The sequence below is a fragment of the Dermacentor albipictus genome, chromosome 2 (genome assembly GCF_038994185.2).
Source record: "Dermacentor albipictus isolate Rhodes 1998 colony chromosome 2, USDA_Dalb.pri_finalv2, whole genome shotgun sequence".
Lineage (NCBI taxonomy): Eukaryota > Metazoa > Arthropoda > Arachnida > Ixodida > Ixodidae > Dermacentor > Dermacentor albipictus.
The window spans coordinates 102,167,733-102,310,416 of NC_091822.1; the positions used below are offsets into that span (position 1 = coordinate 102,167,733).

The 142,684-nt window shown below is 46.0% G+C and overlaps 1 protein-coding gene across 5 annotated transcripts; it reads right to left on the reverse strand.

The window, feature by feature from the left end:
* Nucleotides 1-10,805: 10,805 nt before the first annotated feature.
* Nucleotides 10,806-120,356, reverse strand: LOC135911670 (neprilysin-1-like). Of its 5 annotated transcripts, XM_065444006.1 has the most exons (12): nt 120,226-120,331; nt 103,904-104,074; nt 94,514-94,663; nt 89,858-89,995; nt 81,289-81,468; nt 77,055-77,211; nt 71,209-71,313; nt 56,759-57,043; nt 35,726-35,923; nt 32,916-33,148; nt 31,976-32,119; nt 10,806-11,230 (listed from the first exon to the last, which is right to left on the reverse strand). In XM_065444006.1, exons 1-12 carry the CDS (start codon nt 120,262-120,264, stop codon nt 10,871-10,873), a joined length of 2,160 nt encoding a protein of 719 aa, XP_065300078.1. In that variant the 5' UTR covers nt 120,265-120,331; the 3' UTR covers nt 10,806-10,870. The 5 variants fall into 5 exon arrangements, with proteins under 5 accessions (XP_065300078.1, XP_065300079.1, XP_065300081.1 ...); XM_065444007.1 differs by lacking the exon at nt 103,904-104,074 and having other exon boundaries at nt 120,226-120,356; XM_065444009.1 differs by lacking the exon at nt 56,759-57,043.
* Between the last annotated feature and the right edge of the window lie 22,328 nt (nt 120,357-142,684).

Here is a 142,684-nt window from a genome sequence, read left to right on the forward strand (position 1 = left end):
AAAGAAGACGAATAAATGGACTAGGGGAGAAGTGAGAAGGAAGAAGTTTGAATAAAATGGCGGACGACACCCGTCTCACTTAGATTGTCATTTCTGTGGCCGTTCTGGTTACGAACGCTACATTTTGGCGCAGCCGACAGTTTTCGAAGACCAGCCATGCGGGTGACGTTTTTCGTCGACCAGGCGTCATCGGAGTCTTTTGTGTTCACCCGATACCAAGTGCACGGTGAGCCAACGACGGACCTTCCTCTTGAAGTTAGTTCTACCGCGCTGATCAACGTGGTGCTGCAACAAGCTGCAATCAGCCGCCAAGCCCTCGTGCAAACAGGATCGGTGACAGTGAATCTACAACTGCATACACTGAGCGAACTCGTTCTGGAGCTCATACGATGTGGCACCCCCAAAGAGGAAATCACATCGGAAACATTTATTGCTTTTGCTGCTTGTGTACTAGCAATTATGAAATTGTTCTGCTCTTTCAAACAGGAGTAGTGGCCTCTGGTATCGCAGAACATAACAAGGTGGACGCAGAAACGCGCGAAGATGAATGGGATTATTATGGTTAGTTTTCTCCTTGAGAATTGAAAGGGAGTGCGTGTAGTAAAGCGGAAGTGGAACGCGGCCATAGAGCCCGAAATAACATCTTCCATTTGGGGAACATTACAATTTTTTTGAGCATGAGTTTTTTTTCGAGCAACCCCTGTGAATTTTTAATGCGTCCGCTAGCACTAGGAGCGTGAAAACAAAGAAAGGAGGTATGTGGTTATAGGTTGTGGGAATGACACGCTTCAACAGTGAACGCCGGCATGCCCGAGTCCTGGACAGCCACCACCAAGGGCGCCACGACACAGCTCGCGCCGCTACTAGCGCGTTCTTCATCCTTATCGTCCACAACTGGCTCCGAGGCTGCTCCTCATCCCAGCGCTCGCACACTGCCCCTTCCTGCTACGAAGGTGATGATGGCACTGGCCCTCGGTGGCTTGCAACGACAGCGCGGCTTACCCACCGCCGGAGGAACCCTGTCGACTGCTGCGCCAAACGAGAATCGGTGGTGCAGGCAATGACCGAGCAGCCGCAGTCTTCCAGAGGCTCGAAGGTCCTAAACCTCGCTGACGTCGCCTCTAGATACGGCAGACCAAGTCGTGTAGCCTTTGAGTTATCAAGGTCTTGAAGGGACCCGAATGCCCTCAACCATTCCTGGACGCACACTTGTACTAGTCTTCCACCCTGGCCTCGTTCTGAGGAGTTCCCGCAGCAGGTCGCCGCAAGGTACCGCCGCCCGCTCCGTACTATGTCACCGTTAAGAGACCAGCTCCAGCCACTTCACGTGCGCACGTAACAGAAGGGGAACATCAGAGGTAATTATGACCGTTGCTTGAATGGTGGCTCTTCCGCTGCCACTTGGCAAATGGCCACAAGCGCCAGCGATTTCACAGGAATATTGGCTCCAATTCAACAGGTCCTTCCGAGTCGAATGTGTGGAAGTCCTCAAACTGCATTGCTGCGAAGACCGCAGTTGCTTCCGCAGGTGATTTCGGCGCTTTTGTTTAGGTCAACGGCGTCGGCAATGCCCTTTTTTTTCAATGCCGGTGCCAGGAACTTCAAAAGCGCCTATAGGGGACCGTGCCGCCCCAGTGTCTCATTCCAGACCCGATGGCGCGCACCAAAGAAAAGCGGTTTCAATCGCTGCTCAGCAAACGCCATAATTGCCGCTGGCACCCGTAGAGATGGCCATCCACTAGGCCGAGATAGGCGATGGTACTGGCTCTGAAGCGGGCGCACTGGGGCGGCAGTTCGTACAGCAGGCCGCTATCATATCACACTGCTGGGCTTATACACTGCAGGAGTAGAAAGTCGCAGTGCTGCTTTTCTGGCCACTTGTCTAGCTCTGCGCGAGTGTTCCCGCAATTTAATTCTTGGGATGGACTATTTAAGGAAAATATGGCGTCATTATTGACCGTCGCCAGCACGGCATTATTTTTGTGACAAAGAGCGCAACAGTAGAAACCAGTCGAATTGAACAGAGATCTGCAATTCGCTCTATGGATAACAGCACCCCGATACGGCCACGTATAGGCGTGGTGGTTCCGGTCCAGTCGGGCGAGCTATGAGATGATGAAGCCATCCTAGAAGGCAACTTGAGTCTGTTGCTGACCCAATGCATTTGTGTTGCATGAAGCCCTGTTGAATTTTGTGATAGACATACAGTGGTGCTCCTTACTAACTTTAGCTTTGAGCATTGTTAAACTTTGCGCATCACTGTGGTCGCCTACCCCGAACCTTCAATAGAGATGCTCGAGGGTTTCGCTTCTGAATTCGGCACAGACGGCAATCCGCTCAAAGGCATTGATGTAAACTTTGAGCTTATGGAACACCGAGAAAGGGCACTACGGGAACTCTTAAACGAGTTCCATGCGTGCTTCACTCGGTCTACTAAGGCCAGCTAATCGTGAATCGCGCAGCACCGAATAACGACATACGACTACGCACGCCCCATCAAGCAACAACCCCTTCGTGTCTTGCCGAGAGAAGAAGTAATTGAAGCCCAAGTAAAAAAAAGATGCTAGAGGAGGGCATCATTCAGCCTTCGCATTGTGCGGGGTCCCGCAGCGTCGTTCTTGTCTATAATAAAGACGGAACGCGTCGTTTCTGTTCTGATTAGAGGTGCCTCAACGATGGTAAGAAAAAGGACGCGTACCTACTGCCACGTATCGATGATGTCTTAGACAAGTTGCGCGGAGCTAGGTATTCTTTTCTCTCAACGTAAACAGCGTTTATGCGCAAATCGACGTAGACGAAATAGACTACAAAGAAACTGCTTTCGTGGCACTCGATTGCCCTTACAAAATAACAGTACCTCTTCTCGCCCATTGTTCTGCAGAGGCCTCTGCTTCTCTACTATTACCTGGAGATCTTCACACAACCCCAACAGAAGCGCTACGACGTATAGGTATTGCAAGCTTTTCGATACCAATTCTGCAATGAGCACTCCGCGATTGCTTCAAAATTTTTTTGGAGCCCCCCCTTCTCCTCTCTGTTATGCGACGTCACAAAAACCGTGATAGTTCCCAATCTGTTGTGACGTGATATAATGATTATGCAGGGTTCGACCGAAGAAAAGAGAAATAACTATTTATGATTCGACGCCTTTTCGCCATTAACCCTCTTGTATTGGTCAAAAGGGTTCAGGCTGAACTCACTTCACCTGTCTGTCACTCGACGTCACATATCCTCAAAAACTCATCGCGTCAAAGGGACGAGCACGCATTAAAGATGCCTTAATATGCCGAACAAAACTTGATTTTTTTCTGAATAGCTGGAGACTGCCCCGTTCCGAAAAGAATAGAAGATGAATGCCGCCAAGCGCTCACCACTGACTACTGTACTGGTACATAGTGGGTATACCAGTGTACATAGTACCAATGTACCAGTGTACCTATGTGCCAGTGTACATAGTATACACTGGTACATAGTTGATAGAGCTATGCTGTGTAGTACTTCCCCAACCACCCTGGAACTACGTAATTGGACACTGCCGGCCATCGTGCCTTACGACACCAGCCAAACAACACCTCCGGCATCGCCAACATTGATTTGCCCAGGCTCAGTGCGTCAACGCGACCCTCCAATCTTCAGCGGTTCCGACGAATACGACGTAGAAGATTGGCTCTCAATATATGAGCGCGTCAGTGCCCTCAATAAATGGGACGATGCTGCGAAGCTCAGTTACGTGAACTTCAATCTCACGGGTGTCGCTAGCATGTGCTACCACAACCACGAATCCGACCTCAGCACCTTGCCAGATTTCAAGGCAAGCATTGCGCAAGTCTTCGGTCGCCCTGAGGTGAGGAAGCTCCCATCCAAAGAGCGCTTGCGCAGCCGTTCCCAGCAACTCGGTGAAAACTTCACCAAGTACATAGAAGACGTTGTGTACCTTTGCAAGCGCGTCGATTCATCGATGACTGAATCTGACAAGATCCGTCTGGCCGCCTTGCGCGATGGGCTTTACGGTTACAAGGCTTCGACATACGCGTCGTTTACCGGTCTCGCCGTAAACACACCGAGAGTGCGAGCCCCTCTTCGTCGGCGGGCCATTGATGATAGTGCGTCCATAGGGAGCGCCAGTCTTTTTCGCTACACATCTTTATACGTACACGTCACTTTGACGTGGTGAGTTTTCGCGGTGTTGTGACATCGTGTGACAGGTAGGTGATGCAGGTGCAGCTCCAAAACGTTTGACCCATAGCCGAGGGCTAATAGGGAAAAGGCGTTGAATCAGAAATAATTATTTTACTTTTGTTTGGCCCATTGATACATAATCAGTGTGTAAGCCTGATATCAGATGGGGAGCTATCGCGGTTTTCGTGACGTCGCGTGAAAGACAGGCGAAGAGGGGGTGGTTCAAAAAAGTTTTTGACCAATCGCGGAGGACTGATTTCAGAATTGGAATAGAAAATGTTGGAAAAGCTTTATGTTATAGCAATCCTGGTGCATCCTATAGTCCAAACCAAACGATTACCCACCGAAGCTGCATGATGCCACCAGTACTTCGCACCGTATCTAGCCAGTTGCAAGAGATGGTAATTCCCAAGTCACCTCCAACTTGATCGAAATGCACGCATTTCACCACGTCTCCAGGTCCTTGGGCTCAATCCCACCGCTGCCAACAGTTCTTGTATTTGGGAGTCGCGCTCTAGATGTCCGGCGTCACATTCAGGGTCGCTCGTTAGCTTGCGCCACCGGTGCGCCTCGAAACCGGTAGCTGGCCTATGTAACTGGGTTGTCACACGGAGGCTAAGAACGCCCACGCTGTCGTCCGAACTTTCATTATGGGAGTTGTTAGCTTTTTGAAGAGTACAAGGTAAGAAGGTTCTAAGATTGCCATGTCGGGTTATTCACAGGGGAGAAAATGGGCAAACATATTCAGCATTTGGCTGTTGTGTGAAAGTAACAGCGTTAGAACAAGTTGGGCTACTGAGTATATGGGGAATGTGTACGTACGTGCCGCTCTGCAACAAATGTCTTTCATGGCGACATCGGTCACTACAGATGCACGAATAGGTAGGTGCGGCTGCTCGAAGCCACTCGGTCTGCGCTGTTCTCAAATATATTGAGGCAACCACAGAAATAGCCTCTTCGATTAGAACTTAGGTCAGTGCTTATTTGTCCGTAAGTGTGTGCCACTGAGCGTTTTGAATGTCTTTGATGCCAACTTACGTAGCTGGCGATGTGTCATTGGGAACGTTCGGATATATAAAGACGAAACAAGATCCATAGCATTTTTTCTGATGCTGCTTGGAATCGAATGCATGTCACAAGCGTTCTTCAAGGAGAGAAACGCCACTTATTAGCAGGATGCGCCACGAATGCGCTAGGTATGTGTTGCTTTTCAATGAACGCCTTTCACGAACTGCGCGATTTCTTTTGACTTGCCTCTACCTGTTCACCTAAAATGTTATCAGGGCTAATTGCTTACTGCATCATTGTTGGCTCGACGTGCACGGCTTCTGATTCATCACTTCGCTTTACTTCTTGAAACCCTGACAATAGTATGACAAGCGCATTAGAAGCATCAGCGGTGAATGAGTCATCCGTATTTTCTCACTTACATTGTTTTAAATTTCGACGGTAAACACTGTGCACGTACACTATGTATTTAAATTATGTAAATGATAAAGTTTATTATATTTCTGAAAGAGAAGGAGGTAGCCAAGTACCATTACACCTGAAGGTGCAGACAGCTTATGCCTAGAGAATGAATATGTTGCTGCATGTTCACCTCGTTTCAAATTACTGTGCTTGCTTTTTTACCTTGAAAGAAACCTGTAGAGTTCCATCACTCCTTCGGCAGCGTCTTTTGTCAATGGCATGGTAAATGCAGGTGAACGATATGCGTTTCAGCATTGCTTGTCTTGCAAGTAAGCAACGTTAACGACTTATGAAAAAAGGAGAAACTGTTCCGATAGGTTACATATATTAGGGATGTAAACAGCGTCACTTCCATGCGGAGGTCATAAATATATACCCAGTGTCCCAATAAGCTATGATGCCCCAAGTTTAGAAAAAGTGCAATTGGATTACTCGAAGTAAACCTAGTGCATATTGTTTCGAGTACAGTGTATTAGCCGCCAGTAATTTTTTTGTTACTGGGAGTTATTTAGGTAATTGTGAACAATTATCTATCTCGAGAGGTACAATTCTATTTATAAAGGTATCAGTGAGGCATTTGTAGGCACAGCCACTGAACATGTAACAAGGGCATTTTTAGTGACGTCATAATTGCGTACTAATTTCTTCCAACTGATAAATATATCCCACGAAATCTGAAAGATACCACGTGGCTGCGCCCCCACACACACCATAAAACAGCGCACTCGAGCAGGATCCCTCTGAGTTAGCCAGAACGAAATAAACGAAATAAAGAAAAGGATCATCATCGGGGTAGTGCCTTATTTGACGCGTCACCGCATATTTTAGGTAGGCTTAAAATCACGCAACAAATATAAAAACGCCCTCTGTTTTTTTTCTTTTAAAAGCATACCAGAACTTTTTTTCTGATGCAATGCTTGAGAGTGCCGTTTTAACAAATTTAACGGAACTAATACTAAATGCCTCCTATTGTTGTATTATCACTTTTATTAGTGCACTGTACTGGTTTTTATAACTTTTTCTGACGTCACTGTAATAATCTGCTGTCTAATCTGTGTATCCTGTGTTTTCTGCCCTGCAATGCCAGGTACAAAAGGCCTATGGAACCTTCGTGAGGCTGTTTCTAAGCGGATTTTTCGCCATATGCCTTAAAAATGCACGTAAACATGCTTGTTGGAAATGACTGAATTAATAATGAAATTAAAGCCTCAAACCCTTATACAAGCCTGCGGGACGTTTCAAATAATGGCCTCACACTCGCATAAATGCGTGCCGGACGTGTCCGCCTAGGTACTAATTTCCCATTAATCCGTTTGGAAAATACTAAATCATTCAACATGTTTATTGTGCCACCTGCACGAGCAGAAATGCTTCGAAGATAGGAATCTGAAGAGTCATCTAGATTTCTTGAACTTGGTCTTCACGAAAGCCCATGAGTCACCGGGCTTTTGGGCAACATGGTGTGCACAAATGGAGCCAGTCTTTTCAGAAACGCTAAGGAAAAATTGCCTAATGCACACTGTTGGAGTTACTCCAATCCACAATGGGCAAAGCGTACTCGGCACCAGTACCAGTGGTCACTCAATGTGTGGTGCGGAATTTACGCCGGTGCTATATTCGGTCCCATCTTCTATCACACATTGACTGGACAGCGTTACATGGGCAAAGTCCTTGAAGTAGTGTTGGATGAGTTTCTCAGCGAAGTTCCGCTGTCACGTCTTCCACTTCTGTAGTATCAGCAAGATGGCGCGCCAGCACACACCAGCAGCTGAGCACAAAACTGGCTGGAAAAGACTTTCTGTATGCAATAGATTAGAAGGCACGAGCCTGTAAAGTGGCCGGCTAGGCCACCTGACCTCTCTCCGCTCGAATTTTTTTGTCTTTCGGTTTAGGTGAAAGGTCGTCTTTACATGATCGAGACGACGACGTCAGATGAGCTCAAGGAAAGGATGGCGGATGTCTGCGCTATACAATTCCAGCGTCAGTAATCAAGAACGCCACTGAAGATGTGATAAAACGGAGTCCGTACTCCGTAACTGCAGAAGGAGACCTATCCTATAACACATCCTTTAGCCAGCAGCTGGCGTTCAACGGCGCTTATGAACTCGCATGTAATAAGGGCCAGTGAAATCTGACGGTGTTCTTTTTCTGAGGTTTTTCTATGCAGATTGCCAATTCAGGTGATTTAAAAGTGGTACATTTACTTTCCTGAACGAATCAGTTTTGCCTTTTCTCTAGACGTTGGTCGCTTCCTTGTCTATTTTGCTTGTATTTTTTTCCTCGAGACTTTTTTTTTATTTGCAGCTGGTATGCATTGTGATGAAAAATAAAACCGTCACATTATTTGGCTTTGGTCCGAATCAAATTTATGGCCCATAATATAGCTGCGCGCGCACTCTTTCGTTGCGGTGCGAGCAAAGCAGGTGTACGGATACATCGTATGCCTATTGCATTGCTTTTCGCGTTTCGTGCGTGGTCAGAGTGGTGTTTCTCTAGCGTTATCATGGGCGTTTTCTTATCAATGTGATCAGTCGCCCTTGACAGACGGATAACAAGTGTGACATAGAAATGACAGGAAGGAATAGCCGCGTAGCCACGACATCTGCTGTCCGTGCTCTTGCTTTTATTAAGTTCATTTGTGAGCGCGGCCTTATGATGCAGGTTGGAGCTCAGTCAGATGCTATTTTTCATGTTTCGAGGAGTTTCTGTAAGAGTCGAATAAAATTAGTACGACGCCAAAAATACTGCAGTTACATATCCCAGGGTTATGCTTTCAAATGCCTCATTGACTCTTCGATAATTAAGACAGTAATTCTAAGGTTAGGAAAATAATTACAATTACATCATAAATCTCAGTAAGCAAAAAATAATGCCGGCTACTCCATTGTACTGGAAACCATATGCACTTGGTTTTCTTTGAGCGACTCCACTGCTTTTTTTTAAAGACTTGGTGCATTACACTTGAGACACGCAGTACAATTCACTCAGTAACCTAAATGAGGCCAAGGCGGATTCACTCGAAATGAGAATCGACAGCAGTCATGCGCAGCAGCGATTGTACTCGCACTCACAGTAAAACAAGAAGAGAGAGAGGCAGCAGTTTCTTCGCAAAGGAGAAGCAGTATTAGTGATAGCGAAGTATACGACAATTTCACAAAGCAAGATTATACCACCGAGAAACGCCACATGCTTGGTGGTGCGAGAAGACTCAGGCTGTGAAATTGAACTGTGTCCTAGTATGACGTCTTGAATATACTCATACAAGGTCGTTACTGCAGCGAAAAGGTCATCGAGGTCACACAAAGTTTCTTCAAGTGCAACTTGTAATATATATATATATATATATATATATATATATATGCACGTGTGTGTGTGTGTGTGTGTGTGTGTGCTTCAGAATGTTGGTAGTTTCCAGCCTCCCGCCCCCCATAGAAAATGTGAAAACTTTTCGCCTGTGGCACTCCACATTTTTCAGGCGTAACTTGTTTCTCTGCTCATTGGAATTATCACTGACCTCAAAGAAGTTTGCTGGCTGTCGTCGTAACGAGATGGCCAGCTGTAGCTGCCGCTGTTCCACAACTGCTTAGGCCCCTTTGGCCATTATATGGCTACTTACACAAATACGGCATATGTTCTGTCAGCGAGCTCGGAAGCTCTCTCAGAAAGGTGCAGTTTCTTTCCGGCGAATATCTCCTGAACTGGCTTTTATGTCAGCTGCACTTACAGCCCTGATCTTGTAGTGTTTTGCATATGCCATCGCTTATAACCTTACGGTATTTTCTGTGATTCTTTCGGTATAGGATATTCTTAAACCACACTACATAACACCCACGCACGCCGTCAAATTTTTGGCTTTCTCATTCGTGACGTGTTTTCTAAATAGCAATGCTTACCGGCCGGTAGCAAATGGCTACGTATACGACCACGCAAAGCCAACACACAAAGAAGTGTACGTTAGCGAATTATACATACTTTGCATATACTAGTGCTTGCACTTCTTCACTGGAATGCGGGCATTTTTTTGTTTCTTTTTTTAAGTGGGCACATTTTTACCTTTTCACCTTTGTGTGCGTGAGTTTCGCGCACTGCCCGTTTTTATATGACAAGGCGCAAACATTCCGAAACCGTGAGCCTCTCTTCGCGAGCAACTTTTCGATATATCAAACTGCAAGATAACGACTTTTTTGCTTCTTACTTTTATTGAGCGCTAAAATAATACCACACTCTGCAGGAAGAGAACTTCTTTCTTAAGGCCTAAGCATTTCTATGCTTACCCAACGAGAAAAAAGTCCCTCCCTCAGTCCTATAAGATGGCCGTTTTTGAGATAGGACCTGCAGTAGCGAGCGGATTCACCTTCGTGCAGCCTCTAACTACGATGTTACCGAAGCGGTGAGAGCACAGCGCTCACGGAACTCTCAACACACGGCTCACTCTGCCACTTTCACAGATCACTTTGAAAATACAGGCCCGCGCGTCTCTTCAGGGATGACTAATCGGCGAGAACACAGCGCGCGAAGCTATCAGCACTCGGCTTGCTTGATAGCATCGCTAATCGCTTTGAAAGTGCGGTTGCGCGGCGTTTCCACACGAAGCCGCCGCCCGAGTACGTTTTGTCGATAGTTCAACGGTGATGCATAAGGCGCTAAAGACCAATAACGGCTGATAATGATTGGAGCGTCATCAGCGAACAAGTTTCATAGAATTGATAATGACCCCGGGCTGCATGGGAGACAAGCAAGTGGCCCACTGGTTGTGCATACATAGACAACTCCCTGAGTAGTTTCCGCTTGAATTTGTTTTATTTGCGCAGTATGCCATACTCAAATAAAGAGATCTAGCTCTCTTTCCTTTATGAAGTCCAGGAGCGGCAGCTACGAGGTCCATGCGTCCAGCGCGTTAGTTCAGGTCGTCGATCTGGATGGTAGCCAAGGCAGCGCAAGGGGCACGGGCGGGAAGAGAGCTTTTAAAACAAGACATGGTAACTTTCAGTGCGGTTGGACTGCTTGTGTACTACAGGCACTGCCACCACACAGCAGTTTATCAACCCATTATTCCTTTTCTCGAGCAGCTGCATACCAAGAAACACGCAGGGTGGTCAATAAGCAGACGGTCACAAACACTTAGATTGTAAGCTAATCTGTCAGATTGCCGTCAGAACATGGATCTTTTATTAAGTGAAAGGTACAGAATGACACAACGGACGCGTTGGCTGTCGCACTTTCACGTCCAGAAATTGCATTTGTTTGGCGGGTTCATGTACGACCCCAGCTTGCAGTTGAATGCATCCGAAAACTCAGGCATGTTCATAAGAGGCACGATGCACCGAGAACGGCGAGGTGCGTAGGGGCGGCGGCCAGAGAGCCAGGGCGGCGGTTCCGTTGTTTGTTCCTCGCACCATTTTGTGCAATAGCCAACGAAGAATAGCTGGTTCGCTGTCATGGTGACGCCAGGCAGCGTGGTGTCTCTCTTCGAGGGGGGCAGTGACCTAAACGCGGAGTATGCCATCGTTGTTCCCCCTAAGTCGGCGAGGTTTTCCGAGTCTATCGTATCGTTTAGGACTTCTTGGCTTCGGCGAAGGACCTGCGATATGAACATCGTTCCGCTGGTCATCAGCTAGTTTGTACGCCCCATATTTGGTGGCACGACTGACAAGAGACAGGTTATGGATCTAGTAGTCCTGATAGTATGAAGTCAAGTCATCGATACATTTGAGACAACCAACTTGTCACATTCTACACGTAGGCAATAACTACTGTTTGTTTTCTTGCTTTAGAATGCATTCGCAAAATCAATACTCTTGTGGGGTCTGCGTTTTAGTTGAATAATCGCAGTCACCATGTTCTCGCAGTGAAGGAAAATCTTCGTAGGCTGAGCGCACAAAGCTTAGGGCGCTTCTGAAAGAAGGCACGTATTTTCATTCGTGATAGTTCAAGCTGTGGAAAAAAAAAACTAAACAAATCATTTACGACAGCAGACTAAGAAAAAATACGCAACTGAGTTATAAATTTTCTTCTCTTCAATGTTGCTTTCCACGTCCATGAGAAGGCGAAACCGTATCGAGCGCGCAAGCTACGCCAATCCGTATTTCCTCCAAAAATACCAGGATCGCTGCCAAAGGATGTCGGACTTAACGGCGTGGTTACACGTGTTCAGATGCTCAGCCCCCGTAGCTTTCCCTGCGTTACCATGGAATGTTCTCCCCGACTATAAGCTCATAGTTGCCAAAAAAGCCACAGCCTATCGCTTTAAAATTCTGTCTGCAAAACAACAGCAAAATATAAGCTTTGTGATTCCAGATCAGGACATAGAAGCAAACTTTGACTAGCATTAACGTTCTTCTCTGAAATGCTAGTCGTGGCTCCTGTTTCAGCCCATACTCAATCGTACTCTCGTCAGGGCATGCATGTTCTTGAAGTAGAAGCAAGTTTTGTTACTAAAGTTAAATAGAGCTTCATCGCGCGTTACCTTCGAGTCAGAGTAAAAGCAAGGTACAGAAGCTTTCACAGAAGTCAATACGTTCAAAGCATGGTGGTTTATCGGCGTATCATGGTTTAGCGCCATCTGTAGAAGGAGGGGAGACTTCGGCGGAAGAAAAAAAAATGTGGCGCCATATCTGTTAAAAACAGAAGTGAGGTCATTTCCTCCTTAACGGCTCGAAACTTGTTTCGGTGGCCGGTCATTACAGCTGTATACTCGGCAATTACAACTGCATACCCAAGCTCCAAGCCATGCAAATTCCTGTGTATCCCGAGCTTTCAGCGCGGAAAATGATGTAGTAAAAAGTAAGCCGCATCAGTGCGAAATTGTATCCATGCACAGAACATACTTTCTTTGGAGGCCGATGAAAGTTTTGGTTGTAGAGTGCCGGTCCCATCTTCAAACTGCAAGCCCGTTGGCCAGCGCAGTCGCACAAAAACAGCTAAGCAATTATCTGATCGTCGTAACAATACTACTTTCTGTTGAACAGGTTTAGAAACGATGAAACTACCCGCGCCATCAAACTCAGGTAAGCTTTGACCAGAAAAAACACAAATTTTGAGCAGGGCGTATTATAACAGGTGGACTTCACGAGTGCGCGTTTATGTAGCGTAGAAGTGTGGACGGCGAAAACGGTGGGCTCTTATGGTGGGCGCTGAAAAAACGCATTTATTGATGGTGATAAAATGAACGGAAATACTTAACGGAAACGAAGGCTGCGCAGCGCTTGCGCAACGCTATCCTGCCCATTCCCTCCCCGGCGGAAGCGAAGCCACTCTGACTGTTTCCGTTCGTGGCGTGAACGCGCACCTACGCAGCTGGAATCTTTGTTAATGACCGACGCTCCAGCGCCGGCGCAGCTGTGAGCTCATCAAACCGCCCTTTACCGCAGCTGCTCTTCTCAGGGAGCAACTGAGTTTTTTTTGCGTGACCATGACGACTCCCCGGAAACTTGTGAGACAATACAAGCTTCGCTTCCAAACACGAAACATTGTCTGAAATCGCCTTTTTATAGCCATAATACCTATATCGACACTACAGGCGCATTTTTTTCCGTCAGCGTGGCCGTTGCCGTGAGGTTCCGTATAAAGTTCAATTGCGATAGAATCACCGCTACGCGCCGTACGCTGTATGAGCGAGGGAAAGCGTGTGAGGGTGAGCAGGCAATTCCAGCTCAATCTTGCGCATGCAACGGAAAAAAAAAAACGCTAGGCTCCAGGGGGAGGGAGGGGTGGTGGCGGTTTACTGCGGGCCCCCTGGGCAGTCGCGCGTGCCAAGTCGGGCCGCTGTATCTTGAAAGCCATCTTGAAAGCCTTCAGGTACGAATACCTTCGCGCGCTTTGTTTTCGCGGCTTCCCCTCTTCCTGATCCGAGCAGCCGCACGAAAGGCCTTTCGCTTGCCACTGCTGCCGCACTTTCTCACTGCAGCGTTTTGACGGCGAATTTCCGAGCTCATCGAGTGAGATGTGTTCATGCTTGCTTGAAGGGTGCGTGCACCCCTTGCAAAAATGACTTTAGACTGTCTATAGAAAGTCTATAGATTTCTTATAGAAGACCTTTCCTTTCTATAGATTTGGACTTTTGTTGATACAAAGTCTGTAGACTGTCTATAGACGAAAGTCTATAAAGTTTCTATTTCTTTTTGTCTATACGCAGTCTATAGACGGTCTATAGAAAAAAGTCGATAAGGTGTTTGCTCTTTTTTGCCTACTTCCCCTCTATGAACTACCTATAGACGAAAGTCGATACAGCTTCTATCTATTTTTGTCCATACTTTGTCTATAGACTTTCTATAGACGAAAGTCGATAAGGTTTCTATTTCTTTTGTCTACTCGCAGTCTATAGACAGTTTATAGAAAAAAGTCGATAAGGAGTTTGTTTCTTTATTGTATCCTTCCCCTCTATGGACTACCTATAGACGAAAGTGGATTACGGTCTCTATCTATTTTTGTCCATACTTTGTCTATAAAATTAAATTAAATTATGGGGTTTTACTTGCCAAAACCACTTTCTGATTATGAGGCACGCCGTAGTGGAGGATTCCGGAAATTTCGACCACCTGGGGTTCTTTAACGTGCACCTAAATCTAAGTACACCGGTGTTTTCGCATTTCGCCCCCATCGAAATCGGGCCGCCGTGGCCGGGATTCGATCCCGCGACCTCGTGCTCAGCAGCCTAAGACCATAGCCACTGAGCAACCACGGCGGGTATACTTTGTCTATAGACTTTCTATAGACGAAAGTCGATGAGGTTTCTATTTCTTTTTGTCTACTCGCAGTCTATAGACAGTCTATAGAAAAAAGTCGATAAGGTGTTTTTTTTTATCCTTCCCCTCTATGGACTACCCATAGACGAAAGTGGGTACAGTCTCTATCTATTTTTGTCCATACTTTGTCTACAGACTTTCTAAAGACGAAAGTCGATAAGGTTTCTATTTGTTTTCGTCTACTCGTAGATTATGGACGGTCTATAGAAAAAAGTCGATAAGGTGTTTGTTTCTTTTCTGTCTACTTCCCCTCTATGGATTACTTATAGACGAAAGTGGGTACATGTCTCTGTCTATTTTTGTCCATATACTCTGTCTATAGACTTTCTATAGACGAAAGTCAATAAGGGTTTTATTTCTTTTTGTCTACGCGCAGTCTATAGATGGTCTATAGAAAAAATTCCGTAAAGTGTTTGTTTCTTTTTTGTCTGCTTCCCCTCTATATGGACTACCTATAGACGAAAGCCGATACAGTCTCTATTTATTTTTGTCCATACTCTGTCTATAGACTCTCTATATTAGACAGTTAATAATAATAGTCGGCTAAGGTTTCTATTTCTTTTTCTCTCCTGGTGTATTGAATGTCTATATAAGAAAGTCGATAATATGTAATGCCGAGTTCCCATACTCCCCGCCCTCTGCGAAGGCGATGATATGGCACTGGTTCATGCGCGACCGGCACCGCGTGCAACCCCGGCGCGGCGGGCAAACCGTGCAGACTGCTAGTCGTCATTCGGTGCAGCTGCACCGAACGAGGATCGCGGCGGAACAGGCAACGTCCGAGTCACAAAGGTCTTCCAGGCACCCGAAGGCCCTAAACCTGGCTGCTTCCCGGACGTACACTTCGCGAGACCAGCTGGTGAAGGTCAGATGGTGATGATGTGGCAAAGGTGGTGAATAAGTCGCGAAATCCGGCCGGCAGACCAGGTGGTGAATTCACCACCTGGTCTGCCTCTGAGTTGTCGTGGTATTGCATGTCTATAGATTAACAATAGACAAACATCGTTAATCTGGGCCCAACCCGTGTACGCTGTAACCAAGCGCAGGTACCGGTGGATAATACGTAGCTGCGTTTGATATAAGCCACTGAAGTTGTATACTGCTGAGATTGCTGTAGAGCCTATCTGTAGACATTAGTATACACATAGTGTATACCTCCGCATTTGTTGACCACATGATATGATCTACGTAGTCGGTCTCGGCAATCCCAAGACAGTCTTCACAGTTGTCGCATCACTTTTGCGGCAGTAGAATAAAGAAAGCAAAACGCCGATCCAAATGTTATAATAGTTGTTATGAACGCCAGCTTGAGCTACAAGTGGATTCCAAACAGGCATCGAGCTAACAGCAAGGACACTCGTAATGTTTGTAGCTGACAACGCGTACTTTGTGAATGTGCGATGAACCGATGTCGCGCATGTGGTGTTCGCGTTGTGTGTCGTCCGATTCTCGGATACTTTTCACATTTTCTTCATACCTCGGCTGCGTCGCTAACATAGGGCGGTTTTTTGTTGACTGATATCCTGCACTATAAACCCATCAAAGTTTCTCATTCACTTAAAATAGGTGCCAAATCATCAGAGCCCACCCAGTATTTCGCTGGCGGTATGCCTGGGCAGCCACGCATATGAGTACCTCAATGCTGTACTGATTGCTTTGACCTATCACCGGAACAGAAAATTAGCACTAACATACGTGCGGGCATCACATTTGGTGGTACGCTGGAAGATATGCTACAAGTACGCTGTATTACTAATCGACGCTGGCAATAATGCGTCTGAAACGTTTGAAGGGCTCTGTAATGGCTTTTACAAACAGCGCATTCAAGTTAGCGTTCGAGTCTCATACGATAGCCCACAGCGTTTGTCATACAACCTGCCAGCGCATTTCCTTCGTCCACGAAAAATGATGAATAATGGTGATAAAGATGAATAAGCCACCCGTTCCGGCGCGCATGGCGCGCAGAGAGAGAGCGAAAAAAAATGAAGGAGGGAAAGGCGCTCACACTCCTCCGAGCGCGCGCGCCCTCGCGCGCAGAGCTCCTGCGCATGCTCGGAGATCTTGCGCATGCGCGGCGGTGCGCCATCTCAACGAGTGCGCCGGGCACGTAAACGGTTGTACCGGTGTGCGGTGTCCGCCTGAACGTTGGTGTCTATGTATGCGGGTCATCTTTGTGGCATCACACGTCAACTACACTGAACAGTAAGCTTTAGCAAAGATGTTTTGCGTCAATAGCTCATGATTATGTGAGCGCATTTCGTAGCGCGAAGCGGCTGCTTGTAGCGCAGGCGACTCGGGTATAGTGTCGGTTTGTCGTTGACATGGTTTCATAACGCGCTCTTGTTCTCGCTTCTACTATACGGAATGTTTTACGGCGAGCGATCGCTCGGGCTTGTTGATTTTCGCATAATAGTTTAGGTGCGTAAAGAAGGAAGCTACACCATGTTTTAACTTGATATTGAGCTACCACTAGGCGGATTGTGTATTTTGGGCAGCCAGTGTGGTAGATCTCATTTCGTGGCGCTTGATCCGGCCGCGATGAATGCTGCGCCGCATGTGTAGTGAAATTCTCGTGACACGCTTTACGTATATATCTCGAAATTGTGTTAGCATCAAGAATGTTCTGACAGACACGTATAGTTAAATAACTGCTAACGTACTCGGATGAAAGACCGTGTTTGCGGGGCATGCATCAGCAGTGTGTGCACTGCCGTTTTCGCATTGTTTAAAGGTAGCAGTATTTTTAAGGTTTCTGGCAACCAATCTAAATAATTTTGGGAAGTTACCGCAAGCAAAACACGAGACTTGAAGAAATGTCAAGCGAAAATCTCTAGATTCACCCAATCTATTTATATGCAACCACAAACGCTTTTGGAGCATGAAACCTGCGATAAGCTCAGTCACTCGCAGCTTCGCAACTTAGCCGAAAAAATTGGAGCACAATAAATTAGTCGCTCCGGGAAGCACCTTTACACGTTTCAGACTGAAGGCATTGCGTTTGACGGTAGTTGGAAGATTTGTTTTTTGTCTCTTTTTAAAACAGTTTAGCAGCAGAAGTTATCTTTCGAGCTATATTAAAAGCGTTAAGCGCCTTTCGATGCTTCGGGGTTATGCAGTTTACGTGCTCTTAATCTCTAGGCAGCTGCTGGCGCAGATTCGCATTGTGCCAGTCGTGCACGGTATGAAGCCCTTGTCGTGCGCAATAAGTGTTCCGGTTTTCATTACTGTTGCATGTAGTGCCGTCGTCTTGGACAGACTGCATACTATATGCGCTGTACAAAAGAAAAAAAGAGCCAGATTATCAATTTGGTGGTCTTTTCTTAGTAGATAACGCACAGATTATTCAAATAATTCAGTGGACATTGCATTTGTTCTACCCTTATTAACACACCTAAGAGATCGTAACATGTTTTAGTTGATAAGTAACCTGATCAGTACGCCCCCATTCATGTGCATTCTACTGAAAGTGTGGCAAATGTATTCATCTCGAAGTATGAGAAAAGAGACAATGCAGACTGTTCTAAGCGGAAATAAATTGCGAATGTTAACGTGATTGTTCAAAACTGCAGTCAGTATGCTGAGCATGTTCGATCGGCACGGGCACATTGCATTAACACCTGAAAAATGTGCACAGTCCAGCAGGGTATCTTTGTTTCAACAATTATTATTATAGGAATCGTTTGGGATTCTCACATTTCTTTTATTTTTATGAGTACACTGTGTGTCACATGAACCTGTCTTGAAACGAAACGTACCGTTGCTAACACCGGCGACCATTATGGTTGTCTAACTGCTTATCATACTGTAATATAACGAAACATCATAATGGTACTGATTAATATTGCCATGTAGTCTTTAGTCATAGGTAAACAAAGTTAACTAGAGGCAAAAGTGGTGAGAGCAAATTATATAGAAAACTACTATTGAACCGTAAAAATAACTCATTGTACAGTTTTCCCTCACATTGTTGCATTTGTTTTACGCGTGTCTCTGTGTCTTCCGTGCTGTACTCGTGTGGCCATCAATTACGAACTTGCCGAAGCCCTTGTCAGCTCTATTAAACAAGGGATTGAAGTCAGTTGCATCTAATACTACATGTTAAGTGACTGACGTGTTATTCGTTTTATCTAAATATTATGGACTGGCACTACTTGGCAAGCATTAAACCATAGTATTTTTTATTGCACTTAAGCTGCAGGCGTCATAGATTGCCAGAAAATTTTCATGAAAACAGCCAGGAAAGGCTTGGAAAAAGATCGGGAAACTTTAAATTGGCCACATGGGTATGCTGTCTTGTTACATGTCAAAGTTTCCAGAGAGTCTCTGTGTTAAATATATTTTTAAAACGTTTCACTTCATAAAAATTGAGGGAAATTGGTTCTGTTTATTGAAAAAAAAAGAAAGTCAAGCAGACTGACAAGGCATTTCTTACTCAATATGTTTTTTTTTGCGTTAACTAAACGTCCTGAACCTCGATAGCCTTGAAAAAATTTTCATCTTTCAAAGCACCTTAAATAATTTACTGTGATAGAATTCATTCGAACTATACTATAAGTTCTGTTTCCTAGGAGGTGCATATCTGTCGTGCCATGACACAAAGTGCTCGTGTGGTATTTCGGGTGCTCATGTGGTATACCTAACTTGGAAACCTGTTAGCATGCCCAAGAGGCCTCATTACCTGCAAGAAATTAAGGTACCATATCAATACAATCAACCCATCTGCCATCTGTTGAAGTTATGGCCAATGACCCATTCATTTAAAGGTATGAGAAATACATTTCAATGTGTACTAAGCAAAATAAATTACTATCATAGGCATGATACTGGGAATATTCCAGTCACGTCTTCTGAAAACATCCCTCTGCACGGGCATACTTAACTACCAGCCAAAAAAACTGTACAGACAGCCCAACTGGGTAACGTTTCCGCAATAAATATAGGGACCATTTGGGATAAGTACATTAATGCATCAAATATGAACTTGTCATCAAAGGGAACATACTGTTGCTGACACGTGCAGCAGTTGTGACTGTTTAATTGTTCACCATACCATGCAATAGAACATTGCATAAAGGTACTGATTTGTATTGACAAGCAGCCATTAGTCATAGTTAAACCGCATTAAGTATTGACTTAGATGGTTTGAGTAAATATATACAGCTGCTTAATGAACATACAAAGAATACACATCTGGTATTTTTGCCTCATATTGCTGCATGTACTTATTTGCAGCATACACCTGCAGCACCTTTGGGACTAATGACACAAAGGTCAAGGCCAGCCTGGCGACCATGCTTGCCAAGGAGTAGTGTAAATATTTAATCTGTTTCCATAATAGCATAAGACAAGAATTTAAGGAATTCATGTATTATATCGAGCAATAAAAACGGTTAATGCATTGCCGGTGCATTTGTTTTATTTTTTGCACTGCATGATTCAGCACTATATAAATTCTTTCTGTTTATGCAACATATATGAAAGTACAGCTGGTTCAGGAGCTTTATTAATCTACTAACTGTAATGCATAAGTGCAGATGAAAAGGAACAGGTGCACATGCATAATATCTGCATTCCATGCATTTCCATGCATTTCATATCTATAAAATGAAATGAAATACATTCAAAACGTTTTGCTACCGCATGTAATGAAAAATGTAAACTAACTTGTAGGTAGCCGCTATGGAGTTATGGCCTTATACACTCTTTGTAGACTTGTCTATAAAATGTCTGTGTCTATAGAGTGTCTAAAAAATAATGAAAATGCATGTTGGCAAGTGTATGCAGAATGTCATAGAAAAAAGTGTATTGGATTATAAAGTTCTGTTTTTGTAGACTGAAGTCTATAGAATGTCTATAGTATATATACATTTGTCTGTAGACATTCCATAGACTTCAGTCTACAAAAGTAGAACTGTAAGCCTATACACTTGCCCATAGACATTATGCAGACGACTGTCTACAAACATGAATTTTAATTAATCCATAGACACTTTAGACTCGGACTTTTTATAGACTAGTCCATAAAAAGTGTATGGCCATAAGTCTATAGATGGTCTATAGACAGTCTATAGACTCAGACTTCTTATAGACTAGTCTATAAAAAGTGTATGGCCATAAGTCTATCGAAAGTCTATAGAAAATCTATAGACTCAGACTTTTTATAGACTAGTCTATAAAAAGTGTATGGCCATAAGTCTACAAACAGTCTATAGACAGTGTATAGACAGTCTATAGACTCAGACTTTTTATAGACTAGTCTATAAAAAGTGTGCGGCCATAAGTCTATAGATTGTCTATAGACTAGTCTAAAGAAATGTCTATAGACAGTCTATAAACTCAGAATTTTTATAGACCAGTCTATAAACAGTGTATGGCCATAAATCTATAGACTGTCTATAGACCAGTCTAAAGAAATGTCTATAGACAGTCTATAGACTTCATAGACAAATGTCTATGGACTGTATATGGACTTTCTATAAAAATTTTTGTAAGGGTGACACCATTCTTGTTTAGTTTAGTTACTGTGCATATGTTTACAACACTGTATGGCCCATAAGACGACTGTCCTCACTTCGTTTAGCTATCCAATAATTTGCTATCGCAACCGATTCTCCGCTTTTCGGGTGAAATTGACACTTTTTTTTTAAATCTTTGACGAACTACGCAAAGAGCACGTTGCCTCCCATGGGCATGGTCTGTATGCCAGTTCCTTGTCAGGATTGGTCGTTCCCTTTGACAACACGTTGCTGCGGCACCATATCAATGAGTTTCTTCTTGAAGATTTCGCTCGTAAACTTGGCTGGTGCCTTTTACTAGCGGCCAGTCGGCATATCCATTGGTGCCCGCTCTGCAATACATCGTGAAGGTGCAAATCACTCACTGTGCTCTGCCTTTTCGCCACCTGGCTCCTGTTGTTGCTCCCCTGAAGTACGTCGGTGTAGTTATGCCGTCTTCAGTTGTGACCTACGCACCGCCTTTCCCACCCTCGTGACTTACTATATACCCTCCCGTCCTGCACGTGTCACAGTAAGCACAACATACTCAAAACCGTTGGCGTACGGCAGATAACCGCCCAACTTTCTTCTACGGCGGCCTTGTTCGACACGTCCCTCGTCACTGACGCTTCTGCACGCCCGAGCGCCTGAAACAACGTGCGTCCAAAATGGTCAGCCTATAGATCACGCTTCCACCAAGGTCATCATTCTTCGAACAGTTTTCATTCCTCCCTCATCGCCCAGTCCAGAGTTTTCACTCGCCGTTAATTCTCTTCAGGTCACTCTCTTTCACTAACGCAGCGTCCGCCCCCGTCAGTACTCTGCACCAGGAAAACTAAATCTCGCAGTTCAATAGACATGAAATGCTGTGTAGGCTACTCGACCGGCCCGTAAAGTGGCTATTTCGCATACTATCGACAATTAAAGCTATGCACCGATTCAGCATCATTAAAAGAAGCGTTATCGGTGACCAGGGGTCCAACTTGCTCAAACGTGGTGTTACAGGGCCTCCTAATCGTTACTGGACATTACCAATCATCCTAGCCTAAAATAGAAGACAATATCTTGGTTTGTTGTGTTGATTAGTGATAGGTTAGCAAAATTACCCTATGCGATGCATGTCCACTCCCACATATAGACAGTGCATTTGGGCGATTAGAACAAGCTGATTTACTTCACGCCGTTGGACTGAAGCTCTGGGTTTTAACAGGTGCTCATGACTGGTGCTTACCGTTAAAAAAATGTCGCAGTCCCGCTCGAAAGGCGAAGCATCGATTGAGATTGCAGAAGAGTAGACGGCTATACGAAGTAGTGATGGTAGTTTAATAGGCCGCATGAACCTGGAAACATTTGCTTACTAACTGAATCAGCAGGCATGGTGTCAGCATGCACAAGTAAAGATGAACATATCACACTCGGTGAGTGCGCAAAGTCGGTGTATAAGCGCTCGTGGGAGCAAGCGCGGCAGCAGCAGTGAACGAAGTGACCTTCCTCCCCTCTAACACAAGGGCAAATATAACACAGTGCACACAAAGGCATCAGTCGTGTGGAGATGCCCTTCAAGATACGGCGCGCGCGACAGCGCGCGGCCTTGCAACATATGCACTTGTTGCCCCCCCGCCCCCTCTCTATCCCGCAATGCCTTCGCGCTCTCTTCCCTGTCGCGCGCGATATTGACCCACGATACCAAATTGCCCTTGCGCCCGTTCGCAAAATACGAAGTGCCCATTTGCAGCTGGAAAACCGAACACCTTTGCCCACATTTTCTGCAATGACGCCGTTCTTCCTGATACTCCTAAACGGCCCGCCGTATCGGAGCTGCCGAAGCCGGCAACATTAGAGGCAGGCACGAAGTAATTTATTTACCTATGTTCGTATATCCGATGTTTCATTCACAATTTCGCAACTGGGATCGTACATATCAACCAACTTCTTCAGGGTGACGATGGACTTTTCACGAGGTGGGTGCGTCTGATAATGCGCTTACCACTCCCCGTCGGCTACTTACAAATCCTGCTAACAAAAAGATCTGTGGATTGAAAAGTTATTCAATTTTCTCTCAGAACCTCCAATCGCTTCGGCACCTGACGTGTTGCGCCAACAGGCGCAGCATTTGGCCATTCGTGATGCTCTTCATTACCACTGAAACTATCATTATGACGAGAGAATATGACTTCTAGTAGTATCCCACCCCCAAGTCCTCAAAGATTCTTGCTCTAATTTTTACTCTCACCCCCATAGTGGTGATCGCGCAGTGTGAAAAAGGTTTGAGGAACAACTCCATTCCGTGAAGGTGGATGACTAACGAAGCAGCAGCACGTCACACAGGCTTAGAGAAGGGCGCATGATTTATTCTTCTCATTTGGTAATGGTAGTGACAATAATTCGAGGTTACTGTGATATACAGATTGATTTGGTTCCTACCTTAGACAAAGACTTTAGACTTGGCCAAAGCTAGATCTTTAATCGACTGTTGAAGAGTAGCTCAGTGACTCGGATTTGTGTGCCACTTCAAACCAAACTCTTCGAGCAGGAACTGAGTGAACCATTTCTTGTCTGGATTTTAAATGGCGGCACTCAAGTTTGCAACGACGATCACCAGGATTTTGTCATCACGGCTAACCCATGCAAAGGGCGTGGTCATGAACTTCTCGATATCACAATCGGATGTGCCTGGAGATGTATACAGAGCGAATAACACAATTCCATCTTCCCCTGAAACGACGCAGACATTCCCACAGTCGGTGGCACTTCCCCCTTGCGAGTCAAGGGTGCATGGCTGTACAGTGGACCGATTCTATACTAGTGCTGCGCGAGCATTGACTGGCCATCGCGTCAGCGCCTTCCAACGGCGGCAAGTGACGAGATCAGCAAGAGTAGCGCACGTGCACCAAGTTCATTCGAAGCGTGTTTTGTCTGCCAGGCTCTTCCTACGAGTACGACATAGCCACTGGCGAGATTAGTTTAGCGCAATCTTCCCGGCTTATCGGAGATAGTAGTAGCGTGTGCCCCTGGCTTGCGTCCTGTATTAGCCTGCGCTACTCTAGTGTGCACGCACAGGAAAATAATCAAGAAAATTCATCAGTGATTCAGCTCTGTGAAGGTGGATGACCAGCAAAGCTGTGTAGCGCACGAGACAGAGGTAACGCAGAGATTTGAACAAAGGTGCGAATGCATTGTCCTGATTGGCAGTCACAGTGCGCAAACACATTCGCGCATCACCTCTGCTAGTTATAACGTAAGACAAAAAATGGCTCGTACCCCGGTAAACGCGGCCCCTCCATTACGACACAAGTGAAATTTAAATCTGTCCGTGACGTTAGGCAATTTAATGGCCACCACCCTCTTTAACAATGGCTACTACCATAGAGTTTCTCGCTATAACACCTATAGGGTAATCTGGCGCCACCGTCTACGGGAGATTCTTAAGGGGGCACCGTGCCGTCATGGGAATGACGGTACATGTGTCTACGAGGCTCGTGTTGGCTGGTGTTGTAAGAGGCTTCGTCTAAAACGTGGATATGGCTACGCAAATAACGCGTTCTCAAAGTAAAATATTCATAAAATGTTTCCATTCATGCCTATTACATCTTTACTCACCCACGATGCATGACCAAGCGAAGAAACGCAAGAACAGACGACCAACTGTTTCAAAGCGAGCGCGAACCTTGTCGTCTGTCCTCCAACTTTAGCGGCCCGCTGATACTTTTTACGTAACATGTAGTCGTACACACAGTAACAAGTTCTCATAGTTAAACAAAACATGTTTTCGCGTAACAATGAAGCTAAAACAACTCTTCACGTGCTGTTCTAGTAGAAAATGAATCATTGTGACAGATGGAACGGTACTTGCCGAGCGCGTCTTCAAGGTGTTCTGTCTCTACGAGAACGATGCCAATCCGAATCCACAATATACCGGCATTCCCATGCATACCACAGCGCAGCAGCGCCAGATTTCCCTCTAGGTAATGTAGTGAGAAACTATATGACTACTACACCCTAAACGCATCATCCCCATTAGGACGACAGAAGATCTACGCTGGAATTATGAGTCCCAACGAAGCCAGTAGTGGAAAAAAGCGTGACGACGAACGCGAGTGCAAAAAGTGACGACGAGCGCAAGATCAGTGCCACGAAGGCGTTCGCGTAGTTGCGCCAAGGGGTGCCAACGAGCCAGCTGCAGAAGAAGTCATTGTTGATGATGACAGTTCTTTTGCACAACGGAGCCAGCTGTCGAAGTAGACGAAGATGACGATGAAAACCCGAGCAGCCATACGAGCGCGTTCGGACGGTTGCGCTGAGTGGCGCCACGACGACCCTCAAGGTGTTTGCTGCTGATGACAATTCCTACTCGCAGACGCCATGAAAACACGGATCTTAGCCTTATACAGCGTCGCTGCAAAATTCCCCATGGTCCTCCTATCAGGCGCACACTACGGCAAGCAATACATCGTACATTCACAGAGACACATTGACACGAGCGGCGACATGCGTTTGTTTCTATGCGAAGCATATTACGAGAGCTCAACCCAGCTCCTCAGGCGCGGCGGTGTCGCCTTCAATACCACGTGACACCGTGACGTCACGACAGAGGAGAAACGGGGCTCCAACTCGCGCCGTCGCTCGCGGCGGTATATAAGCAGCTGCGCTTGCCTCTGCTAGACACTCACGAGGTGAGATGCCTTCTGGAGACAGAGCTGCTCGTTGGAATGAGAAGCGAAGGTTGCGGCGTGCTACAGAGACTGATTTTCTAGGTGGCTTTAGCTCAACTCTTGCAAGATGGGCTGGGTGGGAATCGAACCAGGGTCTCCGGAGTGTGAGACGGAGACGCTACCACTGAGCCACGAGTACGGTGCTTCAAAGCGGTACAAAAGCGCCTCTAGTGAATGCAGTGTTGCCTTAGAAACGAGCTGTTTCTAAGGCTCAGGCGTGCGTCGCTTGCTCAGGCGCACATTTCGCTGCCGCGCCGAACGCTGCGTTGCTCGACGCTCACCGCGTCCAATGCGGGGCGCGTAGTCGCTGCGCCGTAGCCCATTGTCTTACACCCCTTGGCGGGTCGACGGGAACGCTGTCGCGTTCCACTCTTGAAGGCGAAGCAGAATAACGCATGAGTTGTTTCTTCGTCTAGCCGAACCAAATATAGCGAAGCAACAGTAGTTCACCAGGCTAAACAGTGGTTCAACAACTAAAATAAAGGCTAGTATGCTTCGCATCCTGGGCTTAACCTTAGCTAAGCCAGAAGCATTTTTTATTGTTGTCTCTTTCATTTTCACTTTTTAGGGGAGAGTTTTCCTACGCGGACACCATAATATCCCGGATTCTTGCCATAGACAGCTTTGCTCTAAAGCGGGCAAAGCTACAATACAACTGTATCATATCTATTTTGCACGCCTTTTTTTTTTTGTTACGGTGCATGTGGACTGCAGTGACATATGTTAGAAAAACTGAGTGCCCTTTCACTCTATAAAGAAGGATAAGCAGCGAAGCTGTGGGCCCCTTAATGGCGAACTGCATCTCCACCACAGGTCGGCCTGGTATTGCACTATCGTTGAGATTGGCCCTTGTATGAAACGCATCCTTCACCTCCGCTGCGGGTCAGCCAGCATTGCCCCATCTCCGGGATCGGCCCACGTTTTTTGTCCACGGACACGAGAGATGCATTCCGAGGTAGATGTTTGAAGTTTTCCTGTAAAAAGCTGACGCGACTTCGGCCACGGTAGTGTAGGCGCGCTATATACCTCTTTGTAAGCAAATACATGCGCTCCTGCGTTGAATGAGGGCGTCGTAAATCTGTCTCGCTTCCCCGCCGCCCCGCTCCAACCGCTTCCTTGACCCTTCTCGCCCGCTTTGCCATGTTATCGCTGATATACACGACCGCTTCCCTGTGCGGTTGCTGGGCACCGTTGGATCGTCGGCGCCATGGGTCATTGCAGACGGTGTGTCGAAACCACCGCTTTACTTGCTGGAACAGCGCGCGATGTTTCCTCGTTTATCCAGTGTATGGTCTGCTTCCCGAAGTCCTGAGGGATCGAGGTAACGTACTCCTCTCCAATGTTGCGCAATCAAACCTCTTCGAATGCCCTATGAGGGGGCACATCACTAGCGCATATATTGCGCAGATCAACGGCTTAACAGAACATTTGTCGACATGCTTTCAATACATGTTGCGCCCGACCGCTCCTCTAGGGATAAAGTGCTTCCGTTCTTAGCATACGCCTACAACACCGTCTCGCGAGGCCGTTAGAGGATTCTATATATAACCATTCTTTCTAACAGAAGCGCGGCGAAACCTTCCGCCTCAATGACCCAATTCAACCTAACTATCCTTAGCCTGACGAGTGCTCAGGTATTTCGGCGGTCGCTCAGCACTTCGAGGATGGCCGACAAGTGGGCCTTTCTTGCTCGTTCGTTGGCCAGTGCTACCAAGAATATCGTCACAGCGTGACTCGACATGCTTTTTTCATCCACTGCTTTATATGTCTGTGGTTACCCGCTACTGCTAATTCCTGGCTTTCCATCCAAGCTACTTTCGAAGTACCGTGGTCCTTATCACGTGGCTTCACAATTATCCCCAGTGAACTACGGGATGGAACCCGCTGCGCCCTCTTCAGATCTCCGTCGTCGCAAACGAAAGGCTACGCGTTCACCGACTGCATCGCGCTGAAACGAGTTGACCGCGTCGAATTACCATGCGCTGACCTCGTCCTCCAATTACATGGCCAGGATAACAACTCTTCAACGCCGCGCTTGATTGTAAGACGTATTTCAACGCCTTCTTTCTTTCTTTGCCTATACATGCTACCAGCAGTTATCTGACTGCATCTTTTGCAGTGAAGCTGTATATAGCTACCATCCGGCGGTGGTCGATATGCCTCCGTCTACAAGACCCGTCGACAGAAAATTCGTCGCCAGTTTCTCGCGAATGCTCTGAAGCTTTCAATCTAAGGTAGACATCTTGTAAAAATTGTAGCGAAATGGGCCTACAACACGACTCTATCACTATGCCGAGTTCCATTTACTTGTGATAATTAGTTCACAGTCAAGTTGTAACCGTCCCACAATTTCCATCTGCTGTCAATACAAGGGGTTCTGCGGGAGAGAAACGGGGTGCGCCATGTTTGTAATAATAATAATAATAATAATAATAATAATAATAATAATAATAATAATAATAAATTCGCATATATAGATACATGCGTCGATTGAGGTAAAACACCACAGCTTCGCAGTTCGTCCATCTTTACAGAGTGTAAGGGCTCATGAATTTTCCTACACCAACGAAACAGTTATATCGATTTGTTATGCTACAGCAGCCCCCTCAATATCTTAGCCTTTCCGGTAACAAACACGTCATCCCCTGATTGTACATTTAATATGCAGGGATATCTTCAATAAAAATGCAAATGCTCTTGCGAGAATGACGAAGAGGACATGCAAGTACAAAAAGCGTCCTCTTATGCAACAAGGGTGAGCGGTTTTCGCGCCATCTTTAACTGCTTTGAAACAGTCCTCCATGCTCACAGATGCGATGCCTTGTGCCCACGGCAGTCTATCTTTTTTGCCACTAAATCTCGTACTGAGTATTTGGTCGGCTATCTTAGAAGAACGTTCGATGTCGAGGAACGTGGCGCATTCCTTCGCGTCATTAGAGCGGCTGGTACAAGCAACAGCTCGACGAGTACAAGGTCCGGTGAGTGATCAACTATCTTGAGAGCCGCATACAAGTACCTGCTCTAATGTTCGCCTGTACACTGTCAATGTTCTTTATCGCCGACTGTGTCCTCTACCACCTGAGTTACATTTCCAACGTAACCTGCAGCTTCCCTGTTGTGTTATGCATGCTTCATGACCAGACTCTGCGTGCCACTCACGAGGATCCCGAGTCCGGATGTTAGTGATATACACGCAATATCGCACGCATACTAGATATCTTTTCTAGAGCATGGCTTGGGGCTGATTTTTCGGCCCCGACCTGGCTCTGTCGTGTATTACCAAACTTAGCCAGGACCTGCGCGTGCATGACAAGAACGAGATTGTAAGTAAAAAAAAAATATTTCTTTTTGTTTACAGAATGTTTCAGCCTCACCTCCGTGTCTGATCAGCTACAGTGTATAATGAATAGAGGAGCGAAATCTTTGTTTCTCAAATAGGAACGTCAGTGATATGGTCATTTTCCTGTGCTGTCATTTTTATGCTGGTGCACATGCACTTATCTTGATCGTGCGATTTGGTCCTATGAAGTTATTTAGCATGCGAATATATATTTATATCGTACGAAGCCAACAAACATAGACACCAAAGAAACACGGAGGAAATTACTTGCACTTACTAACTGAAATAAAGAAATTATAAATTAATGGAATTGAAGACGATAATAAAACAACTTGCTGCAGCTGGGGAACCAGCCCACGTCTTTCGCATTACGCGTGCGATGCTCTACCAATTGAGCTACCATGGCACCATCTTCCAATACTCTTTCTTGGGTATTTAGGTGTCCCTACTACAAGTGACCCTGGAAATGTTATCCAGCGCCGCCACTCGCGAACCTTGGCGCCACATGTAGAACATCCTTTCTGCCGCAGGCGTCACCATTACGTGATCTTTTTCGGTGAACACAACTGGTCAATAAATCCACACTTGCTGCCTGAAGCCATCAAGGTTGCCGAATTCGAGGTCCTCGTTATGTATTAAACGAGAAGAAAGGGGGTTAACCGAGGGGCCTGCTTTTGATTATTCGTATCATAAGAAGCGAAGAAACATAGTGGAAATGACCTGTACTTAATAATCTAATTAAAGAAATGATACATTAATGGAACTGAATATAGATGAAAACAGCTTGCCGTAGTTTGGGAACAATGCACGTCATATAAATATAGTGTGAATTCATGACCCTACAGTACGAAATAAACGCTCAAGTAGAAAGAGACACCCTTGCGTTAGAGCTACAATATTATGATAGTATTAAGTGTTGTAGGAGTGCAATCGCGAAAGCAGCAACAAGAAAGTAGTATGAGGAGCGGATTCTGGATAATTTATTTGTCCATAATAGGAAACAATGCTCGAGTTCGTCGAAAATAAGCGAATGAAAAATTTGTATGTTTTTACAACTTTTGATAAGTTACACTAACAGCCAGGTGCTTGCATCTGTTACTTCAGCTTTGGACAGAATGCCTCAGGCCATGCAAAGTATAATGTTTGCGTGAGCTGAAGGCATGACTTAGACCCTTTAATGAGCGGGCCAGTTGAAAAACGCTTTACTCGTATCGGCCGTCCGAATGCCCTGGCCCGTGTAGTTCTCTCATGTACACTAATCGCCTCTAATTTCCAACGACATGGAGCAATATTTTAATAGATCCCGCATTGCCAGAAATTCGAGACAGTGTCCGTGCGTCCCACTGGCTGGTTACGTCATGCTGACAATTGGAGCTCGCGTTTCAGCAAATTTGACATTGATTTCCCTGGGCGGCTCTCATTGCCCGAAGCCGTCAACCCCTGCACCGCTGTTGCCCTGGTCTACCTGACGCAATACAGTGAAATCAGGGTGCTCCCGCGAGGCACAGTGAGTTACCTAGAAACTTTCATCGCCCATGGAATTATAGTCTGTCCCAGTTGCTTGAACACTCGTGTTGTTGCCAACTTTGATACTGCACTTGCAGCTCATATCAACCGCAATAAAAGTGACTCTAATTAATGCATTCCCACTTGACTTCCATGCGAAAACTTTGCGCTTTCTGTAATTACTTGTTACTTCCATGATACGCAACACCATACGTTATCACGCGTTCTTCGCAACTCTGCTTTATTCCACCTTATTCTACACCGCTGTATTTTTGTGGCAGTCTTAATTCATCTTAATCTAATTTATTACACCTTAAACCATCTTATTCCTCCTTAATCCATCTTACTCTAATTTGTACCAACCTTCATCAAAGGCAGCACTAGTTTTTGGCAGCACTTGTTGAGGACAACAGCGGCTTTGCTGCCTCATGGGACATATAAATGTTCCGAATTAATAATGTAGAGCAGAGCGTCACTGCTCACGGCAAAGTCACAGCTGGCTATCACCAAACAAACGGCTCCCATAGTGTCTACAGAAAAGCATAACTAAGGTTCTTTTCATATACGTTCAAGTCGGCCTCAAGAAGAGGGACGGCGCGAACGTTTATGAATATTCGGCTAACATCACTGCAGTAAAAGAAACAACCGATGTCAGTCTTCTCCATTTGCTGAAATGTACGCGAGAGCACAATAGTGTTTAACACCATGCGAATGCTGCGGAGCAGCCTAATGCGATAATCACTAAGCCACCACCGCCGTGGTGGCTTAGTGACTATCGCATTAGGCTGCTAAGCAGAGCGTCGAGAGGTCAAATCCAGGCTGCGGCTGCTGCATTGCGATGTGGGCGAAATGAAAAGCGTCCACGTGTGCTGTGTATTTAGTGCACGGTAGGTTATCGCAGGCGGTCAAATTTACTTCCGAGTGGATCATTACGCCATGCCGCATTACCAGATCGTGCTTTGGCATGTAAAACCCGAGAATTTATTTGAATTTCTCCGATGCGCCGCAGAATCTCGTCAGGTTGCCCGAATGCATATCATAACTAACCGCATGTCCGGCTCATGTATGCTTATAGCCGTCGTAACCAACCGTTACTGAATGCAGAAGCTACCGCTGGGCGTCATTTGCGCTGAGATTAGATGGCTGCGTTACTTCTATAAGCCTAGGCTGAAATAATAAAGCAAATCATGCGGAAGCTTACGAATAAGAAAACTTCATCGAGTATATCTAAATGGAGATATTAGGATTTTTTTAGATAATTGCAAAGCTTAAAAGAATGGCGATCCAGGTTAGAGAAGTTCAGAGTAACTTGTTTGAGGTTCCGGTAAGGCGTAGGTAGCCAATCAACAAGAACAACTATTTCAGACAGCGGGGAGATTTTTGTCAGGTTACATCAGAAGTTACATCGGAAAGCGGTATTTGTAAGAAATACTGTGCTACTGCTGAAAAGAAGCAGTGACTATGAGTACGGTCATTGCAAGTGCGTAATGCGTGACTACTTTCGCCAGCGTTGCCCGAGAGTTAACTCACGTCCACATGGATGTCCCGCAAGCAGAGCGTGGTGTTCACGTAGTGCTCGGTTGATTCAGGCGAAAGCCAACGCCTCAGCTTGGCGTTCTCGTCATACCGCGATCCGTCGACGTCGTAGCCATGCATCATCTCGTGACTTATAATCTGGAACAAAAAGAGCAACAGAGAGCACGTAGCTGATTTTGAATACTATTGGACAGTCAGCAATGGTTATACCGTACGAGTTCGCTCATTATGGGAGTACTAAGATCAGCAGCCACCTGGCGATATGGCCGGACTTTTCGCTATCCAAAGAGTTGGTAAGTGTGGTGTTGGCGCTTTCGGATGGCCGATTTACCTGTTCACAGCGCTGGAAATCTGTTGTGTATGAAATCAATGAGTCTGAAAATACTATAGTGCTTGAAATCAAGGAGCACTTAAGAGAAGAGCCACTCCGATTCTGGAATGGCCCGCTTGTCATGAAGGCAGTTCAGTACGATACTGCTCGAGATTTTCAATCTGCCGCAGAGCCTAGAATGCTGTAATCTCCGCGGGGGCTGTATGAGCAACAGTACCTTTGCTATCTCTAGCACAAGATCTTCCAACAAGCGAACACATGCATTCGGAATGATAAAGGCGCACGTGCAGCTAATTGTAAGACTAAAGGATGATTGTATTGCCAACACCATTTTCCTCATCCTGTTTATTTGTGTTTTGTGTATGTTCAAAAGATCTGGCACCACCTATTTCGCTTCTTGCATATATTTCACTTGAACACCTCGAAAGTCACGCGGCAAGTGCAGAAACGAGCGAAGTATTCGGCCTTTTCAAACATGTAGTGCCATACTGGGCATTAGTTAACCTATGCAAAAAAAAACTTTTCCCCCTTCGCAGGACTTGTGAGTCCTTCGCAGGACTCACAATTTAGCGAGTATCCCATCGTACCAATGCCTGTGCTCACCGTGCCGAGGCTACCGTAGTTGAAGGCAGCAGGACCGTCAGTAAAAAGGGTGTTGAGGAGCAGAATCGATGGAAGGACGAAGAGTCTGTTGAACTCGGGCACGTAAAACGCGTTCATCTGAGTCTGCAGATTGAGCAGCATCGTACTGTCGGCCGAAGCTTGGTGAATGGATGCTGCTGCGGCCTCCCGCCAAGATTTAAAGAAACGATCAGTAGGCAAGTCTGGAATGCTTGCTGTAAAGAGATGGATCAATCATAAGACAGCGAAGACGTATAATGAGTTTTTTTGCGTTAGCAGAAATTTGAAATGGCATCTGGCATGCGGCACAATGTACTAGTTGACTTCATTTACTTTAAGACGCTGACATTATTTGTGGTATGGAAATTCATATTCGTCTAATTACGAAAACTCCGCTAAGAAGTATTTAAACCTATATATTTAAGGCCCCTGTCGTAATGAACCAGCTGTAGCTGGTGAGTATGCTGGGCACGCGTACGCGGAACACTCTTTGAAACCGGCACGTTACTAGATATGTGTTCCCATTTTTCGCCACAACATACATTGGTGTTCCACGTATTGCATTTCGTCGATGGAAATCGAATAAACAGTGTGCCAGAAGAGTGGCTCATAATCATACTTTATCATATGTTTGAAAAATGTACTAGAAACACCCATTACACGTGACTAATGGATACGTGTACCAGTCCTCACGTTAAAAGGGCATTCGAATCTGCTTCACATTCCTCGGTGATTCGTGAAGCACAGCACATCCGTGCGACCGGCCTTACCCCTATCTTCAAGTTATTTATTAAACAGGCAGTACATTGCAGTCAAAATTGCTTCTACACTGAGCCTCAAAAGCGAAAGTATTTTTTCTACACCAGAGTTAGCGTAGCTAATAATTGAGGAGACCAGTGAAAAAATGAGATGCATACACGAAGAAAAGAAGAGACACCATAACGCTGGTGGCTGGAGCGGTATTGCCACCAACTTTATTTATAGTAATCATGGCGGTGGCTCTCCCCTCTCGACTTATGGTCAGTATCGGCGTGAGGGAGAGGTTCCCAATTTTTTCCAATGCGTCGTCTTCCGAATTCTACGTAACAGCAAACTGCGTCCGTGTCGAATAGCACAAGGCCTCGCTCTTCCCCAATGAACGTTCTTGAAATATGTGTGGACGGAATTGGCTGCGCTTGCACTAGTAGATAAAGGATCCGCCGTTTCTGTAATTACAGAAAAAGTTTGTCCCTCGTTAAAAAAATAAAGTCACCCTTGTCCGCACTGTCGCTCTGCACAGCAAGCGCACATCCCATTACCCCTGTCGCTGCATGTACTGGCCGCATCACCATTCAATAACTCACAAACACAGTAGAGTTTGTTGTTCCGTCAGCATGTTCATATGATATCATCTTGGGGTGGCACTTACTTTCCAATCGGAACGCTGTAATTGGCAAATATCATGCCGAAGTCAACTTTTCGCCGCTTCGTGACACCCAAATGGGGGATGCTGACGATCCCTATCGTCAGGCTCATCCAGGATATGTAGGATATATACAATCGCTGCGACGTGCTGACACGTGTACGTCAGACAAACCGGCAGATGCGTGAACACACGATTAAGCGAACACCTGCTGAGAGTAAAAGGACACCTCAGCACGCATTCGTTCTACCATTGCAACGAGTGTGCGTGTAAACGCTGCTCCAACAACACTGCAATTCTATTTAGGCGTCTTAATAAACTATCAAGGGAAATCGTAGAAGCTCTTTGCATTCCACAGCAACAAGAAAATTGCTATGTTAGATACAGAAATACTGCTACTTTCCTCGTATCTGCATTTTCCCACACAATTCACGTGATAGCTATGTGCGCCCTGCATGGAATCCTGAGGTCTTTTGCAAAGATCTGTAAAATCTCTATGTCTCATGTTGCCGAATAAAAGAGCAAGTTGTTAGAAAGCACGCAGCCTTGTGCGTCTTCGTCCCAGCTTGCGTAGCTGAAAGTTTCCCGATGAAGCGCTGCGTACAAGGCAAGGTAATCAACACGTTCCAATTTGCCATTGTGTCCTGTATCGCATGGCAACACAGGGCAAAATATAAAACTGCATTACGCATTGTCTCTTTGTCCCGCGTCTAGAAGCAGAAAAAGAAAGCAAGGAGTCGTAATAAAACCTCAGCTTTCGCCCACGTATACAACGCATCCTTTACATAAAACGCGGTTTCTCTCGAGAGTATACTTTGAGTAGCAGACGGAACTCGACGTAAAACGTATGCAAGATGATGAAAGTCTGCAGGTTCTCGTCTTACAGCTGCAAGCCTGGATGTTTCAAGCTTTGATGTAGACGTGGAAGTCATTCGTTCCTTATGCAATCGTCGACTAATATTCAGCACCTTAAAACTTCAGTAATGCGTCCAATGTATGTAACAAAAACACGTTCAATTTTACGCTGAACGCATAGCTGTATTTGTTCAGTTCAAATTTCAATCACCTGAATCCTAGAATTCTGGAAAATGTTTTACTGGTGTTGAGATATTGAAGGAGAGTTTGACGAACGGTGCCTAAATATTTCCTGAAGGAAAGCAAGAAGATTCCAAGGCTGGGCCACTAGTCAGCCGGTTCTAGGTAGGACGTACGTTCTCGCTGAGACGCAGAATCTGACAATTCAGGCAACGCAAGCACGCCAGTAACGTCAGGCCATTGGCGTCATTGAAGGTCAACAAAAGTAACACAGTTGAGCAGAACTGTCCGTATTTATCAGACTTTTATTCTGATCCGATGGGCGTGTCAGATGTGTTGAAGACTAGACACTTACCGTAATATTTCTCCACGTAGGCGGCATCCAGCAGCCCTCCAAGTGCACCAATATGTGGCCGCATATTCGTAATTTTTCGTAGGGCGGTTTCCTTTACTGACCCCGTCATCCACGTTGACGAACGGAATGCCGCTTGATAGGCCTTGCGAATGTTGGAAGCCATTTCGTTAACCTCGATGAATGTCTTCTTGCTGATCACTGATTGTTGCGCGCAATAACAGGCAGAAAAATGAAAACACAATTACGTTGAATACTTCCGAGCATCTGACACATTCCCTGCTACAGCAGGTAGAAATCAAGGTCTGCTAGTGCAATGAAATGCAATGATGTCAGACATTGTAATTTCGTCCAATATTGTGCATATGTTGTGGAAGCTTGCCCAAACGTCTTGCAAAGTTTGTTAAGCCTACATGTTCTCCCTACCGGCTCTCCACAATATACCATGTTAGTGAACTGTATAATAGCTAGTTCTTGGGTAGTCAATATTTAACAGTTAGTTTGTGGTTGTTGGGCAGTTGGTGGTCAAACATATTGCAGATAGAAAGCGCTGATGTGGTGCTAAAATAAAAGAACAAACAAGAGAGGCGCTCACTTGCAACTGAGGTACAAGTGAACTTTCGCGCTCCCGCTTTTGAAGGTAGTCAACTTTCGCATGCGATAAAGCCATGGCCACATAAAACGAAAATTTCTTTGTCTCTTCCTTCGACATGTCACTCTTGCAATCTTCAAACAGGGGAAATGATGTGATAGGGGAAAGATGACGTAACAAGAGAAAGAAACAGCGCGTGCGGGTAAACTGAAGATATGGTACGGTACGATTCTGGCTACTTCTCAAAAATCAACATCATGCACATTTGCTAAGCGGACAAGTGACACAGGCCGTGAAGACGCAAAGCTGCTTTACAAGATCATGGGGTCTAAGCGAGTCTATGGAAGCGGTCGCACGTCAAATCAACATTTCAGCGCAACCCGCTGTATATTGACGGCCATAGCTTTGCTCGCGATCGCGAGTTAAAAATCGACCGTCGCATCCAGATTTCGAAGGAAGGAAAATAAAAAACGCTAGCGGACTTAGACTTAGGTGCAGGTTAAAGATGACCAAGGTGTGCAAATTAATCCGGGGTTCGCCACTATGGCATGCCTCATAACTCTATTTTGATTTCGGAACGTACAGCCCATGAATTTAATTAAAGTTCAACGATTCTGTCATGGTGCTATGTGCCACGTGAGGCAATAATATTACTTTATATATTCTTAGAGAATATGAACAATGCTGCATAACAACTCCTCCTTATGTGCTGAATGTACTACACAGACAGACAGCAGTGGTGCACGCAAAGTAACATTTAGTATTAACTCGCCACTCTAGTAAGCACTGAAGAAATTGCTCGTTCACTGTCAATCTCACCGGTAATTATCGTCAAGTAAAACAAATAGCACAATAAATAAAGCTTCACTTACAATGACTCCACCAATGGGTTGGATCTACGTATTTTTTGCGCGTATGTTCCGGTTTACTGTTTCTCAACCAATACCCGAGCAAATTATTAAATTTTGTGAATGTAATCCGTTTCCCCTGAAATATCAGTGCACCCGCTTTGAGCTCCACCCTCTGCAGTTAAGTAAACACAAATGTCCATTTGGGAATGTTGATTTTGAACCACAAAGCGAGTAGGTGGATGTCCACTAGTAAGCCATGGCTCTGTCGGCGCCTAGCCATCCGCGGTGCTCAGCAAGCGAATCACGGGTCAAGAAATATATTTACAAAGACCTTGCAATTGAAACAGTTCTGTAGATCATTTCAACGAGTCCAGTAAGAAACGCGTATGTTTTACGAATACTCCTAACATATTGATGACCTGGAAGCGCTTCGGCTTGTCGTAGCATTTCACAAAGTGATGGGCGTTAAATTAGTGCAACATTGAGGCCTTGAAGGGGCGAACAGTTTGCCAACATAGAAAACTTTGGTATAGCGCGAATGTTCCGACAAGTGGGCTTTTCTTAGCCAGCATTTCATATTGTTTTATGGGCTTCAGAAAGGGCAGTCCTTAAAGAAAGGGCAAAAGAAAGCATAACATCAAAAAACGCATGCTTCCGACATGGACACGAAATATGACAGATATAACTAAGTGTGAACATAATGCTAGCAGAAAACGCGAACTGTAAATAAAACATCGAAGGCAGAAAAAGTTAGGGAGACCGATATGTTGTGGATCTCTGTCTGATGGGGAGTACTTATGATTTGCAGGGAATTGGTGTATGGAAAATATGGATATCGTCTAGCGAACTGCCCCATAAAAACGAGAGTCGCAGTGTTTATGTAATGTAAATAGGACAGAATATTCGTAATCGAGATATGTCTGATTGAAAGTAAACTAGAACGACGCGGCACCTACCCATTCGCAACGGTGGAACGTAATTATAGACTGCAGTACCACCAGCCTTAGCTCACGTGAGCGGTGAGACACCTCGCCTACCCTAAATAAATATGACTGCAGTCAGAAAGCAATGCTTCACATTTAAATTTCAGAAACAAGTAATTATTTGAGTAAATGGGCAGGATCCCATCATTATCATACGGATATATCCCCTGATAATTATACCTGCTGAATTATTTCATTATACTGCGGCCATAGGTGAGGAACGGTGAAAGATGAACAGGCTATATACAAAATACATCACGTAAATAAAAATAAAAAAGTTAATATCTCTGTATACTCAACGCACGTTTTGGAATCAACATGCAAGGAAACATTATTTAGATACATAAAGGAGGGGGGAACTTGTTAGTTGTTTCTGTCGTATTGCACTATCGCTGCGTCATCCCAAATCCCCTCGCCCAAACCACAACATCCATGTTGCAAGATGTCCAAAGGCCGCTCCTTCGCATCTGCTCGGGTGCGCACGCACGCGCTCCCGCGCACCCGTGCTATACGCTATGTGTCACAGGAGGCGGTCATCTGAAAGTGCTAGTCGGAATAGGCCCGATTGAAGTATACATGCTATACATACTACTCTGGCCTAATGCCTGGAGCATCGGACGGCTGAACTATGGCACCGAGGCTCAATACCACCATCCGGCACTCTCTTGAATGTTTCTGTTTAATTGCCAGGCTATTCGGCAATATAGCAGGCAGGCAGCACCAAGCAACAACGGTTAGGGAAGTTCTGAAAGGAACCTTCTTCTTACAAAGCACATAGGTCTTCACAAACCCTTCGCCTACTGCATGTTAGAAAAGAAAAAAAAAACGGTAGATCTCTTCGTACTTGGTCAATCGCAAAAACGGAAATGACGTGTCCATATTGCCGTCACGTCCTTCCCGCTTTTAAACCACTAACGGGGCGCCGGATGTCCAGAAGCTTCATGGGCGCTGTCGCTCGAGCGCCTTCGAAAGAGAGAGAGAGAGAGAGAGGCAGAGAGATTGAGAAAACATTTCTTTATAAGGAGATGGGTTGACTTCCTCGCAGGGTGGAGCCCTTAGTTCAGGGCCCTGTTGGCTCGCACCACTCCGCGTGCCCGCCAGTCAGCCGTCGCTGCTCTTGCGGGTGTAGGCTGGTCAGCGCAGTCTGTCAGGAGGAAGGTAAAGAGGAAGGAATAGGGGAGTAACCAGGATATTGTGGGCACTCTAAGGTGCAAGGATATGATGTGGGCTTTGCTAGACAGTAGGGACATGTTTTCGTTTTAGGCATGTAAATAAATAAAAATAAAAGCCTCGTAGAACGAGGGATATTGTATGGGGTGGAAGAGGTGAAAATAAAAGAGGCAGACAAATGAATTAGCTTGAAGCTGTCGTCATGCAACGGCATCTTATCGGTTAAGGAATATATGTTGTGGGGGGGAGTGTATCCTGCTTTCTTTGTAATGTTGTAGAGTTTCAGTGCAGTACAGTGGTTCTGTCGGTGCGTCGTCTGGGCTCGACAGCTCTTCCAATTCCACGTCGGTGTATTCGACCGGTATTTCCCATGCGTCATCGCCTAAGAGTAGAGTCAGGCCTTGTGCACTTGCCTCTCTTCGGCCGTCATGACGGTCAGGGTGCATATTCCGGGGAATCGGGGCCACGTGAATTTTGTCACAAATGCTAAGCGGTAGTAGTGTGCGGACTTCCTGTTTTGGTTTTCTTGGTGTTTGGTATCCTAGCCGGGATAGCATGAGGCACCTTTGCATTGTTCGTCGGAGACGTTGCAATTAGCTGTTAAGATGGCCTTCGACCAGTTCGCGGATGGTGCTGTGCAGCCTGAGTCATAGTAGGAGCTGCGTGGACGCTTGTTGGGGTAGTCCCAGCGCTGGCTTTCGTGCTGTATCAAGGAGGGTGCCCATCTGGTAGATTTCGGTCCGAGTGAAGTTATGATAAGTGAGGTGACAGGTTAATCTGCTAATTATGAGGGCTCTCACGATTCGGAATACATCTTTTTCTTGGAGTCCTTGTAGGTGGTTTGTAATGCTCTTTACCATGTGCGTTACACAGGTGATATGTTGGCGGAGTATGTGTAGGGTATGTGTGGCCTTCCCGTTGTGTTGTATGTGAAGGCCTTATACACGTAATAATGATGTTGCCATTGAGATGCAATGTTATCTCTCGTGGAATATCGGCCTTATTGCGTTTTTTTTTTAATACAAGCTGGAGCTCAGACTTCTGAGCAGCGCAAGTGAGTCCTCCGGCTGTTGCACACCCTTGTACCATATTTAGTGCTCCCTGTAGTGTGCTTGAAGGACGCCGTCCGACCTTGTGGTCACCCAGATTGTTACATCATCGGCAAACAAGGCTTCCTGCACGTTCGGAAGTTTGTCGAGGAACGGTGGTAGCTTCGCCATCGCCACGTTGAAGAGTGCGGCTGAGAAAACCGAACCCTGCGGAGGCCCTACGTCAAAAGTTTTATAATATCTGACCGAATATCACCTAGGCAGATGATGGCTGTCCGGCCTGGCTTGGTCATAATCATGCCACCGAAGCGAGTGATGCCGGCTGCGGTGGTGAAGTTCGCTTGCTTTGCGACGCCTCTTTCCTTTCTTTTTCTTTGGAAGAAGCCTGGTTTGTTGGGATTCCAGCGCATTCTTAGCTTCATCTGCGCTTCGACAGAGCACCACTGTGCTATTCAACTAAGGTAAGGTGAGGAATTTTTTTAGACAGTCTGCGACGCGATGACAGCAAGGTGAGGCTTACGGCACGGAACTTACAGCTTGCGGGTTCCCGCAGAACTAATACGTCAAAAACCTAGACTTGTGGTTAAGCGAAAACAGTTCAGCCATTCTGGCGCAGTTAACTTGAGTTAATAGAGACGTTTAGCTTGTACGCTAATCCGGTAAACGGGAGCGGTTTGGGCGGGTTACCGGATGGTCGGGGCGTAAACGTGAGCGGTGAAGGCGCCTGGTGTTGTAGAGCTCAACCAGACAAACGCATAGCTAAAACTGCAGTAACTCACCATATCCTGCTTCGCCACTCGTGCAAATTTTTGGCAGCGGCGTAATTGTGAACACGATTACGCCACTGTCGAATATTTACCCCAGCAGCTAAGCAGAATACAGTAATTAGCTCTGTGGTTGTGTGGTTGAGCTTTGCGCCACCAGCTGGCGCCACCGATCGGGCCGCTCACCTTTACGCCCCCGCTAAACCGGAAAACCGCCCGCGCTTTCCCGGATACCGGACGCGCTAAACGTCCCTAATGACTCGTACTGGAAGATATTTGCGACGCTTTCTATTAGTCCCACATTTCGGTTACTACTTTCGGTAGCTTTACGGCGCGCTCGCCGTGCCTGCCGTTGTGAAGCAGTTATCGAAAAGCAGCTCGGCCATAAGACTCAGTTAGTTTCGCGCGTACCCACCTTACTGGGACAAGTTCGTGACTCTGTCTGTGACTGGGAACATTATTTTATTATTACTTCTTGGAATTCTTTTGAGGCACGTTCGCCGCACCTGGAATTGTGACGTAGTTAGCGAAAAGCAGCTCAGCTGTGTGACGCAGTTAGTTTTGCGGGTACTGAATCTTACTGGGGCAAGTATTCGACGCTTTCTCTGACCCCCAACATTATTGTAATTAATCTAGTTACTTTCCGGAAACCTTTTAGGCATGCCCGCCGCGCCTGGTGTTGTAGTGCAGTTAATGAAAAGCAGCTTGGCCCTGATGGCAGTTGGTTTGGCGCAAACTAAATCTTGTTGGCACAAGCTTGCGGTGATTTTTTTACGGCCCCGCATCAGCGTATACATTCTTCCGATACTCACACGTGTCGAAAACGTGACGACCGATTGCCAAGAGTGATAACATGGCAGTGTGTTGCTGCGCCGGCAAAACGCGCCAAACATAATGCCAGGGAGCTCAAATACTGGCAACTTGTAACTGGAAAATTCTGTCTTCGGTACGACTTAAAGGAGCCTTTGCATTGGCCCACTTGTCTTGAGTGCGAGCAGAAGGAATTCTGCGAGGGTCTAGCATTGTTATACTTGAGAGCCTGTACTGTGGCGACCTCTGTGTACCCTCACGTCAGCTAAGACCATGTAATTTTGAAACGCGCAGTGGCCTGTGTATACGGGCTCCTAAAGTGTTGAAAATAAGGCCTGGGAACAGGGGAATGCTTAGAAATCCGATGTTCCAGCTTTGTTTTACGTATGGTATTGTTTACGATTAGTCGGGTATTTTCTACGCCATGTATGCAGAGGCAATTTTTTTTTCTGCTCCTGATGCCACCCACTTACCACTTTGACACGTTTCGCCTCTGCACGTAGTATTGCTATAAGGTTGTAACGCCAAAATCAGACGGGCTTCTAATTTATATTTTTTCAGCTGAGGACTTGCGGTGGAGCCTCGTTCGACAACTACTGCTACTTAACTGGTGCCACAACATTGGACGAATGCACAAAAAGCCCGGTGTGGGCGTTTACATAGAGCAACATGAACATTTGCTCATTTAAGAAGGCGCCTTGCTTCTTCATTATCCAACTGTCCTTGGAACATGTTCGATGGAGGTTTTGTAAAGATCGTTCGCAATCATTTCTACTTAATGCTAAAACGATTCCGCACTATGACTGCTTGCGATTGAGCATGAGAAGCAAAAAAGAAAGAAAAATACCGCGCCAATCAGCGCAGCCAGCGAAACGCATTCCAGCTAGCGTTCAATATGCGGGCGCCTAAAACCGAAACCAGAAATGTGGTTCACATAATAAAGCCGGTGGCTTGGATCGCCATTGTCGACTCGGCTGCTGGGCTCTACGGCAGTGTCTGCTCTTGTTGAATTCCTTTCTCTGTGGTGACTTGGTTGGTAGAATACATTCGTAGTGCAGTTTTGCTTAAATTTTTTAGTTGAGGTCTGACATGGCTTTGATTCGCACGAAGGCTGTCACCTCTATGGAGTCAGAGCTTCACGTATCGCTTTCGTTTTTTCGTTTCTACCCCTGCACCTGTGCGTCGAATTGTATACTTAGAAGTACTTTGCGTTGCCATAAACCAGTTGCAGTCGGCGCTTTCTGGTGTTTACTCTGTCATCCTTGTCAATCCTGGAGAATATAAGACGCATTCCTCTCACATCTTGCCTCAGTAAACGGATGGAACGCATCATCCTAGAGAGGCTACAGACGCATGTAGAAGAACGTCAACAGATAAGAACGCAACGTTTCGTAGCGAGCACAACTTCTCAATGCCAGACATCTATCTGTAGCTCAAAGATGAAGTTTTGAATACAATAACGTCAGGCTGCCCGAAAGCCATTTTTTCACTAAATATTCAGGGGGGCTTTGACCCTACTATGCAATCTGAGTGATAGTAATTGCGGTCGTATTTATGGCTTATGCTTGAATAATGACGGAGTGAATTATATGCAATACAAGATCAACACACGATCCCGCAGGTCTTGTGCATGGTGCAACGAGTTATCAGCAGGTAGAGGGGACGCAAGGAAGAGAACCTGATTCGATTAGTGCAGGCACTGAATGTGAACCGCTTTACGCATTCGGCGCCATACTACATTTAGGCAAGGCTGATGTGGAGGCTCTCGACTGGCTGATGCGCAAGCCATATAAGCAAGAGCTCGTAGTGCCGCCTACTCTTCGGCTAAATGCGACCGGCGTGTAGAATGAGGCAAGGAATATCTAGATGCACACTAGGTAAGCCAGAGTAAGACAGTAAGACAGAGCAGACACAGATAGAAAGGGGCGCATCAGACTACAAGAGTGGGTAGCTCAGCTTAGGGACGACTTGAATGCAGCAACTAAGGCTATAGAGACAGAGGAAGAGGTCGAACAAATTGATAGTAGATTGGCGCATTTGATCGAAGCCAAGCAATCGATTTTACAAAGATGGAAATCACAACGCTTAAACAGGAGACTTAGGAAGCGAATTGCTCAGCTCAATAAGAATATAGAGGAACACGCACGATACTTGCAGAAACAAAAATGGGATGAGGTTTGCAATTGTGTAGACGGAAGGATAAAACGTGGAGGCAATTGGAGTCTGCTCAGGCATCTGCTCAACGAAAAAGGCACTAAATCGAATAGACGCACGGCAGTGGCGAAACTGGTACACCAGGAAAGTCAGACTGCAAGCGCAGAGAGCATAATGGAGCGACTGGCTACTAAATACTTGCCTCTCAGGAAAGATCAGGATGTGAGTTATCCCGATTACTTAGGGTTAGAATGCAAATATATGGATCAAGAATTCACCGAAAGTGAGGTACGCACGGCACTGTATGATCTGAATAGTAGGTCAGCAGCTGGCCCGGATGGAATCTCTAACAGATTGCTTAAGAATTTGGACGACGAATCAATAAAATATCTGACCACATACATTAATGACCTATGGAAAGATGGGGTATATCCAGAAGAATGGAGGACGGCCAGTACTATCTTAATACCAAAGCCGGGCAAGCAACTCAACTTGGATAATCTGAGGCCAATTTCTTTAACATCATGTCTAGGGAAGACAATGGAGCATGTCATATTGAACAGGCTAACGAAATATGTGGAGGACAATGACATCCTACCGTACAATCTGATTGGTTTCAGATCAGGCTTGTCCACACAAGATGCCATGTTGTTAATCAAACATCAACTGCTATTGGCTAAACCAACAAACACTCGAGCTCTCTTGGGGTTGGATGTCGAAAAAGCTTTTGACAGAATTAAGCATAGAGCAATACTTGAAGTGATTTCCGAACTGGGATTGGGGAGAAAACTCTATGAAGTGATTAAAGCCTTTCTTGGCAATCGTTCAGCTCATCTTAGATTCGGGGATATTGTATCAAAGAAGATGGATCTCGGTGACAGAGGGACGCCACAAGGGTCGGTCTTGTCACCTATGCTTTTCAACCTGGCCATGTCAAAAGTGGCAAAGGGACTAAAAAGGATAGAGGGCATTCACTTTACCATTTATGCAGACGATGTGACGATATGGACCGCTGAAGGAAGTATGGGACATGCGGAAAGCAGACTTCAGAAGAGCATTTATGAGGTAGAGTCTATTTTAGAAGACATGGGACTCAAATGCTCTGCTAGTAAGTCTGAACTCCTTGTACTCAAGAACAGAAGAAGGGGTAGAAAACCGAGGGGATACGTTCCCGAAGAAGAACCCCGGTTAGTACTAACCACGAAGGCAGGCAAATCTATTAAGCAAGTAGAATCCATAAGAGTCTTAGGGTTATTCCTGGAGGCAAATGGGGCAAATGGAAGAACAATACGACACATCACAAGCAAGACTGTGGAGGTAATAAGACTGCTAAGGAGAATCACTAACAGACAAAGAGGGCTGGGAGAGGAGAGCGCCATGAGACTGGTCCACGCTTTCGCCTTGTGCCACTTCTCATATGTAGCTGGGATGCTCATTTGGACACAGACAGAGCTAAACAAGTTGAACAGATTAATTAAAAGGCTTGTCAAAACAACAGTGGGGCTACCGATTAACACCCCGGATAACAAATTAATGAAACTGGGGCTCCACAACACAATAGACGAGATAATTGAAGCCCAGCAAATTGCCCACAGAGAGAGGCTCTCTGGAACAAGGCCAGGTAGAGCAATACTAGAAGAGGTAGGATGGTGCCCAACCGAATCCAAAATTTCAGGTGAAGGCACAGTAGAACTAAAAGATAGCATAAGAGAGATAATCAAGACGACTCCTTTCCCCAGAAATATGCACCCAGTGCACAACCTGGAAAGACGAAAGGCAAGGGCCAAAGCTCTCCTGCAAGAGATAGAACACGACAGAGAACATGCGGCATTTGTAGATGCTGCGTGGGTCAGAGGAAAGAAAGCCTTTACGGCAGTAGTAGTAGATGCAGATGGTCTCACTCGGGATGCTATTACAATCATGACTAAAGACACGACAGTCGCGGAACAAGTAGCGATAGCATTGGCTTTAAGGAATAATAAGTGGACGAAGATTTACAGCGATTCTAAGATGGCTATTAGACACTTTACCAATGGCTTTGTAACCAAAAGGGCTGCCCAGCTGATCGGTGAGTTGGACAGCCAAGAGATCGAAATCCGCTGGTTTCCTGCGCACATGGGGTCTGTCGATCCATCTCGGAAGAATTTAAACGAGATGGCTAACGCAGCTGCACGAGGGCTTACTATCCGTGCACTACGCGACCAGGACCTTAATAATATACAGGTGGAGAACAGGGACCAATTACTTACATATAATGAAATCACAAGGCATTACTACATGACCAGAAGGGAATTCCCAGTGCCACACGCTAAGCTCAATAGAGCTCAAGCGGTGACTCTGAGATTGCTGCAAACAAGAACTTATCCAAGTCCAAACTTTATTAACAAGATATATCCTGAAAGAGAGATACCAATCAATTGCGAGAAGTGTAATGGCATCATTACTCTGGATCACATGCTTTGGCAGTGTCCTGTGACTTTCACAGACTGTGACAAGGAGAGAGACTGGTGGCAGCGAGTCCTACACAGTGGAGTTCTTTCCGATCAAGTACAGGCCGTCCAGAAGGCCCATGATACGGCGGTAAGGTTAAACCTTACTGTCCCGACGTGGGAGCCGCCTGCGTCAACCTAAGGGTTGATCTTCAGGACATTAATAAAGTTCATCATACCATACCATACTAGGTAAGCCAGAACGAAAGTCTACAACGCAGGATACCAGGATGTCTTGAAACATCTTATATATTTGGCCCGGAACACCAGCGCACTGACAAGATACCCGCACGAATAATGGAAATTATGCACGTCTCAGCGATTCCCATGAACATTCACCCCGATACTCCTCATTGGACTGTGACAAGCCGGAGCGCAGACACTCGCGAGGAAGCATGAGAACCATCCCAGTCGTTTGTGCGTAGACGCGGCCAGTACCACAAGAGGCATCGCAATCATCACCAGCGTAGTGAACAATCACGGGAGCGCAATAAATGCGTCGATGGTTTTTCGAGCGAACGCTGTGGAGGCAGAAGAACTAGCGATAACATTAGCCATCACAACAAACCACACTTCAAGTGCGTCAAAGGTGTGATAGCTTTGACGGACTCTCATTCGGCATGCAGAAATTGTTCTAAGGTCAAAATATCAAGGGCCGCATACGACATTCTGCGTGGAGCGCACAAACTCCAGCCATACACAAAAATCGCGTGCACTACGGGGCATGAGTCCTTACGCTGTAATCAGCAGTCACCCGCCTATGCACGAGCGCAGGCACACCAGCAGCCGTGAGAGGGACCCACAGAACAGTTCTGCTTCAAGCCAATACCATTAACCTACACGCACATCCTACGGCACTATTGCCTTTCACGAAGAGCACTACCACAACCGCAGAACGTTCTCATGAGAGAGGAAGCCTAAGTAATGCGGGAGCTCCGCACAAGCACATAACCACGGTTGAGTCTCTACCACGCCATACAACCTGAGTTGTATTCAAATAAACAACCACACTGCGATCGATGCGGAATTCCTTAGCACACGGTGTTGGATTCCGCAAGCGCACCAGAGCTCACGCCCATAACACTCCGCACGACACGGCAATGGCACGCAGCGTTGTCCAGCTCCGACTGGATGGACCAGCTCAACTTGGCGAACTAAGCGGGAAGGGCAGCTTCGAGGTAGCTACGGACCTCATTGCAGAGAGGGCAAGGGATTTTTCGCTGTTTTTGACATGACATGTGGACACGCGGCTGTATTCAGTGGAATAACACTTGGCTGTCAAGATCTCAGGAGCCTCGTCTGCGCAGCTGCAGTATTAGAGCCAAAGCTTCACTACGCCATACCTCGCAAAGTATTATATCGCGTCACAGTGGTCGTGAGCCGCCGGAGCCCGTGTATGGCAGGTGTGACGTCAATCCACATGATCGGCTGCGGAGGGGCGCCGCAGCTGCGCTCACTCGGAGCCTCACAGCTGCGGTTTAACGACGGCTAGGTCAGCTGGTATAATCTCAGGTAAACTGCAATGATGTCACGAGCGCCATTTGTCCCCTTGTGTTTCGGAGGCCAAATTCTGAGAGAAAAAAAAAACAAAGAAAGAAATGGAGCTGCTTCCATGGCAACCGTTCTGTTGGTGCGCGAGGGGCAAACGGCAACCCGCTTATCGTCTGCTGTGCGCTCGACCAGCACATGGCATTGTCTTTACGCACCGACGGAACTCAACTCCGCTTTCGGTGTCTTTTTTTAACAGATTGTTTTCCCCTTTGAAACTTTGTTTTCAACACCCTTCGGCTAGTAATTTCCTTCCTTACCCTCAGCACATGTGCAACGCATCTGTGTGAAAACTTATCTTTTTCTGTTCAAGATGCGCGAACCAACTGCCCCAGCAGACGGCTATTTTGTTCCGGCAAACATGTGTAGGCTGCAAAATGTGGTTTGCTCACCGTTTTCATTAGCTACATATCATACAGCAAGGCATTCAAGGCACAATACAATAATGTAGAGTTGAGTATCTCATTAGTCAGTACAAATGAGTTTATTCTGTACTACGATCATACCTACGTTAGACAGCCGCCTACAATTTCTCATAGACAGAAAATTGCTACAGAGGCTATGTTTGCTCGCCATGCAGAGCTCTACCACAGCAATTTTTGGCACAGCAGTTATATGTGAGTAATAATAAAAAAAATATAAAGAGCAGCGGATCCACATTTTTCGCATAGCAGTCCCAAACCTTCCTTTTTTTTATTCCCTACAACGGGTGCACCTGCTAGTTCGATTAACATGCTATACCTAGTCAACTTTTTGCGTAGCTATCCTCGTGGTAATGTGCCGATAAATATCCAAAAATTTATATTGAAAAGGTCTACTGTCTTTCTTGATGCGCGGTATTTTTTGCAATAAGACGCGTAAGACCACTAGAGCTTCATTCAGACCTATAACGTTTAGTACAAGGTATTGATACGAAATTCCTCGCGAGCATATTGCAGATGTTTCTTAAAATTTGTAATGCACTTCGTTTGTTATGTCGTCATCTAGGTATAAATGGCACAGTTCCAAGAAAATAACACCAAATGGCGGTAAGTTTTTTTATTCTTAAATTATCGGGTTTTACGTGCCAAAACCACTTTCTGATTATGAGGCGCACCGTAGTAGAGGACTCCGGAAATTTCGACCACCTGGGGGTCTTTAACGCGCACCTAAATATAAGTACACGGGTGTTTTCGCATTTCGCCCCCATCGAAATGCGGCCCCCGTGGCCGGGATTCGATCCTGCGACCTCATGCTCAGCAGCCCAACACCATAGCCACTGAGCAACCACGGCGGGGTTTTTTTTTTATTCTTGAGAAACAGTAAATGCAGGTGAAGCATGTGTCAATCGGCAGTTGATCGTGAGTAGAGATTGGGAAAAACAGGGTGATACACAAACGTATTATTGAACGCGTACCTTCGGGATATGGAGAAATATTTTCTAAAAGAAACGTTAGTCGGCTTCATTCCATGCATCAGGGCAACATTTCCAGAACAATTCTCTTTTTAATGGTTTTAAGACCCTCGTCCAATATGCTGTATGCACATTACGCATTTTCTTTAATAGAGGCTATTGGCTCAGTTTCGTGCCATTTGTTGGAAGAATAGGAAAGCTGTTAGATCTATGTTGCAAGTTTTATCATTGGGTAGAGGTCATCCGTCATGATAATTTAGGCGTCCACACAGTAAGGAGGCGAAAGCATTTCAATTTTTCTAGAACCCTCGTTTTTGGCACAACATGCTTTCTTTGCAAATTAAAATAATTCGTGACGTTGGCTAAAGGAGACCCCACCCCCTTTCTTCTTTGCCATATTAATGAGATCACTGAAATGAAGTGCTGGGCCACAATAGTACTTGCACAACTTTACTGAAGTAAACTGAAGAAAATTATAGCATCCCAGGATCCATTTATGGTAGCTATGTAATCATCTTTGAAGAGGAAGGTGCAAGCGACGAAGAATTGACTGTCTCCAGAAAGTATGTGCTGCACGATGTTTATGCAAATATTGAAATACGCCGAAATATTTTCTAAAGATAGGGTAATCAGGAGACGCCCTAAGCGCTATCAGAAATAACGAAAGAATAAAATTTTAGTAAGAAAATTGTTCCTAATTTTCAAGCTTTTTGAGCTTCCGTTTGCGCGCAAGGTGTTGGCGCCAAGTGTTAACCCAGATCCCTACAAGACTGTTAGCGTTGCACAATTTCCGAAGCCGACAAACAAGAAGACATTATGGCCATTTTTGGGACTGTGTGCTTAAACGTTTAAAAAATTACGGAAACTCTAACGGGACTCACTATATAAGACGTACCCTTATTGTGGCGTACTGAACAAGAGGTTGCATTCGAATAATTAAAGGAACGATTGCAAGCCCCACCGATCCTCGCCCACTTCGACGAGACGGCAGGCACAAAAGTCCATACATATGCAAGCAACCTTGGTCTCGGTGCGGTTCTAGTTAAATGGCGAAACGGGGAACAAAAAGTCAGAGCGTATGGTAGCAGTACTCTCAGAATCTGGAACTAATTGGCTACAGAAAAGGAGCGTTTTGCTGTCCCATGTAGCATCAGCAAGTTCCGACGATGCCTCTACGGCAGGTCGTTCCGTGCAGTCAGCGATCACCAGTCCCTTGGCTGGCTGGTAAGCCTAAACGACCCATCAGGATGACTTGCGACATGGAGCTACAGGCTCTAAGAATACACTGCTGTTGTGTACAAATCTGGGAGAAGACACAACGATGCTGACTACTTGTCCCACTCACCAGCGGAGTCTACTCCATCAGAAAAAGATTTCCGTTTCCTTACCGCGACGACCGTTTCGGAAATCGCGTACCATGAGCGGGCGGACACAGAATTGCTCCTAGTGACCAAGCTCTTCGAAGGATACGCAGTCCAAGACCCTCATATGTTTATGAGTGGTTCATTGTTACTTTTGCGACGAGATAATGCACTCTACAAGAGTAACGAAATTAAGAAAAATTCGTACCCGTCGTGTCGTCAGCCATGCGACGGGAAGTTTTGGAAGCTTGTCACGACGAACCGTTGTCGGGTTTCTTAGTGTGAGCAGGTCGTTCGCCAGAATTCGTCTCGGATACTTCTGGCCTAACTTGTTAGCGCCGGTGCAGCATTACGCAAATTTATGTCGCGAATGTCAAAAGCGCAAAACACCACCCGTGAGACCGGTCAGACTCCTCCAACCCAAAGACCTGCCGAAAACTTCATTTCAGCGAGTCGGAATGCATCTTCTTGGGCCGTTCTCAACATCATCGTCAGGGAAGAGACGGATCGTAGTAGAGGCGAACTATCTAACACCCTATGCTGAAACTGGCTGCCTTGAATGAGGAGCTGCAATTTAAGTTGCCAAGTTCTTCGTTTGTGACATATTTGTGTGACATGGTGCACCAATGCTCGTGATTGGAGATAAACGAGCGACCTTCATATCTTATTCGAGGCAGTGTTTGATGAAGAGGGCCCATACCAGTCACAGGAAAATTTGTGCATACCACCCGCAATGAAATGGCCTGAGGGAACTTTTAAACCGAATCCTGGCCGACATGGTGTGTATGTATGTCGACCTCGAACATAAGACATGGGACAGAATCTTTCCTTAGGTCACTTGCGCATGTAATCTGGCTGTGCAGTAGACAGCTTAGGACACTCCATTTAAACTGGTCTATGGCGGCATAGTCGCCACCACATTCGGTGCTATGTTACCAGTAGATAGCGACGGCAATAACCCGTACGACGTCTACTACTTACTACAACGAGACGAAGAAGCCCGGCAGATGGCACGGTTCTGTATACACCAGCACCAACGTAGGGACGCAAGATAGTGCAACCTGCACCGCAGTGAAGTTCAGTACCAACCAGGTGCCAAAGTGTAGTTATGGACACCAGTGCTTCGTCGCAGACTATGTGAAAAATTCCTTCACCGATTCTCTGGTCCTTACGAACTCATTCGGTGAGTACGTGACCTCAATTACGAAGTCATCTCTCATGAACAGTAGCGATAAAAGCGGCACAACCTTACGGAGGTCGTACACGTAGGCGGCATGACGCGTTACTACGACAGGCAATGAAAACACATCTTTATATTCATTTGCATATCTCCATGCCACCTGTGAAACATGAAACCTTATGTACACATCAGCAAACACAGGAAGTCACCATCTCGCTGCCAGCCACAGTGCAAAATGATACCATGACGCAGTACTCATTGCAATCGCAGCATCGCTACTTAAACGCCAAAACATCCCTCTCTGTTGCAAGAAGCGGCAGCGTTTGCCGCGCAGTTGCCCGTTGTGGATGGAGTGGTAGCAGCAGCTACACGCACTGATCTCGTCCTCCTGCTGTAGTTCATGATGTCACCATCGCGTGCGTCAGTCAGTAAAGTGCCATGCACTCTTTCTTCCTTCACGCCTGTGTTTTTTCTCCCGGCTATTTATTTTCCTGCTAGATAGGCCGATGTCCATGTAAATTGAACAAAGTAGCTAAAGAAAGTTAGTTTTTTTTGACGTCTTCTTGGCGTATCAATACAAGCGGATCGGTGAATAAATAGGCAAAAGCCTAGTTAGCTGTCGGCGCACATGGCCAGATTTACACGACGAGAGGTCCAAGTTGTGTAGAAGGCCAGACAGCAACCGGCCCATAGCTGTACGCCGAAGGTGATTTTCCCTTCGGCTTTTATTTATTTATTTATTTCATATACCTTACAGGCTCCAGAAAGAGTATTGCGTGAGGGGGTGGTACAGATAACAATCGTGGAGCAAAAACATAGTTTTTGTTGCATAAATATGAACAGAAAGAGAGTGAAATAATAAACAAGGAAAGCGAAATAAACAAAGATAAAAAGAAATGAAGGTAAACAAACAGCAGTTAGCTTTTCACTATATAGTAAAGCAAACAACCTTAGAACAAATGCCTACATAAATGAGTAACAATGAAGTTGAAAGTAACAAAACGAAACATATACTTGTTTTTAGCTAAGTACTAGCCAAATATGCAGTGATTTGTTGTCTGAGGATTAATGGGTCATTAATGTCGGCGATGTTATCAGTAAGACCGTTCCACAGTCCAATCGCACGTGGCAAAGCTGAGCAGTTGAATGCATTGGTGTGACCGAAGGTGCGTTGGAAACTAAGATAATTATGCAGACGTCTAGATTTTCGGGAGGGACGAACAAGTGGTAAAGTAGATGGCCGTAGATTATGAATGATTTTGTGCAGAAGACAAAGTAATGCTCTATTCCTGCGCGTTTCCAAGGATGAAAGCGACAACGACAACTTGATGTTAGTTACGCTCGAAAATGGGCTATAGTCTCTGGCAATGAAGCGTGCAGCACGGTTTTGGATCGACTCGAGAAGAAGGATTAGATATGCCTGATGAGGTGACCATATAGAAGCTGCGAATTGGAGCGGCGGTTGCACTAATGTTTGGTAGGCTATCTTTCTAGTGAGGCAAGGGGCGCTGCGAAGATTATATTTTATATATCCGAGAGTGCGCTATGATTCAGCCGTTATTTTCTCAATGTAGGATGACCACGAAAGGCTAGGTGTTAGAATAATTCCAAGGTACTTGTGTGAAGATGTGCGAGCGACGATATTATTACCAAGTGAGTAAGTGAAAATTGAGTAGGACTTTTTGCGAGTAAATGTTGTGATCGCATTTGTCAGTGTTTAGGGTTATTTACCAATCCAAACACCAGTTAGTGACACATTGAAGGTCCTGTTGAAGAACAATTTGATCAGCGGGGGAGCGGATTTGACGGTAGATAACGCAGTCATCTGGGAATAGTCGAACACTGGAGGTAATGTTAAATTGCAAGTCATTGATGAAAATCAGGAAGTGTAAGGGACCAAGGACACTTCCTTGAGGCACGCCTGATGTTTTGTCATTGAAACGGGAAGAGTACTGGTCAATGACAGTGGACTGCTTTCGAAAAGACAAAAAGTTTCTTATCCAAGAAATTGTTAGTTCATGAAAGCTTAAGCATGAGAGTTCAGAAATAAGGTGACAGTGAGCCCCGCGATCAAACGCTTTAGAGAAGTCAATGAATATTGAGTCAGTCTTAGCATTGCCGCCAATATTTTGAAAAAGATCCGTAGTGAATTCTGTCAGTTGTGTCTCAAATGAAAGGCCTTTTCTGAATTCATGCTGATGTTTAAAAAAGAAGTTCATACATTCTAAGTGATAAACGACATTAGTAAAAATGATGTGTTCGAGTAACTTGTAGGGAACACCATTTAGTGATATGGGACGGTAATTACTCACAATTCTCTTGTCACCTGACTTGAAAATGGGTATGATTTTGCGAACTTTCCAATCATTCGGCAGCTTTCCTGTTGACAGTGACTGCTGAAATATATGACTAAGGATTGTACTGGAAGGGTCTACTGTATGCTTTAGGATTTTCGTGTTCATGCCATCAAATCCTGAAGTGGTCGATAACTTGAGATTGTCAATCAAAGTAGCGATTGCAGCGGCTGTTACGGTAATAGAAGTCATATATTGGTAATCAGAGTCTGCCATCTGTGGCAGATTGGAATGGTCTTCCTTTGTGAACGTGGAAAGGAAATAGTTGGTAAATACAGATGCGCAGTGCTCTCGCGGTATGGGAAGACCAGTGCTATCCACCAATGCGGGAATGTCAGTGCTGTTTGAAGGAGATATGGTTTTTCATAATTTCTTAGGATTATTTTTATCAGTGACTGACGGTCATCGGAAAAGAATTTATGCTTTGCGCGACGAAGGAAACTGCAGTAGGCTTTTTCGCAAGCTTTACGTTTATTCCATAAATCTAACGTGTTGACACTATTGGCTTCCCTGTAAAAACGCTCCTTTTTGTTTTTTAATGCATGAAAAGTTTTAATAAACCATAGTTTGGAGAAGTTGGTGCGAAATGAGATCTAAGGTATGCACTTATTTGCAAGACCTAGTGGTTCTTTAAAAAGGCACCAATGTTTGTTGACTGATCGTTGAGAAAATGTTGCGATAAATCTTGATGAAAAACTTATGTAAATCTCAGTTAATGGCATTACAGTCTGCTTTTTATTGTCAAATATTCGTTTTGTTGTTAGATTAGGCGTAAATGAAGGTGTGCGAACTATAAATTCTAATAACAAGTGGTCTCTGAACCCATCAGTGATTGAAATGGTGCTAACTCTATTAGGTGCAGTTGTTAGAACAAGGTCTAAGACGTTAGTAATGCGCGTTGGTTGGAATACTTGTTGCTCAAAAGAAAAATCAAGGATGACCTGGACAAAGTCATTAGATGCACGCGAATCGCCTCTTAAGTTAGGTCAATCTATGTCCGGGAAATTAAAATCGCCAAGAATGAATATATCAGCTTTAGGGAATTTAGAACGAACAGCAGTAAGTTTCTCACGCAAGTTAGAAACGAGGTTATCAGTGTTGTCAGGAGGCCTGTAACACACTCCGTAATGTGACTTTGATAGTGTCGACGTTATGCGAACCAACACTATCTCAATAGTGGAGGGTATCGGTACTATAAACGAAGTGATGTGTTTCTTTATTGCCAGCAAGCCACCATCTCCCCTTTGATTATGTCTGTCTCGGTGATAAATGACATAGTCCTCCGTATCAGGAAAAAAACTTAGCTATCATTCACGTCGCCACACAGACAAGTTTCCGTTAGTGCCAAAATATCACAGTTACTATTTTCCAAGTACGATACGATTTCGGTGCGTTTAGAAATTATACTACGAATGTTAGTAAAGGATAAAGCTTAGCACGAAGGGTCAATGTGTGTATGTTCCGCAGCAGAGTGGTTGTCAGACGTGCATTTTATCGGGTTAAGTTCTAGCTACCGCGAAATCGGTACCACGGTATCGGACAGCGAGTCATACCTGTAAGTAGTTTTATCTACTAGCAGTTCGTCGAGCGAAATTGATCGCGGTTCATCCATAGGGGAGAAGGTAACTAAAGAAATCTAGCGTGTTGAAAGTGAGGTCAATTTCGAAGAACATTTACACAATAACCAAATGCGCCACTTAATAGCCGTGAAATCATTCGGGATGCTTATCTCGCGCTGAGCCGCGCAACGCCATAGCTGCTAGGCTACTGCGGTGGGTATATACAGGGAAACATCACCATGCTATATTGCACCAAATAACAGCTCGTACATGGTGAGTTGAATGGAACCTCAATGTATATATATAGCCAGCGACCATACCATGCTGAATACGCCGGCTCTCGTCCGATATATATACAGACACTCAATATATATATATATATATATATATATATATATATATATATATATATATATATATATATATGTGTGTGTGTGTGTGTGCGTGTGTGTGCGCGCGACGCGAGCAGGCGGTTGTGGTTGTCGAACAGCATGGCCGTGTGCGGTTCGTTACACACACACACACCCATATATATATATATATATATATATATATATATATATATATATATATATATATATATATATATATATATATATATATATATATATATATATATATATATATATATATATATATATATATATATATATATATATATATATATATATATATATATATTAGCCAAATTTTTACTACTCCAATCTACTATCATGGACTGTTTTAGTTGAAAAGAGTGCTGATAACTTATCCACAACAAACTGAGCCAGGCAACTCACCTGAATGAAAGAACCGGCTGCTGATAGCGTACCCCATTACCCTGTTGACGTGCTTGTAGCAAATGTCTTCGGGGTTTTTGTCCTTAGCCAAGAAATCGGGATCCGTGTAATTTACCATCTGGCGAAACAGGCTCCAGGCTATATAGCACCGCATTCCATTTGAGCCAACGTCTTTGGACTTGAGGGAATTTGACAGAAACAGCAGCGTTAGCTTGTGGCAGCGCATCATATCGCTGCCTTGGTACAACCCGTTCGTGTACTTTGCAATGGATCCGGCCCACATTTCTGCAAAAGTGCCGCGCCCCGTTACTCGCCACCGCCGCGAGGACAATGCAATGTGGCGACCTGACATCTGTCAGGTTTCAGCAGAGTCACGAGAAGGCTAACTTACAAACTTAGACTTATCGTAATGAAATTTTATGTGATATTCATTTAGGAAGTACTTACTGTTCTTCAGCATATATCGATGCATGCCGACGTATAGAAAACCTTATAGCTTCAAAGCGAGTGTAATGTCACCCCCAATTAAGCGATATATTCAGGAAAAATACGGGTAGAATGTGAGAGCAACATTGGCATGCGGGTTTTCAATCAGCTGACGGTAACCTTCGGCCTGTGAAGAAACTCTGCTACTTCTTTGAAAGAACGCAAGACGCTTAGAATGAATTACGTGACGCGCGTACGCAGGGAAAATATAGTCTTTTTACTTCATGAATATTTGCCATCTTATTGGCTTCGTTGTAATGACTGTTTACTATTTAAGGATAAACTCTGTTTGATAAGATAATTAACAGGTTCAATGCAATTCTTCAAGCAAAGTTTAACAGTGGTTTATTTACGGCTCAGCACGATTGGAGATAGCAAGCGACGAGACATATATGACGGCGTACAACATTAGCTCTAGTAAAATGGGCGCTATGAATTCTAGTTATACAGACTGTATAGGGGCCAGCTTTTAAGGTAGACGTCAGAAGTAAAAATTGGACGCGTGTAAGAGTGCTCTTAGAGACACCTCGCGGCGGTAGTGTTTATTTAAAACAAACAAATCCTTTATCTCCAATGACAGAGTGTATGTGACCTGTTTGCTGACGTAACAAATTGAAAGGTACAGAATATTCACAAATGTATGCTTGCATACTATTATTTTTACAAGAGGAAATAATGAAAGCTTCTTGCGAGCTCTAGTTTCTTGACAACTGTGTCATAAGATTGATCATCAGGGCTCCCAGCTGCTCTTGCATACGTAACCAGATATTCCGCTATGCAAATAGCCTAACATGTCACGATTGCCCTACATGTCTAATCAGCCCTTCAGCCGGATGCACCTTTGCTGCAAATCTTGGTGCGGATGTGCTCTTTTTGTTAGCTTCGATGAAGGACGAATATTTGGGAAGATATAATGTCAAAAGAAGCGCCTAGCTTAAGGCCACTGATAATACCCAAGGAGAAGACGATTGAACAACCGTGAGCAGTGGTGTAACAAAAAACAGTGGTACGACAGGCGAAGGCGTCTCGACTCACGCCAGAATCAGAGCACTCGCTATGCTGTAGATGAGCGATAACTGCGGTTTCCAGGCTTTTACTAGGATATCCGAAAAGTAACTGTGCGCTCAAAAAGTAAAAAAAAATGTAACGATAACTTTAAATCACCTGGCTGTTTCACGTGCGATATGTTAACGCAACAACTGTAATTTGTCTGATAAAGACGGTGAAGTGGCCTTAAAGGTCGCATGTACGAGAGCGACCCTCACACACTACAGGATGTACAGACAGCCATTACCAAGCTCACATTGCAGGAAACCTCTCCAGCAAGCTTCCACCGAGCATTCGCCTTGCTGTTGATGGGCGTTAACTACGCTTTCCAAGCTTATACTAGGATGTCCAAAAAGTAACCATCCAGTGAGAAAATAAACAAAAATATAGCAATAACTTTGAATCACCTGGCATTTTCACGTGCACGTGCAATGTGTTAAAACAGCAACTGTAATTTGTCTGATAAAGTCTGTGAAGTGGCCTACACATAGGTATGTACGAGGACAACTCTCACACCTAGAAGGAGGTCGAGACAGCCATTAGCAAGCTCACAATGCAGGGACCTCTCCAGCAAGCCTCCACCATGCACTCGCTTCGCAATATGTGAGCGGTAACTATACTTTCCAGGATTATACTAGGATGTCCAGAACTAACTGTGCAGTGAGAAAAAAAATAATGAGAACTTTGAATGATCTGGCAATTTTACGTACGATATGTTAACACAACAGCTGTAATTTGTCGGATGAAGTCTGTGAGGTAGCCTGAAATGGCACCCGTACGAGAGTAACCCTCTGACACTGGAGGAGGTACAGAGAGTGATTACGACGCTCATATTGTGGGGACTTCTCCGGCAAGCCTCCACCGAATGGAGCATTGCGTGCAGGTGTGAGGCCCCATATCGTTAAACTATTACGGTCTGTTTGTACTCCAATGTTGTGACGTCAAATTTACGTAAACCCCAACGCAAACATCGGGCAGTGATCCACAGAGTTGTCTGAACAGTCCAATCAAGTGCCCTGGTCCTTCGCAGAAGGTCACCTTTGTTCGAGCCCAAAACAAATAACATTATTCTGGGCGGTATTTCATGTCTAATTGGCTGACAAGAGGCGAGAAATACGTTGAAGAGAAAAAGGTTTCGATGGATAGAAGTCAGCACAGTAAAAATAGATACGCGCATGAAGAGGGTGGTTCCGGCCTGTGCGATTGGTTCGCTTTGCTTTCTTAGGCTGCGGTGGCTGGTCGAAAATCGCGGCGGCATGCAACGGAAGTTTAGGAATTCAGCTAAAACGGATCCTCAGCAAGGAAGTGTTGGTAAAGCGATGTCGTGTACGTGCCAAAAGGTGTCTATAACGTTTTGCTGCCACGCAAAATGGTTTATTATACGGAAATAAAACTACGCTCACCGGTAGGTACGAGTAGCGAGTGTCTGAGAGATCGACGGGCAGCACTTCTATTCACTTCCTAGCGGGGCAGCCTATGACTATTCAGAAAAATATTCAATTTCGTTCGGCATATTAAGCCGTCTTTAACGTGTACACGTCACTTTGACGCGGTGGGTTTTCATGTTGTGTGACGTCGCCTGACAGACAGGCGAAGTGGAGGCAGCCCGAAAACTTTATCCAATAGCAAAGTACTTATGGCGAAAAGGCATTGAATCTGGAATAATTATTTTTTGTTCGCTTTAATGGTGCATAATCCGTGTGCACACGTAAGATAAGGTGGGAGCTGTCACGGTTTTTTGAAGGTTGCATGATAGACACGCGAAGTTGGGGGGTGGTCTGAAAATTTTTTCACCAATCGTGGAGCATTGAGTGCATATTTCGAATATGGAATATGGAATACGGAATATGGATGTTTGGAATGGTTTTACATTGTAGCGCCCCTGTCTTAAACAGATGCGGAAATTTCCAGCATTTATTGAAGAGATCAGTGGAACTTTGTAAGTAAAACAGGAAATATTAGGATCGCTCTTTCCACGCTGCAGTTACTTTTCGGACACACAGTATATATATATATATTAGACTTGGGTCGTGATAGCCGTTTTGAAAGCAGGAAAACGTCGCACATCATTGTAACCGCGGTATTTAGTCACGTCGTAGGAACAAAGCTGCACAATTAGGCAATATTTGAAAGAACAAGCAGAGAAAATGCGTTACGACGAGTAGCAAACAGACACACAGCGCTGTGGGTGTCCGTTTGCCACCCTGTTGGTCCAGTCTTTTGCGATGTTCAAAGATGTGACCTTACCAACTAGCTCGGATACGTACCTAAGTGGTCTATAATTAGGCTCTGAACTCATGAGATCGGCGCTACATAAACGTGACGCCCATTTCTTTAAGTTGAGCTAGTAACTTAAATCAAGAATCTAGCACAAACCACGCCCTCTAACTGCATTACCTACAATTACGTCTTACGTGAGTGAGTGAACGAAGTATATTGCGCCCGAAGAAGACGCAGGGGAAAACCCGACGCCAACCGGCTAGTCCCACGTAGGGACCGCCAGGCTGGGCTTGACGGTCCGATCGTGGGCACTGTGAACGGCCAGGGTTTGTTCGTTGAGTTCGGGGCTAGCCAAGAGCGCAGCCAACCTATCCTCGCCGAAGGAGGAGCTGATGGCTCCACACTACCACAACACACAATCCAAAGTTGCCGTTGCTCCACAGGCAGGGCAGTCCGCACTGGGATACCTTCCAGGGTATATTGCATGAAGAACCGCAAGGTTGAGATTTGCAGGGGCTTGCAAACGTTGAAGGGTAAACGCCCCTGCTTTGCATAGGTCAGGGTGCTGGAGGGCGAATACCCGTCTACAGATAGTACAGATAGTATTGTGTGGGGATCTCATTGAACGTGGGCAAGGGTTTCCCGCAGGCCAGGGGTACTGCGGAGGCGACCGGTCAGTGAGTCCTCTCCCGGCCTCGTGCACGCCCTCTTTAGGGTTAGAAGGGGAGCACTCAGTCGACCGCAAGTGAGCGGGAAAACAAATGGGAGAATCTGGAGATATATTTTTCGCGCTTTGGAGAGGCCGGAGGGCATACCATTCCAGTTTCGTAGGCCTTAATAGATGCCTTGCAATCGCTACATATTGCCTCTCTGCCACCATAGAGCACAACCAGCGCGATTGCAATCTGTTTGGATATTATGGGCTTCGAAGTGCGTACCGGAGCGCAGCAAGTGAGTGTGGAATTAGAATTGACGGTGGAGACGACGCGTGCCAATTGCTAGACATATGCCGCAGCATGAACGAAGCTTGCCTCAATGCGGTTGTTACGGACATACTCGAGTAGAGGTTAACCCTTGCCCGACGTCTGGCAATGTCATGTGCGGGGTGTATATTGAGGGGAATTGGTGGGATGTGCAGTTTAGACCTTTTGTCACTGGGAATCCAAACGGTGTCGGCTCATTGGTCGACAGGATTCAGGCCCATCTCATCGAGTATCTTGCGATCCGTCGCGGTGCCATATAGACTGAGCAGCAGCGAGAGCTCTTGCACCTGGATTGTTTCTTCGAGCGTGTTGTGGACTCCGAGCTTGAAGAGGTTTTCGGTGTGAATAATTACACGTAAGGCGAGGGCAAGCTTAGAGGCGTTCAGACAAATTTCTGATGAGGAAGTCAGCCTGTTCCTATAGGCGTCATGCCAATTAAGCATGACCGCCGAGTATGAAAGGTGCCAGAGTGCCAATGCATGTTTAATGCAAATGAGTTTGCCTTGCTTGCTTCCCCGGTGTCTGTTGAGGATCCTCTAGATGAGGCCGCGAGCACCCTTTGTCTTGACGGTGATGTTTCTGAGTGCTGTTCCAGTGGCGCCGTTAGGCTCGATATATATCCCCAATATTCGGAGCGAGTTCACTCTCGGCACTGAGGACTCGTCACCAGTGAAAAGCCGTAGTTCTCTTTCGGACGCCGGTTTGCAATCACGATGGCGGCCACCTCTATCTAGGTCTTTTCGTGTAGAGAAGTAGTTCAGACTTAAATGGAGAACATTTGAGCCCAGTGGGGCGGAGGAAGTGCTCGGTCTCATCGATGGCGTTTTGTACGGCGTCTTCAAGTTGGCTGTTTCTCCCGCCGAAGCACCAGATGGTCATGTCGTCTGCGTAGATGGTATTGTTGATTCTGCGAATCTTCGCAAGCTCCTTGGAAATCCCGATCATTGAGATGTTGAATAATGTTGGCGAAATGACTGATCCCTGAACCGTGCCGCGTGAACCGAACGTGTCTCTTGCGAGAGGTATCATTCGATCTTGAGCTTGGCAGTTCTCTGGCTAAGGAAGGATCGGATGAAGTCGTAGGCCCTCGTCCCGAGCACGAGGCCGGCAATAAACTGGATAATGAATTCAGGTGAGATATTTTCGAAGGCCTTCTTCATGTCTAATCCAAGGATGACTCAGTTGTCTCTCAGGATCCGGTCGATGATATGATAATCTATCAGCTTCATGGTGGCCTGTATCGAGAGGCCAGCTCTGAAACCAATGATATTGTGGGTGTGCGTGCAATTAGTGTTAATGTGCACCATGAGCCGGTTTAGAAGTACATGATGCTCGACTTTACGGGCAAAGGACGTCACGGAAATTAGTCTTAGATTGTCGATTCCTGGTACTTTAGCGGGTTTGGGGATGAGTAATGTGCAGGCCATCTTTCATTTTGTGGGGACATGTCGACTGTGCCAGACTTCATTAATTCTATCGGTGAGGAAGTCGATCGACTCAACATCGAGATTCTTAAACATTCTGTTTTAGATGCCATCGGGACGAGGGGCGGATTTGTCGTTAACGGAGAAGAGAAGATGTCGGATGTCAGCCGCATTAAAGTGCTGGTGGAACTCCGCCACATCACACCCCGCATAGTTCGGGAACTGAGTAGATGCGGAGCTATCCGCGACTGGCAGGTACTTCACTATGATCCTGGCAACAAACAACTCGTCCAGGGTAGAGTCGGTAACGTGGTGGATGGATTGTGGGAGGGATCACCTCTGGCGGCACCGGGTGCTGTCCTCATCGAAAAGGTGTTTGAGGCAGGCCGCAGCTCTTCGAGATCTGAGCTGGCCCTAGACGGATTCGCAGATCTCCTCCCATTGTTGTTCCCAGATGTTTTTGTCGTGCTGTTAGATCTGCCTGTTAACCTCCGAAACCTTCCTGCGGAGCTTCGCGTTATGCTTGTACCCTTCCAACTCGTGTGGAGGGCTCGCTTGGCTTCCAGCAGGTTGGTGAACCTGCTATTTATCTTGTCAACATCGAGGTCGGTGATGACCTCCTTGGTTGCCACGGCGGCGTCGCCCCTGATCCCTTTGCACCAAGCTTCAAAATTTCTCTTGGTCGTAGGAGCACGTTCGGCTCTGATCTTGCAAAAAACGTCCCAGTCGATCACCTTAAATTTCGTCGTCCTAGAGCGGGAAATCGCGAGGGAGACCCCAATAACATAGAACCAACTTTGGATGTGTAGAGCGGTGTTGACCCACTGACCTGCTCTGTGTTCTTCACAAAAGAGGCCTGGGGTAGTGTCCCGGCATGCGAACTTGACTCTCTAGTGTGGCAATACTTATCGGTGATAAGGGTCAAGTCCGCCTCCATCGCAGTCTGCCATAGCTAGCGTCCCTATGACATGTCATGGGTCAGTTAGCCAAACGCATACTACGCCTTAAAGATTGCAATATTTGCCATGAAAGTAACCAAACACGGGGTTTTCGTTTTGTTGAGACAAAATACAGCCAAATTATCCAGCAGAAACTCGACTACAACGAAATTCCTCATGCCCAGTGCTCGCGCGTTTGAAACTGAGATTGGTTGTTTGGATCAACAATGATATCATTTGTATCTCTAATCGCGCAGCTCTGCGCGAGGGAGACAGCTGCTATTTCCTTAGTGAGCTGTTAGGGGTGGCTTCAGTTTTGGGTCAAGTGAACCATTACGTGGCGTAGAAAGGCACCTGATTTAGAAATAAGAACACGCAGATCCGGTGACAGGGTGAAGGTGAATTGTCGGAGAATTTGAAACGCAGGAATATTCTTTTAACTCATTGCTGCTTACACGCGCAACATATATAAATAAACAACGATAATAATACACGCACAAATGTACATATACTGTGAGCATTCATATTACGGACGTCATCGTCGTCATCTGTAGGTAACCATCACGACTGCTTCGCGCCTTCATTGTCGGCGCGCTAGCTCTTGCTTGTGGAATAAAAGCGTCGAGTAAGACCGTTGCTATTGAAATGGTGGAGGTGAGAGGTAGGCGGCACCTGAACGGGGCTGGTGCATGCTGATGGCTCGTCTTGGGAAATGTCGGTGGGTACTTGGCGTGAGCGGCGACCCGAACTCACGTCCAGGAGATGAATGCGAAGAGATCAAAGTGATCTTAAAGCACTTCCGCCACTGCGCCCGCCGGGACGCTACAACGACTTTCCTGTCCAGCAATACTTTTTGCTGTCATCGGCATTGACATTGACGGCCCTCTTCCGGCAGCTGCAGATGGCAAACGACGGATTGTCACTGCCATGGATCACTTCACGCGGTACGTAGAAGCTGCCTGGGTTCGCTCAGGGACTGCTTCGGAAGTGGCTGCCTTCTTCCTTCAAACTATCTACTTACGCCACGGAGTGCCTCATGCCTTTTTGACCATACGCAGCACGGTACTCCTTTCAAACGCGCTTGATGAAGCTATAATGGTCTGGCAGAGCGTTCTGATTGCACGCTGAGCGATATACAGCCTATGTATATCCAACCTGACCATCGTAACTGGGATGTCGTTCTCCCCTTTGTGCCATTGCCTACTACAGCGTTGTCCAGTGCACCACCAGTTGCTCTCAGGTTTTCCTTATCTACGACGGACGTCCAACCTCTGTTCTCGACGTTTCTCTCTTTTCTGACGCTGTCCACGCTTCTCCATTCATTTGCGGCCAGTTTCTGTCTCGTCTTACCCAATGTCGCCACCGTGCTCGTATAAACACCGAGGCCAGCCAAAAACACAGAAAGAGCCTCCATGATGCCACAAACCATGTTGGTTCATACCGCCCTTGTGACGATGCACTGCTTGGGACCCCTGTACGAATGCCTGGTTTATGTGAAAACCTTCGATCTGAGTACATGGTCCCCTACAAATCATCCAACAGACAGTTCTAGTGAACTACCGTGTGACACCAGCTGACACACCTACTGACCGACACTACCACACGACGTAAATCGGGCATGTTTCCCGCCTCAACCCATTCCATCGGCGCTCTACGGTAGTTTAATCAGCGGCCTCCGTCCACGGGGCAATCATGGTGAACATATGCATTATGGACGTAATGTGCCTCATCTCTACGTAACCATCACCCATCGCTTCCCATCTAGATGGCATAAAACGATGGTATTTAGAATAAAAGCATCGGGTACCGTTGCTGCTCAATGTATATATATATATATATATATATATATATATATATATATATTGTCGCGAAGCACTTTGAGCAGTAAGCGTTCGCGACTAGAACGTTGGAGCAGCGAGAGGTAGTGTAGCCGACCGAGCACCGAAACAAGGTTGTTCTTTCTCGTCGTCGTTGTCTCTCTCTTAGCCACAGCCCCACTGCTCCCTATTTTACAGTACAGTTATCTCCCCCGCGGAAAAGGAAGCAGTCCCGGTGACCTACGGGTAGGACAGCACAGGCGGATCATAGTAGGGCTTGAGACGCTGGGCATGCACAATTTCGCGTCCACGGCGGCGATGATCCAAAGGTAGCTCGAGGGGTTCCACAATATAGTTGACTGGAGACGTTTGTTTGATCACGCGGTATGGGCCCTGGTACTTCGACGCGAGTTTCGGTGACAGTCCAGTGGTAGAGGCTGGAACCCAAAGCCACACTAGCGAGCCAGGAGCATAGGATACAGAAGCATTGGAACTTTCTCGATGGTGCTTCTGGTGTTGCTGGTCTTCTGACGTAAATATACGGGAAAGCTTGCGACACTCTTCTGCGTGTGCAGCAGCTTCGGATAGGATAGTTGTTTCCGTGGAGTCAGGGCGGTACGGAAGGATAGTATCCATTGTGGAAAAAGGTTCGCGTCCGTACAGGAGAAAGAAGGGCGAAAATTCCGTGGTAGTCTGCGTGGCGGTGTTGTAAGCGTAGGTCAGAAAAGGTAGGACATGGTCCCATTTGGTTTGGTCGGATGCAACGTACATGGCCAGCATGTCACCAAGAGTGCGATTAAAGCGCTCGGTCATGCCATTAGTCTGCGGATGATACGCAGTAGTGGTGCGATGAATGATGCGGCATTCTTTGAGGAGAGCCTCGATGACGTCGGAGAGGAAGACGCGGCCTCTGTCACTGAGTAATTCCCTGGGAGCTCCGTGGCGAAGGATGATGTGGCGCAGGAGAAACCAGGCGACGTCACGTGCAGAAGCGCTGGACAAAGGGGAAGTTTCCGCATAGCGCGTAAGATGGTCGATGGCCACGATTACCCAGCGATTGCCATCTGATGTGGTTGGCAGAGGTCCATAAATGTCGATGCCTACTCGATCGAAAGCACGTGCTGGGCAAGGCAGAGGCTGCATAGGGGAGGTTGAACGACGAGGGGGATCTTTACGGCGTTGGCAAACCAAACAGGAGCGGACATAATGATGGATGAAACGATACATCCCCCGCCAGTAGTAACGAAGGCGTAGACGCGCGTATGTCTTCAGTACCCCTGCATGCGCGCACGGGGGATCGTCGTGAAACGCTGCGCAAATATCCGAACGCAGGTGTCGCGGGATGACAAGCAACCATTTGCGGCCGTCCGGGAGGTAGTTGCGACGGTACAGGAGCCCGTCGCGAATGGAGAAGTGATGTGCTTGGCGACGTAATGCACGATTGTTAGTGGGTGTCGATGGGCTGGACAAAAACCGCAGCATGGACACAATCCATGGGTCTTTCTTCTGCTCCAGAAGAATGTTCGCGGCAGCAAGGGAAGACTCGGACAATGAGGCTTTCGGGAAGCTAGCCTCGTCTGTTAGTGGCGAACGAGACAAGGCATCCGCATCCGAATGTTTTCGGCCAGAACGATACAGTACGCGAATGTCATACTCCTGCAGTCGAAGGGCCCATCGAGCAAGACGACCGGACGGTTCTTTTAAGGATGACAGCCAGCACAGCGAATGGTGATCAGTTATGACGTCAAACGGGCGGCCATAAAGATACGGACGGAATTTGGTTATGGCCCAAATTATAGCGAGGCATTCCTTTTCTGTGACAGAATAATTCGATTCAGGTTTAGTGAGTGCACGACTGGCGAAGGCAACGACGTACTCATCGAAGCCAGCCTTTCTCTGAGCGAGAACGGCCCCAAGGCCAACGCCACTGGCATCCGTGTGTATTTCAGTTGGAGCGCTGGGGTCGAAATGGCGCAGGATTGGTGGTGACGTCAAGAGACGACGCAGCTTTGTGAAGGCGTTATCGCAATCCCGTGACGAGGTTGAAAGGTTGTGGTCACCATGAAGAAGCTGCGTTAAAGGTGCAATTATAGTGGCAAAATTGCGGATGAAACGGCGAAAGTATGACGCCAATCCAATGAAGCTGCGCAGTTCTTTCAAAGTCGTTGGTCGGGGAAACTGGGCAACAGCTTGTAGTTTCGCCGGATCAGGAAGTACACCTTCTTTCGACATGACATGGCCGAGGATGACCAGCTGCCGGGCAGCGAAGTGACACTTCTTCAAGTTAAGCTGGAGGCCAGCATCGGCGATGCACTTTAGGACGCGTTCAAGTCGAAGTAAGTGGGAAGGAAAGTCCAGTGAAAAGATAACGATGTCGTCCAGATAACACAGGCATATCTGCCATTTGAGGCCGCGCAAGATGTTGTCCATCATTCTTTCAAATGTGGCAGGCGCATTACACAGGCCAAATGGCATCACGGTGAATTCCAATAAACCGTCAGGTGTGATGAAGGCCGTTTTCGGACGGTCGGACTCAGCCACTGGCACTTGCCAGTACCAGGATCGTAAGTCTAAGGATGAGTAGAATTCAGCGCCTTGGAGGCAGTCTAGCGCGTCGTCAATACGGGGTAGCGGATAAACGTCCTTGCGTGTGATCTTATTAAGTCGCCGGTAGTCCACGCAAAAGCGAATTGTGCCATCTTTCTTTTTTACCAGCACTACAGGAGAAGCCCAGGGACTGTGCGAAGGTTGTATTACACCGCGTTGGAGCATGTCTGCAACTTGCTCAGCGATCACGCTACGCTCCGTGGCGGATACACGATACGGTCTGTGGCGTAAAGGCGCATGGTTGCCGGTGTCGATGTGATGGACAACAGTGGAAGTACGGCCTAAACGAGATTGTTGTAGGTCGAATGACATGCGAAAGTGGTCTAGAAGATGGACGATCTGGGCGTGCTGCGCTGGAGTGAGGTTGGGATCAATACTCTGGTAAAATGCTGGGTCACACGGCGGCGTGGGAGGAGAAACTTGAAGGGCCAGAGCGTCAACCGGAGGAGAAGCCGGGTGGTCAGGCACATCGTAAAGGAAGCTTGGTTCGATTTCGTCGGCATAACCAAGACACTCATTGTGGAGCAGCCTGGCAGGGCAAGGAAACAGGTTCGATACATAAAGTGCGCTCGAACCTTGTCGAATGGCAAGAAGGGCAAAAGGAAGCAAGAAAGGATGGCGGCGAGCAACAAGCTGAGACGGCGTGAAAAGAACTGTGGAGTTGGAAAACCCAACGCAGGAAACGGGTACAAGTGCGGCAGAGTATGGAGGAATCTCGGTGTCGGCGGTGACGAACACACGACTGGAAGTGTCATCAGTATCTTCAAAAACGTTGGTGCCGAATGGCGACAGCGCGAGTTCAGCACGGGCACAATCTATAACGGCATGATGAGAGGACAGAAAGTCCCATCCTAAAATCATGGCATGGGAGCAGCGAGGCAGAACAACGAACTCAACATGGTATAAAGCGCCGCTTATAACAACACGCACGGTACACTTCCCTAAGGGTTCAATCGGCGCAGCGCTTGCTGTACATAATGAAATGGCTGAATAAGTCGTTGCGACTTTTCTAAGGGTAAGACGAAGCTGGTCCGAAATCACTGATATTGCTGCTCCCGTGTCTACAAGCGCATGAACGGCAATGTCTTCTGCATAAACTTCAAGGATGTTCGCAGGAAATAAATGAGGTCTTGAGGAGTTCGCTGAGATCGCAGTTCTTGCCTCTGGAACTGCGGTCCTTAGTTTTCCTCTCGGATAGCTTCAGGACGACGGATAAGCGGCGACAGAGAACGCCGACGGCGAGATGGAGACCGACGGGTATTGAAGGGTCGGGAAAGAGGAGACGAGGCTTCGAAGGGCTGAGCGGCAGTAGCAGAACGGGACGGAGAGTCGAAACCGTTACTTTGTGCCCTCGGAGTATCCGAAGGATACCATCCACGCCGGCGGCAAAGCCGTGCTACATGCCCAGGTAGGCCACACGAATAACAGATAGGCCGATTGTCATGGGTGCGCCATGGATTAAGAACAGCGGGCGTAGACTGTCTGAAATATTGGCGAGATGGGCGCACGGGCTGCTGTGGCGGCCAGTAGCTGCTTGGGTGGGCAGGAGAATATGTTGCAGCTGCTTGCGGAGGTGAGGGAAAGGCGCTGGTAAGTCCGGATTGATTACCTGCAGAAGGAGGCCGTGGATTGGCTACAACGGCAGCGTACGTAAGTGGCACAGGCGTAGGAGGCGGTTGATGAGCAAGTGGTACTGCGTTAGCGACTTGTTCTTGTATCAGGTGACGGAGATCTGGAGACAAGCGCGGCTCTGAGGCTGGAGCGACTGGCAGAAGAGAGAGTTGGCGCGCCACTTCTTTTCGTACAAACTGCTTGATGCTGTCGAAAAGTTCTGAACTGCAAGGAGCCGAAGTGACGCCATCACTCAGAGCTGAAAGCGCGACGTCCGGAGCGAGAGCTCGGCGCGTAGAAAGCCGCTGTTTGCGCAGCTCCTCATAGCTCTGGCAAAGCGCTATGATGTCGTTGACCGTCTGAGGATTCCTTGCCAAGAGCATTTGGAAGGCGTCGTCTTCGATGCCTTTCAAGATGTTCTTGACCTTGCCATCTTCGGTCATATCAGGGTCTATACGCCGGCAGATGTCAACTACATCTTCAATGTAGCTCGTAAAGGTTTCGCCCTTTTGTTGGGCACGACAGCGAAGCTGTTGTTCAGCCCGAAGTTTGCGCACAGCAGGGCGACCGAATACTTCTTGAAGTGCCGTTCGGAATGCTGACCAGGTGGAAAAGTCAGCCTCATGGTTGCGGAACCAAAGATGGGCGACCCCGGAAAGGTAGAAAGGGACGTAGCCAAGCTTGTCAGCATCAGACCATTTGTTGTGGGCACTCACTCGGTTGTATGATGAGAGCCAGTCCTCTACGTCATGATCGTCAGTTCCATTGAATATGGGAGGATCCCGTTGGCGTGGCGCACCAGGACAGATGACTGGAGGCGGTGCCATGGGTGGCGCGGTAGGGCTAGTCTCCTCAGGCATGGGAGATGTGACAGGGATCGTTCGGCTTCGAAGTTCCAGGTTGGCAATAAGTCCAGTACCTTCCACCAAATGTCGCGAAGCACTTTGAGCAGTAAGCGTTCGCGACTAGAACGTTGGAGCAGCGAGAGGTAGTGTAGCCGACCGAGCACCGAAACAAGGTTGTTCTTTCTCGTCGTCGTTGTCTCTCTCTTAGCCACAGCCCCACTGCTCCCTATTTTACAGTACAATATATATATATATATGTGAATTCCATTCCCAGCGGAATGTGAAACCGCTCGTGTAACTTAGATTTCCGAGCAAGATAGAGAATGACAGCAGGCCAAACACCACTGATGTGGGTGGTTCTACCATTTTGACTTTGAATGCCTTTTTTTTCTATGAGCTCATATTGCTTTCACTACTCCCAAACGCTTGCAGCAAAACACAGTACAACGTAAGTGGGAAAATGAAAACGTACCACCACTGATGACTGGTTGTGTCACTTCGCCCATGTCTTCAATGGGTCCACTAATGATATCCGTTGCTCCTTTCGTTATCAGGATCGACGTAAGTAGTGAAATAACTGTAAAAAAAAAACATCTTCCTCAGCCATGATGAAAGCTTTGATGTTTACAAACGAGAAGAAAGGGGGTTAACCGAGGGGCCCGATGTTTATTCGTTATAACATAAGGATCCAACAAACACTGACACTGATGTCCTTGGTGTCAGTGTTTGTTGGCTTCTTATGAAATGTTTTTCAGCTTGAAGCACATCTCGGCGCCTGGAACTCCGCTTTCGAAAAAGAATGCACGGTCGGTAAAGAAAGCATTCTGGTGCATTGTATCGTAATCAAAATAAGGACGTGCTAATCAGTTCATTGCTTGACCTCAATGAAATAAAATAAATAATAGCTCGATCGCTCAGTCGATCAGTCGAGGGCGGCCAAGTTCGCAGCTTTGCTCTTAACTACAACAGCCCATATTCAGCAAGGTAACATTGGCCTACGTTGATACTTAGCGCAGTAAACCATCTTTAAAAATCCATAAGTCGGACGCAGCAAACACTTTAAGCGTGTACTGGGCTCTTCCAATGCGCACTTGCACGGTGGTGCCGCACGGCTCAGTCTGTACGTCTATAACCCTAGAAGTTTTTAAAGTTAAGCTTCCTATACAGACGCCACGGTAAATACCGCCGCGGTGGCACCGCCACCCCCATTACTGCTACTGCTGCTGCTGCTGGGCCTATGCATGGCTAGAAGAAGCCCTGTATGCCAACCGACAATTTTCTGCAATACGATGCCATATCTCCATTAAATTAAAAAAATAAATCGCAGTCTATCTTGGGCAAGTAAAGCCGAGTCATCATCATCGTCGTCGTCATCATCATCATCATCATCATTATCAGCAGCAGCCTATAATTATGACCACTGCCAGACATAGACAGTGTTTCTGGACACGCCCCACCTAGCGCCTCAAGTGGTCGCGGTACGAAGCTAGCGTGTTCTCAATGGAGCGAGCGGGGTTTCCGTGAATAATTGAAGGTGCACGTCGATTATCAAAAGAGGCACGTGACAGACATGTTATATAAGATGATGCACACCACAGAAATTCAGTGACTATAGTGTGGAAAGTTGGAATTTTTTTCCAACAGCGGTTAAAAATTTAGCAATGGAAGCCTTCGCAAACTTCAAAAATTTATTCTCATTTTTTAGACAAAGACGGTCGCTGTGACAATCTACTACTGAAATTGTAATGGCGGCTACCGCGTATGTAGTCCGTAGACATAGTTTTAGTTTGATGCCTATCTCGACTCTCTAGACATGGCGTAACACTGTTCCCAAAAGCAATTTTTGAAACATCCGTTGAAATTCAAGTGGTATGTTCAAAAACCCATGCGTATCACAGTGGAAGTGTTGAATACCGGGGCCGAGTGGTTTAAACGCTTGCTCCTATCGGTCTTCGTCATGCTGGCAACCGTTCCATACCGTGCTCTGCAATACTTTTTTTAATGGCACGTAAAACTGAATTCCAAGAAGGTTTCAAGACTATTCTTATCGGACTTGCCTCCGAAAGGCAAAAAACGAGCAAGGCAAGAACAGCCTTGAAGTCTTCTTCATGGGTAGCTCAGATAAGCCTGAGTGCCCGCTTAGAGTAATCGTATTGGCGAAGGGTACTTGGCAAGACAAAGTTATCAGTTATCGGCAATGCATCTTCAACAAGCTGGAGGTACAGCACCCATCCGCTGGGCGTAGTTCGACAGATCTGGTGCACGAGTTGGCGGAAGGCAAGTTGGCTACTGCCACAACTGGTTTTTCAATTGACGTGCATGATGTGTTTTATTTCGCACTTCAGTGTAGCCTGTTTGACGCAGTGCGCGAAACGGTTGAAGCATATTACATCGTGTTAAACGCTGTCTGTCGGCTCTGCCCTTCAAGCCCAATGCGGCTCTGGCCGGCCTATTATGTATTGTTGTTGGCGGAATTCCTGTGTCAATAAAGTATTATTATTATTATCAGGGGAAGTGAACTTCCAGAACAACGCAGGCATGAGTTCTGATGAGCTCTTACATATTTTACATTTCTATTTAGAGTCCACCATCGTTTGTTTTAATTGTTCTAATTATGTTAAATAATACAGCACATGCATTGGCTTGTCTGCAGCTGAAATTTTATGTGATATATATCTGGTAACATTCCATGACAAGCGTGTACAGAACCAAAGCACGACCTCTTTATTCTTCTTCCCCCCGTTAACACCAGATCTGTCCTTTGTCATCACGGCCCACTGCATTCTCACGGGCTTTGTTTCAACCATCCGCTGTATATAACGGATGACATTGGCAATGGCTGCTATTTACATCGCACCGTTTTTCCTCGTGTAGCCGATGGTCTTGAGAACGTGTTCATTTGTAGCCAATTTTACCACTTTAAATGGACTCACAATTATTGTGTTAGGACCGCCATATTCTTTCCACACCAGAACCATATCGCCTTATGCAGTCGCGGGAGTATTTGTGTTATGACGTTTGTCAAATGCTTCCTTCATCGCTTCCCTGTGCTTCATTTGCTGTTCTGAACTCTTCTTCGTTTCCTTGAAGTTATTAGAACTTGCACCCTCGTGGGAATCCTGGCTACATACGTATATATTGTTTTATATCTCGGATAATTCGCTCTGCCAGTCCATTAGGTGATGGATGGTATGGTGCTGTGAACTTCAGGGTAATGTTTCTATCTTTTGCCCAACTTGCAAATGACCAAGTCTTCAATGCAGGGATATTACGGGATACGAAACATTTCCATCATTTGAACATGTTTTTATTCAAGAGAGATACGTCAGCACCAACATCTTTTTTTCGTGGCTTGGAAGCTAGAATCCTTAAGCATCCATCAATGCGCACTAAAATGACTGCGTTTTCTTCACTCCTTCGCTTTTTTTCTTCAGTTCAGCGAAATTAGCATGTACGGTTTCAAATGGCACACTTGAATGAGGTGGAAAAATCATGCTGTCTGTATTGTGCTTATATTTTGCTTTGTTTCATTGACATTCTTGAAAAGAGCTAATGTAATCTCTAATATATTTCTTGATACCGGGCCACGTAAATATTCTCCTCATTTTGTAGTGTGTTCGCCACAAGCCGTCATGGCCTCCTTACTCAAGACTGTCGTGATAGAGGTCTAGAACTTTTGTTTTCAGTGTATCCGGTACATAAAACTTTCCGTGAAAGTACATCAGCTGTTCTGTGTCTTGCCACATTTTAAGTGAGTTCACTCTTTCCTCGTTCCCACAGTTACTAACAATGGGAAGTCGCGAAAGTGTATCAGCATCTGACAAATTTTTTCGGCTTCTGTGTGCCACCTCAAAATAAACTTTTGAATTTCACTGATCTAGCGAGCAATCCGCCCTTTCGAGTCAGCGCCTGATGCTCAGTGAACAGTTTGAATATCGTTCCCTATAGGTACGATCGAAAGTACCTAATCGTTAGCACAACATCCAATGCCTCTTTTTAAGTTGTGCTCCGATTTCGTGACAGTTTAAGAGTAATATCCAACCACTTGACTTCCTCTTTCGCTGCCACTTGTGCTTCTTCGTTGATAGAGTACACCACGTGTTCCATAGTTCGATGCGTCCGTTGTAAGTTCAAACGGAACAGTAAAGTCCGGTATTGTTAGGGCCGGGTCTGATGATACGCCTAATGCCAAATCTCTGTGCGCCTTCTCACATTCTACTGTCCAAATGAAATTGTGTTTTTACGGAGTTGGTTGTTCAATGGTTTACCTCATGCTGCAAAATCATTTAGGTAATTTCTAAAATGTCCTGTGAGGTCGAGAAAAATTCTGACTGCGTGTACATTGTCTGGCTTCTTCATCGGTAAGCTGGCAGTCGCTGGATTATTGTCGTTGTCGACCACCTCATCCGCTATGCAGAAACTGCGGCACTGCAAACAGCGACAGCCCGCGATATTGCGTCCTTCCTGCTACCTCCCTTCATACTTCGTCATGGGCCACCGCGCGAACTTCTGAGAGACAGAGGGCGTGCGTTTCTTTCTGAAATTCTTAACGCCCTTCTGACCGCGTGCCATACCGTCCATCGCACCACTACAGCTTATCCTCCACAGACGAACGGCATAACAGAATGGTTCAATCGTAATTTGGGCGACATGCTATCCGTGTACATTACATCAGATCATACCAACTGGGACCTTGTTTTGGCCTTGGTTACGTACCCCTATAACACCGCTTCACAGGCCACAACACAATTTTCGCCATTCTTTCTCGTATATGGCCGCGAACCTACCTGTACGCTCGACACCTCTCTCCCCTACCGGCCTGACCCATCAGAGGGCACACCTCTGTCTGAGGCATCCTAGTATGCCGAGAAATGCCGGCAGCTGGCCCGTTCGTTCACGGCCGAAGGCCAGAGTCTCCGAAAATTCCGTCGCGATGATGACCTACCTCCCTGCACCTATTAGCTGGACTCACTAGTCAGGCTGTGGACACCTTCAGGCACCCCCGGTCTATCGTCTGAACTACTCGCTCAATACCAGGGTCCCTACCGCATCGTACAACACACGACGTCAGTCAACTACGTCGTCGAGCCGCTAACGCCACCTACTGATGTGAGGCGTCGCGGACGGGAGACAGTGCACGTCCAGAGGATTAAGCTCTATTACGACCCCCTTGTCCTCGCTTCTCCTTGAGTCGCCAGGATGGCTCCTTCTTCTCCAGGGGGCAGTTGTAGCAGAGAAGACTAGGCACTCACTACCATCATCGACCCGCCGACGAAGAGGGGCTCGCGCTCTCAGTGTCTGACGCTCGACTGAGACGGTCGCGTTTCTGAGTGCTCAATAAACAGCGTTACAATAGCTCATATTTATCTTCCTTAAACACTGGTTAATAAAGCGAAAATTAGACATCCACTCAAACGTAGCAATTGGTACAACGAAAACCCATATGGGTTGCTCGAAAGAAAAGCCTCGTAGTCGAAAAAATATCGTTCCGGACCAAGACTCGAGCCATGGACCACCGCCTTTCTGGGGCCACTGCTCCACTATCTGAGCTAACCAGCCGGCTAGCAGATGGCGGGGTGACGTCGAACATATCAACGATTCGAAGCAAAGGGAAGAGTTTGACGTGATACTTCTACGGAAACCCGCAAGGTGGAGAGAATTATTAAAGGCAAAATGAGCTATGAAAATGAAAATCTGCTAGCCGCCTGTTGAGTTATGGTGGGTTTGGTTGTAACAGTTCCTGCTCTTTACGCTTCACTAATGAACAAGAGGTCTATAATTGGTGTGTCGCGAGTATCTATCTTATCAAGAGCAAGCATAATGTACAAGAAATGTCCCTCGTACAAAATGATCCAAAAGACAAGTTATTCCAAATTATTGCTGGCAAAGTCATGTCCCCAGTTAAAATCACTTTTCTGTTTAGTAACAATAGCAATCGATCATGCAGTATACTCAAGAATCGGTCATCAGCATATAGAGCACACTAAACTGCACACAGGTGAAACGTAGTTTCATTGACTTTAATTTCTTAAAATAGACTTTCATGTTCGGTAACCTAGCTTTCGATGACAACTTAACACCGTATTTAGCAGCTGCAACACCACCGACTTTCTATCCTCTGATTCGTCAATATAACTGATAAGCTGGCGGTATGATGCCATCGTTACTGATCAGTTCGTGTAAAGAGGCTTCAGTTATCACACACACGTGTGCAACCAGCGAGAGTTAGTGTTTGTGCCTTGTTTGAAATGTCTTGTTCACAATCTCACTGCATCTAACGCTGAAGCTCAGGAAATAAGAAAAATATTGTATTCTTACGCTGAGACTCGTATTTCTTGATTTCTTCGTAGAGTCCATTGATTCTGCTGATATGAACGTCGTACTTATTGAGCACCATCCAAATAGACTTCATGTCCGAGCTTCCCCCATTTATTTGGTATAGAAAGCTATGAGCATCCGCGTCGTTTAGCTTTAACTGTGCAAAAGAGGAAGAAGCAAGATCAATGTGACACTATTTGAGCAAATAATCAGTCGTTGTGTCCTCCAGGTCATCCTGACACACCAAAGAGCAATAACACACATGCACAAATATTGACAAGCAGAAACAAAATTTTATAGTGTGCAGTAAAGTCCTGGACTCTTCTTACAACACTTATCTTCGAAATACTAAGGGTGAGTTTCGCGCCTTTGAGGAAAAAATGTTTTTGAAACACATAATTGAAAACCCGGCGGAAAACGAAGCTTTCTTTACACTCCTTCAATCTTGAGTCACTGGCAGAATCAAATTAGTAAATGAATCCAATTCCCTTTATTCATTTTCTCCAACGGCTGTTTTTAGAGAGAGGAGTGGGCTGTAAGAAAACAAAAATAACGCGTATTTTAGGTGCGCAGTGAAGCTGTATCCAATTGGTAACAAGGGCTTTGGGGGAATTCGTTGGATTCGGCGATCAACATAATGAAAGCGGGTGGATTGTTGCAGGTGGGGCTTGTGAAAATTGTAATACTACTTATTTTGGCGACATCGTTCGTCAATATCGAATGGGTCATGGTTTCTGAAAGAAATGCGCAAAGTTTTTAACCAAAGAGAGTAACTTAAAATGGTTGTAACTACAGATTTTACACAAAAGACAGAGACGCCACACCTTTGAACAAAATGGTAGGCTGGGTAAACCAAGGTTGTGTTTCATTAAAGTGACACTTGCTGTGCGCGAATATTTGATAAAATAAATTGCGCAGCATAGTCCTGAATGGTTTCAATGCTAAGGCAAACGGAAATGAAATATTTGCCGTGGATCCTTGCTCCCAAGCCTTCCCAGTTTAATAGCTTGAATACTTCTTCCATGCACGCAGTGAATAGCATTGGAGAGATTGTGTCTCCCTTTCTCACTCGTTTCTTTATACGTATATTCCTGCTTTTCTTGTGCAGAATTGAGGCCGCTGTAGAACTTTTGTAAATATTTTCCAACGTATTTACGTAAGCGTTCTGTTCTCCTTGATTATGCAATGCCTCCATGACAGCTGGTATCTCTACTGAGCCAAACGCTTTTTCGTAATCTATGAAATTCATAGAGAGTCTTATTGTGCTCTGCGGAGTCCTTAATAACATGATTACTGACATGTGATGTGGTCCATTGTAGGGTAGCCCTTCCTGAAGGCAGCCTGTTCCCTTGGTCCAGAGTTGCCCTTATTCTATTTGAGATTATATTGTATTTATTTTATATATTATTGGGAGTAAGCTAATGGGCTCACAATTTTTCAATTCTTTAACGTCTCCCCACTGGTGGATTAGTATAATGCTTGCATTCTTTCAGTTTTCTGCCGCCATTGCAGTCGATAGACATTTCGCATAAAGAGCCGCTAGTTTTACAAACACTATGTGTCTTCCATCTTTGATTAAATCGACTCTTATTCCATCTTCTCCTGCCGCACTTCCTCTTTTCATGGTTTGCAAGACCCTTCTCACCTCATCGGTAGTTATAAGAAACGTTTCTATATCTTGTTCATTAATGTTTCTAATGGAGGTATCCTGACTCCTCTGACTATTGTACAGGTCAGTATAGATTCCTTCCATTTCTTTTACTACCCTTTCGAGATTGCTGATATTACTCTGCTTATCTATCAGATGCAATCATCTTGGTTTGTCGTATGCCACGCTCCTTTCCCACTGATATCACCCTGCGTTCATTTTTTTGCAGCTTCTTCAGTCTTTCTCACCTTGTACTTTCGTATATAACTTATTTTTGCCTTGTTGAAAAGGTATGACAGCTCCACGAATTCTATCTTATCTCTTGAGTTGGACACTTTCATTTTTTGTCGTTTCTTTATTAGGTCCTTCATTACTTGGGTGAGCTTGCCTACTGGTTGCCTTGCCCCCCACTTCAATTGCTGCTTTTGAAGCAAGCCTAGTTGCGGTTTCACCCGTTAGCTCTATGTCTGCTGTGTTCTAAGGCTGCATGTGTGTTTGCAAATACCAGCCAGAATTTATCTGCTTTCATCTTTACTGCCTCTAGGTTGACCTGTTAATTCGTGACCAATTTTTCACTTTCTCTCTTCAAATTGAGGTGAATCCTAGCCCTATGTAACCTATGGTCGCTGTGCTTTATCCTACCTTTCACTTCTACATCCTGCGCTACGCTGGAATCAGCAGAAAATATGAAGTCAATTTCATTTCTTCTTTCACCATTAGGGCTTTTCCAGGTTCACTTTCTGTTGCTATGCTTCCTGAAAAAGGTGTTCATTATTCGAAGCTAATTCCTTTCTGCGAATTCTACCAGCATCTCATCTCTACTCTAGTGTTCCTAGAATCGACAGAGTAGTTGCCAATTGCTTCTTCACCAGCCTACTTTCCCTCACTTTTGCATTGAAGTCACCCATCACTACAGTATGCTGAGTTTGCAAATTTCTCATCGCTAATTCCGAATTTCATAAAACTGATCGACTTCCTCATCATCATGACTGTACGTTGGAGCGTAGGCTTGTACTGCCTTTAATAAGAGCTCTTATTAGGTTTGATTACGACTATAGCTGCCCTGTCATTATTGCTGTATAATTCGTCAATGTTGCCCGCTATGCTCTTATTGATTAGGAATCCTACCCCGTATTGCCTCTTATCCAGGAGACCTCTATAGCAAAGGACACGTCTGTTATTCAACAATGTATAAGCCTCACCAGTCCTTGTAATCTAAGGCTGATGATATCCCAAACAATGTCTTACAGGTCCTCAGCGTCCTGCTAAGCTAGCCTCACTCGAGAGCGTTCGGGTGTTAAACGCTGCAAGGGTCAGTTTCCATTGACGGCCTGTCCAGACCCAGATATTCTTAGCACCCTCTGCTGCGTTACAGGTTTGACCGCTGCCTTGGTGAGGAACTCCGCAGGCACTGGGGACTGCCGGCCATTGTGTGATTGAGTGAGTCATTTGGGAAAAAGTCATGGTGTAGTATACAACCTAGTATATAATCGCAAAGACCCCTGCGCAGAATAAGCTCTATTCTAAGACGTCAAGTTCGACAGCCTAGTTTGTTGGAACTAATTGCAAAACAGCCTACGCACAATTTGCAGAACATCCACACCCTGTCTTCTTGAGTTATCCCTTTTTACTTAGCTTACGTTTCCTTCAATTGACACTGCCACTGCAGCTAAGAGCCTTACACTGCATATAATACTCTTAAATGTTGCTGTCACATTCGATGAATGGCCCTTACGGCGAAAGTGTGACCTTATTTATTGTTAACCCGATGCAGGTATGCCCGTGGTATTTTGCATTTCTCGCCATCGAAATGTGCAGTGGCGGCGGAAATTATATCCCCTGAGATAGCGTTTAGCAGCGCTAGGCAGTAGCCGCTAAGCCACAATGACGGGTTCCGACAACCCACGAAACGTTCTCGTGTTAGATGGGTGTCTTGTTAAAGGCATATGACCTCCTAAGATGAAATTTTTGAAATTAACTCGGATGTGATTACGCAAAATATTCATTCTCGGTATGAAGTATGGTTCATGTGTAAGTGCATGAAAGAGTTTACTCGTATTCTTGTCATCTGATTTCGACAAATTTGGCGCAGACGGCCTAACCATGTTTGAGGCGTGTTTCAAGATCTTCTTAGATTGCATGAAAAATACGGAGCCACAAAATACCATTAAACGCCACCGGGCCCCAAATACCCACACGAAGAGAAAGACACTGTCGCCAACAGTCGGCAGATTCAAATCGCTGTCGTATTGGAAGAGTGCATAAGCCTTAACCGGCTGCTAAGACCAGCCTTCTTCTTATTCCACTTATTCGTGTAGGTCATGTCTATTTTGTTTATCTAACTCATGTTTCTGTTTTTTGTATATCCCCTTAATTTCATTGACATTTCTTCGTTCATGTACAACTGCTACCACATATTGTAATTTTAATATATTTTTTACTGCTTTTATCGCACGCGCACACACTGAAATGACGTGGCTAATAAATAAAGAATCAAAGTCGGCACATATACACACACACATATATGATCTATATAAAAACACGCGACACATAATAACGATATAAGGGTAATGAATAGATACTCACAATAAGCAAACGTTTGTTGTTGACCAAGAACATGCCATCAAAAGTGACTTCAACGAAGACTGGGACACCGAAGTCGAGCGAGAGGCGCACCACCATGTCCAATGGGTCAAACTGGTCGGAATGTGTGAGATTATTCAAATCCAAGCCTAGCGAAGTCATCCACGCTATGAGGTCCTTGGTCTGCAATGACGAGATAGTTAGTGCCACTTTCCATCTCTGTCTCCCTTCGACGCGCGTCTGTTCAGTACACATTGTGTGCCGTACATCATGCAAAGAGCTCTGGAGTAAATCGCACTATTTTTCGGAATTAAAAGCAAGTTGATGTTGCTCGCAGTGGAGCGGCAGCTGCCGTCAGAGTGTGGATGTTGTTCAGCTATGTATTGTAAATTTTAAAACTTGCGTATCACGTTTTCAATTCTCCGGTTTTCAATCAGTTGAGCACAATATGAGAAATGTTGAATGGCAACTTTTTCGGTAAAACAGCATACTAACTTCATTAGGCTTTCAAGAATGTCTGAATATTGCCTATTGTAGATAAGGAATAACTAGTCCTTTAGCTGAATCATTAGGACAGGCAGGCTTTGCTTGTACGAGACGTTTAACCGTATATTATACTTCTAGACGACCAAGGCAGAACGCACAAACCATACCGGACAGCGCTCAACTATCAGATAACTTTATTATAAAGCGTGCACCAACGTACTCTGCCAGTGATGGCGTCATTATCATTGCACAGGCAAAGAGCAAACCCTGCAATTTAACGCTATATTTTCAAGTGGATTAAAAAGGAACATTCACTGCCATGCAAAAGAAGTGAAAGCATGCTTACACAACGCGTTCCTTTCTTTATATGGTACGCTCCAATTATCTCCGTTTTGGTCTGATTGCTATGTGCGGAATGTATTGTGGCATCTTCAAAGATTGGAGCCCACCCATGTTCAGAGCAATCCCACGTGAGCTGTAAGTAGGCATTACCTGCTAGCGAGCGCCCATGCCCTGAAACTCTGATGTTCAAGCAGCGACCCGTTTGGGCGGTATAGACGTGACCGCAGGAAAACGGAAGCTGGTAAAACCTACAATTCCAGAAAGCACACACAAAAAAGTGTGCGCAGACAGCGGAGCCTTTCTTGCTAAAAGTGGAAGCTGCCTGTGTCAATTTATACTAATCTTATCGCAAATTTCGCTCATCTTGTTAGTTGCTAGTTCAGCGTGCTCCTGTGTCTCTCCTGCTTTGTTTTTGTAGTGTCGGGCTGTCCTTTCAAGTTGTTCAACTAGTACAAACTTGCCCAAACGTGGACTGTTCTACATATTCAACTGATTATTAATTGAATGATTAACTTACAAATAAACAATTTATTGGGCATATTGAAATAAGGAAGGGTAGCTGGTCAGTTTGCAAGGCCCCTCTTGGAAGGAAATTCCAGATTGATACCAGTCGTGTGATATTTAGCTTCTTTAACGAAACTGTCTTTTGTACATTGCATATGCAGGCGCAAGGGTACCTGAAATGCCGATGCATTTCGACCAACTTTTGGGAAATAATTTCCTAAAACCTGAGCCCTCTTGGAGATTCATTCTAGCGGATACATCTGGCCTAATCACCGGCTACTATTCGTAGATTGCAATATATGCCGTAAGCTTATCAATTGAAAAGTTCATTAGTGAATTTAGTTAAACAATGTAATACGTGTTTGGACATGCCATGCAAGTAATGTCCGCCTCATCGAATAATGTAGCTCAGGGGCGAGCAATATGCAATCTGGTACAGCTGATTTTCATACATTCCGGAAAACATAAAATTGATCATTCCACACCGCATTTCCTTGCTTATTTTTCATGGTAAAGAGACCCCCGCGATTGATAAATAAATGCAGTTTACAGTAGAACACTATTTTACGAACTGTAATTTCCAAGTTATAAAGTTATCAAAGTGAATATTCAGATTTTTGTCAAGAAAGAAATATTGAGGACTGCTTAGGTTTGATCTGAACATACGACAACAGACGTGCGAATTTAAAGAATCGGAACATCGTTGGCAGGGAAACTCTTCGTCTAGAAATTGCATAAGGAATTCCAGTTGGCTAAAATTAACCCATATGTTTAGAATGCCTGTATTCGACAGTCCCGTTGGACCACTAAAAGGCTTTCCACGACTTTCTTAACTATTTTCTTGCAAACGCATTGTTTGATCCTGCGCATTCGACTTCACTTCCTAGGTTATCGTAGGGTTCCTGCTATTTTGGGAAATTTGATATTGGTATTCATCATTGGTCTCTCAGAGCAGTAGCTTAAATTGTGCGTCAATTGTGCGTACAGACTGAGCACCCAATTTACTGCTGAGGCTGCAACTAGTTCTCACTTTGTCCTTCAGTTATATATTACACATAGCCTGCGCCTAACTTTCATCACATATAAGCAATCTACCTTGTTTATTTGGCACAAGACACCGGGGCAATGAACCATGACGCTCGTATAGCGCAGGTAATCATTGAAAGAAAAATTGTGGTTCCGTGAATATTATTCGCATTTGATGGAGATCAGGAAATGTGAAGCTTCGCCACATATTACGCATATAATTTCCTCTATTCGCAAACCGTAGTGGCGGCCTAGTGATAGAGCATCCGCCCCGTATGCAGATATTCCATTAGGCTGTTTCAATCGGAGATAAATCCTTCTTTATAAGTGGCTGTCCCGCTAGGCTGATGACTGGTCTTGTTCCTGCGTTCTGCCAATTTTATATTTTTCTGTATATTGCAACGTACTGCCACGAATAAATCAGTTGAAAGTTAACGCATGTATGGTTGTTTCTCCGCACCCACCGGAACTAATTCTGGGCCTAACGGAAACACACCCGTGTTTTCTAATGGGTAGAGATGTTCCATAGCCTGGTGCTCGGCGTCTCGGAGGGGGAGGGGTCATATCTCGAAAAGGGGCCCAATAAAAATTTCGCCAAATGTGCCCATGAGCCTCCTGTTGAACTACAGATGGCCTTGTTGAAGGGCATCCTCCGCAGTTGTGGGAGGCCAGTGCTGCGTCCGGGTACCTACCGGTAAAATAGGGACAAACTCGCTTGCGACTTGGTGCTCGGCCACTATGGGACCTCTACGCTTGCAAAGGGTCTTTATTCCTACCCTAAAGGTGTCGCTGCCTCAATAGATGCTTGTGGGGCCACATAGGAAATAGTATTCGTGTGAGCGGCCAAAACATCCTTTTTTGTGCTCACAAGGATTTCGACAGGAATTTAGGGCGCACGCTCCTGTCGAGTTGTTACTTCACATTCACTGAAATACCTACGATGTAAGTATTGTGTACATAAAGTCAAATCTCAAAGAATAAATGTCAACAGTGTCCCATAGATAATGGAAGAGTAGACACAACGACGGCGGCAGCTGAATGAAAGTTCTATAATAAGTCAACTTGTCTCACCAGCCTGAAGCACATTGTGCTACAAGGAGGAAGGAACTTTCCTGTTGCAGTCTCGACAGGATCGAAACAGTCGACGGCAGGGAACGCATCGCATTCAGACTGAGCATTCGCAGACAGCGAGGAAGTTCGTTGAAGGCTGGAAGTAGCGACTAGGCAACAACGTCAAATTTTGGCTTTGGCAAGGAAACTAGCCGCTGATGCGGAGCAAGACATCCTTTCAAGGTAGTCAACAGGATCCTGGCTGTCTAGCACCAGCAAAACGAAGAATATAAGTTTGATCTACAACTGAAGCAAAGTTCCTTCATAACAGGGTGAGTATGGTGCATTCAACCGTAGTAATTCTGCAATTAGCAAGGCGTAGCCGCGGTGACCAGCGGCCACCAGAGGCATCTCCGCAAGTGGATAGCCTTCTCGTCCATGCACCTCAGAGTAGACCTACCTAGTCGTACCACAGCGCATGAATACCAGGTTTTCTCACTTCATCCCGGCATAGAAATCAACCCATGATAAGTGAGTGAGTTGGCAAACGAAAATGTCAAGGACAACCACGCGGGGCTGTCACGTTGGCAAGTCACAGCGCCGAGTGCTTGAGTGGAGCATTCGGCACTCACCGCACAGGTGGAGCTTGCGAGACTTAGGCAGAGAGAAAATGGGAGTTCACGGAATAGTTGGCACGTGTTTGGCGGGCAGCATTGCTGCTGCAAGCTGAGGCGCCATTTTAAATGTCTCCCTGCAGTGCCCCCCAAATTTCTATCAGAGGCCGAGGCTGCGGTGTAGTTAGATTGGGCTGCAAGATCCTTAGAAGTGTATGAAATGCCGAGGGGGAATCGGTGACATATTGTTTTCCCTTTGTTGAGGGAGAAAGCCACGTTTTTGTTCAGACGAGTTAGCCGGGAGAACAAAAGCAGTACTCGAAAATAAATAAATAAACAGTACTTGACCAACTCGAAAATTCCACAGGGGAATATCTGACAAAAGTCTTGGGTTCAGGAAAGCGTATAAAGGAAGGACGCGGGGCTTATTCACTCGCTTTCAGATCTACCTGCACTTTTACCTTTACTCGAGAGAATTTTCTACATTTGATCAGACGGTCAAATTGTAGCGGCGCGATTATCACCTCCAGAGCCGGCGAAGAACTGTGCATGTAGTGCGCGAACAGAACACGCTAACGCACTGGACCTGAGAGGCCATGGTATCGGATGCTCCCGATATTCCGCGGGACTATGGCTGGCCAGCTTATATAAACTTTTGGCACGGTGCCTAGCTCTTCCCGCCACCTTCCACAAATTGCTCATACCTGACGACCGCGCCCAGCGATGCCAGCGTCAATGGACCAACTATACCAAGGCAAGTACCACGGCTTCACGCTGTCAGGCAGACGTCCCGAGGTTTCAGGGTGTCTGGGAATTCTATATTGAAGTGCTTGACATCTGGTTCATTGAGCTGGACAGACACTCCCTCATCAAAAAGCTGCCAGGCTCCCGCTGCTTTCCAGCTTCCGGTTGCCACACATCAGCGCCCACTTCAACGAAGAATTACGAGCAGTCGTCCATGCTCATTACATCACCGCGAGCGCTCAGTGTCCTCCAGTTGGCGCTCCATCACAACAGCTCTCGCGATCTGAACCATCGTGCCATTCCGCGTCTTGCATCCCGGCGTCCACCATCGCTTACGTCCACCCGTGCCGATCGTCAGCACGCGCCGGCCTCCGCATCAAAACCTCTACTCGTTCCGTGGGCCTCCTATCCAGCTCAACGCAGCTGCGGGCGACTGTTTCCAAGAAATGTACTGGAGCAAACGCACGAGCGTTCAGTTACTCTACGGCCCGCCGCTCTCCTTCGCTGGACGTTCTTGCAAGCTGCCCACTTTGCGTTTGGGGATATCTCACTGATTCCCAATTCAGAGGCCTTGCCAGTTTGTGGGCTCCACACACGCAAATTTCACTCTCGCAGACACGGCGACGCCACAAACACAACCCTCGCGATGCTTTTAGCCACCACCGCCAGTCTGATGTTATCAGCATTCGAGATTTAATCGCAAGCATCAGCAGGATAACGTTCCGATGTTCTGTCATCCCATCTTTCGCGGACGTATGACCTACCGAAGTTTTCCAGGAGCAGCTACGCCATCTGGTTTCTTCAGCTCGAGCTTCACTTCTACACCTGCGTTGTGAGTTACCAACACTTGCGCTATCTCTTCAAGCCGCCTTACTACCCTTCAAACCACCTCGCGCGATGGAGCCTCAGGCTGCGACAATTCGATATTGCTGTGATCACACAAGCCCGGGTGAAAACACTCCGATGCCGACTGCTTGTTTCGATCCGACGTCATCTCACCTTCGCAAAACGAACAAGACGAGGCGGCTGTCCTGCGTATTATAAACGCGGAAGACCCCACCGAACAGCAGCGAGTAGTGCTTCAGCTAAGAAAAATTACTGAGTACTTAGATCGCAGGACCGACTCGGTCCGAAGGGTTTTCAGCTGCACATTGCCCTCGTTGTTCTTGAGAGACGACATCCATGTGAAAAAGAGCTCGCTATTCCGTGCCAATTAACTTCTTGCTCTGCAATCAGTATTGCGGCAAGTATTTCTGCGCGCTCTGGACGACGACTCGACCAGCAGGCTCCTCGGATTATTGTGTATGCTCTTGAGAATGCAGACGAAGTATTACTGTACATTCGTTGCCACCTGTATTGTTCACGGCGTGAAGTGTTCCCAGTACATCTCCCACGGAAAAGGCGAGCAGGGTTGCTATAGCCTTTTGAACCTCGTAGCCGACCATTTAAGGAAATTACGACGGACTCACTGGTATCATTTCCAACTACAACCTAAGAAAACAAGTGAATCTTCGTAGCCAACTCAGCCTTACCTGCTTTGTCAAAACGATAGCACCGTTCAGACGTAGTGTGGCCGAAGTGCGAAATTTTTTATGTAGAACATGCTGCTAGCTCGTGGCGTTCCGGAAATTACACAGGAAGTTCCTGAAGCTATCGAGCAATGTAGCCTGACAAGACATCACAGGAGCAACGTGTTCCACTCGAAGACTAATGGTCTTACGGAACACCTAAAACATGACTCGAACATGGAACAGATGACATGGGATGTTCTCCTTCAATTTGCTTACAATACGCTCGTGTAAGAGATAACGCACATGACGCCGCTGAAGCTGGCTTGCAGAAGGAATGCGGAAAAAACGCTCGACAACATGCATCCACACTTCACCGACGAAGGCAAGCTTGAGGTCGCCGCCTATCTCTAGCCCGCCGAAGGAGCCCCAAACCTCGCCCGCCTGCGTATCCATCACCAGCAAAGGACGGACAGCCAACACAACAACCTTCGCAAAGATGGCAAATGTTTTTTTTTATATTGAGGGTAAGCGTTATATGTCCCCGAGTTTGGGCATGCAATTGAGCACCTCCTGTATAAGTAAGTGGAAAGCGTCCTGAGTGGAAGGTTTTGCGCGTAAATCCATCAAGGTGATAGGCAAAAGGTTTTCTTTATGTAACTTTGGAGCCGATTATGAATCACGAGCTCGTAGAGTTTGCCGATACACGGTTTTAGTGATATGAGCCTCAAAGCTCGTCGTGCAGGTGGTTTGCCTTCTTTAGGCATAGTTATTATCTTGGCTTCCTAACATTCCGGAGTAAGTTGGCCCTTCTCCCAGCACCGTTCTTTAATGCGCAAGCTAAAATGTTCTAGGACCGCGCCGCTGAGATTGCGAAACCCGAAGTTTGCGATCCTTTCGGATCCCGCGGTGGTGTCTCTGTTGGCAGCCTGAGCCGCCGTGGATACTTCCGCCTTAGTTAGTGGTGCATCTAGTTCACGGTTGTCCGTACTATGATACTCCGAGTTGTACGGTGGTACACGATCTGTTCCTATGTATCGTTCGGTTAAAGCCTTAGTTAATTCCTGGTCTGTGCCCGGAAATGCGTCAGATCTTTTCTCTAGGGTCCTGTTCCCCACCGACTTGCACTTGTCCGGCTTTCCTGAGCACCTCCTCATACTGCTGAGCGCCGCCCACGTTCGAGAAGAGACCAGGGTGTCTTTAAAAGAGCTACAAAACGGTATCCAACCGCCGGTGGCCAGCCGCACTGCGTAACTGTTTCCCTCCTCCAACAAGGCCGATATGTGTTTGTAAAGTTTTCGCTTCAGGCGCTAGCACTTGCATCGTTTCAACACACTACATCTACAGTCCCACATGTGCAGCATGTGTTGGTCGTTTGCGGATATTTCTGCTGTGAGCGCGGCCTTAGAATTTTCCGCGTGTCGTCTCTTGGATAAGCGTTCCTCACCCATTGACGGTCCTAGACATCTAATGCGGGAGAGGGCGCTTCCCAAATGTCGCCTAATCCGTATGTACGACACTACCCGCGACCTGCGTGGTTTCAGCGATTCGACTGATGTGCTTATAAAGAAGTGATCGCTACGTAAATTTTCATGTAGGTTCATTCACGTCACATTCCAAATGATGAGTGAATGTTAGGTTTGGGAATGTATCCCTACTGAAGCTCTTCCCTAATCTTGTCGTTGCCGTTTGTAGTGTTGCCCATCAAAAGCCCAGCTTCTCTGACATTTGTTCCAGTACAGCCACCATGAGGGAGTCTCAAATATACTCAGGAGGTATCGGGAGCATTACAATCACCCGCTACCACAAGTTGACCTTCTGCACCTGCTGACAATTTCGCTTCCGAGGAAAACTCAGCGAAACCCTCTCGTTCGCTTTTGGGAGGACAATAAACGCTTAGGATGTGAGTACGCTCCTTCCGCCTCTTTGGGTACGGTTGCTAATTATTTGTTGATTGGTCTCAATTTGACCGTGGTATCTAACGGTCACAGTGATATACTTGGGCACCAGTGTTGCAACGCGAAGACAGTTTGAATTTGAAAGAATGTAATATCCTGAGCTTATAAAATAGGTTCCCATATTCCTCTAGAAATAACACATCAGGTGGAATTAGTGATAAATGGCTATGATTCTGGAGTGCTGCCAATCGTGAGTGAAAGGTGTGGCAGTTTGTTTACCCAATTTCTAATTGTTCAGAATTTGGTGTTAAGCATGCTAAAACAGTCGCGTGTGGGACACAAAACAGTCGCATTTTCTAGCACATGCAGCAGGCATAGCAATGGAGTGTCCCGTGCTCACCTCGTAACGCTTGGAGTTGACCATCGTCAAGCAGGCCTGAAAGAGTGCCACCGCCTTCTGCCAAGCGGTCTGTCCTGTGGCGGGCACAGTTGTGGCGCGAGCGGCAGATTTCGCAATGCGTGCAATCTCCAATGTCCGCTGCACATGACACGGGCAGACGCCTATAGGTCCCGTCTTACGATCACTTCAATATATATTTACTTAATAAGGTATAGAAACAATACACGAGACGGTTACATTCGGGATCAGCTTGCTTAGACTTCATTCCGATCAGTTCCGGTTTTGGGAGCATCAATTTTTAACTGTCTGCAAACACGCGAATCGGTTCGGCGCCGTCGATATTATGCCGCTTAGTACTGTTGAACTGTCAAATTTCATAAGCAGGACCTAGAAACGGGCTTACTGGCACATGGAAGACAAGCAATTGATGTTTGACATGAGTATCTATTAGTTGAGTTGATTGCTAGGCAGCAACAGCTGTCATTCACATAAAGACGTGAACAGTCTTAGGAAAGTGCTGCATAACGTCCTCCGTATAAGCGTTATGTCCTCGGCTCAGCCCAGAGCACCGTATGTAAGCGTTCTTTCAAGCGCGCTCATGCGTGACAAAATGCGGCGGACGCCCTGCTTAAGGCTGTATTCGGCCAATGAGCAAACGCAACGTTTATATGCAGCCTGCAAATTTGGCGTCCAGAAAGCACACCGACACGTTGAGAGAGTGATACGAAACAAAAGCTGAAAGCGCGGTGAGAAGAATCATGTGAAGGAGAAAGAAAAGCGAAAGGCAACACTAGAGCAAAAATAGACTAAGAAAGAAGTCGTCGCCTCTGGAGCCTCTGTGCATTGTTTTGACGGCGGAAGGGGTGTTACGACCGCTCCGGGCCGGGAAGTAGCGAAACATGGTGTGAGCCGGAGGATGAGGTGATTATTGTCGGCGCCAATTAAGGTCATTTCTTTGTGCCGACGCCGTTATGCGACGGCGTTCGTGTTGTGAATTCATCTGCCCGCGTTAATAAAAGCTCTCGGTGATCTCAGTAATGTTCAATTCTACCGATGTTACCACACATTGCAAGAAGTCGGTGCAACTTCGATAATTCATCGCAGTGAAAAAACCATGGTGGTTCAATGGCCATCTGCGCTGGATCATCGGGCCCTAGGAGTGGGCACTGTACAGCTGCGAACCAGTGTCATTTGGGTAGGTTGTTTTTTGCTTACCATACTACTAGATGCCTAATTAATATCTGCCACTGCATTATTCTGAACCAACAGATAACGAGGCATTGATTTCAACATATGAACGTACAGTACTAATGCGGACACGTGCACTAAAGTTTTGGCGTGTGAACTAACTACAACTGCAGCTGTAGTTCCATTCCAGTTTGCTCGAATTGCGTCATTGCCTGAGGTATTTTTATTTCTTGCGTGTCCTTTCGTTGAAATTTCATAAGGGCGTGCGCTTTATTGCGCCGCTAGCAATCCCGTGTTTCTAACCATGAAATCTATTTTCTTTATCCCCTTCGTGGACATCGCAAAATGAATTTGTCGCATTTCGTAGTTTGAGTTTGCCGAATGACGGTTTTATTTTGAACAATTTTCTGGTGTGTTACGCAATTTCCTCTGTGTAATATGTATAATGGTTTGATTTCTCGCTATCCTGTTGTATGTACGTGTCGGTCGGGTTCACGGGAATTCAAAGTCCAATTTTTCGCCAAGCTTTCTTGACGCAAAAGTGGTCATTTAACTCCAATGGCGCAGCACCACCAACGTGTCCGTTTGCGCTAGAAGCAGAATTTCCCACAATATATGTTGAAGAGGAGCAGTACACTCGTTACTTGCAGGGGCGAATTTCTATGCCACTAGCAAAAGTTCAACGCCTCGATATCTCATGACGAGCCAGTACTTTCAAGAGTTGATGCAGACTGAAAAATCTGTGGGCTTCAGTACTTGCGTCGTTTCATAATGTTCTCACAAAGCCGCGCTGCATTGTTCATTGCCAAAAAACTATGAAAAAAACCAAAACAAATCAACAAGTTGGACATTTTGCTTTTCTGTAGACGTGATTGCTTGGTAGTGCTGGTTTTAAGTTATGAGCTACTCACTGCCCCCAAATTAGCCCTTCATAAGACCTTTAGGATGAGCTTTTCTTTCTCAACTTATCACATTTCTGCACTTTCTTTTTATTCTCTCCTAACTGAATTTTTTATGCGAAGCATATTACTAGGGCTCAACCCAGCTCCTCAGGCGCGGCGGTGTCAAATTTCAAAACACGTCACTTCTCGACAGCCAAACCGAGACTCAACATGGCGTATAATGGCGGCCGTGCAGCAGGCATTAGAGCCCCCGAATAATATCCGAAACGGTAACCGCAAGAGCGCCACCCATTGGGCAACGAATAAAGTGATCAAATACAGGAAGTATGCCGAGAAAAGAAGGTACCAGGAAGCTAATTGTAACTCCGTAATTTTGCCTTGAGTATTCGTAAGTACCAAAAATAGTGCCAAATAGGCAGAATGTATTCAATATTCTGTTCTCTGTCAGTAACACAGCGACGCTATTTGCCAGATACCGAAAGTAGCCCGGCTGCCCACGCTGTGGTGTTACCGGGACCTATCTTTCGAATTGCTCAAACATAGGTGACCAAATTTTGGGAGCAGTTTTTCCCTAATCAAGTGTTCTTATAGCACATTTCTTGCCTTTTGCATTGCACAGAACATCAGAGCTGGGGGCAACGCACCGCATTAGTTTACCTATGCGTATGGAAAGTCTCCTAAACGGGCCCTCCCACCATTTTAAAGCCGCCAGGTTCTGCATCAGAATGCATTCATTGTGTTATACCACGGTGACTTCAAAAATAATAACAAAAACTGACGCGGGTCTAAGAAATTTTTTCAATTTGCAAATTCTTTATAAATGCAGAAGACGGAAAGAGGCATGCTATTCCGCATTTCATTCACCCATTGAGGACTCTGGCGGCATGCAATCAAAGCGCGGCGGTATCGCCGTATCGTGGTACCGGACATTTCTTTTTTTCATTGTGGTCGTTGTATTCTCGCTTGATATCGTGGCTCCATCTAGTTATGGAACATGCAAACGCACCTTCTCACTTGGAGTAAGTTTTATAAATAGCGATCGAATGTTTGACAAAAAATGCGGAAACGTCTTTAGACACTGTTCATACGTACGCACTATGTGCAAATGATTATTTTTGAAATATATTTTACGTGTACAGCTTTCGGACAGTGCACCTTGTGTAGTGGCGAACAAAATTAATTTGCATTGCACACTGCACAGCTTTAAAATGCATAGAACACACAAGGGAAATATACGTGGTAGGGAATCATTCATACAAGCCCATAGGTTCAATACATGGTGGTTTATCGACGGTTCGTGAGACAGCGTCATCTATCGGACGAGGGAACTCTTTCGGAGGAACGAAAAATAATGTGACGCCACGTTTGTTAACAACAGAAGTGACGTAATTTTGTTTTCGAAGGCGCAAAACTTGTTTTGGTGGCCTGTCCTGTGACCTGTATATTAATATGCCTCGCCATACGACTTGATGGGCGTTTCAAGCTTTCAGCGCGGAAAGCGATACAGGAAACGCACAGCCGTGCGGTTGTAGGAATCGCACTCCTGCACTAAACATACTCTCTTTGGAGGTCGACAATGGCTTTAGGTGTAAGTGCAGGTCCTATCGTCTGATGCCAAGCCTGTCGGCCAACGCAGTCGCACGAAAACAACTAAAGTAAACAACTGACGGTCGTAATTCACTACTTTTGTCTGAACAGGTTAAGAAGCAATGAAGCTACCCACGTCACCACATTCAGAACAACGTCGACAAGCCTAACAGCACAACGTGTGAGGGGGCGTATTGTAACAGGTGAACTTTGGGAGCGCGCGTTTCTTCACACTTAAAGAGCTGCATTGCATAGCAAGTGACAGCGGCGTTTAAAATGCATTTAACGATTAAAATAAAATAAAATAAACTTCTCCTTTATACACTCGTCACGCATATATAAAATTGACCAGGCATTTTATTTTCATTGAATCAATAAAACTGGGTCTTTAAAAAACGCTTCTTTTCTTTCCCATTGTTTGTTCCCTCGATATACAGTCTGGCTTCAATCGCTGCTCCCATAACCACCCTTGCTAATGTCGGCGACAAATTGTTCTAAACCGCTTTTCGTCCGAAGCTCTGCAACCTACTCGTATCAACCTTGAAACACGTCTTCATTTCTAATGTTTTCCTTGTATACATAGTACAAACACGCAAGATATAACCTTCATGCCGAACCTATCGAAACAAATAACATAAGTCTGATGTCCTTGCGTACGATTCGCTGCCGAATTTCTTTCCTATATGACGCTGAAGTCGGCGTGGATACTGATTTCATAAGCAAATAAAAATATCAAATGCCTCGATTTTCGCATTTTGCCCTTGCGCTGGAGGCATTGCAAGGTCCCCTAATAAGGAAACGTAAAATTTAAAACAACGTGCGTATAAAGTAGACCTCGGTCTTCGGCACATGTTAAGTTTTTGGGAGCACAGTGATGTCGTATCTGTCACATTATTTCTTCTTTCAGCATTATTTGAAGCCACATTAGAGCTGTGCAACGTTAGCAGCTAATGTCGACTACGCGACCTTTATGGCTTACTTTGTACGTTAGATATGGACCCTTGTAATCATCGCACACGAACTGGTAGAAATCACGGCAAGGGTCCACTGTATGGTCCATCTTCACCCTCAGCCACTGCTCCAGGACCTTGCAGTCATTGGTGGTGCATGCGAAATGTTTAGCTGTGCTCTATGAAAAGAAAGGAAGGCCGCAAAAAAAGAGTACATATGAGCTACAATTCCGGCGTGGCTATATATACCATCAGATATATACAAAAATAGGTCTGCTTTCATTTTTAATTTACAATAATGATATAAAATTAAATATTATTTCAACAGTTCGCCTTTTTGCCGATGATTGTGTCACTTAACGACGATTTACTGGTTAAAGGAATTAATGGCATTCACGACACCAACAGCATTAACACCATCAAGTTCCACGGCGATAAAAGCATCCCGGGCAGTTCTCTTCTTCAGAGGGCGAGGAAAAGCGCTTTGGGCACCATGTCGATCCGCTGTCTGTTCATCACGCAGGTATGTTACCTTGCCGATTCTCAGTGCATCTGTTCTGCTGATCCATATATGCTGCTCTTCCCTCGCCCGCATGAGTGCCACCATAATTGTGCCTATATTTCTTTGTATTCTGCTCTATTAAATGCAGTCCGCAGGCTTTTGTGGAGCGGCGATGTGGAAGTTGACCCTGATCCCAACGCTAGTTGTCAGAGCAATCCTGCCTCCCAAATCTGGTTTATAGATGTGAAAAAACAACCCGCAGTAGTGGAAATGCTCACTGAACTCCTAAACGGCCAATGGAAATTGGATCTGCGCATTACCGAAATCAAAATGTTTCAATTATCTGTCAACACGAGGTTTGAGCCTTTGAAAGCTCGGGTATCTTTTCTGGAGTCCAGCTCAACGTCTAGTGCTGCACAGGCTTCTAATGACAACTTGTACACTCAAATCCAGCCATTAAAAAACGCTATCTCAACTCTCCCTTGCAGAAACGACAATTGAGAAAACATTTCGCGTATAAACATAATTATGCTTGGTCTCAGCGAGGGCCCTAACGAGAATTATGAGGAACTTTCTTGCAGCCTTCCCACGTGGTTCCAGGACACTCCTAAGATCGCGTATCCGTGTATCGAAAGGTGTCATAGACTCGGCAACAATTTCAGAGGTCACTCATATCCTGCTATTATAAAACTCCTGGATATTCTGGATAAGGTGCTGGTGCTGAGGAATTTTCATTAACTTAAATAAACTAGCTTTCGTGTCTAAGACGACCTCTCGCCACAGGTTCGCAATATTCGCCAGAAGCTCTGAGAAGAGTCCTGCTCTGATAGGGGTAGTGACTCATCTGTCCAACTTCCATTTGATCATGCATTTATTGACAGGGTACGTTACGATTGGGATAGCACATCCAATACTCTCGTCAGATCTGCTGGCTGCACTAAAGCCACCGGAACATTTCCTAGGACCAAATCCCCTTGACTTCGCTGTACTGGCAATAAACTTTCCGTTTGAAAAGGTAATACAGAAAGCCTTGACAGCAATTTCTCTAAATTTTGTTCATTGGTATCATCTTACTCGCTACACATTATCGGTGTAACTGTGACCTGGTTACACGCTGTTGTGCATGATTGTGAGGTACCCCCTCCCCCCAACCCCAACTCTCAAAGTGGTTCGGCGAGAGAAAAATTCGGAAAATGAGGTGGTGTTGCTCTATTTCTTCAATCTAACCTTCACTTTTCTGTACTCCTTGCCACAACTGATACTGACTCTTTGTGGTGCGAAGTTCAACTTGAAAATATTGCTACGGAACAGCCGCCACAGTGTGGCTGCACTGAGGAGAAGAAAGACGACGTGTCCACCGCTTGATATAGCGTCGCCATCATTGCCACCATTTGTCTACGTGTAAATATATTGTAAATAGACTCGTACGTCAGCTACACGTAACATTAATTTGGTGGAGGTGGACATTCCCCGTACCCGTCATGGAGCTTCGCAGCGGTCGCAATGGCGACAGTGCAACTTCGGCTCCTGCTGGCGGCACTTCATCTACGCAACCGTCTCCGCCTGCAGCCCCGACCTACGCCGCCATTACCCCACCTCGGGATCCTGGTGTTTTCAGCGGAGTCGGCAGTCCTGCTGTTGATGACTGGCTCCGCTTATACGAACGTGTCAGCACCAATCACAGGTGGGATTCGACTATTATGCTCGCGAACGTTCTTTTCTACCTCGACGGAGTTCCACTTGCATGGTTCCAGACTCACGAAGAGGAGATGTCAAGCTGGGATCTCTTCAAAGAGGAGCTTCGCGACCTTTTTGGCAATCCCTTCAGACGTCAAGTCAATGCCAAGAAAGCCCTAGCCACACGTGCACAGACGTCGACCGAGTCCTACGTGTCCTACATTCTCGACGTCTTGGCCCTTTGTGCCAAGGCTGACCCGACCATGTCTGAGGACGATAAGGTAAATCATGTCCTCAAAGGGATTGCTGACGACGCCTTCAATTTACTGGTGTTTGCCAACGTCACCAGCATCGATACGATCCTCAAGGAGTGCCGCCGTCTTGAGCATGCTAAAAGCCGCCGCGTATCCCAGCACATCACGCGACTTCCCAACACAGCTGCTACGTCATCCTGTGACGACCTCTTCCACCAGCCGTCGCGATGTGACAACTTGACCCGCATCATTCGTCGTGAGGTCGAAGCGGCACAACCGGCGGCCCCTTCATTTCCGTCACCTGATCATTCTCCGGTGACAATCTCCTTGATCCAGGCCATCGTCCGTCAAGAGTTATCCAACGTCGGCCTGCACTCAATTCGTTCCGCATGCTCGGAACATCTCTCTCCACGCACGGCCCCACCGCGCCCTTCTTACTGGTATGGATAGCGCAACCCCTCCGAATGGCGAACCATGGACGACAACCCGATCTGTTTTAACTGCCGACGCATTGGACATGTCACTCGCCACTGCCGCAGCCGCTGGACTTCCCCGACACGCTATTATCCTAATTACCACCCTCGCCCCTCTAGTGCGTCCTTTTCCTTCGCCCCTTCTATGCCGACCCCATCATCTGACCCTGCGACGCCTTTGACACGACCCCGCTACTCCCGTCGCCTTCTCCCTCCCGTCGTCAATCTCGCTCGCCCCCGTCTCGCCGTGCTCCTTCTCCGACCTACTCGCCGCACCCCCGACCGGAAAACTAGACAGCGCAGCTTCTGGAGGTGAAGCTGCAAAGACGACATTGGCTCAAAATCCTCGCTTCACCTTACCGACGAACAAGAATCTTTTGGACGTTCTCGTCGACAATTTTCCTGTGTGCACGTTGATTGACACCGGGGCGCATGTGTCCATTATGAGTGCTGCTCTTCGCCGTCGGCTCAAGAAAGTTCTGATGCCTGCACCGAACCGATTTTTACAAGTCGCCGACGGAGGGACTGTCGCTATTGCTGGCATGTGCTCTGCCCGACTCACCATTGCTGAGAGACACACCGTCGTTCTCTTCAGCGTCACCGAGCTTTGCCCTCACGAACTCATTCTCGGTCTGAATTTTCTTGCCCATCATTCTGCCCTCATTGACTGTTCTGCCAGCTCACTTCGCTTTGACTTGCCTCTTCTTGCCGACCCTGTGGACCCGCCTTCCAGCCATCTGAGCTGCATAGATTTTATTCGCCTACCACCTCACTCTATGACACACGTAGACTTGTTGTCCTCACCAGCTGTACCTGATGGCAATTACGTGGCCACACCAATTCCGGCCGTTATGCTTACACATGGTGTTATCGTGCGGCACACTGTGCTGAAAATTACTGGCAACCGCACCTGCCTTCCACTCGTCAATTTCGCGCTAGCCGCGCAAGTTCTGCCTCAGGGGATCTCCTTGGCTATAATTCGCGCTTTGCAGCATGATGAGGTCAAGCCATTCACAGCGGAAGATCGTTACAGCTCAGCCCATACCGTGACGTCATCGCACAGTACTGATGTCGACATTAAGAAGATGGTCTCCTCTGACCTTACACCTGCTCAAGCTGCAGCCCTTTGCCGCGTTCTTGAAGGCTATCGCGACATTTTTGACTTTGACAATCGACCCTTAGGTCAAACGTCCGTCGTGACCCATCGCACAAACACTGGCGATGCGAACCCTATTCACCGACGTCCATATCGTGTTTCTGCGTCAGAAGGAGCTGTTATCCAACAGGAAGTCAAAAAGATGCTTGCAAAGGACATTATCGAGCCTTCCTGTAGTCTCTCGGCTTCTCCCGTCGTACGTGTCATAAAGAAGGATGGAACGTGGCGCTTTTGTGTAGATTATCGCCACCTGAACAAAATCACAAAAAAGGACGTGTACCCTTTGCCACGTATTGATGACGCTCTACACTGCCTGTACGGTGCCACTTGTTTTTCTTCTATCGACTTACGGTGCGGATACTGGCAGATATCCGTCGACGACATGGACAGAGAGAAGACTGCATTTGTTACCCCTGACGGCCTTTATCAGTTCAAGGTGATGCCTTTCGGTCTCTGTAAAGCGCCCGCCACCTTCGAACGAATGATGGACTCTTTGTTTCAAGGGTTCAAGTGGTCCACCTGTTTGTGCTATCTGGACGACGTCATCGTTTATTCACCCCCATTTGACACGCATCTAGACCGCCTTTCAGCGATTCTTGACGTGTTCCGCCGCGGCAGTCTCCAGTTGAACTCGTCAAAATGTCACTTCGCTCGCCGCCAAATCACCGTCCTTGGACACCTCGTGGACGCCAGAGGCGTGCGACCTGACCCGGACGAAATTCCCGCCGTTACGAACTTTCCTGTTCCGAAGTCTACCAAGGACGTTCGTAGTTTCGCAGGGCTGTGCTCATATTTCCGACGCTTTGTGAAGGATTTTGCGACCATCGCCCGTCCCCTTACCGACCTCTTGAAGAAAGACGCTCTATTTTCTTGGGGACCTGACCATGCCGCATCTTTTTCGCAGCTCACTACTCTCCTTACCACGCCTCCAATTCTGGCGCATTTTGACCCGTCTGCTTCAACGGAAGTTCGAACTGATGCCAGTGGTCACGGCATAGGAGCAGTATTAGCACACCAGCGTGGACATGATCACGCTATAGCCTATGCCAGCCGACTTCTATCACCCGCCGAGCGCAATTATTCAATCACAGAGCGCGAGTACCTCACTCTTGTGTGGGCTGTTGCAAATCGTCCTTACTTGTACGGACGCTCCTTCTGTGTCATCACTGATCACCACGCGCTCTGCTGGCTATCCTCGCTCAAGGACCCCACGGGACGACTCGCTCGCTGGGCGTTACGCCTGCAAGAATATACCTTCTCCGTGGTATACAAGACGGGACGCTTGCCCCAGGATGCCGATTGTTTGTCCCGCTACCCCGTCGACGACCCGGCTGATGCGGACACCTTTGATAAGAGGGGTCCTTTACCGTCTACCAGGTTCTAATAGAGAGGATTTAAACAATGTATGTGAATTTTTGCAAAGGTATAATTTTTCTTCATCCAACGCTTCTGCATAGGCAAGTTTAATGCTCCTTGTGTTGGTTGGTCTTGTGTGAAAGTAAGCGGACACGAAGTATTTATTGGGTGGAAGTTGTTCCACCTTTCATTGTCCTGTGGCCTGCACCAGATCGTTCAGGATCTCACTCGGCAAACTTCAGTCCTTGTTCTTGTTTTTCTAACTACATTTATTTTTAATGCAGGTTACGAATGCGATGTTATTGATGGAATATCTTAGGACAATTCTATTTTAATTTGACCTCCTGGCGTCGTTCCGAAATCCCGCTATATCTACCGCACATTTCCTGAATTTAACCGCGCAAGTGATTTGGCAATAACAGACGCCCTATGCGATTCTCTACATGAGCTTGAACAAATAAGTGCCACTAGTGATATTAATACCTTGACAAGTGTCTTCGAAAATATTGTCAGTAAGTGTATCAACCTTTTTTTTTCTATAAAAAGAAGAAAACAAACATTGAAATTCCTTGGATTACTAGAGACCTTTTGCATTTATCACGTCATCAGATTACGTCCATCGAAACGTTCTGGTGACTCAGCAAAACTCATGCAGATGCATAGCGCTAAAACGAAACGCTGTTCTAAAATGGTTGCTGCGAAATAATTTTATTATAAGGTAACCTTGCAGAAATTAAGGATGCCTAGTCGCCGTAATTTTTGGACAACAATCCTACCACCGGGGTCATCCTCGGACACGTTAATAATTAACAATGTTGCAGTTTTTAATCCGCACACAATGGCTTCTTCTCTTAACAACTACTTCCACTCTGTCGTTTGATAACTGTGTAACCTCTGTTTTTGATTCCTAACCATACACTCCAATCGACGATATGTTACTGTCTCCTGAGGGTGTATTTAATCCTTAACTTAGACACCAAGAAGGCGTGTAGTCCTGTTGGTATGCCAACTGGTTTTCTCGTTCGATACTCTCTTTGGTGCAGCAGATATATAACAATTTAGAAAACCTCTCTCAACCGCCACCCTTCATCCCTCGTGGAAACGTGCTTCAATTCTACCCTTATTTAAGTCGGGTAGCGTTCGATTGTTATCTAATTATAGGCGCATCTCCTTAACAGCATACTCGTGTAAATTACTCGAACACATTATCTTTAAACACATTATTGAATTTTTCGAAAATAAAAAAAAAATTCATGCACTCTCACGCATGATGTTAGACGTGGCCTTAGCACTATAGAACAAGTGACAGAATTCGTACATGACATCAGGAGCGCTTTAGAGATATGTGACCAGATCCATGCTGTTTTTACAGACTTTGTAAAGACCTCCAACCCTGTCTCACATCCTAAACTTGTGTGGACAAGCTGTTCGCTATAATAAACATGCACCTTTGGTTGGCTGGATGTCCGACTTTCTTTCCCAGTGTTCGCTATACTCTATCACCATTGATGCCTGTTTCATCAGGAGCTCCCAAAAGCTTAGTACGGCGTCCTCTCTAATTTCTGCTTTACACTAATAATCTTCCCGCACACACCTCAGTTAATATAAGACTTTTTGCAGACGATTGCATTTTATATGATACAAATAAATGTCCTGCTGACCATGTTGTCCTGCTTAACGTACTGCTTACTGCTTAACGCTTCTTTCACTCCCGACGCGGGTGTGTTGCACTATCTTCTGGATTGGCTCATGTATGGGTTGTGCTGAACGCCTGCTTCACTCCCGAGGCGGGTCGGCCCAGTATTGCAATACCTTCGGGCGGCTCGCGTATGGGAAGTGCTTAGCGCCTGCTTCACCTCCGCTGCGGGTGTGTCGGTATTGTGCTATCTGCTGGATCGGCCTACGTATCGGGAGTGTTTAACGCCTGCTTCACCTCCACCGCTGGTGGGCCGGTATTGCACTATATTCGCGATCGGCTCACGTATAGGTAGTGCTTAACGCCTGCTTCACTCCCGACGTGGATCGGCCAAAGCCGGCCCAGGCATGGTAGAGGTATACAACTTCGCTGTAAAACAAGCTGGGGTTTCCAAGGCGACGTTTATGTCAGGCAGACAAGGACAACAGGGTTCAAGCGTGCATTTTCCTCGTGCGTCCTTCCTTGGAATACGCGTCAATTATTTGGCATCCCTACCAGATTACCCTTGCCAATCTATGGAAGCAGTCCAAATCATTACAGAGCGATTCATCTTATCATGCAATTCGCGATTTCAAAGCGTTTCATCTCTGAAGGATGCGCTTAACATGCCGCGTTTCACAAGGCGCGGAAAAGTCGCTAGATTGTCTTCCTTTCTCCCCACTGTATCAGAGCGGCATATCATTTCCAGTTGCACATTTTACTGTCACCTCATACTTCACATCACAGCGATCATGCCTATAAAGTTAAACTTACGTTCGCCAGGACGGATGATTACAAGAATCCGCCTTTCACATCAGGATTGGAAGAATGAAATGGCTTTATTCAAGGCCTTCACATTAGAGGTGCATTTCACTACCAGTTGCGCTACTTGGGCGGGAAGGGTCCGTCAATATGTTTAGTTGTTAAACGTCTGTTCGTTCGCATGCATGATCGCCTCATCCTTGCAAATGATTTGCTTAGGCACTATTTTGGCTGATGTCCCTTCAGTGATGCCAAGTTGTGAAGAACATCTCCAGGCCATTTTTCCTGCGTTTAGTAAAATTCTTCCCCTGCTTTCCCCTGCCTTCTCCAGCGCACTCAACATTTCTTCCTTGAATTCCTCCATAATTGTCTTTTATGGTATCGTGCTGCATAATGTCGAGGGCTAAATCCTACGCAGCCCAAGAAAATTCAAGGAATAGAATGAAGATCTGAATCCGGAAAGTGTTGGTTGAGAGTCAGATTGAGCGCTGTATGCGGTGTCTTTCTCGGAGGTGTAACTACCACATGACATTTTAGTGGCAGCAGTGGCACACAAGCTATGTGAATTTGAATCAATAGCGTGTATGGCAAAGTTACCATGGCGTGAAGCCCGAAGTGGCTTATCTATGGATGGCCATACCTCCGAGGAACATCGGAAGGATAGTTTCAGGAAGGTTAACTCAGTGCTTTTCGTTTGAATGACATACTATTCTCGTATGCTTAAAGAATTCAACTGGGCACCGTTTCCGTGGCCAATGAGTGGGGCGAATGGCAATATGCGCCGGTGATTATTTGAAGCTTCGCAGCTGAAACAGTCAAACTCCTACTTATAGCTTCCTCTTATTGACAAGAGGCTTAGCCAACCGCAAGACGGACCACCCTTCTCTTCTACTTCTCTGCGCCTGTCTGCGGAAACACTGCAAAAGTCAAAGAAAGACGTTTGTAACTGGGAGCTTAGTGATCAAGGCGGTGCCGAGCGCCCCTTTCTAATAATGCGGCGAATGTACTGCACACGGCTGCTTTAAGCAACGATTACTAAAGCCTTGAGTATCGTCACCAGTTAAATCTAGACCTCCCGCCCCCTACCCCCGAATGTCCATCCCGTCGCTGTCGTTCTGACAACTGATATGTACGCTAGCCTTCACTTTATGCGACAGTTGCCCATTGTAGCCGGCGAGGGAGAAACCTCTAGCAGTATCCAAAAAAAAAGGGAAGCGCCAGTCCTACAGTTTCATACAACAAATGCGCTCAAGTAACGGGAAGCCTCTACGCAAATCCCGAGCGTGTTTTCGAAGGGGGTAGAACTTAGTCCCGTCAGTTTCTACTCTGGAACGCACCAGAAAGAAAAAGAAAAGAATGAAAGAAAAATCAGTGAACCAGTAGGTAGTACAGGCCGCTATATAAGGCCATTAGGGAAATATGTGATGGAAACATCTTAGACCAACCAAGTAGCCATTGAATGAAGGATTGACTCGCCGCATATAAGGATAACAATTATTACGACACGTGGTGCACTGGACAGAGAACCTGGCTCCATTAAATTCATGAAAAAAAGACCACGTACGTCGTTTGTCGTAGCAGAGACGTCTGACTCCGAAGGGCTAAGCAGCGCCGTCACCAGTCCACAAGCCAGTGCTCCCGGCAGCACTCCAATAAGGCACAACAACAACAGCGATGCCACAAAGCGCCAGCCATCATCGCGGTCTTCCTTTTGTGAGCTCCCGTTGGATTCTCCCTGTGGACAGCGGAAGCCTTGAGTATCAACTGTTTTACTGAGGCATATAATTGCATGCCGTTATCCTTGACTGTCTGCGTTGCCGTCTTTTAAAGCACTTTAGTCCGCTTGTTTCTTTATACAGTTCGTCGTATGCGTTCGATGGTTTGGACCCATGCACATTTGGCATGACTACACCCAAGGCTGATAATTTGTTCGCTTCACTGCCGAAAATTGTGGCGTCTATGAATCGAGAATAAGGTCATCTAGAGAATGCTGCAGCATTCAGTTGTTTACCACTAAAATGAGAAATATACCAGCAGAAGTCATTACGCTGATCCCGGTGAACAACGCCCAGCTCTAAATAAAACAGTAATGATAACCATTTTTTTTATTGATAGATAATGGTATTTCAAAATTCTATTTGTGTGAGTTTTGCGATAACATATATAATACTACAATAAAAATAACTCAAAACATTCACTTTACTAGCTTCGTACCGGAACCTCTGGCCAGTTGCTAGAAAGTGGCTTTGGACACTTCGATGTATTACGTGCAGTTATTATTCACAGGTGTCAGACACTTTCCCGTGTCCATATCTCTGCTTGTCCGTCTGCCCATTCGGGTCGCTGATGTTTTCCAGTCAACTTGTGTAAGTGGGTATTCCTTTGTCCAATTGGGCTGCTGTGACGAGGGATCCCGGTTCAAAGCTAACCGATGGACTAACTTGGGTGATTGGGTTTGTAACGCTGACTGCGTGCCGCTCTTGAATCAACCTCTTTGTCACAAAAGCTGGATCACAGGGTATGTGCTGTAATTCCCTTGTGGCGTTCATGCTTCATGCTCGAGTGTCACCCTTGCCTACGGCACCGGGGCGCCTAAAACACGGTAGCTGACCTGCGTTATACCGGGACCTCGCACTAAATTGGCTTAGCAAAACCAGGCCACCGTCCGTTTCTATCACCCAGAGTTGCCTGTTGGTGAGGATGTGAGGTCGGCGGTTGAAGGAAAAAGAGAAAAGGGTTTATTTTACGTATTTCCACAATTTGCTTCATATATGCGGGCACACTCCGTGTAGCAGAACTTTTAAGCAGCTCCGAGTGTACAGGTCAGCACAAACACTCTGCCCCAAAAGTGTTCGTTGTTAAAACGGTCATCCTTGCCATGTTGGTCGAACTGTTCGCAAAATCCCGCCAATGACATCGCACCGTTTCGCCAGAGTCCGCCTCCACTGCGTTGTGATCGCAACTATGTAGCAAGTGGGAGCATGATATCGACGCAGTTCCCAGGGAAATCTTCGACGTTAGCCCCTTGCATAAAATAGTGGGCTCGTAGGAACCGTCAGCTTTCAACGACCTGGGAATCCTGACCTTCGCGATTGTTGCAGTTGCTACATAATCCAGTTGTCTTTGTTACTTTGAAGGGAGCTTCTTTGTTGGCTCGTCAACAGTTCGGGTGGGGGCTCCGTGGTTGTCCAGGCGGGTGCTAGTCATGTGGTTGCTTCATCGAAAGCATCCAAGGAATGCCCGATGCCGTTTTGAGACGTAACAATATGTGCCACTTGGTAGGCATCCCTCTTCAATGAAGCTATTCGACGCCAAATTAGGTATGTTGATATATGTCATTGGGAATGTGCCGCTCTTCAATGAGAAGAACATTAAAATTTGTTTTCTGCTGTTTCCAATGGAGCCCGCGTTATCTATAGGCAGATAAGCTTGTCTGATTGTATAATCAGTAAGGCGCCTCATGCCGGCCTCGCGAACGCACCGTTGCGCCGCTAGCCTATTACAGCTTGTCCACAAGACAACACGGGAGAGTAGTTTTGCTGCATGCACACCTCAAAAATGACGTCACTCTGGGGAGTGAATATTATGTTTCGCAACATTACTCCATGCTAGTCGCATTAACGTTGACGTTCGTCGTGACACCTGTTCTGCTGGAATTTTACAACTCGTAATAGAGTCGTTGTGGTGTACTAAAGGTCCTCGAAAGTTGCTGATGTCAGTGTTTGGCTGCTTTAGTATATTATATAGAATAGTTTAACCGATAAACAACGAGCGCCGATCAAGAAATATTTACATAAAAATGACAGTTTTCCCAATAGGGTAAAGCAATGAATGAAATAACAACGTATTAGAATATTACACGAAGTGTGAGGCTCGTAGTTGTAGTGGCAGTATGATTTGCATCGAACATAAGGTGACTGAGCAAACAGCCATGGTGTGGCATGTGCAACACATAAAAAGATAAAACTCGATCACCACGAGCAGAATTGGTTAGAACTACAGGCGCTTGTTCGTGTTGCCACCTTGTGTTGGTCTCGCGATCCCGTGCTGCGGCATGCTCATGGCGCACACGATGTGCGCGTCTGCTTCGCGCTTTTGAACTGCAGGCTTTAGTCGACGTTGTCGCTTAGCTTCAGTTTATTGTTCCGGCTTCGCCTCCTCTGCGTAGCTCCAGCGTTGAGGTCTACCAAGCGCCGTGCACGTAATATAACGTTGTATCTGCATCTGAACTAACAGATCGGTGTTCATGCGCATGCGGGCCCGCCTAGCTTCCTCGCGATTAGCATTTCGCGTGAGCTTCTCGACCAGTGTTCTGACAACACGCGCGGGCATGTTTGTACTATCTGTGGGACGTGGTACTTTGCTACGGAAAGCACTGACCGACAGGTACTGCTCCAACTACGGTACGTCGGGTACTACGGGTGTACCCGTAGTACCCGACGTACCGGCCAGTAAATTTTCTTTACCTTCTCTCGTAGCTTTCGTGGCACAGAGTGCCTCCAAGCTGGCGTAACCAGCTTACTTGGTAGAGAAAACTTTGCTTCAGCTGTCGCCGTTTCTCCTCTTCCATCAGAGATGGGACGCCATAGACGTTGAACTTGGAGAATAGACTTTATGTACACATTATATACATTGACAGCTATTTACAGTGGGTCCGACGTATCAACTCGACATAGCCGATAGTACCTAGCACCGTTCGTACGTCAAGACCCTTGGGTTACACTGGGACCGGCGCCTTAACTCGGCAGAGCCGAAAGTGCAGAGCACCTTTCTTGCGCCCGGAACCCTCGTGAGAGGTCGGGAGCCCGGTTTTAAACCTTCGGTTGCCCCTCCCGAATCCCCTCATGGCAAATCACGACACCCCAGTGACCTGATTGGGTCAACTGGGCTGTCACTCATTGGGCACTCTCTCTCTCACCCTCTCCCTGCGTTCCTCGGAACATTCAGAGAGATGTTGCAAGCTGACAAGGTAAGCATGGTAAGCATGGTCTGCACAGTCAACCTATGTGGTTTTACAATTCGTTCAAGCAAGCCATGTCTTCCAACTTGAGGTGTTCTAATGCAGCTTCATCCGTGCACAAGTCTTTGCAATTGGAACATGAACACGTTAAGCATCCGTCCCCACATTTAAATTAGGACACCAGCATAATCGTACAGTTAGGGTGAGCGATTTTCTTCAGAAGAAAAACTGCAACTAAAGCAACCAGTATTGTCAGGTGCAAATATTGACGGTGAAACATCGCACTGAATGTTCATAAAAGGCGCCTAGCATCTAGTCGCGTCGCCTTACACGCGGAAAAACTTAAGGATACTACATTCCGTTTACAGATGCTTGCGCCCATGGTCTAATGGTTAGACGAGTGAGCTTTTATGCTAGGATTCCTCTGTTCGAATGCGCCAGTCGCACAATTTGACTGATGGTTTATGATTACAGAAAATGTCTTACCGAATTCACAGCCATTTTTCCGCACCGGTATTAACTGCTTTCGAGGACCGATCCGGCAGATTGTGCGGTCTGCCACGCCAGTTAAATTGCATCACATAAAGGTTTGAGCGTTAGATATTGCTTCTCACTTGTAATATTTATTAGCCGGACAACATTTATTAAAAACATTCGCCGCCAGTGTTATGTTTCATGACTCCTGTTTCGGCGCTGCAGTTCTCAAAATTCTGAAGAATAATTTGGTCGAGGATGTGGGACCTGGTATGGGCAACTTTATTGATGAAAAGTGTGGCATTACGCACCGCATATGGAGCATGTCATATAGCAGGGCAGGGCATATAGAATAAATGTACCTATATATGCGGCGAGCCCATGCGACGACAAAGACGAAAATTTGCTTGAAGTGTTCATAATTGCTATTGCAGTACAAGTAGATTACGTCGCGGCGGACTGCTACGGGTAATTCAGGTTGTCAATCGGCCCTTCTTTTGTTCTTGCCTCTTTTTCGGCTCATCAAGCCTCCTCTCTAAGCCATAATGTTTTTTTCTAGTTAAGATTTGTTTACATTTTAACCTGACTTTAGACGTGCTTGACGGGTAAGGACATAGTAGAAGCCGCCAAAACTTATGGTGCCGCACGTTGCAGCTCGGCCCCTTCCTTATAGAATTTGTCGATGAGTCAAATACATTAATAATAACTGCATTGCCATCGCCAAATATGCTGCACACGAATTATTGAACGCTACGCGCTGTGATAACAAGTAAAATACGTATTTCTTCATAAAAGGAGATACTCGTACGTCGCAATATAGCGCCTGAAATAACTGATGTCAATGCTTCCAGAAAATACCACACGAACTCTAGAACTCTATCACTTTAACCACCAAAGCAGTGCATGCCACTGGTATGAAAAATGTAAAGGCCCTGAAATGAACAAGTTGAGGACAAATATATTACTGAAACTTTGTCATTCTAAAACCTGGTTTACATTTTTGTACATATGCAGCGGCCAGGGAAAAATCTCAGTGACGCTTTCCTTTGTTACAATGTATTTCGCAGGAGCAACTGTCACCAGTTGCAGCATAGAGCACATATAAAAAGCAGGAGTTCTGCAAAATATAGGACGGCGAGTCAAATGAATGTGATGAAAGTATTCATGAGTAAAGTGAAATGAAAGTCTCCATGAGCATTTAGACATTTGTCCTACTTAATAATAAGACGCGTGATTACCATCTAATAAAACTCTGGGTTGCTGCTTCAAAAAGTCAGTAACTGACTGTTTCGCGTCATCATCCGGCACGAACCTGTTTCCCTTGAGTTATTTTTCCAAATGTTCCAAAATCTGGAAGTCGCAAGGCGACAAGTGTGGGCTGTGTGATGAATGTTGCAGCGCTTCCCACTTGAACACCAGCGACGTGGGGACGGGCATTGTCATAAGGCAAGATGATCCAATTCCATCTAATTTGTTCTTGATTGCGACAAGTAGTCGATCTGGCGTTTCACAATATCGGGAACGATTAATAGTCTCTTCAGGTTTAGAAAATTCGATCAGTAATGTCCCTGACGATCTAAAAAAAAAGTCAGCACCTATCCGGCACAAATGATGGCCTTTGCATTCTTTGAGGGTGGTGAATTCCAATTTTTTCACTGTAAGCTTTGCCGTCATGTTTGAGGCTTGTAGTAGTGACACCATGATTTGTCCCCGGTCGCAATTGCAGACAAAAAGTCGTCACCCTCATCGTGCTAGAGGATTACACGAGTCAAAGCAGCGCCGAACCTCTCCGTCTTCTGGCGGTGGTTCAAGATCTTGATTATCCGTTGCGCGCAAAAGAGCCGATAGCCGAAATGTCAATGAATTATGGTATGACCCGAGCCATGACTGATGTTCATACGCCCTGCCAATTCATCGATGCTTATCCTCCGTTATTGTCTAATCAGTTCATCAGCCTTTGCAACTTTCTCGTCCTTCTTTGAACAGTTTTCTCCAACGCTTCACAGTGGCCAATGAATGCAATGTTCAACAGAGACGGCATTCATATGGTGGCAACTTCGTTTTTAGGACACACCTTCAGCTGTAAAAAAACTCACGGCACCAGGCTGTTAAACATTTGGAGCGTCCATTAGGTCACAAAACCATGTTCAATCCAGTGTATGAGAGCATTAAACAACCTTCATCCTCACACGCGCGTGTCACTTTTGTAAATGAGGGATGCCTCTGTGCTATGCGCACGCCTTGCAGATAATGAACCGAACCATTATTGCACGGAGTGGGTTGGGTCACTTTCATTTAACTCACCCTCGTACATTAGAAATGTGAAGATACAATAATATATAGAAATACGAAGATACAGCTTGAAAAAGTGTCACTGGATACAAAGCTGACTGCACGTACACAAAACCTCGCAACAAGATATTTAACTATATGTTGAGGACACTAATAAGTGTAGCTATGTAAGAAAAAGTCAGTGTAATTATTACTTCAAACAAGGCAAATAGACATGTTGCGCAAACAAAGATTCCCGAATCGCAGCCTCCCCTCCCTACACTCCTCATGATGTATCGCAAGCGACACGAGGCGGTGTGCTTCCTTTCCGCTTTTCTCCCTTGCGTGCACAAGATCCACTGTCGTCGCCTCACCCATGCCACGTCCCTCTACGCTTTCACTCGCACATGCAGCATGCGGCGCGCAGTCAGGACGTTATTTCCTTTGCACTTTACACGAAACATGACGGCGACGGCAGGAATGCTCCTGGAGTGTCCATATAATTGCTATCAGAATAGTATAGTAAGAGAATCCGGCAAATGCAGTGTCCCGTGTGTAATTGCTTTCCTCAAGAAAAGTAACAAAAGCGAACTTTCACCATGGGACAATTTGCTGCGCCCCAGTAATATCCTTTGTTCTTTTGTGGGGCCGGGTCACGGAAATGAAGAAATGCATAGGAAAGCATGTGGGCCACAATCGACTGCCTACTTTGGGCACCTAATGTGGCCACCGAAGGAACCTCGAAGAAAACTTGAGACGCTTGGTCCACAAAGAACCATACACATAATGCTAGGCATCCTACACCAGCAAGGCAAAATTTTCCGGAGAGGCTGCATTCGAGAGAATGTGTCTCAATCCGCTGAGCGCACCCCTCCCCCCCCCGTAATGGCGGCGAGCTACCATGAATGGTTCTTTTTCTCGTCTGCTAGCCAGAAAGTGTCCAAAACTGTGCCAGGCGAAAATCCATTCGGCCAGAGAAAAACGAATGCGCATCGAAGTGCGCCGTGTGGTGGTCAATGCAACACGAGAAAAACGCATGTGCTCTGGCTAGCTCTGGCAGCCCGTGGGAAAAAGAGATCAACAGGCTCAACGTGTCCTAGCGAATACAAGTCAAAGTAGAAAAATAAATAAGAACATAGTGACGTTTCCTGGCTTTATTGTCTTATCAAGAATGTTTTAGTGCAGGTAAAAAAAATGCTTATATTTTTTTTACACAACGGAAAAATGAACCACCAGAACGCTTCGTCACATTGGACCTCTCTGCGTGCCTTTCAACTTCTCTGATAACCTCTTGATTTGAGTTGCCTCGTTGTATGGTCCGATGTACGAGTTTAGAAAAGTCAATAAACCTTTGGCACCAAATGTTTGCAACACCATTAAAGCATCAAAGTTCCGAAGTTGAAAATATAAAGCATGGCTTTGAATATGTCAGTGCACCTTTCGCATGAAAAGGTTAGGAGAACTTTGCACCCACAATGTTTCAGAATTCAAATCCATGCGCTCCGTAAATTCCGCGGCCTTCACGACACGCCGCGACGAGCCCCCTTGACTTCAAAAAATTCTTGAAACTTTGTGCTCGGATGGGGCTCCTTGCATTATGTGACTCCCGGTGCATGACGATGAGCAAAACGTGAACAAGGTGAAAGCAGGAGCCAACGTTTCGACAAGTGGACTTGTCTTCTTCAAGGCGACGTATGATACTGTGGCGAAGAAAGCATACGTCATCTTGAAGAAGTCCACTTGTCGAAACGTTGGCTCCTGCTTTCACATTGTGCACGTTTTGCTCATCGTCTTGAATTTCGATCTCCCGCATTCCCCGTCTTTTCCCGGTGCATGGGCGTTTGTCATGATATGTAGCCCGATTTCGCAACGTTCGCGCTGCAATATTTTTCCGAGCGTGAAAGGAACATTCTACATAAAATTCATAATGATTTCCGGTGCCAGGGCTTGTTTTCGTTGGGGGTGCATGACAGCACGAAAAAAAATTTGAGGGGTGGCTAAAGCCCCATAGGCCACCCTCCCCCCGACTAGCCACGCCCCTGGAAGCGACATTGGGTAGGTACCGCTGTTCGAAGGTAATTTTGATGCACCTTCGGAGTACTGGATGTCTGCCACTCGCTGTGTTGGTCTTCGGTGAACTATATTGCCAACTTCGCTGCCAATTGATGCCCTATAATCAAGAAAGATATCCCGCGCGCTCCTGCGATGCTTAGCGGAAAAAAATTCACGTCACACGCTCTTTTCAAGGACAGCAACCCCCACTAATAAAAGGCTATGGCGCAAATGCGATGGCTGTGTGCACCTTTCGAATGAACGAGTTTCCCGCCTGCGCTTTAGTGAGCTGTACCATGTATGTGCTAGACATGTAAATGGCAATGAACCACCCGCAACCATAGGTGTTTCACTATGTGTCACTTAGTTTGCGGTAAAAGAGGGAACAATTCTCGTGATTCGTCGTCCAGACGCACCACGCTTAGGGTATCAGAGTCCGCGCCTGGACTTCGCTGCAGTGCCACTAGATGGTGTAGGGTGCTTATAAAGAAGCGCGAGAATGGAGCCGAGTTGACGTATTACGCGTTTCAAGCGTTCACACGCACTGGCGTGCCACACATTTAGAAGCCACGCGAAGGCTTCGCGCAGGCGGCTCTCGAGGCAGCGAGAGTTGTCAGGGAAGCGAAAGAGACCCACTGTGGTAAAGGTGACATTTTGCCGGTGACATTACATCGTGTGACTATATTGAATAAGTGCTAACTCACTACCTCTGTGGAAGAGGTTCATAGAGGACCGCAAAGAGAGTTAATGAAAGTCAAACAGGTTCACAGAGGAGTGGAACACTCCATTTTTAATGCTCCTTTGCCTTTGCCCATATGAGCGCTGTGAACGCGTGACCAAGAACCACCAACTGGCTTTTGCCTTCATGGTAATAGCTTTGAGCTTCGGAGGAGCGTCATCAAATGGATACTGCACTCGGTCAAAGTTGTGTCACTGTGTTCAGCGCCGGGCGAGATGTGGAAAGCGCCTCACCGTACCTCTCACACCCGCCCGCTGCTTCGTCTCAGAATTCCAAGGGCATGTTTAGAGCGAACGCATTATATAGTTAATGAGGTGAAAATTCTGACGTAATTCTTGCTGCTCCCGTGACCGCAGGTAGATGCAAAAAGTTACGAACACTTGACCTTTGGTGGAATGTGAGCCCACGACCTTAGGTGTCAATTACGGCTAAGAACCCTACAACTTCTGAGGCTAAAATCACACGACCTTTGGTACGAAGGGAAATTAAGGCACAGTTCATTATGATAAAGTTGATTTAGGCACGCGAACCCGCGAAATTTTGCGGGAGTCGTACCCTCGAGCCTAAATAGCAGGTAAACGCATGGCCACTCGTGGCAGTTGAACCCACGACCATTAGTGTTGAACCCTTCCTTGCACGAACAAAATATACACGTGCAGAATGTGGTTTTGTTTACTTTTCTATCAGTTCGCGTCGAGCAAAAATCAAGAAAATCCTTTTCTATTCTGCAAAATGTTTATTTCACAAAATAAAGAATTTGCACTACAGTGGACAACATTGCGCACCAGCTCAAGTCTGTTTGCGCACCGAGAATTTTCTTTTGGTCCAGCAGGCAGACTTTTTGCCACCACATTAACAAAGTGCTTCAAAACAAAAGTCTAGAGGCGGCGCACGTTACCCTGCCTTGTGGAATACGAAAAAAAGTTGTAACATTTGCCAGTAATGCGCAAGTATAAGCTGCAGTGACATTGCCGAAAATTTATCTCTTGGGGCGAGGGGGTGACTAGAAAGGCGTGTGTTGTCGCACACCGCTGTATGCCACATATCCATTCGCAGAAATTTCGGAGTGGAGAGGAGAGGGTTACACGTTCCCAGTGTGAACCCCCCACCCCCTGCCCCCCTAGCTACACCTTTAATACCTCGCATTTTGCCCAATTGCATGTCGCTTCTCTCTTGCCGACCCACAATTTATATAATTATGTAGCTTACTGTCGACAAAAGGAACCAGTGGTGTTGCAATGACACATGCGATGGCAAATGAACTTTGTTCGGCAAGCGCCCCTCGTCGTGCTGCGGCAGGAGCTGCGGGTACCGCATTCCAATGTTTCTTCATAATATCTCGCTTGATAATTGCATGCACAAAGTCTTACTGCATGAAGCTATGAGGCACATAACAAAAACAAGTATATTGACAGAGGATGGAGCTAGGATTACACTACGCGTAAAAACGCTCCCACGCATGTGTTGTTCCTGTTATGCATGCTGTCCAGTATAGTGGACATATTAGAAAATGTCTTGCACAGAAAGAACTTGGCTTCCCTCTGCCACATTATTTACAGGTATCGCCTCCGAAGGCGTCTCCTATCCCGTTTAGGAAATTATATTTATATACATGTAGCTTACAGGCCTTCGAGAAGGCATTGTGAAAGGGGCGGAAATACGGTAACATATTAGCATGGAATCGGGAAGGAAAAAACATCACTATAATGAGAGGAATATGCACGCAACATGGAAGATAATACATTAGCAAAGACGATATGTAGAGCAATACCAATGAACGGTAAACAATAGCATAAAAGCATAATGACATTGTAAACGTTTTTGCATTTTATACAGTAGCAAGTATTGTAAAAAATTGGGACCATTGAATTTCTTTTATTAACTTGCAGAAAAATGCAGGAAAATTTAAAAAATGCAGGACGTGTTGAGAGGATTGAAACGCCATATTGATCGGTTTTCAGATTGCGAAATGTACTGTGTTTAGATTGCCAAGTGATGTTATCTGGTAGAGTGTCCCATAAACGGACCACAAGGGGCAAAGTTGAAAAATTAGAAGCGTGTGTGGTGCCATAAATGCTTATCCACTGAACCCTGCAGGTTCAGTGTGCCAAAATGCAATGTGCGAAAATCCAATGTGCGAAAGCGCGATGTCATGAGTGTTGTAACTCAAAGTATAGTGACGCGCGTGACTTCCCGGTGGAACAAACAGGGCGCAATCTTTGAAACAGAGTTGAATAAAAACGGCAGTAGGAGGCACCTTCTAGGGAAGCTGCAGAAAACTTCTGTTGTCCAATGAAGTGTGGAAGACACTATACCGGACATTGAGAAATAGGCAGAGAAACTACAAGAAAGGATTAAACGAGCTACCAAAACGGTTCCAGAAGAGACTATTATAGAGGAGATGGATAGCAGATTATTGCACCTGTGGGAAGCGAAAGGTAGTATGCTGAAAAGACTGAAAAAGCAAAAACAGGATCAGAAATTTGGAAAGAGAACTGTGGAAATAAAGAAGAAAATCGAGATATATGCAACCCAACAAAAGTGGGAAGCCACGTACGAGTTGATGGAAAGGCAGATAGCAGTGTCAAAGACCTGGAACATTCTCCTATGCCTCTTGGACCCCAGCAGTACAAAAACCATTCAAAAGCACAATCTACAGAAGGTTATACGCAGCTACGACAGTACAGAAGAAGAGCTCTTTCGAGAGGTGCAAAAATGTACGTTGCAGGTGCGGATAGAGAACGACTCCCGGATTACCTAGGCAACGAAAATCCTTATCTTGATACCCATATTACGGATGCAGAAGTCAGATATGAGCTTACCAAGCTCAACCTGAAATCTGCAGCAGGACCTAATGGGATAAGCAACAAAACACTCTGCAACCTCGACGATGTATCCATCGGAGCTCTTATGGACTACACGAATAACTCCTGGGAGCAAGGTGGCATTCCAAGTCCATGTAAATCAGCCCAAATCATTTTTGTACCAAAAAAATGGAAAAAAACCACAACTGACGAACTGAAGGCCCATATCGCTAACATCCTGCGTCGGTAAACTCGTGGAACATTTGGTTCTCACACGCCTCGCGAGATACAGAGATTATGGAGGACTTTACCCACATAACATTGTTGGATTTCGACCCAAGTTATCCACGCAGGACATTATGCTCAAACTAAAACATCAAATCGTAGATACGGTGAGAAAACTCTAGACACCAAGGCAATACTAGGTCTCGATCTAACTAAGGCCTTTGACACGCACAAGACAATACTACAAAATTTCCAAAAGATGGCTGTAGGATGCAAAACGTACGCGTACATCAAAGACTTCTTGACGAATCGTACCGAAAATGTTTTTAAAGAATCCAAATCGCTGGCGCTCAAACTGGGTAATAGGGGTATCCCGAAGGGTTCAGTCCTATCTCTCTTTCTATTCAACGTGGCGATGATCGGTCTTCGTGCGAGACTCGAAAAGATAGAAGGACTCGGGCACAGCCTATACGAGGATGACATCAACCTTTAGGTGGCGGGTGGAAGCGATGACCATATGGAAAAGACCCTTCAAACAGCAGCAAACACGGTCGAAGACTACATCAGAGACAAGGGACTGAGATGTTCCTCGCAAAAATCAGAACTTCTGCTCTATAGGCCAACATGCCGGGCTCTAAAAAGCATTAGGGAAAGGCCGGGCATTGTGGTCACAGTAGACGGCACCGCGATATTGATTGTGGAGAACGTGGGAATAGTGGGACTCCGCATATCCGAAAACGGCCATAATGGAGAAACCATTAGAGTACTTGACAATATTGTTCAACATACAATCAGATTAATAAAGCGGATATCCAACTGGCAATATAGCATGAAAGACCACAATCTGATCCAAATAATATAAACATTCATGATCAGTCGTAATGTACATGCGGTCCCTCAGCTCAAGCTCTATGCTGCGGAGAAAGCCAAGATAGAATGCACTATTTGAAGGGCGTATAAGCAAGCCTTTGGGCATGCGGCAAATACGCCAAACAAGAAATTCTTGGCGCTCGGCATGCGCTATGGACTAGATCAACTTACTGAGGCCCAGAGAGTAGCGTAGTATGAAAGGCCTACACAGAGTTTGACGGGGAGACACATCTTAGATGATATCGTAATAGCCTACGAAGCACAGCACGGAATGCGTAGAGACACCCCAAATAGGGGAGCATCTATCAATAACCCCCATCCCCAGAAATATGCACCCGGAGTTTCACCAAGACTGAAGACACGCAAGAGTGAGAGCTCTCGACAATAGATTCCGTGGTGCCAGGGACGTGGTCTATGTGGACGCGGCGGAGTACGGCAACAGGCAGAGTACGTCGATAGTTGATACAAGTCTAGAGGGTGACTGCAGAGTTAGTGGAACGGTAAAAACAGGAAAAGCGTCGGTGGCGGAGGAGGCGGCCTTAGCACTGGCAGTAACCTCCACGGAAGCTAACATCGCAGTAAGCGACTGCAAGACAACCGTCAGGAGCTATGCAAAAGGAAGAATCTCGGTGGAAGCGCCGAGATTAAACAACTCTTGTGAAGACCGCGATATCCACATTATATGTGCACCCGCACACTCCTTCCTTCCCGGAAAAGAAATAGCGCATCACCTGGCTTGAGAACTGACCGATCAAGCAGGTGACACGCAACAAATGTTGGGAATGAAGAAGACCGGATGACCAGCTTTCCGAGATGACCAAACACTATCCCATTTCCCCCCGGCACACTCCTCGCTGAGTAGACGGCAAGCAACGGCATGGCGACTCTTACAAGCTGGCACATATCCGAGCCCGGTGACCTACCACCGCTACTACCCGGACCTTTACATGGATAGATGTAGATTCTTTCAAGAAGGGGCGAACCTACAACATATGGTTTGGGCTTGTCCTCGGACACGCACACAAAATAGACTAAACAAGACCGGAGAGCAGTGGGAGACCGCGATGCTCAGCAGTGCACCGGAAGACCAACTCAAGGCAATCCAACAAGCCGAAGACGTCGCCAGGGCCCAAGGGCTCGAGGCCGTCATGTAGGTCGAGAGGCCTAGGTCTGAAATCTTCTGTGCGCGAATAAACTTTATTCCTCCTTCCCTTCGACTGAAGTTGACACTATGCACAAGAGCTTCTGGGAAGCACTAAACTTGCTTTAAAAATCACCTAAATGTGCCCATTGTTTTGCACAGCGGGTAACAAAGGGTTAATAGGGCTAAGATAGTTAAGGCACAGTTAATTAGGATGGAGGTGTGTAAAGCAGTCGAACACACGACGTTTAGTGGGCGCCGAACCTACGATCTTTGGTGGTAATTAAGACGACGTTAATTAAGCCACAGTAATTAACCACATAGTTAATTAAGACATTTGCACACAGGACCATTCGTGGGAGTCGAACCCACTACCTTAGGTGATAATTAAGACGAAGGTATTTAAGGCACCAGTAATTAGGAAAGCAATAATAAAGGTACACGAACCCATGCACGACCTCAGTGGCAGTAGAAGCCACGCCCTTCCACGCTAATTAGGCTGGAGTTAATTAGGGCACCAGTAATAACGATATAGTTAATTAAGGTACTCTAAACCATGACCTTCGGTGGGGAGTCAGACCTGCAATCGGTGGTGGTAATTAGGGCGAAGTGGGTGAGTCTGTTAGCTTATATTTATTATATATAGAGCTTACCTTTGTACACTTTCTAGTTTTTTTAAATTAGTTATTTACTGTATGGGAACCACATAAAATTTATGTACTCAAAGACTGACCTGACGAAAGCTTTGTAAGCCAAAAGTATTGTATCGGGTGGTGCTAGTCGTAGGTGTCTCAAGAAAGAAAAGACGTTTTATAATAGTGGCTGTAACGCTGTTTCTATGGGAGATCCATCTGAAGTAATGTGTTGATGAAAAGCCGAGGCACTTGTGTTCATGAGCTCGCATCAGCGGCCTGTCGCCAACGTTATACCTAAAGCTCGAGTTACTTTTTTTCTTGTGATTGACAGAGCAGCACGTTTCTTAGTATTGATGGTTATCTGCCAGTGAGCACACCAGTTAGACACAGCTTTCAAGTCGTTGTTTAATGTTATGCGGTCCTCATGTGAGTTAATATTTCGTTAATGAATGCAGTCATCCGCGAATAGCCTAAATTTTCCTTTCATCTTTGCTGGTAGGTCGTTAATAAAAATTTGGTATAAAAGGCGAGCCAGAACGCTTCCTTGAGGGATGTTATGTAGGTTGTCTGGGAAATCTGCCCGTTCACTTCCACAAATTGGGTACGGTTAGTCAGATAGTCGCAAATCCAGTCAATTATGGATCCTCTATTAAATGTAATTTCAAGTTTTCTTATAAACTTTTTGTGTGATACCCGATCAAATGGCTCCGAGAAATCCAGTAGGATGAGGTCCGTTTGGACATGTCATGGGCTAGTTCCTGTAGTTGAGCGATAGTACTAAGGCCTCTGCGAAATCCATCTTTAGATTGTGATATGATACGCTCCTTTTCTAAACAAAACCTTATGATTTAATATAATGTGTTCAAGAAGTTTCCACACGGTGCTCGTAAGCGAAATTGGCGGAATGTTGGACAGGTCATTTTTGCTGCAAGATTTATGTATTGGGACAACTTTTCCAGATTTCCAATCCTTTGGAACAGATGATGATAATGGTTTGTTAAATATTATACAGAGGTACTTCGTCTTTTATTGTGCGTATCGTTTCGAGAAAGCGTTTGGTATTTTGTCCGGACCTGGCCCTTTTTTTCGTGTAAGAGGTTCAGTACCCTCCGCCCCCCCCCCTCCACCCGGGAAAACGAAAACTTTACGCCTATGGCCGTGGAGCTACCACAGTGGGAACTGCACTGAAGTGTTTATTTGGCGCGTGACCGCTTCCACGGAGTGTCACCTAGAGCCTGCGGTGCTTCAGCGTGACTGCGTATGCAAGCCCTGCGTCACTTCTCCTCTTGACACACTTGTGCGGTGTTTATTTTTATGAAATAGCTGAAAATTACCGCACGAATATTTTGTTTGCCTGCGACCGCCTCTCTTCAGTTTTTTTTTTCCTCTCCACCCCTTCGTATTTAAATGGCGAGCGCAGAACGGCAAGGCTGTTATTCACCCGTGTCCCGATTAGGCACTGTGTCTGTTCTATCCATTCCCGGTTCCTCGAGCCCCCCCCCCCCCCCCACCTACACTTCTGCCTACGTCCCGTCTGGACTGGAAAGTTACTTTCTTCTCTGCCATGTTCCCTCCATGTATATACATGCCCTGACCCATTACCCCGACGCGCTGTGCGAAGCCGCTACAGCAGTAGCAGAGGAAAAGTTGAAAGAAGAGACAGCGAAAGCTTCGCTTTGAAATAAAGCCGCCGTGCTGCGTCTGTAATGACTTACCGCTTTTGTGGAAGACTGTGATGAAGGCTCTGAACTCATACTGCTATTGCTTAGCCTGTCTTGGCCTCAACGGTGCAGTAGCTAGCTTCTACTTCTTTTCTGTGATTGCTTCATTGCTGACTGTAGAAGATCACTCCATTTATGATGATGATGATGACCCACATTTATCGTGGTTAGTCACTTAGGCGGATAAAGGAAGAATCGGGCGAATGCGTGACTTCAGAGAAGTTGCAATTTCAGAATGGGAAATTTAATAGAGTTTGAAAAAAAATGGCCAGGCTTAGCTCGGTTAAGCCAAGAATGCGTTGAATATTGCGCGAGTTGGGGCCCAGCTTTTCCTCCGGCTGTCATGACGTCACGTCACGTGGTTGCGCTAAAGGTCAATGGGGGCTGCCCGGCCGCGCCCAAGGGCTGAACTGAGTGATTGCAATATGCAACGCATAAAAATAGAAGCAACGTAATAACAAACATAGCAAACTGAAAAGAGAATAGACCCACATATGAGACGCGCAGCAATGAACAATGGCTCATACCCTCAATGGTGGCTGCCCGGCCGCGCCCAAGGGCTGAACTGAGTGATTGCAATATGCAACGCATAAAATAATGTGGGTCTTAGCATCGGTGGGGATCAATGTAAGCAAAACGTTGGGGACCTGTACGCTTTCATTGAAGAGAATAAGCGTTAAGATTGACGATGAGGGCTTAAATTCTTCAGCATTCAATGCAATAAGAGATTTACCGGGTATTACACTACTATTTTATAGAGCAAGAAAGTCCAACATTCGCACAAACGGCGATGAATTAACGGCGACTGCGAGGTTGAGCATTACGCATGGTCTTCTTCGCTTTTATTCTCCACACTGGGATTCTTTCTGTCAAGAAGTGGAAGTGTCAGCGTGACATGGGATATCAGTACAGAACAGTAATAAAATCCAAACAATAACATAAACAGTCCATATTTAAGAATTGAAAATTACATACACAGTGAAAATATGCCAATATAACAGTAAATTCGGTTGGATTCATAAAAAAGTACTCACCGATTCCCATTGTGCGTGGAATCTGCATATTTTTTTGTTGTACCTTCTCCTCTTTGGGTTTTCTTATTAGCTCTTGGAAAATACGTATGCTGCATCTGGCTACTGCTTGGGTGTTCCGCACGCTTTTCTTCAGCTCTGCACGAACTGAGTGAAGGGGCTCGGTCGCTCGTGGTTGCTTCTGCTGATGCGCGCATATTGTCTAGAGTCGCTGCTGCCTTCCGTGTTCAACTTGCTGAGGAAGCAGACCTGCTGTTCAGGTCGTAATGCCGTCTCCACGCTCGAACAATATTAAACTACGTTTGGATTGAATTGCACTACGACGTGGACCTAAAAAGCAAATTCAAATTGCGCTTTTTCAAATAACGTTTCAAAATCGTTTCAAATATCAATCTCTCATAGCGGGATCTTCTTAGTAGAACAGTCTGTGGAGCCTACCGCGGGTTAACTTAAGTGAAGTTTTCCCTAAGTTGCGTGATCATGAGAACGAAATCTCTATACGAAGAAAAATTATTTAAAGCTTGGCTAGTGGGTATTCTCAAGCCATACACTCATGCTAAACTTATTTTTCAAAATGGAACTACTATATCGTATGTTCCTTCTTTCAGGACTTACGTAACTTTACCGAAACTCTCGTCATACAAATGAAGCCCAAGAAAAAAGCTATGGACGGCGCAATGCGGATGCACGAGAATATAATAGGCGTAGAGAAACGGTCACGTTACTAATCAGGTAAATTTAGATTTTGCTAGTGTAGCTGCCCCATGCTCAGTGCTGTGCTTCCTTGCAAGCATGAGAACAAAGCTCCAAAAGCGGGTAGGTTGGGCACGCTCGTTAAGCATGCTCAAAACTATCCACAACGCGAAAGCACTCGAACGACACAGAAAAGGTTCACGGACACTCGCTGTCCATGTCAGCGCTTGTCGTATATATATGCTGTGTCGTTCGTATCGTTTCGCCCTGTCAATAGGTTCTAGAATGAAGCTCTCTCGAATACCGCGCTACTTGCTCCTCAGGCCGAAGAAGTCCGTGAATTGTGCCATATACACAGCAGACGTTGATAAACACAGCCCCAATTATACACGCAGGTAATCTTGTGTGGCTTCTACAACAGTGGCTGCAAAAATGTGGCGTACTATCTTGTCGACAACGTGTGTGTCTGGGCAACATCTCCGTGCAGGCCATAAAGAGAAAACGTTAAAGGCGCTGTTTCGCACCTTACAGAATGCTACGACCCCTCTACGACGAAACAATACGTGTTCTTTTTTTTCGTTTTTGTTAATTTAGGATTGTCGCATTTCTATTTTGCGTCTTTGCGTCCGTGAGTTTGCAGCACTGCAAGTCTGGTATATGAGAACGCGCAAACATTTCATATCATGCGCATCTTTTCTATATTGCCCACGCCGCGATTATGGCTGCTTTACTGCTTCTATTTTGATAACGAGCGGGAAAATTATGCGACATAATTTTTTAGGAGAAGTTTGAAAAAACAGACATGGTATCTAAGACTGTGCTTCGACTACTTCTGTACTGCCACTGTTACCAGCACACAGCAATTTATCAACGCAATATTACTTTTATCGACCAGGTACGCAGCAACAAGCATACACTGGCGAGTATATGCGCGCAGCCACACAAAAGCAGAGTTGGTAAGCTTATCCGGCAGTCTGCTGACAGAACCTGAAATTTTCATGCAGCTACAAAGAGAGAATTTCACAACGGCCGTATAGGCTGTTCCAAGTTCAACACAAGAAACTGCGCTTGTTTGGCGGGTTCATGTTCGCCCTCTGCTCGCATTGCAATTCACCCGAGAACTCGCGCATGTTCATGAGAGGCACGATGCACCGATAGCTACAGGTGGGAAGCCAGGCTTGTCAGAGAACCAGAGCGGTCCGTTGTTCCAGTCTTACACCAGGGGGTGAAATGGCCGACAAGAAATAGCTGCTCCGCTGTCATGGAAATGCGTGGTAGCCTGGTGGATCTCTTCAAGAGGAGTAGCCATGCAAACGCAGAATATGTCATCGTTGTTCCCCCTAAGTCAGTGAGGTTCTCTGAGTCTGCCGTATTGTTTAGAACTTCTTGCTTTGGCCGAGCTCATGCGAGATGCAGATCCGTCGCGGTGGGCGTGGTCTTGAGCATCTTTGCTTAGATCAAAATAATTTGCAAGACTGATAAGACATGTGTCTTGGGAAAAAAGTGTGCTTTCTATGAACTCATGCCATCGAGATATTGTTGGAAATCATCCTGTGATCATCCACACGTACGCACTACCCCTGCTTGCATTTATCCTTTTGGAATGTATTGTTGAAATTAGGTCTTGTGCGGTCTGCGTTTCAGTAATATAGGCGCAGAATATGTTCAGTGGCAATGAAAGAAATGCAAGAATCGCAGTGCGGGGAGCCACTTTAATGCCCATAGAAGGCACTGTGGGTACTTACATGAATAAATAAATAAACTGGGGAGACAAATCGCACGCGAGTGATAACAAACACACATCTGAATGATAAACGACTCAGTTTTCGGCGTTTCTTTCCATGCCTGGGTATATGCGAAACTGCGTCAAAAGTGGAAGCCACATGGTTCTGTATAGCTCCAAAAAAGCAGTTGCACTGTCGAAAGCTACAGGTTATTATGGCGTGGTAAGAGGTGCGCAGACGGTCAGCCCAGGTAGTTCTCCCTTTCTTGCCATAGAATAATGTTGTCGAGCATAATCACCTGGTTTTAGCAAAAAGCCCGCGCTAAGGCTTTTAAGTTCTGTAATAAAAACAACAGTAAAACTGTTGTTTTTCCTGTTCTTAAGTGGGGCGGAATGAAAATTGTGGCTAAAAGTAAAGTTGTTTTTTGCATTTTGTTAATCTTGTGCTAAGCTGTTTGTCAATTCGCCTTTTTCATTTTCCTTTTCTACGCACTGCCGCATGCCACTGCAAACGTTTTGAAAATTTGCCAAGGCTTTCAACGGTGGATTTGTGTACTCGCGCCCATGTTGAGTGAGCGTCGTTTGTGAGTTTAGCTGATCGCGAATAATTTTTGATTCCCCCGCAGGGGCGTCTGCGCAAGCAGGCGTTTGGTGAGTTGCGACACCACGTACCCGAGCACACGAGGGTTGGACCCTCCCGCGTGTAGCCGTGCGCGGCTTAGCCGCGTCCGGGGAAAAGGGGATCCTGGGGGTTGAGCCAATGCCGGGTGTTTGGACCTTTACGGCCCCTCGGCGGCGGCAACACACCCCTTTGGCCTCGGCTTCACGTAGACGGCACCCCCGGACTGACCCACCCGGGGGAAATCGGCAGTCGCCTCTTCCTATCTCTTCCTCTCGAATCTTCGTCTTTATCTCCCACTTTTACATCTTTCCTGTCTTCTCTTCACTTCTTATTACTTCCGTATTTCCTGGCGGCAAGGGTTAACCGTGTGTAATATATCCTGCCTTGGGTATATATATATTAGGTTATAGCGGCGATGCATGGCTGGCGTCTGCAGGTATTCTTCCAACCTTGTAGCGTCCCCTTGTTGGGCTCGGTGGTGGGTGGCCACCATCGCCGCCGAACTTTCCAGTGTTTACATGGCAAACGCTTTTCCCCCCCTCCAAGATCGCCCTCCAAAACGAGGGCGCACCGAAGCAACATTTCAGTTCCTATTAAAACCAAACTATGACACCTTCCCAAAGTTCCATGTCCTTCACAGTGAAGGCAACACAACTATTAGAAAACTATCACCTTTCATAGTATCCAAATGCTATCAAACGCGATCGGATCAGGCTACAAAGCATCAAAGATGGCAAGTGGAGACCTCCTCATCGAACTGACAAAGAAAGAACAAGTCGAAAAACTCAGTGAACTCAAAAGCATCGGTGACACTAATGTCACAATTTCCCCACATCGCTCGCTCAACACCAGCAGAGGAGTAATATCAGAAGAAGATTTCATGAACCTCAGTGACGAAGAGCTCCTTGAGGGATTCCAGGAGCAACATGTAATCAAGGTACAAAGGATAACACTTCGACGAAACGACCAACAGATCCCCACAAAACACGTAATACTTACATTTGGCTCCACTACTGTGCCAAGTTCACTCGACGCAGGCTACCTGAAAATCAACGTCCGACCATACATACCGAACCCGAGGCGGTGCTTCAAGTGCCAAAGGTTCGGACATGCATCACAATCATGCAGAGGAAAGGAGACATGTGCAAAGTGTAGCGCCAACGACCATCCATCTGACAACTGCAATGCTCCCGCACAATGTGTCAATTGCAAGGGCGACCATCCAGCTTACTCGCGGAGCTGCCCTTGCTGGAAAAGAGAAAAAGAAATAATTGCAATAACTGTAAAGGAAAAGATTTCATTTCATGAAGCGAGGAAAAGGTTAGCGGACTTACCTCAAGTAAGCTATGCCAGTGTGACGCGGCAGGGGGCAGCGCCACACCGGTCTCAGGAATCTACAGGGTCCACTTCCGGTACTCCTGTAGAAACCCCAACTGCCCCCTTGGTGGCTGCAGCCAGTGCTGCTCCACCAGCAACGAATACGGGCCCGCAGACAACAGTGCCGCAGGGCCCGAAGTTAAAGCGTACCCCACGGCCCGAGACGCGCGTCTCGGCGCCTGGCTCTCGATCGTCCAGTGCCTCGGAAAAGGCGATGGACATCGACCCAAAAATCCCGGCGTCATTGACGCCAAAAGACCCGCGCTCCTTGGAGCGCACACAGAAGGAGAAACATATTTTAACTTCTGTGAGAAAGGGAAAGGTAACCTGAGCGGTTACCGCCCTTCATTAAGAGTAACCAGGTTTTAAATAGATGTCACCTACAATTTGTAAGCTCACACACATAAGTATTTTTTCCCCAATTCCAATAGGATGGCTTTTATCATTCATTGGAACTGCAGAGGCCTAATTCACAATCTAGGTGACATCAAAGATATCATAAATAAGTTATCACCAGTGGCATTCTGCCTTCAAGAAACGAAGCTAGGACCAAAGCATACAAATTTCCTTAAAGGCTTTACAGTTATAAGAAAGGACCGCGAACACTCCAGTCGTCTATCAGGAGGTGTCGCTATTGTCGTTCAAGGCGGCATCCCTACACGGAACGTTTCATTAAATACTCCGCACGAGGCAGTAGCTGTCACCGTTTTGTCATTTAAGACTGTAACCATCTGTTCATTATACATTCCTCCCCATAGCCATTTCACAACTCGAGATTTGGAAGATTTAATTGACCAGCTGCCGGAGCCTTTTGTTTTAGTTAGTGATTTTAATGCTCACTGCACTCTTTGGGGTAGCGATAAGAATGACCAAAGAGGACAACTTATCGAAGATTTTATTTTGACTAATAACATCTGTCTTTTAAATTGAGGTGCGCCAACTCATTTTTCACCCAGTTCACGTACTTTTAGCTGCATTGATTTAGCATTCTGCTCTCCCGACATTTTTACCGATTTTAAATGGGATGTACTGAAGACATCATATGGCAGTGATCATCTACCTGCTATAATCAACCTCACATCAACACGACCCATTATATCTCACAAACCGCGCCGTTGGAAACTACAAATGGCAGACTGGTCTGTTTTCACAGAAAGTGCCAGGCTGGAGGAGCTCACTTTAACAGACTTAAGCACTGAAGAAATAAATGAAAAATTTACTAACTGTATTATTTCTGCAGCCGAAAAGGCCATTCCGCAATCTTCTGGCGTTGTTCGCAAAAAACATAATCCCTGGTGGACACATGAATGCACCATAGCAAAAAAGCAGCAAAATAAGGCCTGGGGAATCTTACGCAGGTACCCAACACATAACAACCTTCTAAATTTTAAACAAGCCAAAGCGAAAGCTCGATATATCCGGAGACAGGCAGAAAAATGTTCTTGGCAAAAATATGTATCTACGATTAACAGCACTGTTACATCCAAAAGGATGTGGGACCAGGTCAGAAAGTTTAAGGGGGACTACTCACCATACACGATACCCATACTTACACCTTCAGGCACTCAGACAACACTACAAGAACAAGCGAATATACTTGGGGAACATTTCTATAACATCTCTAGCTCGGCTAATTATTCAAACAGGTTCTTAAAATACAAACTGTCGGCAGAAAAAGAGAAGCTACCAACTGCGTGTATGTCAAGAGACGAATACAATGCTCCATTTACGCTACAAGAGCTTAACAGGGTTCTCTGTGCTGGCAAGAAAACTGCAGTAGGTCCTGACCGCATTCATTATTCCATGCTTGCACACCTGTCCCCCGCATCCGTAAATACTCTCCTTAAATTTTTTAACAAAGTATTTGAATCTGGAAGCATGCCAACAAGTTGGAAAAACGCAATAGTTGTGCCTTTTTTAAAAAGAGGTAAATCCCCCACATCCCCAAGTAGCTTTCGACCCATTGCCCTCACAAGCTGTTTGGCGAAATCATACGAAAGTGTCGTAAATGCGAGATTAACTTTCACGCTTGATACACGTAACTCCATCGATTTTCACCAGTGCGGCTATAAAAAAGGGTGTTCAACGACAGACCACCTCGTCCGACTTGAACACGAAATACGTGAAGCATTTCTACAAAAACAGCACTGCCTGGCAGTGTTCTTCGACCTTCAAAAAGCGTACGACACCACGTGGAGATTTGGTATCTTACGTGACCTCGCCGCGTTAGGAATCCGTGGCAAAATGCTAAACTGTCTCGCAGATTTTATGTCCAATAGAACTTTCCAAATCCGTCTAGGCACTGTGCTCTCGCGCACATTTATCCAAGAAAACAGCGTGCCACAAGGTTGCGTACTTAGCACAACACTCTTTATAGTAAAAATGAACTCTGTCAACAAAGTTATTCCCACCTCCGTTATGCACTCCATATATGTCGATGATCTACAAATAGCATGCCGCGCCTCAAACTTACGAACATGTGAAAGACAGCTCCAGATAACAATAAATAAACTAATGGAGTGGGCTGAGAAAAATGGCTTCCGCTTCTCTACTCAGAAAACTGTTACAGTGCTTTTTTCGCAAAAACGAGGGTTGTACTTAGACCCGGATGTAAAAATTGAATGATGTCGCGCTGCCGGTTAAACAAGAATATAAATTCTTGGGAGTAATTTTTGACAAAAAACTAAACTTCCTATCCCACATTAAAACACTAAAGATTAAGGCAAATGAAGCATTGAATATCCTGAATGTTTTATCTCATAAGCACTGGGGTTCCGACCGAACGTGTCTTTTACGTATTTACCGCTATCTTGTTCGCAGCCTTTTAGACTACGGCTCTATTGTTTACGGCTCAGCCAGACAGTCCTACATCCAACGACTTGATCCAGTACATAACCTTGGATTGCGACTGGCAAGTGGTGCCTACAAAACCTCACCTATTCAAAGTTTATATGTTGAGTGTAATGAACCCTCCTTACACCAGCGCAGAGCATTACTCACTTTTTCCTACGTACTAAGAATTCAGTCATCACCACAACACATATGCTACAACATCCTCACACAATGCAACTCACGCCTACACTATACAAATAAACCGAACATGATCAAACCACTTGTCCTGCGATATGAGGAATATGTCCGGGATTATGACATTCCTTGCGAAGTCCTCGAGGTTGCCAGAAAGCCACAGCGTTTGCCCCCATGGTACGATTTTGAACAGTTATGTGACTGGACATTGACACATTTAAAGAAAGACACCCCACGCGAACACATTACACAAGAATTCCGTGAACTTCAGGAGAAATATAAAAATAACGTGCAATATTACACTGATGGCTCCAAAACGAAAGAACACGTGGGTGTGGGGGTCACAACGGAAAATTCGGAAAAAAGCATTCGATTGCCACAACATGCCTCTGTTTTCACGGCCGAAGTTTTCGCCATATGGGTTGTCGTGAAAAACATTATCGCTGATAAACACACAAATGCAGTCATATACACAGATTCTTTAAGCACACTGAAGGCACTACATCTGAAATCTGAGTGTGAACCCCTGATTGGAGATATTTTAAACATGGTGGCTTTTAATGAATACGGGAGGTCAATTCGTTTCTCCTGGGTCCCAAGCCATGTTGGGATACCGGGTAACGAAGCAGCTGATACATATGCATTGATGGCAGCACACGAAGACATTACAAACACAACACTCCCATACAAAGATAGCATCCGCGCAATTAGAAAAGCCTTAACGGTAAAATGGCAACGCGAATGGGACCGTTGTTCCGACAACAAGCTACATCTCACGAAACCCATAGTTGGGGAGTGGAAGTCATGCTATCATCAGGAGCGGTTCATCGAAGTAGTTTTGTGCCGACTACGCATCGGGCACACACACATCACACACAATTACCTACTTAGGAAAGAAGACACACCAACATGCGAGAAATGTCAACAGCCACTAACAGTTATGCACATATTACTCACATGTGCGCAGATTGAAACACACAGACGAACACTCTTGCACAAATTATATGAACAACACATACCGTTACACCCTGCTCTAATTTTAGGCGATGATCCACTAGTCCCATTTTGTGACGTCCGTAAATTTTTAGACGACACAGGATTTTTACATGAGATATAGATTATTAACACAGTCTTTCACTTTATAAACTGTATTTTAGAACACCTCGTGTTTGGCGCAGCATAGCCTTAGCTGCTTTTGCGCCATTAAACCCCATTAAACAAACAATTTTTGATTCCTTCTCCGGGACAGCAATTCCTTCCTGAATGCCATGTGGGTCTCGCTGACAACTGCATGGGCGAGAAGACCTCAGTGCGCTATTGTGCTAACAGTGCGGCCTATAAAGGCACGCTGAGTTCCGTTTGCCGAATCGGCTGCCGTTTGTTATGGCTGATTTCTGCACTTGCACCTCATGTTTTATATTCTGTCTATTCTTCAGACATTTTGCATATTCAAGAAGCCTTCCACGTAAGATTTACCAAAGCAGTGCACTTGTTGACATTGACATTTACAGCCGCAAATGGTTGTTAGCGTGAAATATTTGGGTAAACATGCATCGCTGATATGAAATCATGTCAAACGCTGCAAAACATACATATCTACGCATATAAGCAGCGTTGTTCCACTCTGAGACAAGTCAATATGAGGCAACAGATGGAAATGGGGGCGGGGAGTTGGTACGCTAACATATTCTTGGTTTCTAGCACGAAGTTACACAGAGGAAGACTAGAAGGAGACAAGAGAAGCACTACAATAAGAGCGGCCGAGCCACCTAAACAACGGCTACAGTGATTCAGATGCATACAGGACGGGCTCTTAAATTATTGATGATTCTAGATTTTTTTGTACTTCTTCAAGCTTACAGTTCGCGCGTGCCAGACATTATTATTACAGAACACTGTGATCGCATAAGCGCATATTTATAGGCCAAGTTGTTTTCTCGCAAAAACCCGGGTGCAATCACTGACACCATTGCTATGCTGAACAAGATGCTTGTTTACGCTGCTGTACGCAATGCACCATCCCTTGTTTCTCGTCTGACGGAGAGGGAAACAGTAAATCTCTAGTTATGAAATGTTTCAGCAGAACAACACGTGCAGACCCACCCTCTAGATAGCGAAAGCGACCGGCAGCTTGCGGGAACGGCGGCGTACAGATGTTAGCACAAGGCTGCGTGGCCGCTTGCTGACTAATGAATACGCGCTGTGAGAAGTGAAAAGTAGTTATTTTCAAATCTCTAAGGTTAGAACTGAACTACAAAAGCAGTTTATTTCGTGCTAACTGCTTTTCAGTTCAGATCCGCCGGTGGAGGGTGTACGAAGTCTACGGCGCCATTCCTAACATTCGCTAAACAGGATCTACTTGCCTCAAACTTCAAGTGCACATCTTTAAGGGTTGAAGATTTTGTATTTGAACGTCGCAGGTATGATCTGACTCAATTTAAATGCGATGAAATATCCAAGGGGATCCAAGTTAGGTTTTAAGGTTTTCTTGAAGTTAGGCGCTGGGAAGCACGTGAAGTTCACCTACGCAAGCAAGTTGTGTGGCCAGGGGGACACGAAGTGAGATTACAGTTATTGTTGTCTGCCGACCAAATTACAAAAATTGTATAAACACTTTTACAGCCACTGCAGTAAGCGCGTATGTTTGTATTGAAACGTTAGAGGCAGTCGTGATTCTACTCTACAGCGTTCCACTTGGCTGAACTCTTCTAGCATGTCCGTGTTTCCAGATATCTGGTGGCAAATTTTCGAATCATTACTCATGCAAGACAGGGAGTATCGGAGCAGAGCACCTCATTCATATGACGCGGCTGTTGTGTGGGCCATATAGTCTGAGAACGCGGTGGCAGTATACGCAAAAATATATGTTTCCCTTTCACTCAAGGCTAGCGACATAGACAATGAGAGAACATGTAACCGTTGCCCAAACACGTGAGTACGCAGCCTGTAACTATCACGGTTGCTGCCATGCCGCCATAAGAAGGCCGACGGAGAAGCCGGAGGGCGTAGCCTTGACGTGGCAGCGAATAGATGAGCGGGCATTGTCCTTGCCGGGGTGACTTCTCATTTTCAAATATTCCAATTTTTTTGCAAATTATCTCTGACAAAAAATTAGCCGTGGTAGCAAATATATTGCTCTGCTATTCTTAATTCAGTGGGCTGATGTGCAAATCTCGCTTTTTATGCAAAATTGACACCCATAAAGATGTCAATGCTTTAAAAATGTTCAAAATATTTTCCTTCTACAGCAACGCAAAACATTAGCTGCCCTCGCGTTGACTCGATAACTCCAATGCTTCTAGGTTGTGGGGTCTTAAGGTCTCACAGGTGTACCGACCACCGCGGGTTCGAGCTTAGCGAGCCACAGGGCCGCGTCAGCCGTCAGCCTCTAGCGCCGCTGCGCGCGAGCTCAGGCCACAAGGGGCTACCGAGCGACGCACGCAAGAACACAGTATTGCCCTAAAATGAAGGAAACCGTTTATTGTTTCCAACGGCACCCAACACTGCACAAACGCCCGGTCCCGGTTAGGCGGGGAACCAAAGGGATCCCGCACCAAGGGCGAAAAATACAGCTAGGGGCGCCTGTAGCACATCGCTGCGAGAGCACAGGCTCAAGCTGGGACGCGCCGCTAGGAAAAGTCCCGGCGGCTATGCTACTTGCTCTGGCGATAACCAGTGGGCCAACTCGCGAGAGCTCGGGCAATCTCCTTCGGCTTGGGCCTCCGATGAGTGCGGCTCGGCGTGGTACGACCTCGCGCGAGCACTAGGCACCCGTTCTTAGGCTTAGCGTCGGGATAGGAAACAACACGAGGTACGCGCTCCCCGCACGGGCAAAGGCGCCGTGCGTGAGCTCAATCCTAGTTACAAAGGTGTCGGCGGATGAGAGAGAGCATCGTACGTACCGGGCGCTGTCCCAAGGAGAAGAGAGAGACGGTCCCGTCACGGCAGTAGCCACCAGGGGCCGCGCCGTGACGTCACTAGCTCCGCCCTCGCCGGGAACCACCGCGCGAGTGAAGCGCCACCGCTAAAACTGGTTCGGAGCAAGGACAAGGTGGCTAAGGATTACAGACATGGGTGAAATGCGCCCGCGCAATGGCGCGTCGAATTCCCCAAATCCCCACAAGGTGGAGGCCGGCATAGGCAGCTATTATCCTTTCCTTCATTTCATTAACGCCAGTTGGCACTGCAGTCGAGCGGGAAAAGTTCAGGGGATCCTGGCGACCAAAACATCGCTCCTGCGCGTCCAATCCAGTGAAAATGACGGTCCAACCAGCTCTTTGCAGAGGTGGAGAACTGTGGTGGTGCTCCGTCAAGCTGGGGCCCTACTTGGCGCGGATTCTTTCTCTTTCTTTCTTTATTCACTTATTCAAGACATTCCTTACAGAATTGCCTTGCGGGACGCGACAAAAGGCACTGAACGTGCCTGACTGGGCCTCGCAACCCTTGGCAGCTGCAGTCAAACAAGCACATAATTCAATAACAAAAAGTATAGAATAGAAAAGCTGCAATTTGAAACACGGTAGAACTTGGACATCAAATATGTTCGCTCAATCTTTTACAATAATAACATGAATAAAGATACAATCTGATACATGATACAGGTATGTCAAAGCAGCAGTCATCCGGGTACAGAAAATATATCGGACTTTCCCAATGACAAGCAAAGACTCACAGAATACGCGGAAACCAAGTAGGATCAGTCCGGCACAATTTTTAGTCTGTAATAAAGAAAAATTTTCGAGCATTTCTCTGAAAATCTGCACCGAGGTAGTTGCAACTAGGGCTTCAGGTATTTCCGGATATTCGTTTAGCCATCTGGTATCACAAAACTTAATTTTCGTTCACCATATTTTTTACGGGAACGTGGCCTGGGTATTAAATTCTTTCGTAGGCAGTACGGACCAGGTTTCACTTGATATTTGGTTAGGAATGCGTTGTTTTGTGCTGATAAAACTATTCTAGGACAAGTTTATATTTATACAATTTATGAATAGGCAGTATTTTATTTGATATCAACGAGGGTGTAGTGTTTTCGGAAAGTTGGAAATTTCCGATTGCATGCACCGCTCGCTTTTCCAATGAAAAGAGACCGTCTAGGTTGGTCTTAGTCGTTGTTGACCATACTAAAAAGAGTAACATGACCGGGAATGAATAAGCGCGTAGTATATCTGCCTTTTCATCGCATACGGGATACGATATCTTACTTTATTTGAGATTCCAGCAGCTCGCTCTACCTCACTTCGGAGCTTGTCAATTTTAGGCGTCTATGAGAGGTTTTCTTGAAATGTCACTCCCAAAAATCAAACTGATACAGATTGTTCTATGGTAATGTTCTCAAATTTTAAATCCAAGTTTACAGTAGGGTGGTTTTCTCGCAACAGAAAGAGTAAGTATTTCCTGTTACTGATGTTTAGTTGAATTCTATTAGACTGAAGCCGCAAATCCAGACCTCTTAGCCATTCATTAGCTAGATGAAATACCTCTCTTACATGAGCACCTGAGAAGATTACCTTCGTATCGTTTGCATATAAAATTAACTATATATTTTTTAGTGTTTGCAATATCGTTAATGTATAACAAAATAACGTCGATCCTAGCAATGATCCTTGTGGTAGGCCAAATTTTACAAATATATATCAGAGTTTACGCCATTGATGCAGGTAAGTTTAGCTGTTGAAGTTAAGTAGCTTTTTATCGAAGACCAAGCTTTGCCGCGTATTTCATAGGATGGTAATTTCATTAAGAGCACATCATGTTGGACACAGTCAAAAGCCTTTATCAAAACCAGAAATAGTCCCAGAGTAACCATTTTTCTTTTACTATTGTTTAGTATGTGCTCCTTTATTTCAAGAATTGCGCTTTCAGACGACTTGTTTTCCGTAAACACTAATTGTTCAGTTACTATTATAATATTTGTCGTAAGAAAGCCAGAAAGTCTTTTATGTATCATGTTCACTGTTATCTTCGCAAATATAGGAAGCACTGAGATTGGTCTGTAATTGTTCTTGTCTTTAACGGAACCACCTTTATGTATTACGGCCACACGGGCTAGCTTCATTGCGTATGGGAGCACTGCGGTTGACAGAATAAGGTTGAGAATTTACATAAGGGGAATGCTTACCATCGTCGCGACAGCTTTTAGTGGTCTAGGTTTAATATCATCAGCTCCAGCGGCGCGATTGTTTTTAAGGCCAATAAGACATCAGTTATCTCATATTGTTCAGTGGGTGACATAAATATAGTATTTTGACAGTGTGTTTTCAGGAAATGTTTCCGAGGTATTTTAGGGCGGTAATCTGCGGAAGCACCCACATTAATAAAGTGTTCGTTAAACAAGTTTGCGACCTCGATGTCACTCACGGACTCATTTTCTTACAAAACACGTTTTGGCGAACTTGTCTTGCCTATAATGTCCCGGATCGCTTTCCATACAAGACCAGAATTTCCCTCAATTTCAGAAATTTTTTTCATTTAGAATTCTCGTTTTGCTTTTTTAATATCAGCACTTAATTTGTTTCTCACTTTCTTACATATTTGAAGATCACCTTTACATCTTGTCTAAGAACTTCTGGAAAAGTCTCTGCCTGTGTTTAATTCTGGTATATAATTCATAAGATATCCATGGTTTTCATGCTATTGTGTTTTTTAAGAGGCTTTAGCGGAAAGGAGACATTGTAGGCAGAAGTAAAACACCTCAGAACATTTGGATCGTTTTCTTTTATGATAATATCTCATTTATGTTCCATAAGTTCTTTAAACCTTAACATGTTTTGTTCTGAGCAGTCTCTAACCAGAGTTTCTTTTTCTAATATACGCTTTTGTTTCGATGGTAGTAGACAATAAATTGGTAAATGATAGGTATGATCACAAGTGATAACACCTCACAACTTCACCAGGGCAAAAGCTTGTAATACACAGTTCTAATATCGTTTCAGTATTTGAGGTGACACGGGTAGGCTCATTAATTACATCTTTACAGCCATACTGTTGGAAATGTTCTTTGAAATGCAAGAAGGTAGCATTATTTCCAGAAGCATATATATTAAAGTAGCCGACAAAAACACATTCACGGGTGGTTTTATTATACGCATAAATACTCCTGCAAACAGCACAAATTCACTTATACACTCAAATGGCGGTCACGGCAGCAAAAACTATGTTGTAGCAGTGAATAAAAACAGTCAAAAGTTTCGTTTAGGTTATAATAATTTGGTGGAAATTGAAGCAATGAAGCAACAATGAAGCAGCTCCGCCATATAAGTGCACACGCTGATGGGTGTGGTTTCTCAATTAACGAAACTCCCGCTGTCGATAAAAACTACTTGTCAGCACAAAGTAAAAACAGGTAATAAGCACAGAAACACGCTAGCGATTTTAAGGATTCACTTTTTGGGTGAAACTGTACAACTATTTTTTTCTCGCTCCAGAGACGTCACAAACTCCGCGTTTGTCACGTTTCTGGAGAAGTAATCATTCGTCCATGATTGCTCGTGCCCGTTAATACCATGATAGGGCCCCAGTGACTACGAAAGTGCACCTTGAGCACCGCTGTAAGTTCCATCGCAATATTACTGCGGTCTGATCTCTACTACTGTCTACAGCGAACGTACGTGATATATGCGAAATATGCAGACTAGCGGTATTCACAAAGAACAGGATAGCATCATACGTAGGCCTTAAACACTTTGTGTGTCTGACGAAAAGATAATGCAGAAACAACCCGCCTTGGTTGGTCAGTGGCTTTGGTGTTGTGCTGAGCACGGGGTCGCGGAATCGAATCCGGGCCACGACGGCCGCATTTCGGTGGGGGCGAAATGCAAAAACTCCCATGTACTCAGATTTAGGTGCACGTTAAAGAACCCCAGGTTGTAGAAATTTCCAAAGTCCTCCACTACGGCGTGCCTCAAAATCAGGAAATGGTTTTGGCACGTTAAACCCCATAATTTATGAATAAATAATTTCGTTATCAAATCTTCGTCATCGGGCTCCGGGATGCCGTGAAATTCAATGTTCAGACGACGACTGCGCAACTGTAGGTTATGTAAGTCGAGATTGAGCTGTGCGATTTCAATGGCCCCTTCCCCCTTCTCGAGCTGTTGAACTCGCTTCGTAACTTCCTTGGTTCATTTATTTAGCAATACTACATGCCTTGACAGGGGTGGGTTACAGGGGTATTCATAGTTTCGATCATTATATACAGGACATTTGCACATCAATGTACTGTTCCGCGATACATCTTTCTCGCCAAGCTTCAAAAGAGCACGTTATCGCGCAGGACGAAAATAAGATTCTAATTCGGTTACAAAGCTGGACACACAATCGCTGTCAACTTTTCTTGGCCAAGAAGACGTGTTTGAAAGTCGTCGAATTTATCAGAGAGTAGTTGGACGGATAATTCAAGTGGCTCAAACTTGCCAAACGAGGCGAGGAGAGAGTCAATCTTACTACACATTGCAAGAAGCCGAGTCCTTAACTCTCAATCGGACGGCTGTTCTTCACGTGCAATATGGGATTTACTGCCACCCTTGCAATGACTCACACTTCCAGGATTGGTATACGTTTCCTCGTATCGATTTGTACATATCCATCAAATGGCCACTACAAGGTCCAAGATGAAAGACAAGATCACACTCAGAACAGCGTATCGACGGACAGCTGTCAGCAATAAACTGTCGGCACGCGCTGCAGCGTAACATAATGGTGGTGGTGGTGGTGGTGGTGAATTGTAGCAACAGGCGGGTTTAGCCTGGCGAACAAGGCCGGCAATTGCTCCACCCGAGCGTCTCGCACAATACCGCTGATGGGTTTCACCATATGTCCATCAACCCAGTCTCTCTTAAGAATTCGATCAGGAGACGTGAAGTTTCTTTGCGGGCCATCACTGATCCCTCGGGAAATATAAGGTGTTGCAGGCGCGCATGCGGAAGGTCGTTGTTTTGCAAATTCTTCAGGAGAGTGTCTCTTTCATCTTGGAATTGCTGGCAGGACCACAAAAAGTGCTCAATGTCTCCTGTCTCGTTGCATGCCGTACAGTTCGGAGAATTGATTCGCCCCGTTTTAAATAACCAGGCCGGTGTGTTAGCAGATCCTGTCCTTATACGATATAGAAGTGAGGCTTCCACTCGGTGCAATCTCTTGGTTACGCAGGGCATATGCGGTAGAACCCAAAGCGACGCAAAGTGATTTCGAATTTCAGATTTTTGCACGTGGTTACTCTTTGGAGCCTTGATTTTGGGAGGATGATAGAGGGCTGCGTATGCAAGCGCATCAGCTTTTTCGTTTCCTGAGATACCAATGTGGGAGGGAATCCACTGAAATTTTACTGTGAAGTCTTTGCTGTTGAGTTCTTTCACGATGGCTAGGGATTTGCGTGGGAACTTGAGGGATGGCAAACCACGGTACACTTGTTGTAATGCGGCCTTTGAGTCCGTAAGGACAACCACATTCTGCGGAGGCAAAGTCTTTAATTTGCGCAGAGCAGAGCTATCGCTACGCCTTCCACAACTGTCGACGAGGCTATACAGTCCAGACGCCCAGACCACGTATATCTTAGAGAGGGAATGTAGTATGCAGCTGCACAGCGGTCTTCGTCTGCCTTCACAGAGCCATCTGTGTATACTTGTAGGTGATTCGGGTAAGTCGTGTTCAGGTGTTCCAGGACTAATGACTTGGCTTCTGCAGATGGAATGCAGCTCTTTGATTGCAAGCGTGGTACACTTAAGTTGCATTTGATGTCCTCGAATGTCCAGGGTGGTTCTAACCTTTCCCTCGGTCTCGAGCAGCGCAATCCTAATACAAGAAGCGTGTTCAATGCTGCATAAAAATGTGAGCGCGGCCTGTTACCTATACGTCGTAAGAGGGCTCTACCGGGCGTAGACTCACTCAATCGTAGTAGCTGGATCATAAGAGCCTCGGAAGCCTGAAGTCGTAGAGGGCGTGACTCAGCTTCGTAGAGCACTTTCTTGTTTGACGCTGGCTGAGGGACTCCAAGGCAAAGTCGGATACCTTTTCTTTGGATGGCTTCTAAGCGCTCGTATTGGCTGTCGGGGGGTGACATCAGAGGTAGCTGATACAGGACTCGACTGGTAACCAACGCTGTATGTAGCCGTAGCATTGACATCGGGTGGTTGCCCCAGCGTATGCCAGCGACTCGCTTGAGAACATGTAGCCTGGGTGACGAAGACGCCACAACGTGGTCAACACCGCGGCGCCAGAGTAGCCTGTGGTCTATGGTAACGCCCAGGAATCGGACGTTGGTGACTTGTCGAATCTGCTATCCATCCAAAGTCAGCGTCAAGCGTGTAGATTTTCTTTTCACTCCAGGAAATAGTACGAATGATGATTTCTCTGCTGATAGTGTTAATCCAATCGTTGCCAAGTGATCCCGAATTGCTTTTACTGCTCCCTGGGCTATTCGTGCGAGGCGGCGATGCTGGTAGCCGGAGACCCATATGCAGATATCATCGGCATATATAGATATCTTCACTGGTGTTCGATGGTTTAGTACTGTAGGGAGGCTACTCATGGCAATGTTAAATAATAAGGGAGATAAAACACTCCCCTGTGGAACACCACGAAATATACGTATTTCATCGCTCAAAGTGTCGCCAAGGCGAACTCTGATGCGACGATCATTGAGGAACGTATGTATAAGTGCAAGATATGACCCGTGACGCCTATAACTTGTAACTGGCTGATGATGGCTCTTTGAGACACGTAGTCGTAAGCTTTAGAGACATCCATAAAAACAGCAAGTGTCGACAGGCCGTCCGCACTGTAATGTTCTATGTGGCTTAGCAGGTCCAGCACATTGTCTTGAGCGCTTAGACGCTGCCGAAACCCAGTCATGCACGATGGTAGTTTTCGACCCCGCTCGACATACCAAGTGAGTCTTGTGCACGCCATCTTCTCCATTAGCTTCGCTGCACACGAGGTCAGTGATACCGGTCTGTATGAGTCCAGAGCTGCAGGATTCTTTCCAGGCTTCAGAACCGGTACCACCCATGCTACCTTCCATAAATGTGGGATAGCCCCACTCGCCCAGACTTGGTTGAAAAATGCCAGCAAATCACGCCGCCTCTCAACCGGTAGGTTTATCAGCATCTGATTACTGATAAGGTCAGGTCCCACCGCACAGCGACGTCGGAGGCTGCTCATGGCTAGTTCCAGCTCTCTGAGTGTGAAAGGAGCATCCATTAAAGACGACGACAGCGGCGGTGGCGGGTCGGTTGTGCCGGCTGACCTGCCGGAAGAGTATATTTCAGCGAACGCATTCGCAAGACAAGCGAGTGTCTTGCCTAACTTCAATGCTAGGGCTTCAAATGGCTTGTGTGGTCGAAAGTTTCCAGCAAGGTTATTTACGACCCACCATATCCTTGGAACTGGTGTGAAGACCGATAGGCTTGCACAAAATGATGCCCATTGATCCCTTCTTAGTTTCCTTGTATACCGCCGAATCACCGCGTTAATCCTGTTGTATATAGTCTTCATTGGTGGGTCACCCTTCGTCCTCATCAGCCTCCGTTCCACTCTTCTACGGGCAGCGCATAGATTTTTGAGCTTTAGATCCGGAGCGGGGAAGTGGTCGGGTAGCTTCAGCTCAGCGGTAGCCAATCTCTTGCTACGTAGCATGTCCGCGAACAGGTCTCCAGATGATTCGCTTAGGCCATCCCTGTACGTATCCCAATGCGTCACAGGGCAGGATCGTCGGCCGTTGGTTCTATATCCAGCGATGTTAACGAAGACAGGAAAATGATCACTGCCCATTCAATCCTTGCTAGTCGTTGACGATGCGAGGATGTCCGTTGAATGTAACGTCAAGTCAATGACACTGTAAGAGGCCGGTGGTCGAAAAAACGTTGGCTGTTTGTCATTTGCCACGCAGAGTCCCTCGGTGTTTAAAGCACGAACAATTTGCTTTCCACGTACATCAGTCGTCTTGTCGCCCCAGAGAGTATGGTGCGCGTTAAAGTCCCCACATATAATCCTCGGAGCTGGGCAGCGGCTGCAGAGGTCTCTTATAATTTCTCCCATCGGGACCTTCTGACGAGAGCTCACTTATACGGAGGCCAGCGTAACATAATGTCTGCGCCGTATACAACAGTTCCCTTGGCAGCCGCGGCAGGAAAAAAAAAAAGATATTTAAAATAAATAACGAACCTGCAAATACAGGAAGCAAATATTGAAGAGACGTGCGCGAGGGTTGCCGCTGCTGTTGCCATTGTCAAAGAAACGCCCCTCGCTGAATTTAGTCGACTTGTGTCGCCGGCGTCGGTGATTTCGTAGACGATTGCTTTTCCGCGAGGCCGGGAACCGGGCGGGAAATCTTGAAACTCTTCAAGGTGTTTGATGTTCCTCGGGCGTTGCAGACTAGGTAGTCCGTTCGGCGCAGCAGGGGCAGGTCACCACGTTAGACTGCAAATACAGGAATCAAATATTCAAGAGACGTGCGCGCTGGTTGCTGCCACTGCTGCCAATATTGATCTCCTTGAAGGTGCCTGAAGGCACCTTCAAAGTGATCAAAATTAAGAGCACCACAAATGGCGTGCGTCATCGGGTGTGACGGATGGCAGAGTGCTGTCGCATGATTGTATGGTGGGGAAAGCCGCAGAACTTCCACAAATATGTAGTGCGAATAAGGAGCATGGCACTAAAGCAGCAGACAGCGTCTGAACCATAGCAGCCCAGGCAATGTCGAGCTCGCGCCTCCCGGACTACTGGGGCTATTCAATCCTAGTACTCTAATATATATACATATATATATATATATATATATATATATATATATATATATATATATATATATATATATATATATATATAAGTTGTAGCGGGTAATATGCATGTGGCACTGTGCGGACTGCCACCGCTGCGGCGCGAGACACGAGCGCGGGTTGTTGAGGCGAAGCGCTAGGACTCGTGAGCTAGAGCTACCTGCGATCCCTCGAACGAGCTACATAAACCCCATTTCATTTGGTGGAGGTGCGGGGTAACCTCGAAAACTGGAACTCCGAAGCCGGATGCTACCGACTGCTGCGACCATGCCTGACGAAACCACCCAGGAAGATGCACCACAGCCTCCGACGGTCATCGTTTCCGGTGCATTGCGCCAGCGTGATCCTGCCATCTTTAGCGGCACCGATGATCATGACGTGGAGGATTGGTTGTCATCTTACGAAAGGGTGAGCCAGCACAACAAGTGGGACGACGTCACAAAGTTGCACAATGTGCTGTTTTACTTAACCGGCGTCGCGAACCTCTGGTTCCGAAACCACGAACACGATTTCACAACGTGGAGCAGATTCAAGACAAGTTTCACAGAAGTGTTCGGGCGCCCCGCGGTGCGCAAGCTTCGCGCAGAACAACGCTTACGGGGGCGCGCGCAACATCACGGTGAAACGTTCACAAGTTACATCGAAGATGTCATTGACCTGTGTAAGCGCGTAAATCCGTCAATGGCGGAACAGGACAAGATAAAACACATTATGAAAGGCATTGATGAGGACGCATTTCAAATGTTGCTAGCGAAGGATCCGCGTACCGTGGCCGAAGTTATCAACTTGTGCCAAAGTTTTGACGAGCTACGGAAACAACGCATCTTAGCTCGGCGCCCACCGCCTACGGAAGATTCGTTAGCAGCATTGGTTATTGGCGACAACCACGCAACTTTGCTGACGCAAATAAAATAATTTGTGCACAGCTCTCGATTTTGCCGACCACGGAGAAGCCATCTCAATATTTGGCTCCAGCGATCCGACAGGTAATTCAAGAGCAAGTGACCGAAGCTCTTCCACCTCCGCGTCAGCCGGCTCCCGTGGCCGCGCCTCTGACGTATGCTGAAGCCGCTGCACGGGCGCCTCGTCTGCGGGATTCTCTCCTCCGCCTTCAGCGCCTCTCCAGCCGGTGTTCTCTCATCCGCCCTCGCCTCGCCAGCAGGTCGCTCCCTTTTTCAGCGCACAGCAGCAAGGCACAAATCCTTGG

Coding starts and splice junctions, on each gene's coding strand:
- LOC135911670 (XM_065444006.1), bottom strand. CDS start 120,264: ATGAGTTCAGAGCCTTCATCACAGTCTTCCACAAAAGCG. Junction 33,149..35,725: donor CTACGTGGAGAAATATTACG/GTAAGTGTCTAG, acceptor ATCTCTTTACAG/CAAGCATTCCAGACTTGCCT. Junction 11,231..31,975: donor TGCGGGACATCCATGTGGAC/GTGAGTTAACTC, acceptor TTCATATCGCAG/GTCCTTCGCCGAAGCCAAGA.